The sequence below is a fragment of the Chlorocebus sabaeus genome, chromosome 4 (assembly GCF_047675955.1).
Source record: "Chlorocebus sabaeus isolate Y175 chromosome 4, mChlSab1.0.hap1, whole genome shotgun sequence".
NCBI lineage: Eukaryota > Metazoa > Chordata > Mammalia > Primates > Cercopithecidae > Chlorocebus > Chlorocebus sabaeus.
Genome location: NC_132907.1, coordinates 61,766,104 through 61,910,282, shown reverse-complemented (window position 1 = coordinate 61,910,282; position 144,179 = coordinate 61,766,104). Strand labels below are relative to the sequence as shown.

At 41.2% G+C, this 144,179-nt stretch overlaps 1 protein-coding gene across 4 annotated transcripts; it reads left to right on the top strand.

Annotated features, from left to right (window-relative positions):
* The first annotated feature begins 45,981 nt into the window (after positions 1–45,981).
* On the top strand, positions 45,982–131,784 carry NPR3 (natriuretic peptide receptor 3). 4 transcript variants are annotated; one of them, XM_007961306.3, is made up of 8 exons: positions 45,982–46,784; positions 60,147–60,269; positions 73,806–73,972; positions 114,745–114,880; positions 120,472–120,566; positions 122,635–122,770; positions 124,556–124,640; positions 125,988–131,784. In XM_007961306.3, exons 1-8 carry the CDS (start codon positions 46,664–46,666, stop codon positions 126,097–126,099), a joined length of 975 nt encoding a protein of 324 aa, XP_007959497.1. In that variant the 5' UTR covers positions 45,982–46,663; the 3' UTR covers positions 126,100–131,784. The 4 variants fall into 4 exon arrangements, with proteins under 4 accessions (XP_007959497.1, XP_037846664.1, XP_007959496.2 ...); XM_037990736.2 differs by having other exon boundaries at positions 45,983–46,784; positions 124,553–124,640; XM_007961305.3 differs by lacking the exon at positions 45,982–46,784 and adding an exon at positions 47,195–48,517.
* Positions 131,785–144,179: the final 12,395 nt, after the last annotated feature.

Genomic DNA, 144,179 nt, shown 5'->3' with positions numbered 1-144,179 from the left:
GGGCCATCAGGATGGTGGTCCCCATATAGGCCAGTATTTCTGGGCCCGGCAGAAAAGTTGGGCTTTCAGGCATAATTAGAAAGGCATGAGTGAACAAGAGGTCTCCCCAACTAAAACAAAGGGGTTGCATCTTGGGAAAAATATTGGGTTAAAGACCTTCCTGAGAAACCCCTCATGGACATGCTAAGAGAGGAGGAGCCCGGATTGGAGAGAACTGAGAGACCAGCTCTGGTGTCCAGAAGGAGATCTACTTTCCTCCCTTCAATTTCCAGAACTACCTGGGGTTCCTGTGTGGTAATGGTGGTCTGGACCACCAGAGCCAGGAAGAGGAGCCCCAGGACCCGTCAGTCCTGCTGGACCATTGGCAGATTGGCTCTGGACCTGGTGACGTGACCTGCTTCTCTGGGGACAGTCCACCCTCCAGTGATCCCCACTGCAGATTGGACAAGGTCAAAGTGGCTTCCTTATGCTGTTGGGTCAGCCCTTTTTAAAATGCTCTGGCTTACCACATTTGTAACAGTCAGCAGATGCGTCTTGGGGATTCTGGAGTTTGTGGGCTTAAAAGGCAGCCATTAAAGCCTCTGCCTTTATCTTGTGTCTCTTTTCTCTCTCCCAGGCTTCTTCCCTATCTCTATTATAAAAGACCAAGGTGGCCACTTTCAGGAGGTTCTCTAAAGTACTGTCTGGTCCCATGACTTTTTTCTGCAGCTTCCTACTGATATCAAGGGCTGCTTGAGTAATAAAATATATCCTTTAAAATTAGTTCTCTCTCAACTGAATTAGGAGATACAGAGCTGTGCTTTACTAAGGCCTCTCTTACCCTTTCCAGGAAGGCAGTGGGATTCTCATCAAAATCGCTGGTCTCTCATGGACAGTTTGGAGTAGTTGAGAGGCTTAGTTCTGGTCCTTCCTAAGCCCTCCATTATACACACCTGAAAGTGTTTCCTCTTCCATTCTCCCATTCCATCACTGGGATCCCATCTAGGGTCATCCAATGGTACTGCTTCCCTTCCAATTGGATAAGGCTTATACCTTTCCCTGATACTATATGAGATACAAGCTCATCCCCAAATCTCTCTGCCACTTGCAGAGTGGCCTGCTTCTCAGCGTCACTCAGGGTTTGATTCAAAAGTAATATAATGTCTTTCCAGGAGAGTTCAAATACTTGGGTTAAATTCTGGGAAGCCTCTATATACCTGTGAAGGTCATCTGAAAACTTGCCAAGATCCCTCTTAATTTGCCTTAAGTCTTATAGAGAGAAGAGGACCTGGACCTTACTGGAACCATATTCACTAGGCATCTGTTGTAGGGGCAAGAGTGAGACATGGGGCCTGTCTAGAGTGAAGATTTCTGGGAGGGGGCAAGAGAGAGAGAGAGAGAGAGAGAGAGAGAGAGAGAGAGAGAGGGACTGGATAGGGAGAATGAAGAGGAGCTGGATAGGGAGGATGAGGTGGACCTGGAGGAGCAGGACCAAAGGGAGTTAGCTTCCCTGCTGGAGGTGCCTCTGGGGTTTGTTTCTTTTGTTCCCTGGGATTGTCCCTTGTAGCCTCTCCTGAGATAGCAAACAGGAGGCCTGGATCACTCCTACAATATTGGCAAAGGTCTGGATTACCCTGCATGGTAAAGAACACCTGCACATATGGGGCCTCAGACAATTTGCCCTTGCATTTACAGGAAAGATCCAGCTGCAGGATAGTGTTGAAATGAATGATTCCCTCCTGAGGCCAAGCCAGTCCTTCCTGCAAATCATAATTTGGCCAAACCTTTGTGCAAAGGGCTATGAGACATTTTTTTTCCCCCCAGAGTTTGAGGGTCAAAGCAATCCCAATGACTCAGGATACACTCCAGAGGAGTACAGACTGAAGATGGTGAAGATGGTTGGTTATCCATCTGAAAGAGAGAGGGAAATAGGTGTCCCTGAGTTCCATTCTCTCAGCAAAAACCCGGGGTGTGTAAGGGAGAGAGAAAAGGGTATCCCCCTTTCTCTTCCATCTTTCCATCCCTGAGTCGTGGCGACCCAGATGGGATGCCATCCATGGGTGCCAGTGTGACTTGCATCCATGAAGCAGAAGGGCCTAGAAGGCAGGAGTTATTTACATTTACCTGCACTGTCTATCCCCCACACTGTTGGTAACATTCGAGTTCCTTGGGCCTCACTTATGCCGTGGATAATAGTATGACCTCCATCCATGAAACGGGGACTTAATCAGCAGGAATTAGTCTTGTCCACTCACGCTGTCTATCTTCCTTAGTTGCCTGCCTTTGGATCCCTGAGATCTAGTTTTCCTTTCTAGGGCTTCAACCTGCCTGAAGCTTGGGATTGAGTTTGGGACAAACAGGTGTCTCGGGGGTGCATGGATTCACCGCCAGAAGTCAGCGGGTCGCTCCTCCATTCCTTCCCTATCCCAAGCAGAGTGTTAAGATAGGAAAAAGAAAACCCTCTCCCATAGAAAAGTCCCCTGTGTTTGCAGGGCTCTGTGTTAACTCTTGACAAGTCGGAGAAAAGGAAAAACAAACAAACAAACACACAAAAAACAGCTTAAGTGCAAGGGAGGGAAATGGTGCCTGGAGAAGAAATCTCTTGCTCTATGCAAATGGGTTCCTTTAACAGGAAAAGGCCCTTAATCACTGTGTCCTCCTCTTGGTTCAGACAGAGCTGGACTCCTCAGTCATGGGAGGACGGATTCCATGGGAACGTGTCGGGAGGAGGGGGCAGAGAATGGGCAATGATGACCAGCCGGTCGCGCAGGGCTCCCAAGACTGCCCTGGGGCCCCTGCGGTGACTGCAGCTCACTCTCAGCCCGCAAGGTCTTCGGGTGCAGCGTGCATGCCAGGGACAGGGCCATGCACCCCAGCCAGGGGGACAGCGGGTGGGGTGAGGAGCTGCCCTCTGCCCATCTGTTTGTCCTGTGCACCTGTGGCTGTTTGGGTGGGGAGGCACCTCTAAGAACAGATGGAAATCGAATTGTTCTGATTTGCATAACTAATGGCTGGGTCAAAGACTTATTCTACCTAGATTTATTTCTGCAGTTTACAGCAACACCCTTAACATTATAAAACAAGAGATAGGAGCCATTTCAAAACCATGAGAGAAGGAAGGAAGGACACATAGAAAAGTCTGGGGGTCTTGGCCGATGCCCTAATGGGTGGTCGGGAACGGGAGCCAGGCTAGGGGCTTCCCAGCAACATGGAGGAGTGGCCTCCGCCAGATGCCTCTGAATTGCCCCAGGAACTTATCCCGGTCCCACGCGACTGCTAGACCTCCATGAAGGGAAACAAAACTAATATTCCTTTCTCCCGAAAGAAAGAGAAGTGGCAGAGTCACATCTTGTCCTCTGTAGCTGTCCCATTTGCCTTTAACTGGCCACTCAGAGAGATTCGGTGCATCATCTGTCTTCAAGGAAAGTCTGAGGACAAGAAGTCTTGGGAAAAAAGTGAAGAGACGGATCTGCATTTACTCACCCTTCTGACGAATCCCGGGCAAGCCCCGAGATGATGTAGGAGTTTTTCTTGACTCCTTCGTCGGACTTGTGATGGGGGTGCCCCGTTTACTGGCCCCCGTGGCGCTCAACCTCTTGCAGGAGGGAGTACTTGAGCCAGCGAGTGCAGGATCCCACTGGCCGCTTTGTGTTCCCTCCCTCAAGAGGTTGAATGCCTCTGTCTGAGTAAATGGTTGCAAGTTCAATGAAGGGATCAAGAAAAGCTCCTGCATCGCTGGCCTCAAGTGATCCTCCTGCCTCAGCCTCCCAAAGTGCTAGGATTACAGGCATGAGCCACTGCGCCTGGTCTCTACTATCTTTGTGTCACCGTTATGGAGGCAGGAAAACAGGGTCTGGAGGCAGGAAACAAAAGGCCCCTTGAACCTGGGAGGCAGAGATTGCAGTGAGCGGAAATGGAGCCATTGCACTCCAGCCTGGGTGACAAGAGCAAAACTCCATCTCAAATAAATAATTAAAACAGGAAATCTCCTCTCCATAGAGCATACACCAAGTAAATGACTTTGTAACTTTACTTCATCCTCTTCATTTACATAGGACATACCCCAAGTAGAGGGTATTTAAACTCACAAAAACTCTGTAACAGGGCCTTTGAGACCTTGTGCTCTCCAGTCCTGCTCCCACACTGTGGGTGTACTTTCATTTTCAATAAATCCCTTTATTCCTTCCTTGCTTTGTGTGTTTTGTCCAAATCTTTGTTCAACACGCCAAGAACCTGCACACCCTCCACCATTAACAGTATGGTCATGTGAGAAGGCATCTGATGGGAGCCTCTGGATTCTCTTCATAGTTCCTTCGTGCTCGTTCTGGGTTTCAGCATACCTAGCTCTCCTTGAGAGTCAGGATCGACCCTTCTCACCAATTTAGAATCCATCTCTGTTTTTGTTTCTCTTCCAACTGGCATGAGGATCCTGAATATAGCCATCGTTGACTGTGGAATCATTCCTTCCTGGGTTCAAAGCCAGTGGAACCCAGAGTCACAGAGATGGGAGCAGAAATTTGGAAAGTGGGTCAGTAGGAGTAGTAATAAAAGGTGACAATCCAATTTCTGTCCCTTGATTCCAGATCCTTGTATTCTGGCTGTGAGAGCAACAGTTACATATATTCACTGAAACTTTAATAGCTATAGGCCATCCTATATTCTTTAAAACCGGCTGCTTCAGATTAATGGTGAATACACAATAAAAGCTGCAAATGTCAAGGGCACAAGATTATTACCTATCTTTTTTCACTGTAAAATTAATTCCTTGGTCATAAATAATGATGTATATAATACCATGAAAGTAACCCCATAGATGGTGCAGCTGGCAGAAGCATTGTGGGTAGATTTGGTGAAAATACATCATTACCCAAAGGAAAGGGTGGTCCACCCAAGGAATGGGGAGTTTAGGGTTGGTCTCTGCTGCTGGCAAAATCAGTACTTGTAGTGGTAGTAGTTAAGTCAGTTTTGCCAAGGGAAAGTATTTTGTTGAACTCCTGCATAAACTCCACTCCTGCCACTGTGCACTTTGTTTTTGAATCCTTTGAATAGCAATGGAGTAGCTGGGGAAGGAAGCAGATAGAGCAGGTCATCTTTCTCGTCTGACTAATTAAGAGTTTCCTCCATGGGAGGAAATTTCTGTTAAGCATTCACACAGAACACAAATGTTCCCAGACTCTGAGCCCATTCAACGTGTCTATTAATAAACTTCTTTCCCAAATATTTCTGTCTCAATATTCAAATATTTTCTACCAGAACTCTGACAATTGAGTCATACCATTAACATTTTCTCATCACACCAATTGATATTAAGTTCAGCTGCATATAACAGAGAAACTCAAAGTGTGGGATAAACAAAAATAAATTTATTATTTTCTCTCATAAAAGAAATCTTGAGCTAGGCTATCCAGGGCTGATATTGCCTCATTGTATTTAGGGTGTGGTCCTTGTCTCTTGGTTCAGTATAACTTCTAGCACTCCAATCGTGATGTTTACCTTCTAATTGGCAGAAAGGAGGAAAGAGGAAAATAGCTAACTTTAATTTCTTTAATAAACCTTTCTGGAAGTTACACACAGCATTGCTGTTCAAATCTCATCCTTATTCACATTGGCCCACATCAAGCAATGTGCCCAGTTAAAGTTGCTAACAATGAAGAGGACAATAGATCAATAGTTGCCTAACAGGTTTCAGGGACGATTTGGTTTGCCCAGATCTGTTTAGACACTACAAATGCTGTCTCCACCTGATTAAAATCAAATATTCATTATCATTTTCCTAATACAAATCTTTTTTCATTCTAGCCAATTGGACATATAGGTGGACATGTAATAGAAATCATCCTCCTTCCCTGCATAAATAAAATATTTCAAGATGGCTTATGTTGGGGTGATCAGGCCCAACACCAGGACATGGGGGCGACAAAGTCTGGCTGAGTCAAAGGAATGAGAAAAAAAGTTTGAGAGAGAAAGTGGGACCATGGGGCCATTGCGAGTGTGCAGGCCGCAAAGACCCGGAGCTCTGGGAGCCCACGCTATTTATTGGTGCTCAAAGAAACAGGTGCTGCAGATGTGGGGGTTGAAAGGAAATGGTCTATCAAGTGAATGAGAAACATATGGCTACTTGAGATAACAGGAGTACTAGAAGCAAGGAGCCAGCAATTCTAGCAGACATGCAAGCCCTGCCTCAGCTTCTCTCCCACCACTCAGCTTTTCTCCTAACAGGCTCTGACCTATGTAATTTCTTAGAGATGGATAATTGCTTTTGGTTTATTGCTTTGGAAGGGAGGAGAAACCATACAGTTTCCTGTTGGTCCTGTCTACTAAAACAAGGAGTAAAATAGGACTAAAATAGTCCTTACTCCTTGGGTCAGGAAGCCAATGCAAGTATTCTTGAGTTGATGAGGATATCTATATTTTTAGCAATCATGCGATATTGTAGTGGTCCCATTGGACCTCTGGTGAGGTGGATATTGTCAACAAAAGTCAGTATCATATATCTTCTGTTATCTCTACTGTGATTGGTAGACTGCAATGATAACCTGGGAGTTCTGGGAGTTGGTGTTACCTTAGAGTTGGCATACAATAGTTTTCCAAATATTTGGGTACTTTCCTTTTCTTCTAGTGCCAGATTACACTGATGAGTAGCTATAGGCCCCTTTGGAGAAGACTAGGAAGAATCATGGTACCCACTTGTGGTGTTATGTCAGGTTTAGTCATTCCTCCATGGAACCCAGATTTTTCTTCATTAATCCTTCACTGAGTCCGTGAAGCGTTCAGGACTGGAAATTGGGCAAAGTGTTGCTACTCTTGGGGTATTCTTAGGACTTGGTGTTTTCTTATTCAAATCAAGTAGAACCTTAGCAGTCTCACTTTACATATTTATTCCACAGACTAAATAATCTATTAAAAATCACCATGTGGGTCAGACCATTTTGTTCCATGTGGGTCAGACCATTTTGATTACAATGATAACTCATTGTCTATAATAGCAGGAAGTTGAGGGTGGGGGGTGAGGCAATCAAGGTTTCTGAGATAGAAAACTTAAGGAGGCCTGCACTCCTAGGGTATGAGAAGTGCCAAGCCCTTCTCTTGCACAACGTTGAGAGTGAACACTTCCTTAAATTTTGTGTCCTAGGTGCTTTAATCGCCTCACCCTAGTCCTGTATAAGAGTCATCATGTGCTTTGACTTTACCTCTGATTGAATACTGCTTCTTGGACTCCATCATCTCTAACATCTTGGATTCCTCCATCCCCACTGGAATTGAAGAGATCATTTCAATTGCAATCAATTATGCAACACAATTGTGTTTCCCTAGTTGTATGTGTTGTGCTGACTAGGCCCTCTCTTTAGCACACAAGCACTCATTCCCTTAGTTGCCGGAAATGTTGGTAGCTAAGGGCTCTCAGCTGAGTTGCTCGCCAGGAACTGTGCTCAGGTGAAGGAAGTCACCTCACCAAGATCACACCCCTCTCTGGGGGTTAGCCTTCAACATGAAGCTATAAGGGTCTGCACACCATGCCTCAAAGGTGGCCATTCCAGCTCCAGAGCTCTTGGTGGGAACTACATCACAGTTCATCCCTCCCTCTCCCTCATCCTCCTGTTTTCACTCCCCCACACATGTAGAACAAGAGAACATTCACCAATAAACTTCCTACATGTGTATCTCTTCTCAGAGTATGCTTCCCAAGGACCATATCTAAGGCAGCTGGTGCCAGGTATGGTATGAGGAAACAGATCCTACAATAAGATTTTGTATCAGGATCACCTGCCAGCTGACTCCTACTGAGGACACCATCCTTAGTGGGAGTGAAACACTGGTAGACCCTGTCATACTGCAGTGGTGCATTCATTAAAACTTTCACTGCTGGTGTACGTGATGGGATACCAACAGAAAAGAATCCAGCCATGGACTGCAGAAAAAAATGCAGAGGTAGGGGAAATACCACCGGTGTTTGAGAAGTTTGGGGGAAGTAGTAATTAACTGTGGAACTGAATGGCTATTCTGGGAGGCAATTAACGCAATGGAGTAAGACTACAGAAAATGGAGGCAGGGGGCATTAATCTCTAAGGAAAGGCTAAGTGTGAAAGACAGAGGGCCTCTCTGGTAGCACAGAAAGACTTCTCAACTGGAAGGCAGAAAAACCTGAGGGTTGGGCCTAATGTGTAATTATAAGAATAATATGACTCCAGATGAGGTTGAATTCTCAGTATTAGAAAGTCTGTGACACCAAGGTTAGGGTCCTGACTGGAAGGAATGGTACCCTATGACATGGGATGGGGACATCTGGGTCAATGCATTAGAAAATCTTGAATGTCCATATCCCTTTGAACCTTGTAAGCTGCAGAAAAAGCAAACCACTTGCTGTTAAAGGACCTGTGTTCCATCCTTGCTTGAAGACAATGTAGAAGCCTCTTCCATGCAAGACAATATGAAACTCCTGCAGGATCTACCCCTATCTCATATCCCGGCTCCTAGCCTATTAATTAGGGTTTAATCACAATATAACTCAGCTGTGGAGGTGCTGGGTCTGCTAAGGAAGGATAGAGACTCAGCCCTGAGGGAATTAGGGGATTTCACCAACATGTACTAGCAGCAGCTGGGAGAATGTACATGGCACTGGATCTTGAGGCTCTCTGGCTTGAGGGCTAAGAGCACCATAGTGGGGAAATCCCTGAAAGTCTTTGTCCATTGCTCACTGCCCCAGCCAAAAGAGTATTACATTGTCATAGGAAACAGCATGGATTGGTATCCTAAAGGATGCAGGGGTCATGGTTTCCCTAATATTCCCATTTAATTCACAGATTTGGCCACTACATAAACTCCCTGGAAGATTACAGCTTACCAAAACTCAACCAGGTAGTATCTCCCAATGCAGCTGCTGTGTCAGATGTGGGTATCTTTGCTAGCAAATGAACAAGGCTGTAAGTACATGGATTGTGGTCATTCTTGTCACAAAGGAGGATCAGAAACAGTTCCTATTCACTAGAGATGGATAACAGTGTAGGTTCCTACCTTAAGCCATTTCTCTTTCCACATAAAGTTGGTGAACAGGTGTATGGCCTAAAGCTCTGCTCATTGTGAATAGTGCCCCTCACTGTTGTGTTTCAGGGCCACCTCCAGACAGGCAATAGCACAGCAGCTGCCCATTTCCAGCTCTGCACAGCTTAAGCAGCCCATTATAATGGGCCTTACCATAGGTGTGATCTGAAGGCTAGGGATATGGTGAGTTCACTTAGAATGCATTTTTCTGCATTACACCAGTGGATTTCTGTCACCTCAAAACTTTGTTTAATGCTGGTCACCATAGTTTAATAGTGGAGCAAACTGTTAGAACCACTAAGAAGTGCTTGAGCTGGCACATTGAATCCAGATTCTTGGGAGAGGGTATCTGTATTAGTCAGGGTTCAACCAAAGAAATAAAAGATATAAGAGATATATTACATGGAATTAGCTTATATGATTGTGGAGGCTGACAAGGTAAGTCCAAATTCCACAGGGCTGATCATCAAGAATGGCAGGCTGGAATTTATGGGTAAGAGGTGGGATTTCTTCTTCCTTAGGAAAACCTCAGTTCTGCTTTTAAGGCCTTTCGACTGACTTAATCAAGCCCACTCAGATCATCTAGGATTATCTACATTATCTAAAATAATCTCCTTTACTTAGTCAACTGATTATGGATTTTCATTACATCACAAAATACTTTTACAGCAACACTTGGATTAGTTTTGATTGAATAACTGGGAACGATGGCCCAGCCATGTTGACATATAAAATTGACCACCCCAGTACCCATACCATTAAATTTAATCCCACTTAAAAACGAAATCTAAAAGTTTTTCTTGTTTAATTGAAGATCCTTAGAATGTACTCTCATATACATTCCTGAGGTTTTTGCTAATGTAAATTAGTAAAGTACTATAATTCTTTTGTGTTTAAGTCAGCCTCTTCAAAATTTGGCTTTTTTATGGAGCCTTTTGGGAAATCCAGGATCTGACCCTAAATGTAGAAAGAAGTGGCCTGGAATCAAGAAAGGCTCAGTGAGCATGGAGAGTTTGAGGGCTCCAAGTACTGCAAATCCTCTCATATGCCCCTATTCACATTCTCAGATTGCCACTCTTTACCAGTCAATTCCTATCTTTCATATAGGAGACTTTAAAAGGCATTATTTTCAACTAGTTGCAAATCAGAAACCAGCAGGCCCAAACTTTGCTTTCCTTCTGGCTACTTCAGAATTAAGAAGCCAGGAGAATTAAGAATCTCTTTGTTTTAGTTTACGTCTGAGTGAGAAAGACAAGGGTTTGAACTTGTCATTCTATTTTTTTTTTTTTGGGGGTTGGAGGGGAGCAGATGGAATCTTGCTCTGTTGCCAGGCTGGAGTAAAGTGATATGATCTCAGCTCACTGCAACCTCCACCTCCTGGGTTCAAGCGATCCTCGTGTCTCAGCCTCCCGAGTAGCTGGGATTACAGGCATGCACCATCACACCTGGCTAATTTTTGTATTTTTAGTAGAGACGGTTTCACCATGTTGGCCAGGCTGGTCTTGAACTCCTGACCTCAAGTTATTTGCCCGCCTCAGCCTCCCAAAGTGCTGGGATTACAGGTGTGAGCCACTGCACCTGACCTTGTCATTCTATTTTTAAAGAGAAGTTCAGTGCTGTTAGAAGCAGCTATCCCATCTCTACATCTTGAATTTCTCACATCTTTTATGTTCTTCTTTGGAAGCAGGAAGACAGTGTCAAAAAGTTTTGCTTCACATGGGCATGTTATTTCAGATGTCCGTCGGTGATAATTTATTGGCCATCTTGCTACTATATACTATGAACTTCCAGATTCCTATCATTTGAATATTAATGAGACTTTGACTCAGTCTGCCCCAGTTAATCTAGATATCTAGATAACCCCAGTTTTCTCACGTTTTCCTTAGGGTCTATTGCCTACAACACATCTGCTGGTGCCAGTTTCTGTTTTGAATGGTACTCTTGGTTGTAAGCCAGAGAAACCTACTCAGGTATCTTAGCCAGAAAAGGAATACTAGGGCCTCACAGAATTGGCAGGATGCTGGAGACAAGGCTCAGAAATTGAAACATAAGCCAAGGTAGTTTCGGGAAGTCAGGTTGCAGGAAATACAATTGTCTCTTGAAGAACAACCTTCCCAGAATTTGGCCGCTGGGGTTGGCACCTCCCCGCAACTTTTGTTTCCTCTCTCACCATATGTTCTTTGCACACACCAGCTCCTTTTTGCCTTCCACCATGAGTAGAAGCAGGTTGAAGCCCTCACCAGAAGCAGATGCTGACACCATGCTTTTTGTACAGTCTGCAGAACTGGGAGGCAAATAAACCTCTTTTCCTTATAAATTGCCCAGCCTCAGGTATTCCTTTACAGTAACACTAAATGAGCTAGGACAGAAAATATGTACTGAGGAGTGGGGTGTTGCTATAGAGGTACCTGAAAATGTGGAAGCAGCTTTGGAACTGGGTTGGGAGATTTTGGAGGGCTCAGGAGAAGATAAAAAAGTGAAGGTAAGTTTGGAACTTCTTAGAGAAGTTTGGTTGTGACCAAAATGCTGACAGAAATATAGACAGTAAAGGTTGTGCTGATGAGGTCTCAGATGGAAATGAGGAACTTATTGAGAACTGGAGCAAAGGTCACCCTTTTTTCCCCTTAGCAAAGAACTTGGCTGCATTGTGTCCATGCCCCGCAACTTGTGGAAAGCTGAACTGGAGAGTGATGAACTGAGGTATCTGGTGGAAGAAATTTGTAAGCAGTAAAGCATTCAAGAAGTGGCATGGCTGCTTTTAACAGCTTATTATCAGATGTGAGAGCAAAGGAGTGACCTAAAGTTGGAATTTATAATTAAAAGGGAAGGAGAGCATAAAAATTTGGAAAATTAGCAGCCTAGCCAAGTGTTAGAGAAGGAAAGAGCATTTTCATGGGAGGAATCCGAAGGTGCAGCTGAGATGCCATTTGCTAGAGAGATTTGCATGGCTAAAAGGGAAAAAGTCTCCTATGGCATTTTAGAAATATTTGAGGCAGCCCCTCCTATCACAGGCCCAGAGGCCTAGGAGGACAGAAAGATTTCAGGGGTCAGGTCCCAGCACCATTGCCCTGTGCCACCTCAAGATGCTGTTCCCTGCATATTGGCCCCTCTGACTCCAGTCAAGGCTCAAAGGGCCCCAGGTATTGCTTGGGCAGCTGCTTGAGAGGGTGCAGGTAGTAAGCCTTGATGACTTTGGGACATTAAGTCTGCAGATGTGCAGAATGCAAGAGCGGTAGAGGTGTGGCAGCTCCACCTAGATTTCAGAGGATATATGGGAAGCCTGGGTGCCAAGGGGGATGTCTGCCACAGGGGTAGAGTTCCTGAAGAGAACATTTACTAAAGCAATGCTGAACAGAAATGTGGGGTTGGAGCCCCCAAAGAGCGTTCCAGTAGAGCACTATCTAGTGAAGCCCTGGGAGAATGGCTGCTGTCCTTGAGACCCCAGAATTATGGAGCTACCATCAGTGTGCGCCTTTAGCCTGATAAAGCCACAGACATTGAACTCCAGCCCATGAGGACAGCCATGTGAGCTGCAATGGGCAAAATGTGGGGACAGGGCTGCCAGAGGCCTCAGGAATCCACCCCTTGCATAAGTGTTCTTAGGACGGGGGAGATGGAGTCAAGGGAGATTATTTTGGAGCTTTAAGATTTAATGTCTAACCTGTTACCCCTTTCTTTCGGCTGATTTCTCCCCTTTGGAATGAGAATGTTTACCTAATACCCATGCAGCTATTCTGTCTTGGAAATAAATAACTTGGTTTTGATTTTACAGGCTCACGAACTATAAGAAACTTGCCTTAAGTCTCAGATGAGACTTTGGACTTTTGAATTGCTGCTGGAACAAGTTAAGACTTTTGGGGACTATTGGGATGAAATGATTGTATTTTACAGTGTAAGAAGGACACAAGATTTGAGAGGCCGGGGGTGGAATGCTGTAGTTTGTATATGTTTGTCCCCCAAACCTCATGGGGTTTTTTTTTTTTTTTTTTGATAGAAACAATAAGATACTTTTATCTTCAAAGTGCTTGAAGAATTCACAGAAGAAAATAGTTTCTATATCCACCCATTACAGATTAAGAACAAAAGAGATTGGGAAAAGATCTGTTTAACTTTTTTCTCTATGATTGGGAAAATATCTGGCTTAACTTCTTTAAAAACTTTTTTTAATTTAAAAATTTTAAATTATATTTTAAATTCTGGGGTACAAGTGCAGAATATGCAGTTTTGTTACATAGGTATACATGCGCCCTGGTGATTTGCTGTACCCATCAACCCGTCACCTGCATTAGGTATTTCTGCTAATACTATTCCTCCCCTAGCCTCCCACCCCCTGACAGGCCCCAGTGTGTGATGTTCCCCTCCATATGTCCATATGTTCTCATTGTTCAACTCCCACTTATGAGTGAGAACATGTGGTGTTTGGTTTTCTGTTCCTGTGATAGTTTGCTGAGAATGATGGTTTCCAGCTCCATCCATGTCCCTGCAAAGGATATGAATTCATCTATTTTTATGGCTGCCTAGTATTCCATGGTATATATGTGCCACATTTTCTTTATCCAGTCTATCATTAAATTCAATCTCCAATCTTAGAAGTAGAGTCTAGTGGGAAGTGTTTGGGCCTGGGGACAGATTCCTCATGAATATCTTGGTGTCATCCTCATAGCAATGAGTGAGTTCTCACTTTGTGAGTTGCCTTGAAAAGTGCTTGTTTAAAAGAGTCTGGCACCTCCTTCCTTTCTTTCTTGCTCTCGCCATGGTGCCTCCTCACCAGAGAACATCTCTCTCTGCACACACTAGCTTCCTTCCACTGCAGACATGCATGGAAGCAGCCTTAGGCCTTCACTAGATACAGATGCTGACGCCATGCTTCTTGTACAGTTTGCAGAACTATAAGCCAATAAACTTCTTTTCTTTATAAATTACCCAGCCATGTAGTGGCTTGTACTTGTAATTCCAGATATATGGGAGGCTGAGGTGGGAGGATTGCTTGAGCTCAGGAGTTTGATACTAGCCTGGGCAACATAGCAAGATCCCTTATCTCTAAAAAAAAAATTAGCCAGCGGCCGGGTGCTGTGGCTCATGCCTGTAATCCCAGCACTTTGGGAGGCCCAGACGGGTGGATCATGAGGTCAGGAGATCGAGACTATCCTGGCTAACACGGTGAAACCCCGTCTCTACTAAAAATACAAAAAAATTAGCTGGGTGAGGTGGTGGGCGCCTGTAGTCCCAGCTGCTTGGGAGGCTGAGGCGGGAGAATGGCGTGAACCCAGGAGGTGGAGCTTGCAGTGAGCCGAGATCGCACCACCGCACTCCAGCCTGGGTGACAGAGCAAGACTCCATCTCAAAAAAAAAAAAAAAAAAAATTTAGCCAGCTACAGCGGTGTGTGACTATAACCCCAGTTAGTGGGGAGGCTGAGGCTGGAGGATCTCTTGGGCCCAGGAGTTTGCAGCTACAGCGAGCTATGATCATGCCACCATACTCCAGTTTGGGTGACAGTGAGATCCTGTCTCTTACAAAAATTACCCAGCCTCAGGTATTTCTTTATAGAAACACTAAATGGACCAAGACAGTGGGGGTTAAAGTGGGACTCAGGGAAAGAATGAGGGACAGTGATTGGGTGAAATTTAGAGAACAGATAAGTATTTAAGAGTGAAGTGAAGGTGAGGTTAAGGATGAAGTCAAGGTCAGGAATGGGTGAGAGTTTGGAATGGGATGAAGGTTAGGAAAGGGGTGAGGGCCAGATTTGTGTAAGGGTCAGGAATAAAGTGAGGTGCAGGGAAGAGGTATATTACTTATACATCAATGGCATCTTATCATTCTGCACATCGAAAGGTTCACAGCATCTACATAGTTTTATCAAGTTATGAATTATTCTTAGTTGGGAGTGGGCTTGATATGATGCATTGAGATTTGTCACCCATTTCATTCCCTTCTGTGTTCCTCTTACAACACAGTGTTTGGGAAGGCTAAAAATGAAACTCTCCAGATTCCCTTGCTGTTAGGGTACTTGATGCATCTTACTTCCTCTTGAGACATTTGGAAAGCAGAAGGGAGGAAGACCTTTGTCCTTGTGGCAGTGGCAGCTGATGTGGGCATGAGTTTTCGAAGGACCACAGTCATGTTTTACAATTCAGCCACCATCTTGGAGAGGAAGGGACAGCTGTGACATTGGCAGTAGGGCTGGATATTGTGGTAGTAGGTTCCTGATCTTGAAATTGCAACCATAGTGGTGTGACCTTGAGGCTAAAAGTCTAGCCGAGATCTCCAATTCTGCTCCTCCGGTCTTTCCAATCATTTTTTCAAAAGCTTTAGTGTAAATAGTTCATTTTAAACAATATAGTCACCATATAACTTTCATTTCTGTTTTTAAAAAATGGGTTACGCCTATAATTATAATTAAGTTAATTTGGTGCAGACTGGGAAATATAGTAAAAATTAAACACATTTTCTGGGACTGGTACAATATTAACTCTGGAAATTTGGCACCCATCCCCACCTGTTAGAATTTGCTGGCATGGAAACACATTCCTACTCCTGGCACAGTGCCTGATGCAAAACAGGAGCTCAGTTCATGAGCACTGAACAAATAAATGCCAGTAGAAGTAATAAACAGAAGTTTTATGCTAAAATAATGTATAGAAATGAACTTTAAGAAAAATAGGAGTCATGTAAGAAAGTTTGGGAGGGGTAGAAAGGGAGTTTAGTATTTTAATACAAAACAACTTCCAATTATTTTTAAGCATCTAAATCTTCATATTAAAGTCCTTTCTGTTTGAAATAACTGTGGTGGTTTCAATTTTCTGCAGTAACTCTTGAATGACACAGAGGATAGCTAATCTGAAGTAAGGAAAGATAGAAAGGCTGATGAATTTACTAGGTTTTATAATTTCAAATTTTCAACACTTGATTATCCCACAAGATGGCTGGTCCACGGCATTACAACAGCATTGGCTACTGATCTGAAAACTCTCTGATAACTGCATGGGTAGAATATGGAGGACCCCATAAAAATTGTTTCCCATTCAGGGTAGGGTTGAGGAGAAACTTGATTTTAGAATCTCTGGACCTCTAGGCTTTTTTTGTTCACACTGGGGGTGAGATGGGGATCTCAGAAAAGAATCAGGAGATCAATTTGCACATTCCTTCATAGAAACCAGATAAATGTAGTCTGACTTTATAACAGAGCAAGCATGTCAGGGTGAGGTAGGGACTGAACAGGAAAAAAAATTAATATTGAGTTAATGTTGATGTCCTTATAGGTGTGAAGAGGGATTCCAAGAGAATATTTTGTTTTGTTTCTTTTTGTTTTTTCTCAATAGTTTGCTATTCGTTGAAGGTGTTTTATAGATGCTAAGCCTAAAGACTCCATAATAAAAAAGCAATGGGATGATTTAAAGTTGGCTTGAAGGAATATCTATATTTGTTTTTAATATTTTGTAATCACATGGTTAAAAATACTAGTCCTGAGTTGCATCTCTTGCACTCTCAGCCCCCTTCCCTAAGGAAAGTTCTAGCTCATTTAATTTTTTGGAATGTTTTTGAATTAGGTTAATGATCAGCTGCAGGTGACCTCAAGTGAACATTAACAAGCTGTCTGCTATCCTATCTATGGGTGCTTAGACAGTGTGTATCTTCATTTTGCCTAATGTGTGATGTCAGCAGAAATAGACATCTTCTTGGCATTCTGCTAATAGATTGTCAGTCAACCTTCCTTTATTTTGAGAGTAACAGGCTCAAAATGAGGCATGGGGAAACAATTTAATACCCTCTCAATGAATTTAGCTCAAGTGGGAGTGGGAAACTTGATTTTGGTGATTTAGAGTAACATGATTGTCTCAGAATTCTGTGACACAGTTAGTCCAGGATTTAAATCCTACCAGTTAATGATTATGTCCCTTTCCTGTTATCTCTTTCCCTTCTTGGAAGGATAAACCTTCTTTGTGGTGGCGGCATGGCAGAGGGATGTGCTGTCTACGGAACGTGGCCCTGGGGAGGGATGTTCCAGCCGTTCTGGCCTTCTGCTCTTGCTGGCCTCTGCTCCATAGGACTGGGTTGGCCTGGTCTTGTTCTTTACCTCCCTGCATCCTCTGCATCCCCTGCATCTTTACCTACTCTCCAGCTCCCAGGGTTGTCTCTGACATACAGTCCTTGTTCAGCCATTGCCAGCATCTGCCTGTCATTCTGTGAGGCTTCTGCTGGTCTTCCAGCCCTTCCGGCTATTTCCGCTTCTCTCCTGGGGATATAGAACACATTCAGTGTCACCTGCATCTCACAGTGATGGGCAGGCCTCTGCAAGGCTCCCTCATGGCAATCTTCCTGCGCACCTCCCGTGGCCATGTTTGCTTGCTCCTCAGGTACCAGTTTGGATGGGAGGCTTCTTTTTGAGTGTGCAGTCTCTCTGAATATAACTGGGAAGCCAGGCAATGACCCTCCTGATCTTTGGGTTTTCCCAAACCTACTTGCGATTTCAGTACGGGCTACCCCCTGACCCCAGGACTCAGAGCCAGGAAGCATCTGTGCACCACTTTTACCTCATCTAGATCTCTCTGGTAAAATTTGTTATCCTCTTTTAGACACTCCTACATCTTCAGCATTATTTCCCCAATTGATTTATGGATAGATCCCTGCCTTCCAGCGTTTTTCTTTGATATGTAAAGCCCATATTTTAGAATAAAAATAAATTTTCTCTTTCAGGATCCTGGTGTTTGTAAATCAAAAGCTTTTTGGTTGTTAGAGTATTGACTCTGCTACAGATCTACAAATACCTGCTTAGATGCTCAAAAGTCAAGAACAAGACTGTTCTCTTGGTATTAGCTCTGTTTAGAGCAGAAAACTGTTGCTGCTGTCTGAGTGATAGGAAACCACCTGGACCATTCTGAAGAGTAGAGCTTAATAGAAAAAAATTATTTTGCTACATGAGATGACTCTTTTTACTTTTGGGTATCATCCTTTTAGAAAATCATGGTGATAACCAACCCCACAGAAATACAAACTACCATCAGAGAATACTATAAACACCTCTACGCAAATGAACGAGAAAATCTAGAAGAAATGGATAAATTCCTGGACACATACACTCTCCCAAGGCTAAACCAGGAAGAAGTTGAATCCCTGAATAGATCAATAACAGGCTCTGAAATTGAGGCAATAATTAATAGCCTACCAACCAAAAAAAGTCCAGGATCAAATGGATTCACAGCTGAATTCTACCAGAGGTACAAGGAGGAGCTTGTACCATTCCTTCTGAAACTATTCCAATCAATAGAAAAAGAGAGAATCCTCCCCAACTCATTTTATGAGGCCAACATCATCCTGATACCAAAACCTGTCAGAGACACAACAAAAAAAGAGAATTTTAGACCAATATCCCTGATGAACATCGATGCAAAAATCCTCAATAAAATACTGGCAAACCGAATCCAGCAGCACATCAAAAAGCTTATCCACCATGATCAAGTTGGCTTCATCCCTGGGATGCAAGGCTAGTTCAACATACGCAAATCAATAAACATAATCCAGCATATAAACAGAACCAAAGACAAAATCCACATGATTATCTCAATAGATACAGAAAAGGCCTTTGACAAAATTCAACAACTCTTCATGCTAAAAACTCTCAATAAATTCGCTATTGACGGAACGTATCTCAAAATAATAAGAGCTATTTATGACAAACCCACAGCCAATATCATACTGAATGGGCAAAAACTGGAAGCATTCCCTTTGAAAACTGGCACAAGACAGGGATGCCCTCTCTCACCACTCCTATTCAACATAGTGTTGGAAGTTCTGGCTGGGTCAATCAGGCAAGAGAAATAAATAAAGGGTATTCAGTTAAGAAAAGAAGAAGCCAAATTGTCCCTGTTTGCAGATGACATGATTGTATATTTAGAAAACCCCATTATCTCAGCCCAAAATCTCCTTAAGCTGATAAACAACTTCAGCAAAGTCTCAGGATACAAAATCAATGTGCAAAAATCACAAGCATTCTTATACACCAGTAACAGACAAACAGAGAGCCAAATCATGAATGAACTCCCTTTCACAATAGCTTCAAAGAGAATAAAATACCTAGGAATCCAACTTACAAGGGATGTGAAGGACCTCTTCAAGGAGAACTACAAACCACTGCTCAATGAAGTAAAAGAGGACACAAACAAATGGAAGAACATTCCATTCTTATGGATAGGAAGAATCAATATCGTGAAAATGGCCATACTGCCCGAAATAATTTATAGATTCAATGCCATCCACATTAAGCTACCAATGACTTTCTTCACAGAACTGGAAAAAAAACTGCTTTAAAGTTCATATGGAACCAAAAAAGACCCTGCATTGCCCAGACAATCCTAAGTCAAAAGAATAAAGCTGGAGGCATCATGATACCTGACTTCAAACTATACTACAAGTCTACAGTAACCAAAACAGCATGGTAATGGTACCAAAACAGAGATATAGACCAATGGACCAGAACAGAGCCCTCAGAAATAATACCACACATCTACAACCATCTGATCTTTGACAAACCTGACAAAAACAAGAAATGGGGAAAGGATTCCCTATTTAATAAATGGTGCTGGGAAAACTGACTAGCTGTAAGTAGAAAGCTGAAACTGGATCCCTTCCTTACTCCTCATACAAAAATTAATTCAAGATGGATTAGAGACTTAAATGTTAAACCTAAACCATAAAAACCCTAGAAGAAAACCTAGGCAATACCATTCAGGACATAGGCATGGGCAAGGACTTCATGTCTAAAACACCAAAAGCAATGGCAACGAAAGCCAAAATTGACAGATGGGATCTAATTAAACTAAAGAGCTTCTGCACAGCAAAAGAAACTACCATCAGAGTGAATGGGCAACCTACAGAATGGGAGAGAAAATTTTTGCAATCTACTCATCTGACAAAGGGCTAATATCCAGAACCTACAAAGAACTCAAACAAATTTACAAGAAAAAAACAAACAACCCCATCAAAAGTGGGCAAAGGATATGAACAGATACTTCTCAAAAGAAGACATTTATGCAGCCAACAGACACATGAAAAAATGTCATCACTCACCATCAGATAAATGCAAATCAAAACCACAATGAGATACCATCTCACACCAGTTAGAATGGCAATCATTAAAAAGTCAGGAAACAACAGGTGCTGGAGAGGATGTGGAGAAATAGGAACACTTTTACACTGTTGGTGGGAATGTAAACTAGTTCAACGATTGTGGAAGACAGTGTGGTGATTCCTCAAGGATTGAGAACAGAAATACCATTTGACCCAGCTATCCCATTACTGGGTATATAACCAAAGGATTATAAATCATGCTGCTATAAAGACACATGCACACGTATGTGTATTGTGGCACTATTCACAATAGCAAAGACTTGGAATCAACCCAAATGTCCATCAGTGACAGACTGGATTAAGAAAATGTGGCACATGTACACCATAGAATACTATGCAGCCATAAAAAAGGATGAGCTCATATCCTTTGTAGGGACACGGATTCAGCTGGAAACCATCATTCTCAGCAAACTATCGCAAGAACAGAAAACCGAACACTGCATGTTCTCACTCACAGGTGGTAACTGAACAATGAGATCACTTGGACTCGGGAAGGGGAACATCACACACCGGGGCCTATCATAGGGAGGGGGGACGAGGGAGGGATTGCATTGGGAGTTATACCTGATGTAAATGACGAGTTGATGGGTGCTGACGAGTTGATGGGTGCAGCACACCAACATGGTACAAGTATACATATGTAACAAACCTGCACGTTATGCACATGTACCCTAGAACATAAAGTATAATAATAATAAAAGAAAGAAAATCGTGGTGACAGAAAATAAGAATTAGAATTTTAATGCCTTTTTTGGGGCAGGTGATGAGTGGAAAGCTTTTGTCATCCTTTTCCTATTTCCTTATCCCTCCTTCCTGCCCTCTCCCCCTCCCTCCCTTAGTTTCAAGAGAGGCTGATCAGTATAGTTTTTAAGCAGAGCAGATTGTTTCCCTGAATAAAATAGAGTTCTGTTAATTAAGGACAAAGGGGAGAATGGATGTTGGATGGGCAATTAGGCGTCTCTTCTGCAGATGGCTTCCATGGCTCAGAAGCCCAGCTCGGTAGATTTCCTCCAGCTCCAAAAGCTGACAAAAGCTCATAGCCCCATTGCTTGTATTTTGTCTGTTCTTTGAGCTTCTCTCCAGTCTCCATGTACAGGAGTCACCCTAGAACCATTACCTTGGTTCTCCCTCCATGTACCACGGGCTGGCTTAAGCCAGAGGAGCCAGATGTTTTTCTGGGCTTGTCCTTGGCTTCAGTTGTTGGACTGGAAGTTATACTTTTTCCTAGGGAACTCTTAGTGAAACTCACCAACTATCCTTGAGCATGGTAGAATTGTTATTTTGATGGCTCCCCGTAAATCATGTTCCTGGTTCTCACACCCTTGTGTAGTGTCTTCCCGTATTGACTCTGGTCTAGGCCATATGACATGCTGTGGCAGTGGAACATCAGCAAATGTCATGCCAAAGGGTTGATGAGCACTTGTGCACTGAGGCTTGCCTTCTTGGAACACTGCACACCACTATGTAAGAAATGCAGGCTACCCCGTTGGAGAAGCTTCATGGACGAGAACCAAGATGTTCCAGCCGACCGCCCCGGCTATTCTCCAGACATGTAAGTGAGGCTCTCTTGGACCTTCTTGCTCCAGATAAACTGCCAGATGAGCAGATATTTTAATGCCTTTTTGATAGGCAGTGAGACACCTCACTGTAGCCATGTGAGCTGTCTTAGAGAAGACACTAGAAGAACTGCCCAGCTGAAGTTACCTGCAGAATCCTAAGTAAATAAATGGTTGCTGTTTTAAGATAGTAAGATTTGGGGTGGTTTGCTATGCAGAAATAGAAAACTGACACATCCTGGTTATTGTTCAGAGAAGTTATGGCTTGGGTAAAGGTTATGTGTTGGTCATACCCCTACCTACAAAGTTGTGGTTTAAGCGAGCACTTGTTTACTTGTTTTTGGACATTAAGTGAGTCCTTGTTTTTGGAAATTATGCATCCATTTCTTCTATTTTTGGCACAATACTGGGATTTTACTTAGGGAAATCAATTATTCAATGTATCACATGTAATTCCTTTGACCACAGTGTTTGGACCAGAAGAGGTGGGTGACCTAATTCAGGACAATTAAAGATCAGATCCAAAACTTATGTTCAAACTCTTGTTTCATCCAGAAGACAGACTCTGAAGTTAGGAAAGATCTCAGGAAACTGGTTCAGCTTTTCTCTTTGGGAATGAAGACACACCTGAAAGGTGTTAGAAACATATTGAAACATATTGAATCTGTACTGAAGGAAACCTCCTTGTAGAGCTGGTGAGAATGTAAGCTGATGCTGCCATTTTGCAGAGTAATCTGGCTGTACTAAGTAAAATAAAACACGTATACCTTTGAGCTAGAAACATGTATCCCAGCAAAATGCTCATGTAAGTCTATAAGGGGACACCAATGAAGAGCTTCATCAGAGCAGCTTCTAGTAACAGGAAATTAGCATAGGTGTCAAGAGCGAGAAGGAATAAGTAAAACATGGTAGTATATTAGGCAGCATGCAAAAGTAATGATGTAGATTTTACACTTACTATTGTTAAGATCTGTTCATGCTATTCTCTGCAAAAATAAGAAGTAGCACAATACAATTTCTATGTTGGAATAATACATGAATACACAAGAAGCACTCTTTTTCAGGAAAACTGATCTATTTGCAGCATATATTAAACACATTAAGAAGAATCCTATGGAATGAAAGGAATGTGAAGAGAGCAATGAAGGGGCAAATTAAAATAAGACAAGAACCTTGCAGATTGGAAATGAGAGTGTGCCAAGAATTGAGGATATGGCTAATTAAAACTGAGGTTAAAAAAGAACTCGAAGTGATTCACTAGTACATGAATGACTTGCAAATGGGGAAAATGTGTACACTTATATACACTTAGACATGAGAAATTACCCAAGTGGAAAGTCATTTCCATGTCATAACTCAAGACAACCAAGAGCTTGCAAAACAACAGGATTCAGGTTAAAATAGCCCTTACTATTTCTCCCAGACAGTTAGTTCATAAAGGAAAAAGAATAAAAAGGCTGACAAAAGAATACTTTTGTAGGATAGATGAGGAATAAAGAAGAATATTTAAAGTGAAAGGAGTTACCAATAACTGAATAGGAGCAATGTCAACTTGATGAAATAAACTTCTCCACTAATGTGAGGGCAGAATTTGATGTTACAATATGATTACCAAAAATATGAGAGGACAAATGTCAAGAATTTTCCTGATGTTTTCCTTATGGCATTCTATTCTATTTTAGTCTCATGCATCAGTTATCCAAGATGTAATACCAACTGGAATGTACTTGCTGGAAAGAAACAAAAAATTGTATCTCACAACATTGCACATCATGGTGATAGAAATCTACCTCATTATCTTTAATTTCTGTTCCTAGCATAATAAAAGATAATGCACTGATTCTTTTTTAGGATATTGCATTTTTCTCATTAGCAAGGAAATAATCAAGAATTAAGTATGGACTGGGCGTGGTGGCTCACGTCAGCAATCCTAGCACTTTGGAAGGCCAAGGTGGGATGATCAGTTGAGCCCAGAAGTTTGAGACTCACCTGGGCCACATAGTGAGACCCCTGTCTCTACAAAAAAATAAAATTAGCCAGGCATGGTGGCATGTGCCTGTAGTCACATCTACTCAGGAGGTTGAGACAGGAGAATCCCTTGATCCTTGATCCTGGGAGGTTGAGGCTGCAGTGAGCCGTGACTGTGCCACTGCACTCCAGCCGGGGCAATAGAGTGAGACCCTGTCTCAAAAAAAATAAAAAGGGATCTTTGATCTCTTATATTGTTTGTATAATCAGAAATCCAACATTATCATATTGGAGTGTTCTTAAAATTATGATTTTAGAAATATACACAAATAAATTTGTATATAAATGAGCTAATTTCAGTTTGAATTATCTATTTTTTTCCTTTTTTTGTTTCATTCTTTCTCTTGTAAATTCTGTTTCTTTAACTTCTTTAAATTCTTATAAATTCTGTAATCTTTGCATTCTTTGGATTTATCATTGGTAAAATAAAATTTTAAGTGAACACATATTGTTCTTCAGGCAGGGAATGCAGGATTGAAGAGAAAATCCCAGCCCTTATGGAGTTTATATTTTAATGGCTTAAGGCTGACTAATTTAGAGTAGAAAATGTTTAATATTGTGATGTAACATGATCAGAAAAATGATTTTTGTAAGGTGGTTTTTAAATTTGGTATATTTGAATTCTGGAGCAAGATGGCTGAATAGGAACAGCTCCAGCCTCCAACTCCCAGCACGAGCGACACAGAAGATGGGTGATTTCTTCATTTTCAACTGAGGTACCAGGTTCATCTCACTGGAGAGTGCCGGACAATTGGTGCTGGTCAACTGGTGCAGCCCGACCAGCGAGAGCTGAAGCAGGGCGAGGCATCACCTCACCTGGGAAGTGCAAGGAGGAAGGTAATCCCTTTAGAAAATGAGACACACAACACCTGGAAAATTGGGTAACTCCCACCCTAATACTGTGCTTTACCAAAGGTCTTAGCAAATGGCACACCAGGAGATTATATCCCACACCTGGCCGGGAGGGTCCAACACCCACAGAGCCTCCCTCATTGCTAGCACAGCAGTCTGAGATCTAACTGCAAGGCAGCAGCTAGGCTTGGGGAGGGGCGCCCACCATTGCTGAGACTTAAGGGGTAAACAAAGCGGCTGGGAAGCTTGAACTGGGTGGAGCCCACTGCAGCTCAAGGAGGCCTGCCTTCTGGGGACAGGGCATAGCTAAACAAAAAGCAGCAGAAACCTCTGCAGATGTTAATGACCCTGTCTGACAGCTTTGAAGAGAGCAGTGGATCTCCCAGCACGGAGGTTGAGATCTGAGAATGGACAGACTGCCTGCTCAAGTGGGTCCCTGACCCCTGAGTAGCCTAACTGGGGGACATCCCCCACTAGGTGCAGACCAACACCTCACACCTCACATGGTGGGGTACACCCCTGAGACTAAGCTTCCAGAGCAAGAATCAGACAGCAGCACTTGCTGTTCAGCAATATTCTATCTTCTGCAGCCTCCGCTGCTGATACCCAGGCAAACAGGGTCTGGAGTGGACCTCAAGCAAATTCCAACAGACCTACAGCTGAGGGTCCTGACTGTTAGAAGGAAAACTAACAAACAGAAAGGACACCCACACCAAAACCCCATCAGTACATCACCAGCATCAAAGACCAAAGGCAGATAAAACCACAAAAATGGGGAAAAAGTAGGGCAGAAAAGCTGGAAATTCAAAAAATCAGAGCGCATCTTCCCCTCCAAAGGAACGCAGCTCATCGCCAGCAATGGATCAAAGCTGGACAGAGAATGACTTTGATGAGTTGAGAGAAGAAGGCTTCAGTCGATCAAACTTCTCAGAGCTAAAGGAGGAACTATGTTCCCAGTGCAAAGAAACAAAAAATCTTGAAAAAAGAATGGGAGAATGGATAACTAGAATAATCAATGCAGAGAAGGCCATAAACAAACTGACAGAGATGAAAACCATGACACGAGAAATACATGACAAATGCACAAGCTTCAGTAACTGACTCGATCAACTGAAAGAGTATCAATGATTGAAGATCAAATGAATGAAATGAAGCGAGAAGACAAGTCTAGAGAAAAAAAAGGAAAAGAAATGAACAAAGCCTCCAAGAAATATGGGACTATGTGAAAAGACCAAATCTATGTCTGATTGGTGTGCCTGAAAGTGAGGGAGAAAATGGAACCAAGTTGGAAAACACTCTTCAGGATATCATCCAGGAGAACTTCCCCAACCTAGTAGGGCAGGCCAACATTCAAATTCAGGAAATACAGAGAACGCCACGAAGATACTCCTTGAGAAGAGCAACTCCAAGACACATAATTGCCAGATTCACCAAAGTTGAAATGAAGGAAAAAATGTTAAGGGCAGCCAGAGAGAAAGGTCGGTTTACCCACAAAGGGAAGCCCATCAGACTAACAGCAGATCTCTCGGCAGAAAGTCTACAAGCCAGAAGAGAGTGGGGGCCAATATTCAACATTCTTAAAGAAAAGAATTTTAAACCCAGAATTTCATATCCAGCCAAACTAAGTTTCATAAGTGAAGGAGAAATAAAATCCTTTACAGATAAGCAAATGCTTAGAGATTTTGTCACCACTAGGCCTGCCTTACAAGAGACCCTGAAGGAAGCACTAAATATGGAAAGGAACAACTGGTACCAGCCATTGCAAAAACATGCCAAAATGTAAAGACCATCGAGGCTAGGAAGAAACTGCATCAACTAACGAGCAAAATAACCAGTTAATATCATAACGGCAGGATCAAGTTCACACATAACAATATTAACCTTAAGTGTAAATGGACTAAATGGTCCAATTAAAAGACACAGAATGGCAAATTAGATAAAGAGTCAAGACCCATCAGTTTACTGTATTCAGGAGACCCATCTCACACGCAGAGACACACATAGGCTCAAAACGAAGGGATGGAGGAAGATCTACCAAGCAAATGGAGAACAAAAAAAAGCAGGGGTTGCAATCCTAGTTTCTGATAAAACAGACTTTAAACCATCAAAGATCAAAAGAGACAAAGAAGGCCATTACATAATGGTAAAGGGATGAATTCAACAGGAAGAGCTAACTATCCTAAATATATATGCACCCAATACAGGAGCACCCAGATTCATAAAGCAAGTCCTTAGAGACTTACAAAGAGACTTAGACTCCCATACAATAATAATGGGAGACTTCAACACCCCACTGTCAACAGTAGACAGATCAATGAGACAGAAAGTTAAGAAGGATATCCAGGAATTGAACTCATCTCTGCAGCAAGCAGACCTAATAGACAACTATAGAACTCTCCACCCCAAATCAACAGAATATACATTCTATTCAGCACCACATCACACTTATTCCAAAACTGACCACATAATTGGAAGTAAAGCACTCCTCAGCAAATGTACAAGAACAGAAACTATAACAAACTGTCTCTCAGACCACAGTGCAATCAAACTAGAACTCAGGACTAAGAAAATCAATCAAAGCCACTCAACTACATGGAAACTGAATAACCTGCTCCTCATGACTACTGGGTATATAACGAAATGAAGGCAGAAATAAAGATGTTCTTTGAAACCAATGAGAACAAAGATACAACATACCAGAATCTCTGAGACACATTTAAAGCAGTGTGTAGAGGGAAATTTATAGCACTAAATGCCCACAAGAGAAAGCTGGAAAGATCCAAAATTGACACTCTAACATCACAATTAAAAGAACTAGAGAAGCAAGAGCAAACACATTCAAAAACTAGCAGAAGGCAAGAAATAACTAAGATCAGAGCAGAACTGAAGGAGATAGAGACACAAAAAACCCTCCAAAAAATCAATGAATCCAGGAGTTGGTTTTTTGAAAAGATCAACAAAATTGATAGACCGCTAGCAAGACTAATAAAGAAGAAAAGGGAGAAGAAGAATCAAATAGACGCAATAAAAAATGATAAAGGAGATATCACCACTGACCCCACAGAAATACAAACTACCATCAGAGAATACTGTAAACACCTCTATGCAAATAAACTAGAAAATATAGAAGAAATGGATAATTTCCTGGACACTTACACTCTTCCAAGACTAAACCAGGAAGAAGCTGAATCCCTGAATAGACCAATAGCAGGTTCTGAAATTGAGGCAATAATTAATAGCCTACCAACCAAAAAAAGTCCAGGACCAGATGGATTCACAGCCAAATTCTACCAGAGGTACAAGGAGGAGCTGGTACCATTACTTCTGAAACTATTCCAATCAATAGAAAAAGAGAGAATCCTCCCTAACTCATTTTATGAGGCCAACATCATCCTGATACCAAAGCCTGGCAGAGACACAACAACAAAAAAAAGAATTTTAGACCAATATCCCTGATGAACATCGATGCAAAAATCCTCAATATAATACTGGCAAACCGGATCCTGCAGCACATCAAAAAGCTTATCCACCATGATCAAGTGGGCTTCATCCCTGGGATGCAAGGGTGGTTCAACATATGCAAAGCAATAAATGTAATCCAGCATATAAACAGAACCAAAGACAAAATCCACATGATTATCTCAATAGATACAGAAAAGGCCTTTGACAAAATTTAACAGCCCTTCATGCTAAAAACTCTCAATAAATTCGGTATTGACGGAACATTTCTCAAAATAATAAGAGCTATTTATGACAAACCCACAGCCAATATCATACTGAATGGGCAAAAACTGGAAGCATTCCCTTTGAAAACCGGCACAAGACAGGGATGCCCTCTCTCACCACTCCTATTCAACATAGTGTTGGAAGTTCTGGCTGGGTCAATCAGGCAAGAGAAAGAAATAAAGGGTATTCAGTTAAGAAAAGAAGAAGCCAAATTGTCCCTGTTTGCAGATGACATGATTGTATATTTAGAAAACCCCATTGTCTCAGCCCAAAATCTCCTTAAGCTGATAAACAACTTCAGCAAAGTCTCAGGATACAAAATCAATGTGTAAAAATCACAAGCATTCTTATACACCAGTAACAGACAAACAGAGAGCCAAATCATGAATGAACTTCCATTCACAATAGCTTCAAAGAGAATAAAATACCTAGGAATCCAACTTACAAGGGATGTGAAGGACCTCTTCAAGGAGAACTACAAACCACTGCTCAGTGAAATAAAAGAGGACACAAACAAATGGAAGAACATACCATGCTCATGGATAGGAAGAATCAATATCGTGAAAATGGCCATAGTGCCCAAGGTAATTTATAGATTCAGTGCCATCCCCATCAAGCTACCAATGACTTTCTTCACAGAATTGGAAAAAACTGCTTTAAAGTTCATATGGAACCAAAAAAGAGCCCGCATTGCCAAGACAATCCTAAGTCAAAAGAACAAAGCTGGAGGCATCACGCTACCTGACTTTAAACTGTACTACAGGGCTACAGTAACCAAAACAGCATGGTAATGGTACCAAAACAGCATGGTAATGGTACCAAAACAGAGATATAGACCAATGGAATAGAACAGAGCCCTCAGAAATAATACCACACATCTACAGCCATTTGATCTTTGACAAACCTGACAAAAACAAGAAATGGGGAAAGGATTCCCTATTTAATAAATGGTGCTGGGAAAATTGGCTAGCCATAAGTAGAAAGCTGAAACTGGATCCTTTCCTTACTCCTGATATGAAAATTAATTCAAGATGGATTAGAGACTTAAATGTTAGACCTAAAACCATAAAAACCCTAGAAGAAAACCTAGGTAATACCATTCAGGACATAGGCATGGGCAAGGACTTCATGTCTAAAACACCAAAAGCAATGGCAACGAAAGCCAAAATTGACAGATGGGATCTAATTAAACTAAAGAGCTTCTGCACAGCAAAAGAAACTACCATCAGAGTGAATGGGCAACCTACAGAATGGGAGAGAAAATTTTTGCAATCTACTCATCTGACAAAGGGCTAATATCCAGAACCTACAAAGAACTCAAATTTACAAGGATAAAAACAAATAACCCCATCAAAAAGTGGGCAAAGGATATGAATAGACATTTCTCAAAGAAGACATGCATATAGCCAACAGGCACATGAAAAAATGCTCCTCATCACTGGACATCAGAGAAATGCAAATCAAAACCATAATGAGATCCCATTTCACACCAGTTAGAATGGCGATTATGAAAAAGTCAGGAAACAACAGGTGCTGGAGAGGATGTGGAGAAATAGGAACACTTTTACACTGTTGGTGGGATTGTAAACTGGTTCAACCATTGTGGAAAACAGTATGGCAATTCCTCAAGGATCTAGAACTAGAAATACCATGTGATCCAGCCATCCCATTACCGGGTATATACCCAAAGGATTATAAATCATGCTGCTATAAAGACACATGCACACATATGTGTATTGCGGCACTATTCACAATAGGAAAGACTTGGAATGAACCCAAATGTCCATCAGTGACAGACTGGATTAAGAAAATGTAGCACATATACACCATGGAATACTATGCAGCCATAAAAAAGGATGAGTTTGTGTCCTTTGTAGGGACACGGATGCAGCTGAACACCATCATTCTCAGCAAACTATCGCAAGAACAGAAAACTGAACACTGCATGTTCTCACTCACAGGTGGGAATTGAACAATGAGATCACTCGGACACAAGAAGGGGAACATCACACACCAGGGCCTATTATGGGGAGGGGGTAGGGGGGACGGATGGCATTGGGAGTTATACCTGATGTAAATGATGAGTTGATGGGTGCTGACGAGTTGATGCACACCAACATGGCACAAGTATACATATGTAACATCAAACCTGCACGTTGTGCACATGTACCCTAGAACTTAAAGTATAATTAAAAAAAAAAAAAAAGAAATTTGGTATATTTTTGTCCTGATAATGTTACTTTTGAACATAGCATATTTGCCTGTTGTAACACGATTGGCTATCACACAGATTTAAATATAACTTGGGCCAAATCACATCCTCAAACAAAAGGCATGAATGTCTGATACAAAAGGTTCAAGCCACAGAGCACCATGGTCCTTGATATACTGTAGATGTTTCAAAGGTTTCTTGAGTTTAATAAGAGCATTAAGCCCTGGGCTGGACATTTTTATAAGCTGAGTATTGAGTACATTAGTACATTGTACTCTTCTCTCATTATTATAATAACCCCATGATCCAAAATTTACATACACTCCCCCCAGTGCAATCCTCTTTGTGCCTTCATACAATCTGCTTCTGGCTCTCCTTCATCCTCAAAGTCTTGCCCCTTGCATAGCCACTTTTATTTTCACCCTTTCTTTTCTTGTCACCCCTGATGGCTTCCTGTCTTCTCTTGCTCCCTCTAGTTCTCTGCAGCTGGAGACAGCCTGAGTTTCTGGAGGATACTGAAAGCTGTTAAGGGCACCTGTGGCATAGCAAACATGAGTTCTGCTCTATTTGTCCCATTATGTAAGAGAAAGAATATTGAACAAGTGCTGGTCTCCAGCTTACTTGGAAATATCTGAAGTTGGGATACCAGGGCCAATATCAAGATGACTACTAAAGGGTTCCCCCAGGGAAGCCACTGTTAACAAGCAAACATTACGCAGTAAGGTCTGTTGTGATCAGGCCGTAGATAATTCCAAACAAGTTACAACATAACAATATTGTCTAGAGTTTTGGATTCATTTGCTCATTCCATAAGCATTTATTGAACACTTACTTGGTGTAAAACTTTTTACCAGGCACTGAAGGGAATGTAATAAAAAGAGCTGCCATTTATTAATATTCTACTGTATACTAAGCACTTCGCATCTGCTCTTTCTCAATCTTATTGCTACAACACCAGGATGATATCTGCATTTTATTTATTTTTATTTGTCTAATTTTTAATTTTTGTAGCTACAGAGTAGGTATATATGTTTATAGGGTATATGAAATATTTTGACACAGGCATAGTAGTAATCACATCAGGGTGAATGGGATATCCATCACCTCAAGCATTTATCTCTTTGTTTTATTACACACAATCCAATTATACAGCTTTACTTATTTTAAAATGTATGACAAATTATTGTTGACTGTAGCCACCCTGTGGTGCTATAAAATACTATATCTTATTCATTCGATTTAAGTATTTTTTTTACCCCATTAACCATTCCTATTTCCTCCCTCCCCGCACTGTCCTTCTCAGTCTCTGGTAATCGTCATTCTATTCTGTATCTCCATGAGTTCAATTATTTTAATTTTTAGCTCCAACAAATAAGTGAGAATGTATAAAGTTTGTCTTTCCGTGCCTGGCTTAGTTCATTTAGCATAATGGCTTCCAGTTCCATCCATGTTGTTGCAAATAACAGGATCTCATTCTTTATTATGGCTGAATAGTAATCCACTGTGCATATAAACTACATTTTCTTTATCCATTAGTCTGTTGATGGACACTTGGATTACTTCTAAATCTTTGCTATTGTGAATAGTGCTGTAATAAACATGGGAATGCAGATATATCTTCAATGTACTAATTTCCTTTCTTTTGGGCATATGCCCAAGAGGGGTTGTTGGATTGTATGGTAGCTCTATTTTTAGTTTTCTTTTCTTTTTCTTTCTTTTTTTTTAAGATGGAGTCTCGCTCTGTCGCCCAGGCTGGAGTGCAGTGGCACCATCTCGGCTCACTGCAAGCTCTGCCCCCCGGGTTCAGGCCATTCTCCTGCCTCAGCCTCTCGAGTAGCTGGGACTCCAGGTGCCCGCCACCATGTCCGGCTAATGTTTTAAAATATTTTTAGTAGAGACGGGGTTTCACCGTGTTAGCCAGAATGGTCTGAATCTCCTGACCTCATGATTTGTCCGCCTCGGCCCCCCAAAGTGCTGGGATTACAAGCGTGAGCCACTGCGCCCGGCCCTCTGTTTTTAGTTTTTGAGGAACCTCCAACTTGTTCTCCATAGTGGTTATTCTAGTTTACATTCCCACCAACAGTGCACAAGAGTTCCCTTGTCTTCACTTACTCACCAGCATTTGTTATTGTCTGGCTTTTGGGTAAAAGCCATTTTAACTGGGGTGAGATGATATCTCATTGTAGTTTTGATTTGCATTTCTCTGGTGATCAATGATGTTGAGCACCTTTTCACATAGTTGTTTGCCATTTGTATGCCTTCTTTTGAGAAATGCCTATTCAGATCTTCTGCCCATTTTTAAATCACACGATTAGATATTTTCCTATAGAGTTGTTTGAGGTCCTTACACATTCTAGATATTAATCCCTTGTCAGATGGATAGTTTGAAAATTTTTTCTCCCGTTTTATGTGCTGCCTTCACTTTGTTGGTTGTTTCCTTGGCTATGTAGAAGCTTTTCAACTTGATGTGATTCAATTTGTTCATTTTTTGCTTTAGTGCTTGTGCTTGTTGGGTATTGCTCAAGAAATCTTTGCCCATACTAATGTCCTGGATAGTTTCCCATGTTTTCTTGTAGTAGTTACATAGTTTGAGGTCTTAGATTTGATTTTTGTATATAATGAGAGATAGGGTTTTAGTTTCATTATTCTGCATATGGATATCCACTTTTCCCAGCACCATTTATTGAAAAGGCTGTCGTTTCCCTAATGGATGTTCTTGACCCCTTTTTCAAAAATGAGTTCACTGTAGATGTTTGGATTTGTTTCTGGGTTCTCTATTCTGTTACATTGGTCTCTGTCTGTTTTTATACTAGTACCATGCTGTTTTGGTTACTATAGCTTTGCAGTATAACTTAAAATCAGGTAATGTGATTCTTCCAGTTTTTTTTTTTTCTTTTTGTTTAGGATAGCTTTGGCTATTCTGAGTCTTTTGTGGTTCCATATAAATTTTAGAACTGTTTTTTCTAGTTCTGTGAAGAATGTCATTGGTATTTTGATAGAGATTACATTGGATATGTAGATTTTTTTGGTAGTATGGGCATTTAACAATATTGATTCTTCCAATCCATGAACATGGAATATCTTTCCATTTTGTTGTGTCTGCTTCAATTTCTTTCATCAGTGTTTTATAGTTTTCATTGAAGAAATCTTTCACTTCTTTGGTTAATTCCTAGGTATTTTATTTTATTTTTAGCTGTTGAAAGCGGGATTACTCCCTTGATTTCTTTTTAAGATTATTCACTGTTGGCATATAGAAATGCTACTGATTTTTGTATGTTGATTTTGTATCTTGTAACTTTACAGAATTTACCAGTTATAATATCTTTTGTGGAGTCTTTACATTTTTCCAAATACAAGATCCTGTCATCTGCAAACAAGAATAATATGACTTCTTCCATTCCAGTTTGAATGCCCTTTATTTCTTTCTCTTGTCTGATTGCTCTGGCTAAGACTTCCAGTACTATGTTGAATAACAGTGGGGACAGTGGGCATCCTTGTCATGTTCCATATCTTACAGGAAAGGCTTTCAGTTTTTCCCTATTCAGCATGATACTAGCAGCGGGTTTGTCATGTATGGTTTTTATTGTGTTGACATATGTTCCTTCTATACCCAGATTTTTGAGGGCTTTCTAAATTGTGAAGGGATGTTGAATTATATTTAATGTGTTTTCAGCATCAGTTGAAATGATCATATGGTTTTCGTCCTTCATTCTGTTGGTATGATGTATTACACTGATTGATTTGCATATGTTGAACCATCCTTGCTTCCCTGGAATAAATCCTACTTGGTTACAATAAATGACCCTTTTAATGTGTTATTGAATTTGGTTTGCTATTCTTATATTGAGAATTTTTGCACCAATGTTCATCAGAGATATTGGCCTGTAGTTTTCTCTTTTTTTTGATATGTCTTTTTCTGGGTTTGATGTCGGGGTAACATTGGCTGCATAGAGTGAGTTTGGAAGTATTCTTTCCTTCTTGATTTTTTGGAGTAGTTTGAGTAGAATTGGTATTAGTTCTTCTTTAAATGTCTGGTAAATCCAACAGCGAAACCATTTGGTTCTGGGCTTTTCTCTGCTGAGAGACTTTTTATTATGGATTCAATCTTGTTACTTGTTATTGGTCTGTTCAGGTTTTGGATTTCTTCATGGTTCAATCTTGGTGATTGTGTGTGTCTAGGAATGTATCCATTTCTTCTAGGTTTTCCAATTTATTGGCATATGGCTGCTTATAGTAGCCTCTAATGATTCTTTGAATCTCTGTGGTATTAGGTTGTAATGTTTCCTTTTTCATCTCTGATTTTATTTATTCAGGTATTCTCATTCTTTTTTTAGTCTTGCTAAAGTTTTGTCAATTTTCTTTATCTTTTCAAAACACCAACTTTTTATTTTGTTCATCTTTTGTATTGTTTTCTTTGTTTCTGTTTCATTTATTTCTGCTCTGATCTTTATTATTTCTTTTCTTCTACCAATTTCGGGGTTGATTTGCTCTTCCTTTTCTAGTTCTTTAAGATATATTATTAGGTTGTTTAACTGAAGTTTTTCTACTTTTCTTGATGTAGGGGTTTATAGCTATAGACTTTCCTGTTAGTACTGCTTTCACTGTATCCTGTAGGTTTTGGTATGTTGTGTTCCATTATCGTTTATTTCAAGAGATTTTAAACTTTCCTCCTTAACTTCTTCGTTAACTCACAGATCATTAAGGAACATATTGTTTAATTTTCATGTGTTTATATAGTTTTCAAAATTCCCCTTTTGATTTCAAGTTTTATTCCATTGTGGTCAGTGAAGATACTTGATATAATTTCATTTTTTTTGAATTTCTAGAGACTTGTTTCGTGGCTTAACATACGGTGGTTCTTTGAGAATGATTCATGTGCTGAGGAGAAGAACGAATATTTTGCAGTCATTGGATGAAATGTTCTGTAAATATCTGTTAGGTCCATTGGTCTATAGTGCAGGTTAAGTTCAATGTTTTGTTGTTAATATTCTGTCTGGAAGATTTGTCAAAGGCTGAAAGTGGGATGTTGAAGTCTCCACCTATTATTGTATTGGGATCTGTCTCTCTCTTTAGTTCTAGTAATCTTTGCTTTATACCTCTGGGTTCTCCAGAGTTGTGTGCATATATTTGCAATTGTTACATCCTCTTGTTGACTTGACCCTTCTATCATTATATAATGATCTTGTTTGTCTCTTTTTGTGGTTTTTATCTTAAAATATATTTTGTCTAAGTATAACTACTCCTGCCCTATTTCAGTTTCTATTTGCATGGAATATCTTTTCCATCCCTTTATTTTCAGTCTATGTGTGTCTTTGTAAGCAAAGTGTGTTTCTTGTACACAACAGATGGTCGGATCTTGTCTTTTTAAATCCATTCAGCCAGTTTATGTCTTTTGATTGGAGAGTTTAGTCCATTTACATTTGATGTTATTATTGATAAGTAAGGACTTAACTCCTGCCAGTTTGTTATTAGTTTTCTGGTTACTTTTGTGGTCTTCTCTTGTTTCATTCTTTCTTGTCTTCCTTTTAGTGAGGGTGATTTTCTCTGATGGTATGTTTTAATTTCTTGCTTTTTATTTTTTATGTATGTGTTGTATATTTTTTATTTGAGGTCACTATGATGCTTGCAAATAATATAACCCACTTATTTTAGACTGATGGCAACTTAACACTGATTGCATAAACAAACTAACAGACAAACAAAAAGCAAATGAACAAAAACTCTGCACTTCATTTTTGTATTTTTTATTATTTTATTTTACTTTAAGTTCCAGGATACAAGTGCAGAACGTGTAGGTTTGTTACATAGGTATATGTGTGTCATGGTGGTTTGCTGCACCTATCAAATCAACCCATCATCTAGGTTTTAAGCCCCGCGTGCATTAGCTATTTGTCCTAATGCTGTCCCTCCACTCATCCCCTAACCCATGCGGTGTTTGCAAAAACTCTGCACTTTAACTTCATCCTCCTGCTTTTTAACTTTTTGTCATTTGTGTTTATATTTTCTGGTATTGTGTATGTCTTGAAAAGCTCTTGTAGTTATTATTTTTGATTAGTTTATGTTGTTGTCATTCTACTCAATTTATGAGTAGTTTACACACCACAATTACAATGTTATAATATTCTGTGCTTTTCTATGTACCTACTATTACACAGTAGTAGTGAGTTTTGTACCTTCAGATGGTTTCTTATTACTCATTAATGTCCTTTTCTTTCAGATTGAATCATTCCCTTGAGCATTCTTGTAGGACAGGTCTGGTATTGACAAAATCCTTAGCTTTTGTACTTCTGGGAGAATGTTTAATTTTCTTTCATGTTTGAAGAATATTTTCACCAGATATACTATTCTAGTTTAAAAGTTTTTTCCTTCACACTTTAAATATGTTGTGCCACTCTCTCCTGGCCTGAAAGGTTTCTACTGAGAAGTTTGCTGCCAGATGTATTGAAGCTCCATTGTATGTTATTCGTTTCTTTTTCTCTTGCTGCTTTTAGGATCCTTTCTTTATCTTTGACCATTAGGAGTTTCATAATTAAATGTCTCAAGTTCTTTTTTGGGTTAAATCTGGTTGGTGTTCTATAACCTTCTTATACTTGAATATTGATATCTTTTTCTAGGTTTGGAAAGTTCTCTGTTATCCCTTTGAATAAACTTTCTGCCGCATCACTCTCTCTACCTCCTCTTTAAGGCCAGTAACTCTTGAATTTGTCCCTCTAAGGCTATTTTCTAGATTTGGTAGATGTACTTCATTGTTTTCTTTTAAATTATTTTTTCTTTTTAAAATTATACTTTAAGTTCTAGGGTTCATGTGCACAACATGCAAGTTTGTTACATAGGTATACATGTGCCATGTTGGTTTGCTGCACCCATCAAGTCATCATTTACATTAGGTATTTCTCCTAATGCTGTTCCCTCCCCCAGCCCCCCACCTCCCAACAGGCCCCAGTGTGTGATGTTCCTCGCCCTGTGTCCATGTGTTCTCATTGTTAAGTTCCCACCTATGAGTGAGAACATGTTGTGTTTGGTTTTCTGTCCTTGTGATAGGTTACTGAGAATGATGCTTTCCAGGTTCATCCATGTCCCTGCTAAGGACATGAACTCATCCTTTTTTATGGCTGTATAGTATTCCATGGTGTATATGTGCCACATTTTCTTAATCCAGTCTATCACTGATGGACATTTGGGTTGGTTCCAAGTCTTTGCTATTCTTAATAGTACCGCAATAAACATACATGTGCATGTGTCTTTATAGTAGCATGATTTATAATCCTTTGGGTATATACCCAGTAATGGGATGGCTGGGTCAAATGGTATTTCTAGTTCTGTATCCTTGAGGAATTGCTACACTGTCTTCCACAATGGTTGAACTAATTTACACTCCCACCAACAGTGTAAAAGTGTTCCTATTTCTCCACATCCTCTCCAGCATCTGTTTCCTGACTTTTTAATGATTGCCATTCTAACTGGTGTGAGATGGTATCTCATTGTGGTTTTGATTTGCATTTGTCTGATGGTCAGTGATGACGAGCATTTTTTCATGTGTCTGCTGGCTGTTTTTTAAAAATTATTTTTTCTTTTGTTTCCTCTGACTATGTATTTTCAAATATCCTGTCCTCATGTTCACTAATTATTTCTTCTGCATGATCACTTCTGCTATTAAGAGATTCTGATGCATTTTTCAGTAGGTCAATTGCATTTTCAACTCCAGAATTTCTCCTCGATTCTTTTAAATTATTTCAATCTCTTTGTTGAATTTATCTTATAGGACTGTGAATTCCTTCCCTGTGTTATCTTGGATTTCATTGAGCTTCCTCAAAACAGCTATTTTGAATTCTCTGTCTGAACGATCACATATCTTTGTCTCCCCAGGATTGATCCTTGTTGCCTTATTTAGTTCATTTGGTGAGGTCATATTTTCCTAGATGATCTTGATACTTGTGGGTGTTTGTCAGTGTTTGGGCATTGAAAAGTTAGGTTTCTATTGTCGTCTTTGCAGTCTGGGCTTGTTTATACACAACCTTCCTGGGAAGGCTTTCCAGGTATTCAAAGGGACTTGGGTATGGTAATCTAAGTTTTTGGTCACTGCCTCTGTATCTGCATTAGGCGGTATCCCAAGCTCAGTCATGCTGTGGTTTTGCAGACTTATAGAGGTGCTGCCTTGGTGGTCTTGGATGAGATATGAAAGAGTACTCCGGATTACCAGACAGAGACTCTTCTTTTCTTCCATTTATTTTCTGCCAAACAAATGGAGTCTCTTTCTCTCTCTGTGCTGAGCTGCCTGAAGCTGGGGAGGGCTGACATAAGTACCACTGTGGTGGCCACCACCACTGGGACTGTGCTGGGTCAGACCTGAAGCCAGCACAGCAGTGGGTATTGCCCAAGGTCTGTAGTAACCACTGCCTTGTTACCAGTTAGGTTCACTCAAGGCCCTAGGGCTCTACAATTAGCAGGTGGAAAAGCCAGCCGGGCTTGTGTTCTTCTCTTCAGGATGGTGAGCTCCCCCTGTCCCCAGGTGGGTTCAGAGATGCCATCCAGGAGCCAGAGCCTAAAGTTGGAAACCTTAGGATCTACCTGGCTCTCTAGTCTACAGTGGCTGAGCTGGTACCCAAGCCACATGACAAATTCTGTGCCACTATTCCCTTCCCTTTCCATAAGCAAAGGAATCTCTCTCTGTGGTCATCACCACTTCAGGATTATGATGAGTGACTTCCTGGCTACTGCTGATGTTCACTTATGGCCCAAGGACTCTTCAGTTAGATTGTCATAAATGCTGCCAGGCCTGGAAGTCTCCCTTCAGGGCACTGGGCTCCCCTCTGGCCCAGGAAATGTCCATAAATGCCATCCAATGGCTTCTTGGGGTCTCCATTTCCAAGAGCCAAGGCCTGGAATTGGGGACCCCAAAAGCCCATTTAGTGTTCTATGCCACTGTGGCTGAGTTGGTACTTAAGCTGGTACTTAAGGAGACAAAGTCCCCTTTATTATTCCCTTTCCTTTTCTCAAGCAGAAGGAGCCTCCCCCAGTAGCCACCACAGCTGGGAAAGTGCTGGGTCACACCTAAAGCCAGCATAGCCCTGGGTTTCACCAAAGGCCCATAGCAAATACTTCCTGGCTATTAGTGCTGACTATTCAGGGCCCAAAGGCTCTTTAGTCTGCAGGCGATGAATCCTGCCAGGACTGGGTCCTTCCCTTCAAGGCAGCAGGTTCCCTCCTTGCCCAGAGTATGTCTAGAAATGTCATCTGGGAGCTAGGGCCTGGAATGGGGGCCTCAGGACTCCTTTTGGTGGCTTATCCTACTGTGGCTGAGCTGGTATCAAAATTGCAAGACAGTCCTCTTTTCTCTTCCATTTCTTCTCCTCAAGTGGAAGGAAGGAGTCTCTCATGGAGCTGCAAGCTGCACTGCCTGGGTTTGGGAGACAGTGGGGTGCAAGCACTGCTTTGGCCACCCTGGCTGGTGTCTCTCTAGGTCATGTGCCCCCCACGTCCACTGGCTCCACGCCTAGCACAGCACCAGGACTTGCCCACAAATTGCAATCCTTGTGGCCTAGATTGCCTTTCAAGTTTATCTAGAACCCAGAGCACTTTAGCCCACTGTGGCAAGGCTTGTTGTATCTCAGGTTCCAACCACTAGGATGGATGATTCCCCTCTGGTTAGGGCTAGTGTAAATGCTCCCTCCATAGGCACTGGCTGAGTTCTGCTCAGTGTTACTTTCTGCTGTTAAAGGGCAGCACTGAGTCCCAGTGCAAAGTCCCACAGTCATTGCACTCTGTCTCTCAAGTGCACAGATTCTGTCTCCACACCACGTGGCTGCTGCTGGAGGATGGGGGAAAGGGAAAGGGGGAAGGGTAGCATTGGCAATTCAAGGCTGTCTGTCCTACCTTTTTTTAGTACCCATTTCAGTGATATGAAATGAAAACCAAGTACTGTGATTTATCATCTGGTTTTTGGTTCTTATGAAGTGTTCTTTTGGTTGTGTGTGTGTGTGTGTGTGTATAGTTGTTCAATTTGGTGTTCCTGTGGGGAGGACAACTGATGGAGCTTCTATTTAGCTAGCTTGCTCTGTCTGCCAATTGATATCTCTATTTTAGAAGTGAGAAAATTGAGAAAGTGAAGGTTAAACAGGTTAGGTGATAATGCATAGACATGTTTATGAGGCTTCTAAATGCATGATCTTAACACAGTGTACCACCCTAGAGACTAGATCCCAACCCAGACATATTTTCCTGCAAATGGAAATACAGTTTGGTGTGATCACAAATCTGAGCAATGTTATGGAAACTGAGATGGGAGAGGAGATCATTTCTGAGGCTATTACAAGAGAGTAAGACCCAGTGGCTCTGCAACATGCACTGGCATTTGCACATGGCCCAATGCCCACTTCCTGCACTCCCCAGCCAGTGCAGGAAAGTTTTCTAAAATTTGATTTTATATATTTGTGTGCCTTCTCAAATCCTTTTTGGAAGAAGGCAGCGTACAACTAAATAAGTCTATTAAATGTAGTCAGTATTGGTATGCATGAAGTTGAAGTGCATATAAGGGGTCTTCAAAAAGTTTGTGGAATATGTGTATTATGAAAAAACTATGCATAGATTTCAAAATTATTCTTTAACAAACTTATACTAACTTTTTATGACATGTCTGAATAGGATTCAATTTGAGGCACTATCAGAGCAAAATGAATTCTGCTGAAATTGAAGCAAGGAGAAACATTCAATTTACAGTGAAGCTTGGGTTGAAAAATGGCGAAGTAATTGGTGCTTTACAAAAAGCTTGTGGGGACAATGCCTTAAGGAAATCGGAAGTGTATAAATAGATAACTCATTGTGAGAAGGGACAAGATGATGTTGATAATGAAGCCCACAGTGGCAGACCATCCACATCAAGTTTTGAGAAAAAAACAAACAAATCAACCAACCTTGTTCATGCCTGTATTAGTCCATTCTCACACTGCTATAAAGAAATACCTGAGATTGGGTAATTTATATTAAAAAAAGAGGTTTAATTGGTTCACAGTTCTGCAGGCTGTACAGGAAGCAAGATGATGGCTGTCTGCTCAGCTTCTGGGGAGACCTCAGGAAACTTACAATCAAGGCAGAAGGCAAAGGGGAAGGAGGCATGTCTTACATGGCTGGAGCAGGAGGAGGAGGGATGTGGAGGGGGAGATGCTACACACTTTTAAACAATTAGATTTTATGAGAACTCTATCACCATGGCAGCACCAAGGGGGATGAGAAACTGCCCCCATGACCCAGTCACCTCCCACCAAACCCCTTTTAAATATTGGGGATTGTAATTCAACATGAGATTTGGGCAAGGACACAGATCCAAACCATATCAATGAGGAAGACCAGCGATTAACAGCAGAAACAATAATTGACACCATAGATATCTCAATTGGTTCAGCTTACACATTTCCGATGAAAAATTAAAGTTCAGCAAATATTCCAGTCCATGGGTGCCAAAACTGTTGCATCTAGATTAGTTGAAGACAAAAGCAGAACTTTCAATGGAAATTTTAAACAAATGAAAGATCCCAAAGCATTTATTTGGAGAACTGTCCCTGCCAAATCTCATGCTGAATTGTCATCCTCAGTGTCAGTGGCGGGGCCTGGTGGGAGATGTTTGGGTCATGGGGGAGTATTCCTCATGACTTGGTGCTGTTCTTGGCAATAGTGAGTGAATTCTCATGAGATCTGGTTGTTTAAGTGTGTGGCACCTCCCTGCCAACTCTGCACTATCTCTCAGCATGTGAGGTGCCTGCTCCCCATTCGCCTTCTGCCATTCTTGTAAGCTTACTGAGGCCCTCATTGGAAGCTGAGAAGATTCTGGTGCCATGCTTCTTGTACATCCTGCAGAACCATGAGCCAATTAAACATCTTTTCTTTATAAATTGCCCAGTCTCAGTTATTTCCTTATGTCAATGCAAGAATGGCCCCTGTGTTGTCATTTCAACACAGGGGATGAAACACTGCTTTACCAACATGATCCTGAAGACAAACACAATGAAAGCAGTAGCTACCAAGAGGTGGAAGTGGTCAAGAGCCAAGGTTATGGCAATGGTTTCTTGGAATGCTTAAGGCATTTTGCTTGTTGACTTTCTGGAGGATCAAAGAATGATAATTTTTGTTTATTATGAAAGTGTTTTGACAAAGTTAGGCAAAACTTTGCAGAGAAATGTCTGGGAAACTTCACCAGAGACTTCTTCCCCACCACAACAATACTCCTCCTCATTCCTCTCATCAAACAAAGGTGATTCTGTGAGAGTTTTGATGGGAAATCATTAGCTATCTACCTCACAGCCCTGATTTGGCTTCTGACTTCTCTTTGTTTCCAGATCTTAAATACATCTGTAAAGGGCACTCATTTTTTTTTTTTTTTTCTCCAGTTAATAAAGATTACATTGACATGGTTAAGTTTCCAGGACCCTTGGTTTTTTAGGGATAAAGTACATGGTTGAGATCACCACTCAGAAGAGTGTCTTGAACTTGATGAATCTTATGTTAAGAAATAAAGTTCATATTTTAAATTTTTATCTTTTAATTCCATTTTACATGAACTTTTTGAAGTCCTCTCATACACTCATTTTTGTGAATATAATAATCTACATAAAGTAACTTGTCTATAAGTCAATGATATGAGAATTCTTCATATAGTTTGCAAATCTCATGCAGTATTCAGGTTAAATCACAGACTATACATTTTTCAGAAGTCTTTCTAAATGTCACTTTGCCTCAGAACATCTTCAAAGAAGTGAAAAAAAGATTGTAGTTGATAGAAATCTAAGAGGATTATAATACAGAAACAACTGTGTGTTTTCAAAAGAACCCCTTAAGGTCACATTTAGCTGCAGCTTCTGATGAAATTGAATCATAAATTTAATTAGAAAAAATATAAAATTACTATTATTTATAGTGCTGGAAAATTAAAATAATAGATTTGTATAACAGAAGAAAAAGGGTAAGTTAATGAAGTTCCTGCCAAGGAAAGTGAGAACCCAGAGGCAAAGTTTTAATTTAATTTTTTGGCATCCATTGATTTTTTTCCCCACTTCTTGAATAGTTCCCTCTAAAATAGCAACTGTATGTAAAGAATGAAATCTCAACACTCATTACATTATAGAAATGTTCTTGAATTATTTGTAATGTTCTTTCATCTTTTCTGCCTCTAGGGGGGAGTGTGTTTTCAACAATTCTGGCCTCAGAAGGTATTTTATTGTGGGCCACATGCTTCACAGGGGTATTCTTGAGTACAACTTTAGGACTGGCTCAACAAGGGAGAAAAGGCCCTTTGAAAATCTGGATGGGTTTTTACTTTAGAGGTTGCAGCCAGGATGCCAAGGGAGAAGAGTTGCAGAGACTGTTACGGTTGGTGGAGAAAACTTACTTCTAATAGAATTTCTAATACACTTCAAAGAATCACATGTTAGTTTCCCTATATTAATGCTGTCGTTCCTGGTGTGAGAAATAACATATAGACAGTAATTTCATTTCATAGAGCTGTAAAACGAACCGTTGAATACTTTATAGAAAACTTGCCACCTTATTGTAGTAGCTTAAAAAAAAAAAAAAAAACAACAACGAAACATGGTTTGTGGATCTTCAGTGAGACATTTCTAAACCTCATAAAAAGTCTATTAGTTTTGGAAATATCCTGTTTAGGGCTAACATCGTCTTTCTTTCAAATGGCTAATTTTCTTTCATTTTGTAGCATTTTCCGATAATTTTCCTTTGGTTTCATTCAACAACTGAAGCCAGAAAGGAAGCACCTAGTAAAAAGGTTACCACTCTTTTGAATGTTAAAAAAAATACTTATTTTTTCCCCATTTCAGTGTTTTACAGAATTGAAAGAAATAATATTTAAAAATTGAGTCAAAGAAATGAGTTATTTCTATTTTTTCCTTTTTTTTTCTTTTGGTTCATTTTTGTGACTAAAGTGCTGTAAAAATTCTACTATAAAATGTTATTTGTGGGTTTATTGTGCTGTAGTAGCCTCAAAACTTAGCTATATATATAAAAAATTGATACAAAGAATGTTATTACTTAGAGTAGGAATTAACTTTGTTCCTAACACTTTTACATGATGTAACTGGTGGTCCATGGTTTGTTTTGAATCCAATCCAATTTAAAAATATTCTCAGGGGATGAAGAGGTATTTAAGTATATAATTTATACTGTTTGGGCCTTAATTCATCTTGAGAGTAAGGGGTGTCCGGCTGGGTAATTTAAGTCTTCTGGCCTGAAGATTTAGAACTACATATTTACACAAACTTTCAGTTGGTTGCAAAAATTCTAATTTGATGGAAAGTAAACAAACCCATAACACTGAAATCCATACACTTACATTACTTGGTGGGTCCTCCTATAATCTTGTGACTCTTTTCATTTGAAAAAGTTTTTTAAAAATCTTAATTGTTGCTCCTTGGAATTCATAAGGGGTGTTTTGAGCCTCAGCAAAAGCATAACACTGGCATTTGTTTTTTATTCGTTCCGCTGCATGGTTTGGGGTCTCTTCCCTTCCGCAGCTTGGTCTTGTTGGTGCTCTTAAGTGTGACAAACTGCAAGTGGAGAGCTCTTGTCCAAAAGCTGCGGAGAGGCTACAGGCACTCACCCCTAACTTAGGTGCACTGCCCTGCTGTTGAACTGCGGGCGAGGTTGGGTTGCATCAGGGATGGGACAGGCGTTCACACTGGTGTCACTGAAACCCCAGGCTCTCCGCATAAACCCACACCACACACAGCAGAATCATATCGCCATTGGCTGGTGTTCCCCAGACACAGGGCATACCGCGGAGTAACAGGAAACCCTGGTTCCTTGATGTCTCCTGGCAACCAGTTTTGAAATCCATTAAGACCCTTGGAATTCATGATTTGGTTCTTGTTTTGTTGTTGTTGTTGTTCTTTTTTTTTTTTTTTTTTTTTTTTTTTTTAAATCCATGCTGCCATAAACGCCTGTCGTTCTGCAAATTCAGGAAAGATTTAATTGCTGTGAAGCACTAAATCTCAATTTTCAGTGTGTGTGGATTACCTGTTTGTGGAATTAAATTTTATACAGATGTCTCTTTTGCTCCTGGTTAGTGGCACTAATTAAATAAATGGAAATTCTCGCAGGAATTTGAAGCTCCTACTTAACAGGGAAGATTTCAGGATCACAGTGCATAATCTGAAATCTAAATGACCCAGAAGCTGAAACATTACCCATAATCACATTGACGTTTCCAGAAAGAGTGATGAGAGTGCTGTTAAGGGCGGCGAGCGCTGACACCAGAAGTTGCCATATCTCCAGAAACCCCAGTTTGCCTTTTTACCCGTCTCAAGTGAGAACCAGAGCGCATTAAGGCCTCAGAGTAAAAAACGCGGCCTCTGGGACTGCCGCACCGGGGTTGAGTCGGGTGCAAGTTTCTGCCGAAAGAGGGCGTTGGTCTGAGACTAGAAGAAATTTGTGGATACGGACGCCTAGTTAAATGAAAGACCATTTTAACATATTTTCAATGTATTTAAATGTGCAGGACTTAATTGTCAGAATTCTCCCTCCTAGTGTAGCACGTTCACATTGCAAATGACTTGCAGAAGAAGGTCCAGTTCCGTTTTGACCTGCCCAGCCGCACGGCTGACTCCCGCGACGCTCCTCTGGTCACGGACTTCTCCAGAGGCGCTTCCCTCCGGTCTCCACCGCTGTTGTGGCTGTGGCCAGTGAAAGGACTGGGTCTCCGAGGCAGAACTTTTCTTGGCGTCGCGGAACCACGGCACAGTGTCTGGAGCGCTCCAGATGAGGAGCGGTTGGATCTTTGAGCGCTCAGGTTGGAGGGGAGCGTGTGTCGTACCCGGGGGACCTACCGGGAACGTTTTGGGAAAGGCAGTCCCTTTATTTAGGTACCTGGTTTAGCACACAAAGCCCCGAGGACGCTTTGGGGATGCTTTCCAAGCTTTGTGACACCTCCAGAAGTTGAAGGGTTCGCTCGCCTTTGAGAGCAACAAGTTTCACTTTCCTGCTCTCAGTGAGCTGACGGAGGGTCCATGAACTGGGTCACTGTGACCCCGGCACCACTGCGATTCCAGCGCGAACCTGCGTGGCCCAGCGGGAGGGGGCTGGTGCGGGGCTGAGGAAGGCGGGGTGTGGGTGACGCCCGGGCCAGCCGGGCACACCAGGTCCGCGATGGAGCCATCTGCACTGGGACCTTGGTCCTTGTTTCCTGACCTTGCACCGAGGGACCGGGAAGGTCAGGTGCTCGCCCCGCGTCGGTGCGTCGGGAGGGAATGTGGCCGGAACCAGAAAGGTGAGAGCAAGCGGCACCTAAGGATTATTGCACCGAAACCACAATTTCTAGAACCATCCCTTTCTCCCAGTCCTGTTGTTGTTTTCTTTTTTTTGCACGGTGTGTGTGTGTACGTGTGCGTGCGCGCGCGCATTTCTCTACTTTAAAGCACATTTCCTTGTTTAAAGCCAGGAGCTGGAGCTGGCAAGGGAGAGGCGGGGATCGCAGAGGCGCGCGGCGTGGTGGGGGCTTCTGCCGGTGCAGACGTGGGCGATTTCAGCTTTAAGGAAAAGGCCGAGGGCCGGCGGGGAGTGGTGGTTAGGGACAGGGGCGCGATGGGTAGGGAAGGGGTGCAGGGAGGAGCCCTGATGTAAGAATGTTAATGAGAGACTCCCCCAGCCCAGCCCCCACTTCTTCCCACCCCTACCCACCCCACCCGCTGGAAATACAAGCCCGGCCTCGGAGCGCCATGTGTGGTAACACGCTCAGCCGCTGCCACGCTATTTAAACGCGGGCTATGGATCCAGGAACCGGTGCGAATCAATGAGATCAAACGCGAGGGAGATGCATCGTCAATTACAAACACTTGGACAAGTCTAACTTTTTTTTTTCTTTTACAAAAACGCTTTCAAAAGCAACCTTAGCAACGCCCAAATAAGAAGCCACCTCTAAGCAAAATAGTATATGTATAAAGGGAGGGCGAATATATACAAGTATATATATGTATATTACAGACGCACAGGTTTACACCCGGTGAACTTTTTCTTTTTTCTTTTTTTTCTTTTTTTAAGAAAAACTAGTGACATTGCAAAGAAGGACGCTTCCTCTCTATCTTTTGGCGCATTAGTGAAGGGGGTATTCTGTTTCGTTAAAGCGCCCAAGGGGGCGCAGGGACCTTGGAGAGAAGAGTGGGGAGGAAAGAGGAAGGGTGGGTGGGGGGCAGAGGGCGAGTCGGCGGCGAGGGCAAGCGCTTTCTTGAGGCACGATGCGGTCTCTGCTGGTGCTCACTTTCTCCCCGTGCGTCCTACTCGGCTGGGCGTTGCTGGCAGGCGGCACTGGTGGCGGTGGCGCTGGCGGCGGCGGCGGGGGCGCGGGCATAGGCGGCGGACGCCGGGAGAGAGAGGCGCTGCCGCCGCAGAAGATCGAGGTGCTGGTGTTACTGCCCCAGGATGACTCGTACTTGTTTTCACTGACCCGAGTGCGGCCGGCCATCGAGTACGCTCTGCGCAGCGTGGAGGGCAACGGGACCGGGAGGCGGCTTCTGCCGCCGGGCACTCGCTTCCAGGTGGCTTACGAGGACTCGGACTGTGGGAACCGTGCGCTCTTCAGCTTGGTAGACCGCGTGGCGGCGGCGCGGGGCACCAAGCCTGACCTTATCCTGGGGCCAGTGTGCGAGTATGCAGCAGCGCCAGTGGCCCGGCTTGCATCGCATTGGGACCTGCCCATGCTGTCGGCCGGGGCGCTGGCCGCCGGCTTCCAGCACAAGGACTCTGAGTACTCTCACCTCACGCGCGTGGCGCCCGCCTACGCCAAGATGGGCGAAATGATGCTCGCCCTGTTCCGCCACCACCACTGGAGCCGCGCTGCGCTGGTCTACAGCGACGACAAGCTGGAGCGGAACTGCTTCTTCACCCTCGAGGGGGTCCACGAGGTCTTCCAGGAGGAGGGTTTGCACACGTCCATCTACAGTTTCGACGAGACCAAAGACTTGGATCTGGAAGACATCGTGCGCAATATCCAGGCCAGTGAGAGAGGTGAGCAGGGGCGCGTCCCGGACCCCGGGCCCTAACCCAACCGCTCTCCGCGGCTCTCCCTGCACACCCGTCCACTCTGCAGACCCCACTCCCCCTTGCGGCGCTGAGGGCGGGTACGCGCGGGCACTCGTTCAGGTATGCGCTGTGTGGCTGCGACGACCTTTGACGACCGCCCATCGCGGTAGAGGGGTGTACATAGAGGGTCCCAGGGAGGTGAAGGGGTTGGAGGGGAGGGCGTCTGAGCCCGCAGCTCCTGCGTGCCCAGGTCCAACAGGTGCTGTCAAACCACTTGGGTGCTTTTTCTTCCCGGTTTCCACTTTGCCAGCACTGGGCTGGCGATTAGGGGGCGCACTCCCGGTGACTGGCTCCATCCACGGTCTGAAGCATCAGAGACGGAAAGAACTTGTTCCTCAGTCCTATGCCGGCTTGCGCCCCAACTTAGTGCGGAAGCGTCCGCGGACGCCTCGCAGCCAGGCGTCACCACTTGGCTGGCCTGCTCTCGGGGTTTCCCTGACTGTTGTTTGCACAGACCCCAGGTTTCTTTTAAAGGCTTGTTGAACCACTCTTCTCATTCCTTTCATTTCCCTTCCAGCCCCTTATAAACGAACTTCTGTGGTTTCCACCAAAAATGCCCCTGTGTGTCTGAATTCTGGCTGCACTCACTTCCCCCGGCATGTTCTGCAACGCAGTCTCTAATGCTCCCAGAGCTAAGCTTTGCGGGAGTACCTTTAGAAGAAACGGGCGCTGAATCTTCTTTCCACCTGTCCTCCAAATTTTCTCCATGGGTCTTTGGGTGTTGGAATAAAACCCAAAGTGAACAAAGGGCTCGAGGCTAAGGATGGTGCCTATGGCTGCGGGGAGCGGGTGGACGCGGACGTGTAATCGCCAGTGTGGCCCATTTTACTGTGGGGTAGAATCTGAGGGAAGGCGGGCTGAGATCCCAGCATAGCGGCGATCCCTCCTCCCTCCAGTCAGGGATTAGGAGCACAGCCATGAGGGAATACGGTCTCTGCTCCCCATCGGCGCTCACGCACCTGGAATGTGAGTAGTGCAATCCCGGCAAAGCTCCCCGAGACCCCAGTGCCACGCGAATGAGACCGAAGGGGAGCGGAGCTGAGCCAGGTGCGGGGCGCGCCCACAGCTTGGCATGGCCGGGCACCTGGGCGTTGGTCGTAGGGGACAGCGCAACCTGAGGCCGAGGGCCCCAGGAACAGGTGAGAGTGGACAGAGAAGCCATCAATATTGGCGCTGCAGTCACCGCCTTGCCATCTTGGCCACTTGGGACTCACCCTTTAGAGCAAAGAGGCGAGAGGTGTTTGACAGTAGGAATGCCTGGCCAAATTTTGAGCTCTCGAACTCCAGGCTGTCTGTGCCGAATCCCTGCCAGCCAAGCAGGCGGGGCGCGGGCTTTGCCGCTTATGAAAAAGGGCACGTGTGTCCAACGGCTGCGGGCTTGCCACGTCTCGGCAAGGAACCCACATCTAAGCTCCCAACTCGCAGTCGCCCGGTTTCTGCAGCCTCCATGGGGGAGTCTGCGCCCCGGGCTGCTATGGTTCCCGGAACCTGCTTCTTTAGTTCTCGGCTTTCGAGGGCTAGGAGCTAAAAGTCAGAGACTTCCCAAGGCGGGCTGGGGCTTGGGGTGTGTCACCCTACGGGCGAGATCCGCGGTTTGCTGACTTGTCCGTAATGCCACTACCCTGTAGGTCCCAATGTCAGCGGCTGCCCCGGCGCACGTGGCCTGGGATACAAAACCAAGGGCGTGTGTGAGCCCAGAGGAGGGCAGATCGCTGCCCGGGCCCCTCAGCGTCACAGTAGTGGCTGAGGCCTGGGACTGGGCCGACAGCAGTGCCCTGGTGGGCCTGGGGACTAGTGCACCCCGGGCTTCAGAGGACTAGGACTGCAGTCGGCTGCTGGGAATTATTTTTTAATTCCAAAAGCCTTATAGACGTTCCAAAGTCTCTTTACCTTTTTTTTTCCTCCAAGTTTGCATTGAGTGGTGAAAGTTTGCTTAACTGACCTGTATATTTTACAAGTGATAAGATTAGTATTTTACAATTCTTACTCTAAAAGAGATTTCCAACAGTGACCTGGCAGATATTTAGAAATATGAAACACAACAGTTTCTCCTCTAATCGTCCTCACCCTTCCACCCTGAAATTCCTCACACTCAAGAGAGAAAGTTGCCTAATAACAAAGCTCTCTTAGGGGACCTTTTACAAACACATTGAAATAACACAGTTACTTTACCATAAGAAGTTAATGTATTAAATAGGGCTTCGGTATATGGTTGCAGTGAAGTTTGTGGCTCAGTCACCGACTGGGGATCTTGGACTGCTATGAAACCTCTGTACCTCAAGCTCCTTAGGTAAAGTGGGGGTAGTCAGAGCACCCACGTCTTTGGGAAACTGGGAGGGTTAGAGGAGCTAACCCAGGAATGCGTGGGAGCAGTGCCAGGCGAATACAAAGTGCTCAATAAATGTGCGGTTTCATTGTAGTTATTGTTTTATATATGATGATAATCACCTTTACCCCAAGGGTGAGGCCATGCCATGGGAAAGAACCCTGGACTGCGATGCAGATGCTCTGGATTTGGCTGGTTTCCTTATGTGAGTTTTCTTCTCTGTGAAGCAATGTGTGGGGTGAGAATCAGGCCTCTTCAAACTGATATTCTCACCCAAGTGTGAAAATGCAGCTGACAGTATTTTTGCTTTTGAAAATTCCCTATTAAGCATTATGAATTAAAGTAGAGAGAGTTCCTCCCTCTTTTGGTGAGAACATTGACATTACTTTTTTTTTGGACTTAAGTTTCTCTTTAAAACCAAATCACACATGTTTGAACAAGTAAAACACTGACCATGCCAGCGTCTCAAATAATAATGTGACTAAAATTTCACATGGCGTACTATAGAAAGAAAAACTAAGGGACGTCAATTATTCCTTCATTTTAAGGATTTACCATCTAAGTCAATAATTTAAAATCTTTTTTTCCTGTCATGTCTTTTGCTAATACCACTAAAATAAACAGACCTGAACATATATTATTTTTAAAAACAATTATCTTTATTTAAAATGGATTTCCTTATACAGCCAGCTACTGCCCTCAGTATTCAACACACTTAACAATAAATTTAGTTTTAAAAAGACAGGCTTAGAAATAATTTTTTTAAGCAATAAAAGCCAGTAGTTGTTTTGTCGATGCACTTTATATGGTGCAGAACTAGAAGTATCCTAACGCAAATGTTGTTATGTGAAGAACTGTAGTTGTATCCTTTTAGTTATTAGTATGTCATTAATCTGGGCCTGTATAATGACTGTATAACATTATACAGTCGGTAGAGATAGAGATAACAGTATTTAATCCATACAAGAGTCATTTATTTTTAGAATTAGTCTGGGGTAAATGACCGAGTGGTCAGTGAGCAGCATTTTTAAGGAAAGAACCCATGATAAGTGTAAAATAACTAACACAGCAGGGGAAAAAAGGAGCTTTGTAGGCTGCAGTGTGGAAATTCTAAAGGCCTTTGGAGTTGATGGAGCTTTATGAACAACAGAAATAAAGATTCAATCTCCATTTTGCAAACAATATCCATTGCTATGTAGTGTAGAAACAACCAGAGGGAAACCTTTTTTGAAAAAAATTAGATTTACTTTTTACCAAAGTTTAGTTCTACAGCTATAGAAAGTGAGAAAACTACACAAGGTTTATGAGGATAAAAAGGTTCCTGTCTCCTACTCTCCATTTTTTACTCTCAATTCTTGTTAGCTGTTCCTGTAGGTATTGGCCTTCATATCTCTTAATAACATGCTACTTTTTTTTTCAGTTTTAGGTCTTATCTCTTGGAATCCTAGTGGAAGAAAATTCTCTTCTCGATCATTCTATTGCCTGTTAACCACACATGCAAGCTTTCTTTCCAGTCATCTTTCCAATATGGTTGTGTCAAAATTTTTCTCAGTAGGCTGAGGCAGGAAGATTACTTGAGTCCAAGAGTTTGAGGCTATGGATTGCACTATTTGAATAGCCACTGCACTCCAGCCTGGGCAATGCAGCTAGACCCCATCTCTTACACAATCTTTTTAGTTAGCCCAGTATTCAGTATAAGCATTATCATTACTTTCTAAATGATAGTTAAGGTTAAGTCACATAGGCTCCTATGTTGCCATTTCCTTTTTTTCCCTAGTTATTTTCCTTGGAGTTAAAAAAGTCCATTTTTGTTTATTTGCTTAATTTTCTATGGATTTATAATTAAGTAATCTTCTAATTCTTTATTTTAAATCTCCTGAGTTTTAAAAAAAATTATGCTACTTTAAGTTCTAGGGTACATGTGCACAATGTGCAGGTTTGATACATAGGTATACATGTGCCATGTTGGTTTGCTTCACCCATCAAGTCATCATTTGCATCAGGAATTTCTCCTAATGCTATCCCTCCCCCAGTCCCCCACCCATCAACGGGCCCTGGTGTGTGATGTTCTCCACCCTGTGTCCAAGTGATCTCATTGTTCAATTCCCACCTATGAGTGAGAACATGTTGTGTTTTGTTTTCTGTCCTTGTGACAGTTTGCTGAGAATGATGGTTTCCAGCTTCATCCATTTCTCTGCAAAGAACATGAACTCAGCCTTTTTTGTGACTGCATAGTATTACGTGGTGTATATGTGCCACATTTTCTTAATCTGGTCTATCATTGATGGACATTTGGGTTGGTTCCAAGTCTTTGCTATTGTGAATAGTGCTGAAATAAACATATGTGTGCATGTTTCTTTATCCAGCATGATTTATAATCCTTTGGGTATATACCCAGTAATGGGATTGCTAGGTCAAATGGTAATTCTAGTTCTAGATCCTTGAGGAATCACCACACTGTCTTCCACAATGGTTGAACTAATTTACACTCCCACCAACAGTGTAAAAGTGTTCCTATTGCTCCACATCCTCTCCAGCATCTGTTGTTTCCTGACTTTTTAATGATTGCCATTCTAACTGGCGTGAGATGGTATCTCATTGTGGTTTTGATTTGCATTTCTCTGATGACCAGTGATGATGAGCATTTTTTCATGTGTCTGTTGGCTGCATAAATGTCTTCCTTTGAGAAGTGTCTGTTCATACCCTTTGCCTACTTTCTGATGGGATTGTTTTTTTCTTGTAAATTTGTTTGAGTTCTTTGTAGATTCTGGATATTAGCCCTTTGTTAGATGGGGAGATTGCAAACATTTTCTCCCATTCTGTAGGTTGTCTGTTCACTCTGATGGTAGTTTCTTTTGCTATGCAGAAGCTCTTTAGTTTAATTAGATCCCATTTGTCTATTTTGGCTTTTGTTGCCATTGCTTTTGGTGTTTTAGTCATGAAGTCCTTGCCCATGCCTGTGTCCTGAAAGATATTGCCTAGATTTTCTTCTGGGTTTTTTTTTATGATTTTAGGTCCAGCATTTAAGTCTTTAATCCAACTTGAATTAATTTTTGTGTAAGGTGTAAGGAAGGGATCCAGTTTCAACTTTCTACAGATGGCCAGCCAGTTTTCCCAGCACCATTTACTAAATAAGGAATCCTTCCCCCATTTCCTGTTTTTGTCAAGTTTGTCGAAGATCAGATGGCTGTAGATGTGTGACATTATTTCTGAGGGCTCTGTTATGTTCCATTGGTCTATATCTCTGTTTTGGTACCAGTGCCATGCTGTTTTGGTTGCTGTTGCCTTGTAGTATAGTTTGAAGTCAGGTAGCCTGATGCCTCCAGCTTTGTTCTTTTTGTTTAGGATTGTCTTGGCAATGTGGGCTCTTTTTTGGTTCCATATGAACTTTAAAGTAGTTTTTTCCAATTCTGTGAAGAAAGTCATTGGTAGCTTGATGGGGATGGCATTGAATCTATAAATTACTTTGGGCAATATGGCCATTTTCATGATACTGATTCTTCCTATCCATGAGCATAGAATATTATTCCATTTGTTTGTGTCCTCTTTTATTTTATTTTATTTTTGTTGAGCAGTGGTTTGTAGTTCTCCTTGAAGAGGTCCTTCACATCCCTTGTAAGTTGGATTCCTAGGTATTTTATTCTCTTTGTAGCAATTGTGAATGGGAGTTCACTCATGATTTGGCTCTCTGTTTGTCTGCTATTGGTGTATAGGAATGCTTGTGATTTTTGCACATTGATTTTGTATCCTGAGACTTTGCTGAAGTTGCTTATCAGCTGAAGGAGATTTTGGGCTGAGATGATGGGGTTTTCTAAATACACAATCATGTCATCTGCAAACAGGGACAATTTGACCTCCTCATTTCCTAATTTAATACCCTTTATTTCTTTCTCTTGCCTGACTGCCCTGGCCAGAACTTCCAACACTATGTTGAATAGGAGTGGTGAGAGAGGGCACCCTTGTCTTGTGCCAGTTTTCAAAGGGAATGCTTCCAGTTTTTGCCAATTCGGTATGATATTGGTTGTGGATTTGTCATAAATAGCTCTTATTATTTTGAGATACAGTCCTTCAATACCTAGTTTATTGAGAGTTTTTAGCATGAAGCGTTGCTGAATTTTGTTGAAGGCCTTTTCTGTATCTATTGAGATAATCATGTGGTTTTTGTTGTTGGTTCTGTTCATGTGATGAATTACGTTATTGATTTGCATATGTTGAACCAGCCTTGCATCCCAGTTATTTTGTAGATATTTTGCACAGTTGGCCACTGTGGGTTCTTCAACATCCTCCTGGGGCTTCCAACACCTCTCTGTTGAGCTAGATCCCTGTGTGCTTCTCTTTTTTGATTATGTTTTTGTTTTGGTGGAGCACATCCACCAAGAGCTTTCTGAGAAAGGATGAATAAGGCCAAAAGTTTGAGATGTTTTGTGACTGAAAATTTTCATCATACCTTTATACATAATATTAGTATTCTAGGTTGGAAATAATTTCCCTCAAAATGTGACAGTATTGCTTTACTGTCTTCTAAATTCTAACATTGTTATTAGAAATCTGGAATCAGTTTGGATTCTGAACTTATTGTTTGTTGCTTTGCTTTCCTGGAAATTTTTAGACTCTTCTCCTCTTCCTTGTGTACTCAATAGGCCTCTTTTATCCAGAAACTCATATCTTTTAATTCTTTTAATTCTGGGAATACTTCTTAAATTATTTCTGTGATACTTGTATCCTTTTCATTTTGTCTATTTCCTCTTTCTAGGTTTTTTCTAATTTGGATGCTAGACCTCTTGGAATAATCCTCTACTTTTCTTACCTTCTATTTACCAGCTATCTTTTTTTTTTTTTTTTTTTTTTTATAATTCATCTTGTTTGGATATTTCCTTGGCCACTTTTAAAGTTATTGTTGAGTTTTTCATTTTTGGTATCATGTTTTCAGTGTATAGGACATGGCATACTCTGCTTTGCTACCATGCAGTAATATCCCTCTTTTCCTTCTAAATTTAGAATTAACTGGAAGAGGGTACAGTAACCAGATGGAGAATATTAATATATCCCTATTATTGATAAAACCAGTTGAACATGGATTTAGATCTATTTCCAAAAGGGCCTGCTTGCTATTACTTCCTCCCAGAATTAGGCAGGAATATCTACTAAATTACAGACAGTGCCATTTAGCTGCAAATCTCCCCTGCTAACTCTTGACCATGTGACAAAAGAAGCCCATGATGTGTGCTCTCTGCAAACAGCCACAACCCAAAGAAGAAGGAAGAAAAGACTGAGCCAGCATACTCAGTTTTAGGCTCAACAGTCAGACATTTCACTTCTTTTCCTCTTGTTGGGGGTGAGGGGAGAGAAAATGAAAGCACATTGAGAGATGAGAAATGTTAGCCCATTAGAGGTTTCTCCCAAGGAAAACTTGAGATTTTGGAAATAACTATCCCCGCGATTCAGGGATACTACCTGGAATGTTTTTGATTCTCTGAATTGACACCTCTTTGCATTTCTCTCTGCTGTTCTTAGAGTGATTGCAAGAACATGATGCAATAGTAAGAAGTCATTTACAGAAGTCATTGTGGGAACCACATGATGGAGGGTGGCATGGAACATTGAAGGTTCTTTGGTAAGGAGGATAAAATAGAGTAGAATGAGGAAAAGTCTATACATAAAGTTAGAGTTACACCATTGTCCCTGCTTTTAGAATTTTAACAATTTGACCCAAAATTAATATTTATGTATTTAACTATACTGAGATACAACAAAAACTGCCTTAATTAACCTCCACTTATGCAGGTCGCAGGATTACCTGATGTTCTCTGTTCTCTATAAATCTTATCACTTGTTGGTAGACGCTGGCAGCTAGTAGAGTTCTTCTGAGTGTGCCACACACTTCTCATACTTCTTCATATATTTTCTAAGAGTTGTCCCCAAGTCTGTTGATGCTGGTTGTGCTTATTATGATAAATATGTAATTTAATTAGTTATTATATAAGTTGATGAAACATAAGCAGGAAAAGAAAGTTATTTTAATTAAAACTATTCTAAACCTTTTGATTGTATAAAGGCAAGTTACTAAAAATACTTGCTGTTCAATTAGGCATGAGTGAGACAACCCTACGAGATTGGGGAGCATCATAAAAATCTGGGATCGTGTACTCTGACTACTTTGCCAGTGTCATTAGGTGCTTGTTCCAGTTTGAACTAAAACTGGATGATAATGTGCATTATGGGTTTGGTTTATTCAAGAAAGACAATGCTCTGCCCATGAACTTGGAAATTAGGGCTTCCTTTTGAGTCTTAAATCACATGGCCAACACAAAATGAGTAAGTTCTAAAATAATCAAAATCTGCTTAGATAGACACAGTGCCACTCTATGTCTCTCTTGCTCAGTCTAAGTGGGTACTAACATTTACAGAAAGAATGTAGGCTGGGCCTGGTGGCTCATGCCTGTAATCTCAGCACTTTGGGAGGCCCAAGGTGGGCAGATCACTTGAGGCCAGGAGTTTGAGACCAGCCTGGCCAACATGACAGAACTCTATCTACACAAAAAGTACAAAAATTAGCTGGGTGTGGTAACATGCACCTGTAGTCCCAGCGACTTGGGAGGTGCTGAGGTGGCAGGATCGCGTGAGCCCAGGAGATGGAGATTGCAGTGAGCTAAGATTGAGTCACTGCACTCCAGTCTGGGTGACAGAGTGAGAGTCTGTCTCCAAACAAACAAACAAAATAACAACAACAAAAAACAAAACAAAGAATGTGTCCATCAGAAGGACTTGGTGGTGGTGGGGTGTCTGTTAGTTTGTTTTCTGTTGCTATGACAAAATACCACAGACTGGGTGATTTATAAAGAAAGAAGTTTATTTAGCATGTGGTTCTAGAGGCTAGGAAGTCCAAGAGCATGGTGCCAGCATCTTGTGAGGGCCTTCTTGCTGTGTCATAACACTATGGAGGGCATCACATGGTAAGAGAGCAAATGTGTGCCAGCTCAGGTCTCTCTTCCTCTTCTTCTAAACTGCCAGTCCCATCTTAGGGGACCAACCCTGATGACCTTGTATAATCATAAGTATCTACCAAAGGCCCCATCTCCAAATACCACCAACAAATGATTTTGAGCATTAAGTTTCCAACACATGAAATCTGGGGGACACAACCAAACCATAGCAGGAAGAGAGAGAAGGAGATGAGCCAGGAATGTGAAAATAGAAAAAAAGTGCCACAGAGGCCAGTGTTTAGGGAAACTTCAGGCAAAGTTTAGGAAAGCTGGTCCTCTGGTGCTTGGACCCTGCCTGTTTGGTCCTGGACCAGATATATCTCTTAGATGGATGCCTAGGGTCATCAAGTCCTGGTGACTTTGACAGCTGAATCCTCTACTGGCCTCCCTGATTCTGATTTCATCCTTACTTGCATCCTACTGCTTATAATTTGTCTCTCCAGTTAGCATGCCCAGCTACAGGGCATGTTGACACAAATATATTCATAACCATCCTGGACCTCATTGAATTTAAATAGTATGCATTTCAGATTACCTACGCATATCTGAGTTAGGTTATTGGAAAGTTGCCCCTAAGCAATGATTCTACTCTCTATATGTTGACAGAATCAGGTTCTGCATCTTGGAATTGAGAGCCAGATCCTGGACTATGATCACTTGCTCGAAAAATGATGAGGGCTGCTTGGTGGCCAGTCAGCCAGAACTTCCCGGAACCTCCTGGAGACATCTACTCTTGGAATCCACATTCTTCAAACTTGTCCAGCCTCAGTCCCTTGTTGAATGTGTTATGGGACACCTTGACTCTTTGTTCATTTAAGACGCTAGAATCAAATCAGAGGTAAAACAAGGGTCTAAGTCATAACAAATAATTAGGAGTTTCTTTGAAAACTTTCTTACTGAGGCATCTTGGAATTGATTATCCCAAATATATACCTATACTTTCAGGCAGAAACAATACCTACTCCCATTGTTATAAATCTCTAAGAATTTTGTATTGTTTTAGAAACTTCTTCTCTAGAGCTTTTATGCTGTACACCGAGCCCTTCTGGGGTATGAAATGTCAGAGTCATGATCTAACACTGAATTAACGTGTGCAGTAAACTAAATATCAACAAGAGCCCAACCTCCATGCAGGTTGCCAAGGCTGCTTTGGCATAGCCTGAAGTTTGTTTTACGTCTTTCAGCACCCATGCTTTTACAAAGAACATACACATCTTGGAGGGCTGGCATGCATTGTGATAATGCGGTTTATAGCACCCAGGTCTCTCCAGGTCTCTTTGCACAGTATGTGTGCAGCAAAACAGTGGATCTGGTCATGGAGACCTGGGTCTATCAACAGGGATCAAATTGACTGGGTAATGGTCAAGCCCTACTTCACTCTAGCCTGTGTAGCCCTTATATGGTAGGCAACAATATCCAATTCGAGGGGCTTTCAAGTTGTGTGAAGCCTCTTGAATCCAACAGTGTGGATATAAACTGAGAGAACAGGGGAGAAACACTTGGAATCTTACAAATGATTTCTTATGTATGTTGAGACAACCTGAAAATAATGTTTTAAAATTCGAACAGCAGAAAGCTTGTAGCACTCCCTGAATCCTCTGATTTGCCAAGTTAATGTTCTCTCTAAAATCATTAAGTTTGTTTTTTCAGGACAGTGCATTTACTATGCTATTAAGTATAAAAAGCAGTTGACAATTTTCACTATCTTATATTGGGCAAATCTGGTGACTTATTTGATGCAGTTTATTTTTAAAAAGAACTTTTTTTTAAAAAAGAAAAGGTCCAGAATCCAATCCAGCATCACACATTGCAGTCAGTAGCCTATTCCTTTAAGCCTCTTTCAGTCTAGAATGTTTCCTCAGCCTGTCTTTGTTGTTCATGAAATTGACCATTTTAAAGAGCATACACCGATTTTCTACAGACCATCCCCCAAGTTGGGTTTGTGACTGCCTCCTTCTGATTAGATGTAGACTGCCCATCTAGACATTTTGGTCCTTAGAGTGTTATTCCAGGTGTCCCATGAGTCTGTGTTCCCATGGTTGGTGATGTTGGCTTCCATCTCTTGGTTATGGAGATGTCTGCTAGGTTCCTCCATGGTCCATTTGTAGTTAATAAGTGATTGTGAGGAGATACTTCAGGACCATACAAGTATCCCATTCCTTGTCAGATGTCCCTCACTGGTGTCAGCATGCTCAAAGTGCTCTGCAAAGGGGGGCCTCATGTGTGTTGTTTGTTCCTCCCCTAGTGGTGATCATGTGTGCGAGCAGTGACACCGTCCGGAGCATCATGCTGGCGGCGCACAGGCATGGCATGACCAGTGGAGACTACGCCTTCTTCAACATTGAACTCTTCAACAGCTCTTCCTATGGTAACTCTGCTTCCACTTTCCCCTCCTCTGCTAAGGTTCCAAGAGAGGTTATCAGATGCCGATGAATGGTGGGTTGGATAAATAATATGTGGTACATAAACACCATGGAATACTATGCAGCTATATAAAAGAATGGAATCATGTCCTTGGCAGCAACATTAATGGAGCTGGAGGCCATGATCCAAACAAATTAAAGCAGGAACAGAAAACCAAACACTGCATGTTCTCACTTATAAATGGGAGCTAAACACTGAGTACACATGGACATAAACATGGAAACAATAGGCACTGGGGACTCCTGGGGGTGGTGGGGATGCGTTAGAAAACGCTGTTGGGTATTTACATTCACTACTTAGGTGATGGGAACCATACTCCAAACCCCAGCATCACACAATATTTCCATGTAACAAATCTGCACATGTACCCTTTGTATCTAGAATAAAAGTTAAAATAAAAAACAAGGGGGTTGTGAGAAAGATTCAAAAATTTGAAATATGTCCATAAATGCAATTTCCATAAATGCAATTTTGGAAATTTGTGACTCTGAACACTCCTACAGCTTCTCAAATTTCTTGAATTTGCTTGATCTCTAACAATTCAATTAGAGCAAAAAGATACCATATTCCTGTGTTGTCAAGACACCTGTCTGAGTATGAGCGTAGCCCAGTCCTGCACTCCAAATGGTCATAAATCCAGGTCCCAAAGACCCCTTGTCCAGTGCGTTTCCAACTGCATGTTGCTATCATCATGAAAGTATCATGAACAGAATAATTTCAATGAGATTTGGGCAGAATTTTTAATAGAATGGAATAGACTAGAACATAACACTACTGAACAGGTAAAGGTGTGTCACACTTAGCGTGTGTATTGTTTTAGAAAGCTTTTACTTTAGTAATATTATTGCACATTTGTGTGTATATGTGCATGTTACACCTATGTTTACAATGGGTCACAGTGTGAAATAAAATAACTGTTATTGCAAATTGAGGTAAAAATCATTTGAAAGCCACTGTTCCCAGTCCCCTTTCTTTCAGATTACTGCACCTTAAACCTCTCCTATACAGAAGTTGTGAGCCACTAATGTATAGAGTTGAAAGCATTTAATTTCCTATAATGAATCTGGGGAAGTTTGCAGGGTTCCTGTTATGGAGGGTGTTTAAGGAGATCATAAAGATAATAGGTACAAGACGTTTCTCCCCCAAATGTGGTTAGGGCTCTCTCTGAAGCAGACAGCACAGGGCTACAGAACATGTTCTCAAACGCTGCATGCTGGCTGCTCAGAGTGGAGCAGTGGTAAGGGAAGTGTAAGTGTGTATATCACAAATGGCATGTTTATACTGAGCTTCACTTCCCAGTTCTTGCTGATGAGATATAGTTGGACAGGATCTAAACCTTAAAACATAAGCCCCGGTTTCCTGCTCTGATATCCTGGTTTACTGGAGCAGTACATCATTGTGCATATACAGATAATAAAACACACTTATCATGGAGATAAAGAAAAGTTGATGAAACAAAATTAGCCACTGCTTCCTGTAGCGGATAAAATTGGAGATTTGAGGCTTGCAAGATAAACACCCTAATTTGCCCTCCTTGCTGCCATGATGGTCTTTTCCCCTCTGTTTCACACAAGCAGAGTGGTGGTTTCACTTCTTGACTCAAGATCAGAATGCAGTTTTACTATGGGCTGCAGGGTTGAGTTCATTGAAATAATGGTAGAAACTAGTGAAAACGAAAAACATGTATGTTGAGTTTTGCAAGTTGGCAACTACAAATACAGAATTTAGAGGCAGTGCATGTGAATTTAGAGATATTAGGTCTGGCAAGTACCTAATACAAATGTTAGGTACTAGAATTCCTCTCATCCACAGATAAAGCCTTTATTACTTTTCCCTGTTAATTATAATACATGAGTATTGTAGACAATTTAGAAAACACAGAAAAGCACAGGAAAGTAAATAAGTTATCATAATTCTGCCATGCAGACAAAAGTACATTGATAATTTTTAGAAGTATGTACATCCTGCCTATTTTATACATATATGTCTTACAAAAACATTCTTCAATATATTGATCATACTATTTATGGTATGGCTCTATGTTCTTTCATAATGTTGATAATCATCTTTTATAAGTCTTATTTTTCAATATTGATGTTGTTCCCAGCTTTTTGATATTAAGAACAGTGCTATGTTGAGTATACACACACACATATACACTCTCTCTCTCACACATATTTGTACATATATATATTATCTGTAAAATAAATTTCTAGAAGTAGAATTGCTGGCTCAAAGGTTATGTGCTTTTAATTTTTTTTTTTTTTTTTTTTTTTTTTTGAGACGGTGTCTCACCCTGTTGCCTAGGCTGGAGTATAGTGGCGTGATCTTGGTTCACTGTAGCCTCAACACCCTGGGCTCAAGTAATCTTTCTACCTCAGTCTCCTGAGTAGCTGGGACTACAGGCATGTGCCACCAAGCCTGGTTAATTTCTTTTATTTTCTTTAGAGACAGGGTTTCATCATGTTGCCCAGGCTAGGGTTGAACTCCTGGGCTCAAGTGATCTGCCTGCCTCAGCCTTCCAAAGTCTGAAGGGACTACAAACATGAACCACCATGCTGCCTGCCATTTAGGTTTTGATAGATATTGTCCATTTTTACTTTCGCAGCAAAGTGTGTGATTATCTGTTTTCCTGTAACCTTGTCAACCCTGTATAACTTAAGTTTTACCTTATTTTATTTAATTGAATTTCTTTTTATGTTTATAAGCAAAGTTTTGCAGTTTTCTCATTTATATTGTGCATTTTTCTTGTTGTGTTTGTTCTTAGGTATTTTATGTTTTTTGGTTGTTATTATAATCATGATCTTTTCCCATTGTGTTTTGGAATGATATTTATGTAGAGAAGCAATGAGTTCTTGTTTATTTATTTTGCAAGAATTCTACTTATTAAAATCCTCTGCTCTAATAGTTTTTGTATCATTTCAAATAACAATGACAGCTTTTTCCTCCATTTTGATAGTTGAACATCCTATTTCTTATTCTTTTCTTATTGCATTGGCAAGAACTTCCAGAATAATATCATATAACGGGGGTTATACTTTAAATTTTGACTTCTGTCATGAAGTAGATGGTAAAGTATCCTTTTATTCCTAGTTTATCAAGTCTGATTTTTAAAATCGGAAATGAATATTGAATAATATGAAATGCATTTGACCTGTTCTCCTAATAAATTTAAAAATATTGGGCCACCATGGCATTCTTAGAATCAAGTGTACTTTGTCATGATGATGTTTTAAAAGATATATTGTTGAGTTTAAGTTTTTAGTGTTTTATTTAGGGTTTTGGATCTATATTCATGAGTGAGATTCAAGACCAGTTTTTGGCTGGACCGCAGTGGCTCTTGCCTTTAATGCTAGCACTTTGGGAGACTGAGGCAGATGATTACCTGAGGTCAGGAGTTCAAGACCGCCTGGCCAACATGGTGAAACCCCGTCTCCACTAAAAATACAAAAATTAGCTGGGCGTGGTGGCATGCGCCTATAATCCCAGCTACTTGGGAGGCTGAGGCACAAGAATTGCTTGAACCTGGGAGGTGGAGGCTGTAGTGAGCTGAGATCTTGCCACTGCACTCCAGCCTAGGCAACAAGAGTGAAACTTGATCTCAGAAAAAAAAAAGTCTTTTTTTGGGATGACATTGCCAGATTTTAATATCAGGTTCTTATTAGCTTTATAGAATTAATTGAGATACTTTCCATTGTTTTTCATGCTCTATAACAATTTTGATACCATAGGAATATTCCTTGAAATAAGAAAAAAGTTCAACTCTGTATTTGCACCTAACTTCTTTCTGGAAGTAATTTTTGGACAACTTAAAAAAACTCTTCTATAGTGAAATAATTTCAGACATAAAAAACTTACAAAAAATGTAAGTTGAGAGTCACTTATTTGAAATTCTTGGTATTAAAGTGTTTCAGATTCCAAGTTTTTATTTGGATTTTTGAATATTTGTGTGATATATATATACATATATGTGTGTGTGTGTGTGTGTGTGTGTGTGTGTGTATATATGTAAAATGAGACATCTTGGAGATGCGACCCAAGTCTAAACATGAAATTCATTTATGTTCCATATACCTTATACACATAGCCTAAAGATAATTTTATTTTTTCCCTAAGGATGCTGAATAATCTGTATATCGTGTGCCTGTGTTTTGACCCATCACATGAAGTCAAGTGTGGAATTTTCCACTTGTGGTGTTATGTTGCTATGTTGGTGCTCAAAAAGTTTTGAATTTTGGAACATTTTGGATTTCCCATTTTTGGAGTAGGATGCTTAATCTGTATAGAGACTTCATGTACAGTTATGTGTTGCTTAATGATGGAGATACATTCTGAGAAATGAGTGGTTAGGCGGGTTCATCATTGTATTAACACCATAGAAGGTTTTCATACAAACCTAAATGGCATATAGCTTACTACACACCTATGCTATATGGTATAGCTTGTTGCTCCTAGGCGATAAACATGTACAGCAAGTTATCGTACCGAATACTGTAGACAATTATAGCACAATAGGATTTGGGTATCTAAACATAGATTCTATCTAAGCATAGAAAAGGTATAGTAAAAATACAGTTTTATAATATTATGGGACTGCTGTCATATATGTGGTTTGTCATTGACTGAAATGTTATTTGGGGCTTGACTGTACATATTTTACCAAGCTTCCTCTAATGTTACCAAATAACCACAGTACAATTATCAAAACAGGGAAATTAATGTTGGCACAATATTATTAACTAAACTACAGGCCTATTTGAAGTTTACCACCACTTCTCTAATGTCCTTTTTCTGTTCCAGGATCCAATCCAGGATCCCACACTGCCATTTAGTTGTTGTGTCTCCTTTATCTCCTCCAGTATGTGATAATTCCTCAGTCTTTCCTTCTTTCATGACTTTGACACTTAAAAAAAAAAGTTTTAACTATGACCAAGTGGGGTTTATCCCAGGGATGCAAAGTTGGTTGTATATTTGAAAAGCAATCAATTTAATCCATCAAATTAAGGAAGTTAAAGAAAAAAAAATCACATGATCATATCAATAGATACAGAACAAGCTTTTAACAAAATTCAACACCCATTCATGATCTTAAAAATAAAAAATAATAAAACAAGAAACATAGGGGAACCTGCTTAGGTTGACAAAGAATACTACAAAAACCTCACAGCTGATATCACAATTAATGGTGAAAGACTGAATGCTTTTCCCATAATATGAGAAACTAAGCAAGGATGTTCACCTTCATTACTCATTCAATTTGCCACTAGGGGTTCTAGACAGATAAACAGGGCAAGAAAGGAAAATAAAAAGCATACAGGTTGGAAAAGAAGAATCTGCTGTTTTGTGCAGATGTCATGGCTGTCTATGTAGTGAATCCCAAATAATCTACAAAAATTCCTTAAAGCTATTTAATGAGTTTAGCAAGATCCCAAGATACAGGTTCAACATACAAAAATCACTTGTGTTTCTATATTCTAGCAATCAACATGTAGATGTCAAAATCAACAATATAATATCATTTGGTCAAAAAAGAAACATTTAAAAATGTAAATTAAAAAATATCTAGTTTTTTTTTGCTGAAAACTACAAAATGCTGACGAAACCACTAATGAAAGAAATAAAAAAATGATCTGTATTAATGAGAGACATACCTTGTTCATGAATTGGAAGACTCAACATGGTGAAGAGGACAATTTTTTCTTACATTGAGGTTAAGTAAATTTCTTATAAAAATTTCAACAATTTTTTTTAGATGTAAGGAAGATTATTCTAACTTTGACACTTTTCATGAACCTATTATTTTGTAGAATGTCTTTCAATTTGGATTTATCTGGTATTTTTCCACAATGAGATTGAGTTTGTGCATTTTGGTGAGAATACTGCAGGCGTGATGTTGTGTCCCTCTCATTGCATAATACCAGTGCATAAGAAGCCATACTATATGACTTATTGCTGGTGATATTTGGGCAAATTTTTAACACTTCCTTTCCTATGAGTTTAATTTTTCTGCTTCTTGAAAATTCTACTACACAGAGTTATACAGAATGCTCTTACACAACTTACAAAGTATACTTGGGGTTTCTGATTAGATCCTTTATATTTTATATTTCACACCATATTTGCTCAGACTTTGTGCTTTGGTGTTGTTCTGCCTGAGAGGCTCTGCCATGTACTAGCTGTTAACTCTAAAAGCTAAAGGTTAAGAGATGGTTAAGAGCTTAATCTTTAACCCTGGCAAAGTAACATAACTCTGCCCTCCCCTGCAAGCCTTAGTTTCTTCTAATGAGAATAATAATACTTATCTTATGGCATCAGATTGAGTAATAAATGAGGTGATATATATAAAATACCTTGAAAATTTCTTGGAATAACTATTTAATAAATGTTAGCTATATTTTATTAGTCCTAGTTTACTTTGACCATTACACCTAATACTTAAAAAATTATCTTAAGTTTATACTTTTTTTTCCTGTGGTGATAGGTTTATAGATAGATTTAAGGCCATACATTCTGTTATCAGGTTAGCCAATGTTAATATAATACATCCCAATCACCTGGGTGCATTAGGAATTGCATCTTCAAGCACCTAACCAAGAAGTCCAGTTGTAGTGATTTTAAACAAATGTAGAGATTTATTCTCTTACCTGAAACACATCCAGAGGTGGGAAGTTGAAGGCAGGGATGATGACTTCCTAATGTCATCAGGAGTCCAAGCTGGTTCTGTTTTCCTGCTACTCTTAATCTTAGTGCATAAAATCCATTCTCAAGATCAAATATGGTGGCTAGAGCTCCAGGGATCACGTGTTAATTCTAGGCAAGACAAAGAGAAAAGACAACAGGTAAAAAGAGACCCTCCTGGATGACGTGGTTCTCTGTGAAAGGCTTTCCTGGAAGCCCCACTCATTAACTTCTGCTTACATTTCACTGACTAGCTCTAGTAATAAGGGATATCAGGGAATGTGTGCTCTTAATTGGACTCACTGCTATCCTACATCAATTTAGGAATCTGTTACTAAGGAAGAAGACAGCGTGGATGTAGGAAAGCAACTGTCCATCTTCCACAGACTCTGAAGCACCTTTTTCCTTGGGGTAGAAGCAGTCAACAGAATCACATGGTGGGCAGAGTGACCTAGACCGAGCTTCTGCTATACATCAGTAGTAAAGGGCCTTGTTTGAAACTTTGTACCCCAATAATCAGATATATATGTTCATGAAAAGTTCGTCAATATCTACCTCTCCCTGGGCCTCTTCATACCAAACCCTATACTTTTTCTAGGAAAAGGCCTCTGTTTTATTTTATTTATTTTATTATTTATTACTATTTTATTTTATTTGTTTTTTGAGACAGTTTCACTGTTGTCACCCAGGCTGGATTGCAATGGCATGATCTCAGCTCCTGCAACCTCTGCCTCCTGTGTTCAAGCAATTCTCCTGCCTCAGCCTCCCGAGTAGCTAGGATTATAGGCATGTGCCACTAAGCCCGGCTAATTTTTGTATTTTTAGTAGAGACAGGGTTTCACCATGTTGGCTAGGCTGGTCTCGAACTCCTGACCTCAGATGATCCGCCTGCCTCAGCATCCCAAAGTGCTGGGATTACAGACGTGAGCCACCATGCCCGGCCAAGGCATCTAATTTTAGTCACTACTTATTTGGTGTTGGATTGAAACAAACATATTGATAGTGTATCTATTTTTACTAATTACTAGATTGTTTGGTCTTGGTGAGCACTCAAAAAAAGATTCTCAGATTTGCCCAAATTATGTGATTACAGGAGTTCAGTGGGTAATATATTATGGGATAATTCAAGAGATTGAAAATAAGACGTAGGTTGGGTTTTAAACATAGGTTTAAAAAAGTCTAGAAAGAAGGTAATATATATTGCCCCATAGAGCTTTTAAAGGCACCAATTGACATTTTTGTCCATTGGCATTACCTACTTAGAAGGTAGGTTAGGTGGGTAATTTATCTGGGCGATCCTGTCCAGAACTGTTATTATTGTAGAGCTTCCCTATCTTCCTGAGAACTCAGAAAGCACTAATTAAGATGAGAACAGAAGTTCAGTAGAGATTGGTGATGCACACAAATTAAATTATTTGACTGGCTAAAAATGGAAAAATAACAGAAAAACCAGGGAGAGATTAGAATTATGTTTTGCCATAAAAGTGATACATGTACATTAAAGTCAATTTGGAACATAGAAAAAAGAAAAAGAATTCTCACATAATTCATCAATCATAACAGCTGCTAAAGAGCATTTTGGCACTTCCCCTTCTGATATTTTTTCCTCTGCTACATTTGTTTTTAACGTTTTTGTCAACCACTGCATATACAATTTTAAATCTTAGAACACCCAAACTCTGATGAAATGAGTGTATGTTGGGTAGGGCGTTGGTATTTGGAGTCTGGCTTGCATTTGGATCTTGTTCCTATCATTTATTAGCTAAATGACTCTGGGCATGTTAATCTCCTTGAGCCTCAATTTCCTCATCTGTACAATAGGGATTGTACTTAAATCTTTTTCAAAGAGTTGTTATGAGAATTAAAGAAAGAAATACTGCAGGTTAGAACAGCTATGTGGAGTGTGCACAATGGTAGCCTCCATTAGGGGTTGCTGTTATTAACAAAGGGTGTAATTGGACCAGCCTAGCCATGGCAAGCATGTGACAGTGGGTCGTTTGGAGAGGGTGGGGGTAAGCCAAGGAAGGCAGTTATTTTCTCTCCTTAAATGACCACCAGAGCTGAAGAGCCACAGTACTGTGGGGCCAGGCCAGGTGAATGCTAAGCATTCATTTCTTGGACAGATTCTGATGGCTCAGCTACTCATTCAGGTAATATATATTGAACATTTACTATGTGCTAGGTCCTCATAAGTACCGGGAACTACAGGATGGCACAGTTACCCCAACATGGGTACCCTTTATTGGCTGCAGCTCTTCAGCCACAGGATTGCTGGGCATAGGGCTTGGTGCTGAGCAGACTACTTTCCTCTTTCATAAGTATTCTGGACCCAGTGCAAGCTTGGGTGTTTAATACGGCATTAGTATCCACCACTCCTCTGCAAGTGCTGTCCTCAAGGTCACCAGTGAGCTTCTCATGCCCAAATCCATTAGCCTTACCTGAGACTAATGCCTCCATGCCTCCAAAGCTGTGCCACCCAGTGGAACTTTCTGCAATGATGGCTATGTTCTAGTCTGTGCTGCCCAATATGGTAGCCACTAGCCACATGCGACGTTGAGTGCTTTAAATATGGCAAGTGTGACTGAAGAGCTGAATTTTTAATTTTAATTGCATTTAAATAGTCACACATGTGGCTAGTGGCTCCTCTGTGAGACAGCACTGCTCTAGAGCATTCAATCTTGTTGTCATCCATCCCTTTCTGGTAACCCTATGCTCTTAGCTTTGGCGACACAGCATTCTTCTGGTTCTCTGTTAGCTCCTCTCTGTCTCCTCTTACTCCTCTTGCCCACTAAAAATAGCATCCCCCCAAAGTGTCTGTGCTCTGCCCTTCTCCCTCTGCTTTCTGCACTGTCTTTCATGTCTGGCGAGGCAGCCCCTGGTTTCTAACTTGGAGCCGTGTGGAAATGACACCCAGCACGGTCTCTAATCCTCACTCCTCTTTTTGACTTCGGACTAGTGTTTCCACCTTTAGCCTGGTGGTCACTTGGACATTCTGCAGTCGCCTTGGATTTACCATACCCCTAACTGAAATCATCATTTCCATGTCCTCCTAACCCCCTCCTCCTCCACCTGGCTCTGCTGCTGCTTTACTGATAACCTGTTTTCCTTTTTCTCCTTGGCGTCATCTGTGACGTGCCTCCCTCTCTGTTGTCCCTCACTCCCTAACTGTTGTACAGTCTTAAGATTCCTCATGCACCGCACTCTGCCTTTGTTCTCAAGGGCTCTCTTTTTTTGATAATAAAATTCAAGGCTTATTGTTGAAAATTTACTATATTCAGAAAAATACCAAAAAGAAAAGAAAAGAAAAGAAAACTTGTGCATAATTGTAACCATCCCGAGAACCATTTTTAACTTTTTTGGTGTGACTTCCCACATATAACCTTCCCTAACCTCTTGCCTGGATTACTGTGGCTGTGAACGCTTGGTGTCTCCCCCACCCTAATCCACTGCTATTTCCCAAGGCTGATTCTCATCATATCACTCTTCTGTTCTGCTCGTAAATCTCCAGAGGCACCCAGTTGTCTACTGCATTAAGTTTGTCCCCACTGATGGGGCATCATGCCAAGCCGACCTCTGCTTTCCTAATGCTCAACAGCCCTGATATGGGAGAAGTTACTGACACACCACAGTTAGAAATGCCCACAAAAGCAGGAAGTCATAATATCAGTTATGGTTAGAATAGATACCTATTTAGCTTGGCTTAAATTTATTAAGCACTACTATTTCCATCCTTTTTTTCTAGGAAGCAAAACTCCAGGCCAGGCTTGGTGGCTCACGCCTGTAATCCCAACACTTTGGGAGGCTGAGGCAGGTGGATCACTTGAGGTCAGGAGTTCGAAACCAGCCTGGCCAACACAGTGAAACCGTGTCCCTAATAAAAGTACAAAAATTAACTGGATGTGATGGTGCACGTCTGTAATCCCAGCTACTTGGGAGGCTGAGGCAGGAGAATTGCTTGAACCCTGGAGGCAAAGGTTGCAGTGGGCTGAGATCATGCCACTGCACTCCAGCCTGGGTCACAGAGAGAGACTGTATCTCAATAAATAAATAAATACATAAATAAATAAATACATACATAAATAAAATAAAATAAAATAAAGAAAAAAATGAAAAAAAGAAAAGAAAAAAAAAGGAAAACAAAACTCCAAAACCATTACCTTTTAGATTGTGGTAGACAGATTTATTATACTGGATTTTGCTTCTTTGTGAATTACAAAAAAGTTTTTGTCCATTTGGTTTCCCGAGATAGTTGCAGTTTCTAGTTCTATGTGTATTTTCTAATTACGTAGCATACAAGTCTGTAGAGTTAAGCATTTCCCTTCTTAGACCCCTGGAGAAAACTTTTTTTCCAGAGCTGAAACTCCTACCCTCTTTGCTTGAGACATCACCTCTACTGAGTCTTGATACTTTGAGTCAATTAAAAATGAATCAATAACTATTTATTGCATGCCTGCAAGCAATGGGCTCCTCCATTGGACAAAGATGTCCTGAGCATTCTTAGAATTTGGGGTCTTCCTGGCGATGGACTTGGCCTCTTAACAAAGGCCATGCTGTATCTTGATGATTGAGCATCCAGCTGGTTTTGCCTGTTGATGGCTCACTGGCCCGAGCATGGGTATGACTCTGCCCACACCGTTGCCTCCTCAGTGTCTGGGAGGTTTCATGGGAGAGGAGGAAGACTGTCAAGTTTTGCTCAGTGGCCTGAAATTTAATCTTGTGCTCAATGAGCACAGATTTAGTTCCTAATGAATTCTGTCCTCAGCTGCGTCTTATTTATCTTTTAACAGCTCCCTGGCACATGTAAGCAATTAATAAATGGTTGCTATTATTAGGATTATGATTATACAGATGCCTCTGCAAACATTTTCTTTGTCTCTGCCTTTTCTCGGGCTCTAGACTAAGTGCCCAGCTGCCTGCTGGCTGTCAGGCACATTTGCACCTTTGCCTGTGCTGTGACGTAGGCTCAGCCAAGCTTGCCTTCCACCCTCCTCCCCTCCTATTAAAATCCTGTTCACACAGTTAGGACCTTTCTAATGCCTCTTCCTCACATGCAGCCTTCCCCCAGGTTAGAGCTCATTGCCTCTTCTTCTCTGCTCTGTGTTGTTTCTTGTACCCCCCGTAGTAAGCTGTGGTCCTACCTGTAATAACTTCAGTTGTTTATGTGTCACACCCTCAGCCTCTCATTGAATGTGGTGGAGACTGTATTTACAATGCTCACCCTGCCAGTCTCAGGACCTTGTATAGTTCATACATGTTTGTCTGTCTGATTCATACTGTCATAGAAATTCCAAAGCCACCAAGTCTTTGTTAAACTTCTTTAGGAAGAGTAGAGTGAGTGCCACAAAGTCCTGGCCGTATATCCCAGAGACATTCTCACGGCTTAGCTGTTGGGTTCGAGGCCTCTGCCAAGGATGAGGGGGCTGGCGCTGGACTCCAGCAGGTGGAGTTCCTTGTATTTTCAGAGATCACCAGGAATCCTAATAATAGTTCATAGAAAAATAGCTTATTGTCAAAAGTTAGAGGTCCACCTTGCCTTTTGGGGCCCTGTAAGCCACATGTTTTCTTGAAAATAAAATAACGAAGAGAAAAGTAATTATTCTTACCCACGTAATTTTTTGCTTTTGTAAAAGAGAGACCTGTGAAAGACTGGGATACCCAGCTTCTCGCCGCATCAGTTTCCTTATCTGTAAAATAGAAAGGATCATGGTACCCATATTGCGGGGTCTTGTGAGGAGTAATTATTTTTATGCATATAAAGTGCTCAACAAATAGAGCTTTTATTATTATTATTTTATTTTTATTATTTTATTATTTATTTTATTATTATTATTACATATGTGCTTATAAATGTTAGCAATGTTATTATATATATACTTAATAAATGTTAGCAATTATCATATATGTACTTAATAAATGTTAGCAATTTTTATCTCATTACCACTAATGCACTAATGGACATCGTCTAATAAATAATTTCTCTGATGTTGCTAGCACTAGAGAGACACGAATCTTTGAGTTCACTTAAGCTACTGTTCACCGTGAAAAGATTCAAGAAATATCAATAATCTCAAACTTTTTTAACAGCACTAACTTTCTTTTTTTAAAGTTATACTTTAAGTTTTGGGATATATGTACGGAACATGCAGGTTTGTTACGTTGGTATACACGTGCCATGGTGGTTTGCTGCACACATCAACCCGTCATCTACATTAGGTATTTCTCCTAATGCTATCCCTCCCCCAGCCCCCACCTCCTGACAGGCCCTGGTGTGTGATGTTCCCCTCCCTGTGTCCATGTGTTCTCATTGTTCAACTCCCACTTATGAGTAACATCACTAACTGTCTAATAGTTGTGCATATCCATTGTCGTGCGTCGCTGTGACCTGCCATCCCACCCACACATAACATCAGGTTTATTATGCCACACTAGCCACTTGATTCACCTGCACATTTGATCGTAGGTATTAAAAAAGAAGTGTGAATGGCAAGGAATAAAAACTGAATTCTTTCTTTTATAGTGCTGCAATTTTGGGGGTGGAGTAGGGCTGAAAATTGCAGTTACATGGTTATTACAAGGCTATTACCTCAACAGTACTCTTCTTTCTTGCTCACATTTCAAAGGAACACATGTGCAAAGGGCCTTCTTCTCCTTTAATGGTCTTGACATCGCATCATACCTAAGGGCAGAACTATGACAATACTTCTCTTCCTGGTGCCAAAAGTAACATGCGGGGTTGTAAAGGCAGAATGGCCTGTTTTTGGTGGCTAGCTTGGAATTGCAAATATTTTTATTTCTTTCATAGGAGATGGCTCGTGGAAGAGAGGAGACAAACACGACTTTGAAGCTAAGCAAGCATACTCGTCCCTCCAGACAGTCACCCTACTGAGGACAGTGAAACCTGAGTTTGAGAAGTTTTCCATGGAGGTGAAAAGTTCTGTTGAGAAACAAGGGCTCAATATGGAGGATTACGTAAGTGCCTGATTATGAACCTAGGCCTTCAGCATCCTGAAAACAGTCTTCTAATTAAATCAGAGATGACAGAGTGTCCCATTCTGAGCCATTCAAAAATTCCTAGGTTCAGGTCTGAATTTCACTGTTGCCTTCTCTCTCTCTCTGTGTGTGTGTGTGTGTGTGTGTGTGTGTGTGTATTTTCTTTCTGGGTGGTTTTCCTCCTTCCCTCCCAAATATACTCACTATCATCTGTACCCTTCACTTACACTTTTTCAGCTGCTGCAGGAAGGACCATTGCTATTTCGTGGGCACTTGTGGTGGTGCTGAGTAGAATGTCTGTAGACTTCCATCACGTATTTGACTAAGAGGGTTTTGGGGGAGAAGAAGGATGAAGGAGTGCCAAAGGTTTGCATGCCTCATTTTTCCAAAGCTTGGTGGCATTGGGTATTTGGGGTTTTAGGAGACAATTTCTTTTGGCAGCCTGGCTTAGCGCTCTGCCTAGTCTGCTTGTAGACGGTGTGGTTGCCTCTTTCTGCTGGAAGTTGCTTACTAATCACATATTGCAGGGCTTCACATTCCATTAGTGCTGTTGTTACTAGTGCATTTCAGGAGTGGACAAGAGTCAGAACCTTAGTTCAGACTGAAGATTAAGCAGAGGGAGAGCTGGCACTGCAGGCAACTGACCACACCTCATTTGGCATCATTGTTTTGACTGCCTCTGACATGCTTTGTTGCATGGCCAACACGCCACTCCTGTAAATCCTTTCTTAGAGCAGGATGAGCGGTGGGCACCTTGGACTAGTTGAGTAGGTGTGCTGGTCTTCAAAACGAATCACTCTACAGCATCCAAAACTGAAAAGGAGCACCTTCTTCCTCCTCTTCTTTTGTTTTGAGTCAACATTTCGCTCCGTCTCCCAGGCTGGAGTGCAGTGGCTCACTGCAGCCTCAAACTCCTGGGCTAAAGTGATTCTCCCTGTTCAGCCTCCTGAGTAGCTGGGACCACAGGTGCACACCATCGTGCCAGCTAATTAGGAGCACATTCTTAATGATAGGCATATGGCCTGGAGAGTCCCTGCTCAAAGTGGATAATGATCAACTTCATAAGAGATGGCCACTTCCAAACAGGGTTTCTTCTAGTTCCTCTACTTGAAATACCACAGAGTACTGGCATTGGCCTCAGAGCTGTCTTCAGAGTCTAGATCTAGCACTTCTGAGCTGTGTGGCTTGGAAAAATTGCTCCATTTCCCCGATTCAAATTACTTTTTCCTGCTGGAGGATTTCGGATTATTTACCTGAAGCATTTAGCACTATCCCTGTCAGAAAGTTAGAATGAAATAAATGGTACCTCTTTTGTACCACTGTTTCAAGATTATACCTGTCTTTATAGGAATTTGTTATCAAATGGCATACAAAGGGTCTTATAGACATATTTATTAATGTTTTAAATGTTGCATATACTCACATCATTTAAAATGTCTTTTGACTTTTTAAATCAGTGCTGTCTGGTAGTTATACAATGTGAGCCAAAAAAGTGAGCCACATGTATAATTTTAAATTTTCTAGTTGACATATTTCAAAAAGTGAAAAAAAAACAGGCGAAATTAATTTTAATAATATATTCCAAATAACACAATATAAACATATTATTTCAACATTTAATCAATTAAAAATTTTTAATGAGATTTTAATGTATTTCTTGCACTACGTCTTGGAAATCCAGTGTGATTTTACACTTATAGTGTGCGAAGCCCTTGTTCAAGCTCCACATGACATAGCCACACATGACTAGTGGCTACCATATTGGACAGCGTGTTCTGAATTATGAAAGAAGTAGGGTTTCTGCAACAGAGCCTACGTTTAAGGAAACATATGGTAGTGCTGTCATCATCCAAATCCTTTGTCTCAGAAACAAGAAAGAACACAAAAGGTACTGAACTTCCTTCAGTAGTGCTGCCACATGTAGGCTGGGTCATTATTGAAAACATCAAACTCTTTTACATATGCCACTGTATATTATTTTACTTTATTAGGTTCATATTAATTTTATGGTTTAAAAACTCAACAATGGTGCCATGTTGTCTGGTTTCCTCTCATTGGGCAAAAGTTGGCATCCCAGCCAGGAGCAGTGGCTGACGTCTGTCCTCCCAGCACTTTGGGAGCTTGAGGCAGGCGATTGAGCTCAGGTGTTGAACACCAGCTTGGGTAACATGGTGAAACCTCATCTCTACAAAAAAATACAAAAATCAGCCAGGCATGGTGGCATGCGCTTGTAGTTCCAGCTACTTGGGAAGCTGAGGTAGGAGGATCACCTGAACCCAGGGAGGTCGAGGCTGCTGCAGTGAGCCATGATTGCACTAAGACCCTGTCTCAGAGAAAAAGTTGGCATCCCACTACTGGGTAATTCTTCTTGGTTATCTGTTATTCTGTGTTCATAATATTACATCTTATTTTAATGGTAGTCTAAGCAAAATCTCACTGGAAAGGTATACCTACTACAAAGATTTATAGAACATTCCAAACTTAAGAGCTCTGTAGAGATTCTTTGCAGCCCTAGATTACCATACTGCTTCCCTCTGATAGTGGGACTGTTAAAACTGACTATAAATAAATAAAAATTAGAATTTTAAGTAGAAGTTAGAGCTAACTATAATAACTTATTTTAGTTCTGAAGATGTGTCCATCTTTTGTATGTATGTAGGTTTTAGTGGGGTTTTTTTTTTTTTTTTTTTGAGATGAGGCCTCCCTGTGTTGCTCTGGCTGTTCCTGGGCTCAAGTGATCCTCCTGCCTTAGACTCTGGAGTAGGTGGGATTACAGGTGCACACTACCACGCCTGGCTGAGTTGGGCTCTTGTAAACACCAGCTGCAGATGTTTATCAAGTTAGGTTAGACAGGTGGCCCTGGTGAGTATCCTGGGAAGGAACTATGGGAGCCAAAGAGCCAGCACCTGGTGTGGCTGGGTTCCCAGAGACTAGTCCTTGATATAATGTGGTGGGAGAGCCTGTAGGAGTCTGGGGTCTTCTCTCTAGACTCAGTCTTTTTGCTTCTCTTACTTGTGCTAATGAGTTGTCTCATCTGCTTTCTTAGAACTCCAGTTGATGACACCCATCGTGAGCTCTTCGTTCTCTGCTATCCATCTCGAATTCAGTGACTTTGGTGGACTCTCATTTGTTCTAAAATTTACCATGCATTTCCAAAGAATCACATAATCTAGGAATAGTGGCAGTTTTGTTTCTTTTAAATTCTTCTACTTTTAAGTATGTTTAATTGAAAGTGTACTTAAGAAGCTGGGCACAGTGGTACATGCCTGTATTCCCAGGTACTTGGGAAGCTGAGGTGGGAGGATCACTTGAGTCCAGGAGTTTGAGCCCAGACTGGGTAACATATCAAGACCTCGCCTCTAAAAAGATAAGTAAATAATTTTTTAAAAGTATAATTAAGAGTGTGTATACTTAATTCAAGTATTAAGTATATTGAATTAAAATTAAATATAATTAATTAAATTAAAACTTCAAATGGCCTTGGGTGGGATCCCAATACATGTTAAATATAAGCAGTGATAGTGGGCATCTTAACTTTAATGTAAAGAGTATATGACAGAATTCATATCTGTTCACATCACCACTTAAGCATGATGTTTGCTGTGGAGTTTGGGGGACACTCTTTATTAGACTGGCAATTCCCTTTTCTCTCTTGTTAGTGAAGTTTTTTTCTTTGGCAAAATGATTCCTTGTAATACGATAACTGAAACAAAAATAGCACATCAAGCATCAAGGTTTGTATAATGTAGGTTAAGGAAAATCTTTGGACATAGGTTTTTTACTTTAGGTGTTACATGTCATATGATACCACTGACTCTATTTTATATATGTTAGTATTGCATTCATCATATTACCATGTTGTCAGCATCCTTAAAAAGGTTATGATCTTCTGAAAATGAAAAATTTGAAACTTTAAAATATTTACAGACTATACTAAAGCTTTGGGAGAATAGAGTAGCAATGACGGTTTTAGTAAAATTAATGTTCCATATTTTTAACTTACCAAATTTTGATGGATTAATGCCATTTTGTTTTGGTAAAATTGATCTCTTCTCTCCTCTATCCATCTCTTGCCCTCTCTCTTTTTAATTGACTTTTTAGTAGAGATAATTGCACATTTACATGCAGTTTTAAGATGCAATACAGAGAGATTCCTTGTATACATTTCCCAGTTTCCTGCAATGGTAACACTTTGGAAAATTATAAGATCACAACTAGGATATTGACATGGATACAATGCAATTATTATGCTCAGATTTCCCAGTTTTACCTATACTCTTTGTGTGTGTGAGTGTGTGTGTGTGTGTGTGTATGTACTAAGTTCTATGCAATTTTATTCTGTAGATTTGAGTGTATGAATTTTATCAAATGTATATTCTTACACATATTGTGATACTCAGTGTTTCTTTACTCTGTTATAAAGTTGCGATGTGAGTTGCATTAGTAGATGTTTCTGATTGTAACCATTTATGCACTCCTAGGATAACCTAGGACCATCTTAACCTCAAGACTGAGTTGTTCTATTTCCCAGTTCACATTTTGGAGAATATACTTATGGTTGAACCTACACATGCCTGCCTAGCTGGAGATTTTCAGGCCGGATTGTCTCAAATGCTATTAGCAGCCTGTAAATTAGCTTCCCTGAGTCTAGTGTTCACTCTAGTTTCCCTCAGCTTGGGTGGTACATGTAAGTGGTGTGACAGAAAATACGGTTGTTTAGGGCTAGTCTATCACCGGGGCTGTAAGTGTTACATATATTACAATTGTCTAGTCATTAGTACATGTATCTTATGATAGTGTCCCCACTATTCCTATGGGTAATATAATATTTTAAAAAAAGCATTTGTCTTTTTACTAGTGAACCAAGGGGAAATCTATTCCATTCTGATGCTTTTTTTTTTTTTTTTTTTTTTTTTTTTGAGATAGAATCTCACTCTGTCACCAGGCTGGAATGCAGAGGCACAATCCCGGCTCACTGCAACCCTTGCCTCCTGGGTTCAAGCGATTCTCCTGCCTCAGCCTCCCAAGTAGTTGAGATTGCGGGCACATGCCACCACACCCAGCTACTTTTGTATTTTTAGTAGAGATGGGGTTTCACTATGGTGGTCTATGTGGTCTTGATCTCTTGACCTTGTAATCTGCCTGCCTCAGCCTCCCAAAGTGCTGGGATTACAGGCGTGAGCCCTCTCACCTGGCCTGCATCATGTTTTAATGAGGCCCAGTGGCCACCCCTGGAGGCAGTGCAGCCCAGTGGTTAAATATGCAGGCTTGGGATTTGATAGACCTGGCTGCCTCTTACAATTCTTATCTTGGGCACCTTTCTGAGACATAGTTCGTTAGTTTACTGGCTATCAAATGGGAAGCATAATTTTTAACTGACAAAGTTGTTCAAAAAACTCAAGAATTGTATAAAAATAATATAATATTCACCACAATGACAGGCATTCATTGGATGGTAAGCATTCATTGGTGCTTGCCAATGATGAATACTAACCGTGATGAATACATGGTAAGCATTCATCGGATGGTAGCTATCATTTCTCTTACTTTTGTTTCTTGTATTCCAGGCTGATCTATATGACACTCTTGTGTGCCTACTGCACGCAGTACTCTTACTCATCCTTCAGATTGTAACTCAAACACCACTTCCTCAGGACAGTCTTTCCTGACACCCCAGACTATGTCATGGTGCTCTGTTCCTTTCCATCACAGTACACCCCTTGGGTTGTAATTACACACTGATGTATGGGATTTTCTGATTACCCTTTGTCTCTTCTACTGTAAACTCTTCGAAAGCAAGAACTACTCTTATTTCTGCCCATGCTTGCATTCTCTTACTGTGTACATGGCACATAGGAAGTGGCCAAAGTACCTATTATTATTGTTATTATGATTATTATTTTTGTTATTATTGAATAGAAAGGACATAAAATCAAACCCACTTCCTCTACAGTGGCGGAAACCGAGGCTGAGAAAGGTGGGGTGGCCTTTCCAAATGTAACTAGCATATTGCAGTCAGTACAGTGATGTTGGCTGGTGGTGGAGTCCTACGCTTAGACCTTATTGGGTACACAAAGCCAAGTATTCAGTTTCTCTTATGCCATGGGAGATAGTGTGGGGATAGTAATGGGGTTTCACAGTGGGGGTTCTGAGGACCATCTGGAGGTCACCTGAAATCTAAAGTGAGAAGTAAAGCCCACTGCAGAGGTTCTCAAGTGTCAGTGGGGCTCTAAGTATGACTCAGACAAGTTTTTGCCAAGTACCTGCCTGGCCTTCTCTGGTGGTTTCTATTGGGTTGCCCATACGTGCAGTGGCCCTCACTCAAGGGCGTCTTGATGGTGGTGGTTGGCCTCTGCCCACGAACAGTTCCAATTCCAGAGCACTGGTATTTGGTTTTAGAATGCACTGTGTGGTGGCCAAGCCAAGATTAGTTGCATCCCTTGACTCCTGCCTGGGTCAGTGACTTTCTTTTTCCACTACATCAGTCTGACCCTTTTAACAACAATGTACCCCATAAGGGGGCAAACTCATGACCTGAAGATCATGTGTCTCAGGCTCTGCAAGTGAGCCTGGCAGCAACACAGGCTGAAGTATTTCCTTCCTTTCCCTGCGCCCCACCTGCCCAAATACACACATGTAAGATACTGGTTTCTCTCTCCTCTTTCAGACACTTGGCAAAGTCTGGCTAGGACCTCATCTCCTCTTCATCCTCAGTGACCTAGTTTTCCTATTTTTTTCTGAAGTGTAAACCATCATTCCTTTGATCATCAGATGCTGTTTACTGAGTGCTCCAGAAGTATGGATGTGAGCCTGATCCTGGAAAATGAGTGGTCCCGCCTGGGGTGGGATCCTCACCCCCTAAAAATACTTGAGCAGGTATATAAATATCCACGGCTGTGAGCTCTGGGGGCCCACGAGAGCTGCATGCCTATGCCAGCATGTACAAAAGCAACATACACCTTAGTGTAAAGCACTCTGACGTGCTGGTGATAGTCACAGGAGTCTGGACAGTTTATTTTGTAGCAGACCGAATGTGGCACATATGTGAAAATATCCATGTTTCTAGAGAATCAAAATTAAACAGTGAGTTCATTTTGCTCTTTAGTAAGAGATACCTTTCAAATTCATTCATGTTTTCATGAGCTCGTTAGGTGGATGAGGGTTTCTTGACCTAGGGTGTGTTAATTCTTTATGATTATGTACAAAATGTTGTGTGTAAGTGCACATGTGTATACTTTTGGAGAGAAGGGTCAGCACCCATCATCTGATTCTTAATGGGGGTCATTGTAGCAAAAAGTAGAAAATCATTGAACTAGACCATGGCTTGTCAATATTCCATTCACCCAGTTACTGTCTTGAGCCGTGTTTATTCGCATGGATAGGATACTACAACATTGTGTATGTCACGTTGCACTGAAAAATCACTCCCTTGGAAGGAACTAAAGAAAGGCCTAAATGCTCAACTGCTACCTTATCTTACATGATAAAAGCCATTAGTTTTATTTCTGAGACGAAAGACATACTCATTCATTCATTCTGTACCAGGGAGACAGTTCAGTCTTTTCGATTCCCAGTGTTTTTGCATTATGCTTTTAAGAGTAGACTTAAATTTGTCCCTGCTACTATTTCCCATGTTAGACTGAGTCAGTGTTGGAGACACATTTTCCTCTCAGTCAGCTTATTTGGCTTTTCTGGCATGTAAATTCCACTTTTGGCTTGACCCACTCTCCTGATTGTGTTTGGCACTTTTGAGACCCATTCGCTGCCTGGCCCTTTAAAAGTTGGTTCTGTCTTTGGGTGAAGTTCACACTCCTTCCCCCATATTGTTGTTGTTTAAGTCAAAATAATACACAACTTTCTAGACTGAAAGGGCCCAATATAATGAATTGAAGAAAAGCCCACAATGAATTAAAAATATATTCATAGTACTAAAGAGTTATAGATAAACATGAATCTTCTTTTCTGCCCTTCTCTACTTCTAACTCCCATTTCCCTAGAGACAGTCATCACTAATGTTTTATCTGTTTTTCTGCTGTTTCTCTCCATATTTCTAAAATTGATTATTTATATTACTCTTTTTGATAGTAAAAATTTTGATATGATCTCTTGACTTCCTAAAGTGGAAAAATATTTAACTAGCTCTTTTATGTACTCTTTCTCTGCCACTTCTTCCTTTTCCTTCTACCTTCCCAATATTTTATAACATAGTTTCTGGTTAAAAATACATTCATAAAATAAAATGTGAAGAAAAGCTAAAAAAATTCAGAACTTTTGTTATTATGACCATATAAATACTTATAGTAGAACCATAGAGTATTCTATAATTACATACCCTTTCCAGTACAGCTTTTTGTTTTCTCTGACCTTACTAATTGCCTTAGTTTTTTATTTGCTTCTGTGTCTGTGTAGTTCTTACTCTTTCATTTTCACTCTCTCAGCCAAACATTTTAGATAATGTTAATTTTTTAAATCCTTTATCGTCCTGCTCTAATCTAGAATAATTTATTTCTCCAGTACTACCTGGAAATATCCTACAGTTCTCTCCTATATTATATCTCTTTTCTTGGTATCATATCTCCTTCTTTCTTAAATTTCCCCTTAGTTTTGAAGAAGAAAGGAGGCATGCATCAAAAATCCTTTTTTTTTTTTTTTTTTTGAGATGGGGTCTCACTCTGTCACCCAGGCTGGAGTGCAGTGGTGCCATCTCAGCTCACTACAACCTCCACCTCTGGCACTTAATAGATCCTCACACCTCAACCTTCTGTGTAGCTAGGACTATAGGCATGCTTCCATGCCTGGTTAATTTTTGTATTTTTAGTAGAGACAGGGTTTCATCATGTTGCCTGAGCTGGTCTCGAATTCCTGGGCTCAAGTAATCCTCCCACTTTGGCCTCCCAAAGTTCTGGGATTACAGGTATGAGCCATCATGCCTGGAAGGAAAATCTTTTGAGACTTTGAGTATCAGAAAACATTTTGTTTTAGTCTTACATTTAATTGACAGTTTAGCTGGGTATAAAATTTTCTTTGAATATTAATTTCCCTCAAAATTTTGATGCTGTTACTCTACTGTTTCGTGGCTGTTAGTGTTACCATTATGATTATTTATCTTTTTCATGCTTTCTTTTTCTCCAGCTCTAGAAGCTTTTAGTATTTTCTCTTTCTTGTTGATTGTATCAGTAAGGATCTAGTCAGGAAAATAGAGCCTATGCCAGGTGATTCAACAAGGATTTAATACGAGGAATTACCTTTAAGGTGTAGAAAGAGCTGAGATACCAAATGGCGGAATAAGGCAAGCCAGAGATTAGCAACAGCAGAAAGCCATTACCACCTGTAGAGCCGGAAGGACCACGGAAGAGATAGTTTTCCCAAGACTCCAAAGTTAGGGTTGCCATTGGGAGATAAAAGGATAGAGTAAATGCAGCTTCTTCTAAAGATGCTGCCCAAGGCAAAGGGAAAGTGGGAGAAATATCCTGGCTTTTTTCTTCTTTCTGGTAGGACCAGAAAGAAGTGCTCTTCTTGGCTGAACCAACTAGATGTCAGTTGACAGGGAAAGGGACCTGGAGGAGTTATTTTCATATGATATAGGGCACAGCAAAGCAGATGAAGGGAGGGGAATGAATTGGAGGGGAATGAACTAGGCAGACAACTAGATTCACTGGTATTCTGAAATTTCAAAATAATATGAGCGTTTTTACATTCTTGTTATGAGCACTTTTTGCTTGCCTTTTCTGGAACTTTAAAATGGGATGTTGGCTCTTCTCAGTTGATTCTCTAATTTTCTCTCCTATTTTCCAACTCTTCTTTTTTCTTTTACTTTCTGAGAAATTGACTCATCTTTACCTTCCAGCTTATTTATTGAATTTTTAATTTTTGCTATCATATTTTTAATTTTCAAGAGCTCTCTCTTGTTTTCTGTGCCCCCTCCTTTTTTTTTTTTTTTTTTTTTTTTTTTTAGGCGGAGTCTCGCTCTGTCGCCCAGGTTGGAGTGCAGTGGCCGGATCTCAGCTCACTGCAAGCTCCGCCTCCCGGGTTTACGCCATTCTCCTGCCTCAGCCTCCCGAGTAGCTGGGACTACAGGCACCCGCCACCTCACCCGGCTAGTTTTTTGTATTTCTTAGTAGAGATGGGGTTTCACAGTGTTAGCCAGGATGGTCTCGATCTCCTGACCTCGTGATCCGCCCGTCTCGGCTTCCCAAAGTGCTGGGATTACAGGCTTGAGCCACTGCGCCCGGCCTGTGCCCCCTCCTTTTAAAAGATAGCACCTTGACTTGTTTCCTGTATACAATAGTTTATCTTTCTGAATGCATGCTTTCATCAGTTGTAGAATACAATTTAAAAAATATTTTAACTTATCCAAAGTTGAGATTCATTTTATAATTGGTGGACTGTCATAATTTAATAAGTAGAATTTTTTCTTTCTAAGGGCAACTTAGAAAAAAAGGTGCTGCTTACAATTGCAGGTATATTACATTTGTTGAGATAAGGTTTTTTCCTCTGAGAACTAAATCAGAAGAAAAAAAAGAGATAAGTTTTTTGAAAAATTTTTTTTTTTACTTTCTGCATAGTGTATGCCTTTCAAGTTCATTTTTTTCTATTAATTTTGATCTCTTTCTCTTATAAACTTTTCTTAAACTTTTGGTAATCCTTAGCTGTCTGTTTATATTTAAGGGTGAGTCGCTGTGGAGCTTTCCTGGAAAGCTGTATGTGTATGAGTGGAACATGTTGTAATAATGTATCAAGCTTGTTATTCAAAGCATTATCCCAAATATGAATATCTGGAAGTTAGTTTCTTATCTTAGGTTGGTCAGTTTTACTATAAAATTCTCCTCCAAATTCCTTCTTGAGGGTCATAAGGCTGCCCTATATTCTGGGGGCCCAGGGAGTGAGAGTCTTACCTTTAGGACAGCAGACTTATTACTTAAACCCAATTTTCAGTTTTATGCTTCACCCAGTCTTCAGTTGTGCCTGGTACCTTCCTGTTCAGATCTTCTTTGCTTCAACATCTTCAGACAATAAAACTAATGCCTTTTGCCTAAATGGGATGGGGCACTTTCTTCTCTGTATAAGGTTAGGGAGGAGATCTGACTCAATTTAAGGTTGAAAAATGGGATATTTACATAAAAATAAGTATGAGAGCTCCTATACAGACTTTCAACTAGTTTTGCTATTTTCAGTGCCACTGCATCCCCCACCTCCAGAGGTAGCAGTGGCTCCAGTTCTAGAGCCTCTGAACTGGAATGGCTTTGCTTCTTGTTGGAGTTCCCTGCCACCCTCCTGCGTACACTTTGGTTATATTTTGTCAGTTCTATTGAGTCAGTTACTTTTCCCCACTTCCAGCATTTTGTTGATATTTCTTTTCTTTTCTTTTCTTTTTTTTTGAGATAGAGTCTTGCTCTGTCACCCAGGCTGGAGTGCAGTGGCGCGATCTCAGCTCAATGCAACCTCTGCCTCCCAGGTTCAGCAATTCTCCTGCTTCAGCTTCCTGTGTAGCCGGGACTATGGGCGCCATCTAGCATGCATGACTAATTTTTGTATTTTTAGTAGAGACAGGGTTTCACCATGTTGGTCAGGCTTGTCTCGAACTCCCAACCTCAGGCGATCCACCCACCTCAGCCTCCCAAAGTGCTGGGATTACAGGCATGAGCCACTGTGCCCAGCTTGTTGATATTTCTTATCTGCTATTTCCTTTCTGTATTCTTTAGACTTGTGGGTTTATGCCTTAAAACATCTATTTATTTCATTTTGGTGGGGATTTTAGAAGGAATCTGTGTTTATATGGCTGTGATTTACCTGAAGTCTCTTCTGTATTGTTGACTTTCAGTACCATACAAGTGTTCAAAGATGGTGGTGCCATTTTTTGTGGGGTGGAGGTGGGGTGGGGAATAATCTTACCAAAGCAGGGGTAAGAGAGACAGGATGTGTTTGAGGGAATGAGTGAACACATGTTTTGGTCTGAAATACCCTAGCTCTTTTAGAAATTCCCATTTGGTTATAGTTTCCTTCTAAGGACTGCTTTTCTTCATTTACTAGCTCAGTACATTCTTTTACCCTCGTGGACATACCTGACTTCTGTGATTCTTTGAAAGCAACTACAGAGAGAAGCAAAACACATGAACAATAATGCATACCAATTTGGTGGTCTCCTGCGGGTTTGTCATCTTGGTGTATGAAGACTGCTGATTTTACTTTATGTCTGGAGCTGTTTCCTTTAACATAGCTCTTTGTCGGCTTTTAAAAATGAGTCTTTTGTACATGGACAGGAACATCATCTAGGGATCCTGTTCCCAGTGTAAGGAGACTTTTTAGGTTTTAACGTAGATTTTAAAAAATTGAGCTGATTCAATTTTAAGGTGAAAAAAAAGGGATATTTACATAAAAATAATTGGAGATATTTGTGTCCTGGCAGGTTATTTGTAGTTTATCACAGTGTAATGTAGCAATTTTATACCCTTTCTAGAATCTGTTAGAACTCTTTTGTTGTAAAATAAGACAGAAAAAGGGTGAAAAATATTTGAGGATATAAACTTGTTGAAAGGGCCCCAGTTACCTTCCATTGTACCTTAGAGATTCTGAAATGAATCCACCCTGTAGTAATCCTTGTTGCAGACAGCATCCTTCTAGTGCCAAAGGAGGGAGGGCAGGGTCCTGACTGTGGCCAACCACAGTGGACTTGGGCTGAGAAAGCCCTTGGCTAGGTCCCTCGTCTTCCTGGTGCTTCCTCTGTTGTGCAGCCAGAGATTCGGACCCCCACCACAAGGGGCCTTCCCATTCCCAGGATTTTGTCATTACATGCAGGCAAACAGTGTTTTTCTAATAGTCTTAAATTTAGAGACTGAGTTTCATTGTTGTTATCTGGGTATGGAATTTACTTAGCCCTTACTGACAAATCAGAGTCCCAATAATCACAGTCACCACTTCTCACCCCCCATCTGAGGAGAATGTTTTAACAATCAAGTATTCTGCTGCTTGTAACACTACATCAGAAACATCTCTTGGAAATTTTCATTACTCAAGCTTTAAAATACAAAGGGCTAGCTTTTCTTCAGCTCTAAACTGTTACCGTTCTATGGTGTGTAACTGTTTCTCAATGCAAAACCTACTGTTGTATACACAAATTAAGTAATTGCAATGTTCTGTGTCCAATATGTGTTTGCAAAGATACAGTTGTGTAGTTATGCAAACGTAAAATTAGAGCCCAGTTTTTAAAAGTGGGTCAGAATTTCTCCAATGAATTTCAGAGATTGGATTTTTTTTGCTTTGTTTTGTTACATTAAAGTTGTGTTAGTTATAAAGAACATGTAAAGTACATTTTAAATAAAATAATGTTGCATGCTTAATACTTTGGCTTTCAAATTCAGTTTTATATTTCTTAATGTGACCTCTGTTCTTGTTTTTGGGGTGGAATTTGGTAAATGCTGTTTTTATTTCTAACCAGGTATTCTGAGCAGGGGGTGATTTTATAACCGTGGATATTTGCCCATTTGAGGTTAGCAGGCCACCCATAGCTTGTTTTTTCTCCTCATTTAGAAGTGAAAATTTAACTAATTAAACAAACACCCCAGTAGTAACCAATGCACAGCAGTATTGATAGGGAGGTGGGATGTGTGTTTGGGCGTTCCCTCTCTCCCAGGTCTCCCTCTGACACTCAAATATGAAACAATAGGTTGAGGAGCAGGTGGTTTATCTAGCCAAGGTGTTTGAAAGGGACTGGTTTTAATAAGTAATTGTTTAGAATAGCCAGACGTCACATGTTGGAAAGTCTAAAATGTTGAAAAACAATACTCTAATTTCCTTAAATGAGGAAGAAGTGTCAGCATTAAAGCTGTTTAAATCAACTTGGGGCCGGGCATGGTGGCTCACACCTGTAATCCCAGCACTTTGGGAGGCTGAGCCGGGTGGATCACCTGAGGCTGGGAGTTCAAGACCAGCCTGGCCAACATAGTGAAACCCCATCTCTACTAAAAATTCACAAAAGTTAGCTGGGTGTGGTGGTGGGCGCCTGTAATTCCAGCTACTCGGGAGGCTGAGGCAGGAGAATCACTTGAACCCAGGAGGTGGAGGTTGCAGTGAGCCAAGATCACGCCATTGCAATCCAACCCGGGCAACAAGAGTGAGACTCAGTCTCTAAAAAACAAAAACAAAAAACCAACTTGGATTTTGATACTAGTTTTGCACAGAAGCAGCATGGGAGGTGATATTATTTGAAAAGTTATCGGATCATCAGTAAAATCTTGGCCAGACACTTCCTGCCTTCTTGCCTTGTACAATATCATTTAATTGGAATTGTATACTCCTACATAAAAGATTTTAAGCTAATCGGAGAAGCTAATGGGAGAAAATAAAATGAAGCCGTATTCGCCCCGCTTCGAGCGAGACGGCAAGGCTGAGCTGCATCTGGATAGAAGGAGGCTTCCCCCCCGCCTCCTTCCCCCTCACCCCCTTTCTTTCAAGTCAGCCAGGGAGTAATTTGTCCATATATAAAGGTCCTTTCAGGCACTGGAGGGCTTTGCTAATTGTATTTGAGAGAATAAAGGTAAACCACAAGTTGGCTTTTAACAACAGAAAAATAATGAGTTCACATGGCAACATGTTTAGTAAGATTAGTTTTATTAGGAAAATGTAATCAAGTGGACTGAGGTCTTGCAGGAGGAATGGCTGATGAAAAGCCATTCATTTTCTCTAGCTAAAGAACTATCAGTTGGTGTTCAGAACACATTTAAATAAACAGGTATTTAAATCTAAAAAATATATGTTACTCCCATTTTCTTGGACTAAAAGGGAAACTTGTCAATTCTGCCAATATTTAATTAACTTTAGTTGTGCTAAATTAGAATATTTGAAGAACTTGGGAATCTCCTGATTAGAGTGCTTTTTGTTTGATTGTAAATAAGTATTTGCTTGCAATTGGCACATATTGGCAGGTGTGGATTTATTAATTTCAAAAATACTATTGAAGTGGTACAATCTGAAAATGTGAAGAGCCACAATACCTGTGAAAAAGGTCTTTTCCAAGCAATGAGCTTCATTTTGCCCTTCTGAAAGACAGTCACTGATTTTTTTCCATTATGTGTGGTGATGTAGTTAATTTCAGTTAGAAAGATGTTTTGCACTAATGGTGACAATACACTTAAATATGCATGAGTAAAATAGCAATGCAGTGTGGGAATATGTTTCATAATTGAAATGCTATGCTATTTTCTTTCTTTCTTTCTTTCTTTTTTTTTTCCTGTATGAAGGAGAAGGGCACTTTAGTTAATTTGGCCAACTTCTTCACAATTGAAACAGAATTTAAATTCTTGTTAGAATAGTTCAATCACTTAAAATATGGACTATAGACACATGACCAGTTCAGCCTGTAGAAAGAACATGTATCAGCTCCAGCAGTTATACCCGTCAGTGTAACTGAAGGAGTCTGAGGCAAATCTGTAGAGGATAAAAGCTCAAATTCCCTTTTTATTTCCTGTCTTTCTTACCCCTTTCAATGCCTCTGAGCACCTCAGGGTCTCAGCCTTTTTTTTTTTTTTTTTTTTTTACTTGGTGAGGAACTCTTATATTAGAGGCTCAGTAGATTAGCTTTACCAGGACATTGCATTTAAAGGAGGAACCTGGGAAAGGAAGGCTTAAAGTAAACAAATTTAAAGGTGATATTTTGCTGTCAGTCACAGGAGATGAGAGTGTCCCTCAAATGCCAGGATTTACTCCTTTGATAAGAGAGCCCTGCTCATGAGACATGTCTTCAGTCAGACCACCTGATGGCCACATTCACGGCTGAAACTCCCTTGCATGAAGTTTTGCATTGCACTAGTAAAGCACAAGCAAAATTACTCTGCATTTTGGATCATTTGACAGCACCCAGAAAAGCATGCCCATGTAGTCAGCCTTCCAGCTTGGAAGAAGAGAGACTGACAGGCCACTGCCAGCTTCCTTGGCCACGGTACTAACCAAGGACTCTGGTGTTTGATGCTGACAGCGGCCGAAGATGTTTAAAGTCTTAGGGCAGAGTTCTGGTTCATAAGGTCTGGCCATTGATGCTGCTATCCATGTGGGTAGATGTGGTGGAGGAGCCCAAGGTAGTGGTTCAATAAATATTAATTGATGGGCTTTAAAATAATCGATGACCTGAGGGCGTGCCAGCTCGTGTGCCAGAGACTTTAATTTGTTAAATGAAGTAAACCACACTGAGTTGCTCTTGGAAGTTATGAAAAATGATTGTAAAGGGTTTTTTTTTTTTCCTTTTTTAAGCTGAAGCACTTTGAGTGATAGTATCCAAAGAAAACAGCCCAGCAGCCGAGTGCAGAACCTCCCTGTGGCCCTGCAAGCAGTGTGTATGTAGTAACAGTTTTAAGTGATATCCTTTCTGGGGTCCAGCCAATTGTTAACAGAGAGGAACTGGAATAATATATTGCTGGGGATTCAGCCCTCTTACTGATTGTAACATTTCAAAGGAGCTCAAGCTGCAGGAAATTAGTTTGGATTAGTATTTATCTTCCGATTTTTTTTTCTCCTCTGGAGAAAAAAACTTGTTTCTTCTATAAAGATCTTTAAAAATCTTGCCCCACAGACTGTGATTTGGAGGTGGGGGGGGTGCACAGAGGATTATGTTTTGTATAATAAACAATATGACTATTGAATTTGAAGACCTTTATTAATTATTTCTTGTACCCAGATATCTCTATGTGGGATAATTACTAAATCACTGGTGTTGGACAGCTGTGTTTCTACCCTGTCTTAAAGATCTTAAAGAGATTTAATTTCTTTGTTAGTCAACAATTCTGTGTGAGATTGACATACCAATTTTCCCACTGTTGCCACACATACTACATTCATTTCGATCTTAGGTTATTTTTCCTTTTCTGCGCTCAGTGGTGACATATATTTATGGCAACCGTATGTTAAAGAATTCCTTGGATTAAACAGATTTCAGATGCGGTTTATTTGACCTCTCAGTGCACATATATTTTTGCTAACCACTTGACTCTCCCTATCAGCACGCGTATAGTTAAGCCTGAAGATGGTTGGTGATTGAACCCATATACGCACCCTCCAGTGCTCACTGAGCTCCTCCTCTGGGTAAGGTATTGTACTACGTGCTGTGAGGACAATTTAGCACCTGTGTTGGGGGCCCCTGGTGGGTCAAAATAGATGAGCAGAGACGAACCTCTAAAGTGAGGCAAATACAGGAAATTCAAGTTTAGAATTAAAGATGCATTAGACACATTTAAGGAATAGTGAAATAACCCCGCTTGAATGGAGGGATTTCTTAGAGGAGCGGTTTGGAAAGATCTGTGTCTTTTTGAAATTTGTTCCTTCCTTGACTGCCAAAACACCGTCATCTCCAAGTTCTCTACCTACATTGCCGCATCCTTCTTAGTCTTCTCTGATGACGCCTGTTGTTTACTTACTCCACGAATACTGATGTTTCCCAAGCTTTTTCCCTTGGCCCTTTTCTCTCTAAACACTGTTTCTGGGCAACACATCTGCTTGCCTGAGCAGGATGTTCACCTCTATGTGGATAACACCTAACCTTCTATCTCAGACTCCAACCTCTCTCTTAAAAAATTATAGCAGATCCTTAAATAATGATGAATTGGCTTTGTCAGCAGTGGATCTAAAGAGATTAGCCTTCTTTTCTGGCCTTATGTCAATTTACAAAATTATTTTCAACAACCCTAAGGCTGACTTTAACAAATCTAATATCCAATGTTACCTTTTTTTTTCATAGTTCATATTTTCCTGACAGTTAATTAAAAGTTGTGTTTGCTAGGGCAAATTTCTTTCTTTCTTTTAATCCCACCTGATATGCGGATAACATCTTGGAACTCTTTATACTTGCTAGAGAAGTCATATCAAGTCTTCTAAAGAAGAGACTGATTGATATACTTGGAGTTCTACCCCTGGGTGTAAGTTAGGTGTTTAGGGAAGTGTGTTGCTTGATAAACACATGGACACTGATGTTGAAAGTGCTTGTTTGGTGTTAGGCGACTCCAGTTCTAGTTGCAGCTCCACCCTTCCCTCTGCATGATGTTGGGTGAATCAGGCTACTGTTGTGGGCTTCAGTTTCTCATGTACACAGTATACTGGTTGTACTGTATGAGGTCTAAATTCCCCTCCAGTTGTAAAATTTTGTGATCTGTAAGCCTGTTAAGAATTCCTATAATGTTGAGGTAATGCATCCCCCTAAGACATGTACCCAGGAGTCTCTTTTGTATGGTGGCCAGTCTATTTATTGGGCTCAGGTCATTCTACCTTTCAAAATATTGAGAATATCTTTATGATTCCAAATCATGATACATCTGCATCTGGAATACTCTGTATAGTTTTGGTAAATTTCTTAAGAGAAATAAGTCTTACCACATTAGTAGAGTATATTAGCCTTAAAGGTTTCAAAAAAGAAATAGAGTATCTTTTAATTGCCCAAAGGAGTGAAACAATTTTCTTATAAAATAGGCTAAAAAGATCAGTCTCTTTAAAATATATAAGATACAGCATGACTCAACCTTGTGAAGACTATGGGGCATTTCTTGAAATTTGAAGACAATGGAATTCTCAAACTGAAGGGATATTTTCAGGATAATTATAATGAATTATTATTTTTCCTGATAGCTAATAAGCATATAAAAGTCATTATTTCCATAGTTTCCAAAGACTTTTAAGTGGGTTCCAGAATGATTTAAATCAGTTCAGTATGATGGATTGCAAATGGGAATAAGAGAGTGTTGATTATTGGTGTGTTACCCTATCCTTTCAGGCTGACATTTGAGATCTACAAATGTCTTTTTTTTTTAAAAAAAGAATTATTTTCGTTAAATGATGAGAAACCAGTACTAGACTGGACAAAAATACAAATGCTGACCTTATTATTAATGGTTTTTCATGTGTTCTAAAGGTACGGACTGTGGAAAAGCTTCTACAATTTTCTAGGCTTAGGTTGTTCATTTAGGAAATTGATTAATACGCAAAACTTTAAAAAATGGCAAATTTCAAATATACACAAATAGAAAGCCCAGTAAAGGGAAACTCCGTGACCCCATCACTCAGATCCTACAATTATCAGCTTGATCTAATTTGATTTATAACCTTTTCCCTACTCTCACATCCTGAAAATTTTGAGGCAGATCTAAGACATCATGATTTCATCTGTAAATATTTTAGTATGTGTTTAAAAGATAAGGTTCTTTATTATTTTGTTAAAATTTGTATGGAATGAAATATGTAGATCTTAATTTTACAATTTGGTCAACTTTGCTGAAAGTGTATGTCCTTGTAAGCACCACTCCAATCAAGATATAGGACATTTGCGGGGTCATATACTGTTCGTTCATGTCCCTTTACAATCAATTACCACCTCCATAAGCAGGCATTTTTATTTCTATTACCACACATTAGTTTTGTCCAGTTTTGAATTCATACAGCACATATTGTATGAGTGAAATCATGTGGTTTATACTCTTGTGTCTAGCTTCTTTCACTTTATATGCTGCTTTTGAGATTTTGCATGGTGATGCACATCTTAGTAGTTCATTCTTTTTAAAAAAGTTGCTGAGTAATACTTTTATTTACTATACTTGAAGTTCTAGGGCACATGTGCACAATGTGCAGGTTTGTTACAAATGTATACATGTGCCATGTTGGTGTGCTGCACCCATTAACTCGTCATTTACATTAGGTATATCTCCTAATGCTATCCCTCCCCACTTCCCCCACCCCACGACAGGCCCCGGTGTGTGATGTTCCCCACCCTGTGTCCCAGTATTCTCATTGTTCAGTTCCCACCTATAAGTGAGAACATGCAGTGTTTGGTTTTCTGTCCTTGCGATAGTTTGCTGAGAATAATGGTTTCCAGCTTCATCCATGTCCTGGCAAAGGACATGAACTCATCCTTTTTTATGGCTGCATAGTATTCCATGGTGTATATGTGCCACATTTTCTTAATCCAGTCTATCATTGATGGACATTTGGGTTGGTTCCAAGTCTTTGCTATTGTGAATAGTACTGCAATAAACATACATGTGCATGTGTCTTTATAGCAGCATGATTTATAATCCTTTGGGTATATACCCAGTAATGGGATGGCTGGGTCAAATGGTATTTCTAGTTCTAGATACTTGAGGAATCACCAAACTGTCTTCCACAACGGTTGGACTAGTTTACAGTCCCACCAACAGTGTCCCTATTTCTCCACATCCTCTCCAGCACCTGTTGTTTCCTGACCTTTTTAATGATCGCCATTCTAACTGGTGTGAGATGGTATCTCATTGTGGTTTTGATTTGCATTTCTCTGATGGTCAGTGGTGATGAGTATTTTTTCATGTGTCTGTTGGCTGCATAAATGTCTTCTTTTGAGAAGTGTCTGTTCATATCCTTCATCAACTTTTTGATGGGGTTGTTTTTTTTCTTGTAAATTTGTTTGAGTTCTTTGTAGATACTGGATATTAGCCCTTTGTCAGATGAGTAGATTGTAAAAATTTTCTCCCATTCTGTAGGTTGCCTTTCACTCTGATGGTAGTTTCTTTTGCTGTGAAGAAGCTCTTCAGTTTAATTAGGTCCCATTTGTCAATTTTAGCCTTTGTTGCCATTGCTTTTGGTGTTTTAGGCATGAAGTCTTTGCCCAAGACTATGTCCTAAATGGTATTGCCTGGGTTTTCTTCTAGGGTTTTTATGGTTTTAGGTCTAAAATTTAAGTCTTTAATCCACCTTGAATTAATTTTTGTATAAGGTGTAAGGAAGGGATCCAGTTTCAGCTTTCTACACATGGCTAGCCAGTTTTCCCAGCACCATTTATTAAATAGGGAATCCTTTCCCCTTTTCTTGTTTTTGTCAGGTTTGTCAAAGATCAGCTGGTTGTAGATGTGTGGTATTATTTCTGAGGCCTCTGTTCTGTTCCATTGGTCTATATCTCTGTTTTGGTACCAGTACCATGCTGTTTTGATTACTGTAGCCTTGCAGTTTGAAGTCAGGTAGCGTGATGCCTCCAGCTTTGTTCTTTTGGCTTAGTATTGTCTTGGCAATGCGGGCTCTTTTATGGTTCCATATGAACTTTAAAGTAGTTTTTTCCAGTTCTCTGAAGAAAGTCATTAGTAGCTTGATGGAGATGGCATTGAATCTATAAATTACCTTGGGCAGTATGGCCATTTTCACGATATTGATTCTTCCTATCCAGGAGCATGGAATATTCTTCCATTTGTTTCTGTCCTCTTTTATTTTGTTGAGCAGTGGTTTGTAGTTCTCCTTGAAGAGGTCCTTCACATCCCTTGTAAGTTGGATTCCTAGGTATTTTATTCTCTTTGAAGTAATTGTGAATGGGAGTTCACTCATGATTTGGCTCTCTGTTTGTTATTGGTGTATAAGAATGCTTGTGATTTTTGCACATTGATTTTGTATCCTGAGACTTTGCTGAAGTTGCTTATCAGCTTAAGGAGATTTTGGGCTGAGATGATGGGGTTTTCTAAATATACAATCATGTCATCTGCAAACAGGGACAATTTGACCTCCTCTTTTCTCAATTGAATACCCTTTATTTCTTTCTCCCACCTGATTGCCCTGGCCAGAACTTCCAACACTATGTTGAATAGGAGTGGTGAGAGAGGGCATCCTTGTCTTGTGTCAGTTTTCAAAGGGAGTGCTTCCAGTTTTTGCCCATTCAGTATGATATTGGTTGTGGGTTTGTCATAAATAGCTCTTATTATCTTGAGATATGTCCCATCAATACTGAATTTATTGAGAGTTTTTAGCATGAAGGCTGTTGAATTTTGTCAAAGGCCTTTTCTGCATCTATTGAGATAATCATGTGGTTTTTGTCTTTGGTTCAGTTTATATGCTGGATTACATTTATTGATTTGCGTATGTTGAACTAGCCTTACATCCCAGGGATGAAGCCCACTTGATCGTGGTGGATAAGCTTTTTGATGTGCTCCTGGATTAGCACATCAAACTGGTATTTTATTGAGGATTTTTGCATCGATATTCATCAGTGATATTGGTCTAAAATTCTCTGTTTTTGTTGTGTCTCTGCCAGGCTTTGGTATCAGGATGATGTCGGCCTCATAAAATGAGTTGGGGAGGATTCTCTCTTTTTCTATTGATCGTAATAGTTTCAGAATGAATGGTACCAACTACTCCTTGTACCTCTGGTAGAATTCGGGTGTGAATCTGTCTGGTCCTGGACTTTTTTTGGTTGGTAGGCTATTAATTATTGCCTCAATTTCAGAGCCTGCTATTGGTCTATTCAGGGATTCAACTTCTTCCTGGTTTAGTCTTGGGAGGGTGTGTGTGTCCAGGAATTTATCCATTTCTTCTAGATTTTCTAGTTTACTTGTGCAGAGGTGTTTATAGTGTTCTCTGATGGTAGTTTGTATTTCTGTGGGATCGGTGGTGATATCCCTTTATCATTTTTTATTGCATCTATTTGATTCTTCTCTCTTTTCTTCTTTATTAATCTTGCTAGTGGTCTATCAATTTTGTTGATCTTTTCAAAAAACCAGCTCCTGGATTCTTTGATTTTTTGAAGGGTTTTTTTTTGTGTCTCTGTCTCCTTCAGTTCTGCTTTGATCTTTGTTATTTCTTGTCTTCTGCTGGCTTTTGAATGTGTTTGCTCTTGCTTGTCTAGTTCTTTTAATTGTGATGTTAGGGTGTCAATTTTAGATCTTTCCTGCTTTCTCTTGTGGGCATTTAGTGCTATAAATTTCCCTCTGCACACTGCTTTAAATGTGTCCCAGAGATTCTGGTATGTTGTGTCTTTGTTCTAATTGGTTAACATCTTTATTTCTGCCTTCTTTTCGTTGTGTACCCAGTAGTCATACAGGAGCAGGTTGTTCAGTTTCCATGGAGTTGAACAGTTTTGAGTGAGTTTCTTAATCCTGAGTTCTAATTTGATTGCACTGTTGTCTGAGAGACAGTGTGTTATAATTTCTGTTCTTTTACATTTGCTGAGGAGTGCTTTACTTCCAACTATGTGGTCAATTTTGGAATAAGTGTGATGTGGTGCTGAGAAGAATGTGTATTCTGTTGATTTGGGGTGGAGAGTTCTGTAGATGTCTGTTAGGTCCGCTTGGTGCAGGGCTGAGTTCAGTTCCTGGATATCCTTGTTAACTTTCTGTATTGTTGATCTTTCTAATGTTGACAGTGAGGTGCTAAAGTCTCCCATTATTATTGTGTGGGAGTCTAAGTCTTTTTGTAAGTCTCTAAGGACTTACTTAATGAATCTGGGTGCTCCTGTATTGGGTGCATATATATTTAGGATAGTTAGCTCTTCTTGGTGAATTGATCCCTTTACCATTATGTAATGGCCTTCTTTGTCTCTTTTGTTCTTTGTTAGTTTACAGTCTGTTTTATCAGAGACTAGGATTGCAACCCCTGCCTTTTATTGTTTTCCATTTTCTTAGTAGATCTTCCTTCATCCCTTTATTTTGAGCCTATATGTGTCTCTGCCTGTGAGATGGGTCTCCTGAATACAGCACATTGATGGGTCTTGACTCTTTATCCAATTTGCCAGTCCGTGTCTTTTAATGGGAGCATTTAGCCCATTTACGTTTAAGGTTAATATTGTTATGTGTGAATTTGATTCTGTCATTATGATATTAGCTGGTTATTTTGCTCGTTAGTTGATGCAGTTTCTTCCTAGCCTCGATGGTCTTTACATTTTGGCATGCTTTTGCAGTGGCTGGTTCCAGTTGTTCCTTTCCATGTTTAGTGCTTCCTTCAGGATCTTTTGTAGGGCAGGCCTGGTGGTGACAAAATCTCTCAGCATTTGCTTGTCTGTAAAGGATTTTATTTCTCCTTCACTTATGAAGCTTAGTTTGGCTGGATATGAAATTCTGGTTTGAAAATTCTTTTCTTTAAGAATGTTGAATAGTGGCCCCCACTCTCTTCTGGCTTGTAGAGTTTCTACTGAGACAGCTGCTCTTAGTCTGATGGGCTTCCCTTTGTGGGTAATGTGACCTTTCTTTGTGGCTGCCCTTAACATATTTTCTTTCATTTCAACTTTGGTGAATCTGACAATTATGTGTCTTGGAGTTGCTCTTCTCAAGGAGTATCTTTGTGGTGTTCTCTGTATTTCCTGAATTTAAATGTTGGCCTGCCTTGCTAGGTTGGGGAAGTTCTCCTGGATAGTATCCTGCAGAGTGTTTTCCAACTTGGTTCCAGTCTCCTGGCAACTTTCAGGTACACCAGTCAGACGTAGATTTGGTCTTTTCACATAGTCCCATATTTCTTGGAGGCTTTCTTTGTTTCTTTTTACCCTTTTTTCTCTAAACTTCTCTTCTTGCTTCATTTCATTCATTTGATCCTCAATCACTGATACTCTTTCTTCCAGTTGATTGAATCAGTTACTGAAACTTGTGCATTCATCACGTAGTTCTCGTGCCATGGTTTTCAGTTCCATCAGATCATTTAAGGACTTCTCTACGTTGGTTATTCTAGTTAACCATTCATCTAATCTTTTTTCAAAGTTTTTAGCTTCTTTGCGATGGGTTCAAACTTCCTCATTTAGTTTGGAGATGTTTGATCGTCTGAAGCCTTCTTCTGTCAACTCATCAAAGTCATTCTCCATCCAGCTTTGTTCCATTGCTGGTGAGGAGCTGCGTTCCTTTGGAGGGGGAGAGGCACTCTGATTTTTAGAATTTTCAGCTTTTCTGCTCTGTTTTTTCCCCATCTTTGTGGTTTTATCTACCTTTGGTCTTTGATGGTGGTGACGTACAGATGGGGTTTTGGTGTGGATGTCCTTTCTATTTGTTAGTTTTCCTTCTAACAGTCAGGATCCTCAGCTGCAGGTCTGTTGGAGTTTGCTGGGGGTCCACTCCAGACTCTGTCTGCCTAGGTATCAGCAGTGGAGGTTGCAGAACAGCAAATATTGCTGAACAGCAAATGTTGCAGCCTGATCATTTCTCTGGAAGTTTCGTCTCAGAGGGGTACCCGGCCATGTGAGGTGTCAGTCTGCCCCTACTGGGGTGTGCCTTCCAGTTAGGCTACTTGAGGGTCCTCCACTTGAGGAGGCAGTCTGTCCGTTCTCAGATCTCAAACTCCGTGCTGGGAGAACCACTACTCTCTTCAAAGCTGTCAGACAGGGACATTTAAATCTGCAGGAGTTTCTGCTGCCTTTTGTTTGGCTATGCCCTGCCCCTAGAGGTGGAGTCTACAGAGGCAGGCAGGCCTCCTAGAGCTGCAGTGGGCTCCACCCAGTTCGAGCTTCCTGGCTGCTTTGTTTACCTACTCAATCCTCCTTGCCAAGTAATAACTATGTTGTTCAAATACACCACAATTTGTGTATTCTTCTGTTGATGGGTGTTTGTTTGTTTTTTTTTTTTTTTTCCAGTTTGGAACTATTGTGACCAAAGCTGCAATAAGCATTCTTGTATAAGTTTTTTGCCAACCCATGCTTTCATTTCTGTTGAGTAAATGTCCAGGCATCATAGCATAGATGCATGTTTAACTGTATAAGAAGCTGTCAAAGTAGTATCATTTTACATTCCCACCAGCAATGTATGGAGTTACAGTTGTTCTACAACCTTATCTACATTTGGTGGTGTCAGCTTTTTAATTTTAGCTATTCTGATGGATGTAAAATGCTGCCTCGCTGTGGTTTAAATTGTATTCCGATGACTAGTGGTTTTGAGCTACTTTTCATGCGCTTATTGGCTACTTCACTTTTGTGACCGCTGTGCTGAAATACTTTGCCCATTTTAAAATTAGGCTGTCTCTTTGTTGTTGTTTGAAAGAGTTCTTTTTTAAATGTTCTGGATATTAGTCAGATGTATGTATAATGAATATTTTCTCCGCCTTTTACCTGCATTTTAATATTTTAAATGTGCTTTTTGATGAGCAGAGGTTTTTTTTTTTTTTTTTTTTAAATTCAGATGTAGTCAGTTTTTTTAATGTTCAGCTTTTTTGGTACCATCTTTAATAAAAAATTTGCCAACCCTAAAGTCACAAAGATATTTTCTGGTTTTCTTTCAGAGCTTCATAAAAATTTGGACTTTTATTTTAGGTCTGTGATCTGTCTCAAGTGAACTTTTGTATTTGCTGTGAGTTAGGAATCAAGTTTTAGTTTTGTCCCATCTTCTTTTGTTCTGCCACTCTGCATTGAAAAGACTTTGTTTCTCCCATTGACTTGCTCACATGTCTTCGTCAAAACTCAAGTTTAGACTCTTTATTCTGTTCCATTTATCTATTTGTCTATTCTTACACCAGTTCTATACTATCTTAAAAACTGTAGCTTTGTAGCAAATATTCAAATCTGGCAATGTGAGCCCCCTAATTTGTCCTTCTCTTTGAAAAAGTTTTGCCTACTCTATGTTTTTTCCTTTTTCTGTATAAATCAACTAGTCAATTTGATTTAAGAATCAACTTGTTAGTTTCTAAAAAAAAATCCTGGATTTTTGATTTGGATTGTATTGATCTGTACACCAATTTGGGGGAAAACTGACATCTCAGATATATTGAGTCTTTCAATCCATGAACATGAGATACTTCTCCATTTATTTGGGTCTTCTTTATCTCAGCAATGTTTGTAGTTTTCTGTGTAAAGATCCTGCATATTTCTGATTTTTAAAAAAAGTGATTTTATGTCTTTTGCTGCTGTTGGACACAGAATAAAATAATCATTTCCAATTGTTCATTGCTAGTATATATAAATACACTTGATTTTTGTATACTGGTGTTTGTTTCTGTTCTTTAGATTGGGACATTTTCTACTGCGATACCTTCAAGATCATGGACTCTTCTGCTGTCTCCAATCTGCTTTTAAGCCTGTCTAGTGACTATTTCCTTTTTCAATATTGTAGTTTTCAGTTCTACAATTTCTTTTCTTTTTTTTTTTTTTTTTATAACTTTCATTTCTCTGCTGAGATTACCCATCTGGTGACTCTCTTTGGCCAACTTTTAATTTTAATTTTAATTTTATTTTATTTTAAAATTTATTTTCATTTCAATTTATTTTCATTTTTTATATTTTTAATTCAAAAATATAAATATTTTTTTCATTATACTTTAAGTTCTGGGATACATATGCAGAACGTGCAGGTTTGTTACATAGGTATACACGTGCCATGGGTGGTCTGCTGCACCCATCAACCCGTCATCTACATTAGTTATTTCTCCTAATGCTATCCCTCACGTAGCCCCCTACTCCCCAGTAGGCATCAGAGTATGATGTTCCCCTCCCTGTCTCCATGTGTTCTCTTTCTTCAACTCCCATTTATGAGTGAGAACATGTGGTGTTTGGTTTTCTGTTCCTGTGTTAGTTTGCTGAGAATGATGCTTCCCAGCTTCATCCATGTCCCAGCAAAGGACATAAACTCATCCTTTTTTTCATGGCTGCATAGTATTCCGTAGTGTATATGTGCTACATTTTCTTTATCCAGTCTATCAGTGATGGGCATTTGGGTTGGTTCCAAGTCTTTGTTATTGTGAACAGTGCTGCAATAAACATACGTGTGCATGTGTCTTTACAGCAGAATAATTTATAATCCTTTGGGTATATACCCAGTAATGGGGTTGCTAGGTCAAATGGTATTTCTGGTTCTAGATCCTTGAGGAATCATCACACTATCTTCCACAATGGTTGAACTAATTTACACTCCCACCAACAGTGTAAAAGCATTCCTGTTTCTCCATATCCTCTCCAGCATCTGTTGTTTCCTAACTTTTTAATGATCACCCTTCAAACTGGCGTGAGGTGATATCTCATTGTGGTTTTGATTTGCATTTCCCTAATGACCAGTGATGATGAGCTTTTTTTCATATGTTTGTCAGCCTCATAAATGTCTTCTTTTGAAGTGTCTGCTCATATCCTTCTGTTTTTAAGTGTCTGTTCATATCCTTCACCAACTTTTTAATGGGGTTGTTTGTTTTTTTTCTTGTAAATTTGTTTACATTCTTTGTAGATTCTGAATATTAGCCCTTTGCCAGATGGATAGATTGCAAAAATTTTCTCCCATTCTGTAGGTTGCCTGTTCACTCTGATGCTAGTTTCTTTTACTGTGCAGAAGGTCTTTAGTTTGATTAGATCCCATTTGTCAATTTTGGCTTTTGTTGCCATTGCTTTTGGTGTTTTTGTCATGAAGTCTTTGCCCATGCCTATATCCTGAATGGTATTACTTAGGTTTTCTTCTAGGGTTTTTATGGTTTTGGGTCTTACGTTTAAGTCTTTAATCCATTTGAATTAATTTTTGTGTAAGGTGTAAGGAAGGGATCGAGTTTCAGTTTTCTGCTTATGGCTAGCCAGTTTTCATAACACCATTTATTAACTGGGAAACTTACCTCATTGCTTGTTTTTGTCAGATTTGTCAAAGATCAACTGGTTGTAGATGTGTGGTATTATTTCTGAGGCCTCTGTTCTGTTCCATTGGTCTATATCTCTGTTTTGGTAGCAGTACTGTACTGCTTTAGTTACTGTAGCCTTGTAGTATAGTTCAAAGTCAGGTAGTGTGATGCCTCTAGCTTTGTTCTTTGGCCATCTTTTATTTTTTATTTATATTTATTTATTTATTTATTTATTTTTTGAGACAGAGTCTTGCTGTGTTGCCCAGGCTGGAGTGCAGTGGCTCACTTTCAGCTCACTGCAACCTCTGCTTCCTGGGCTCAAACAGTTTTCCTGCTTCATCCTCCCTAGTAGCAAAGGCCACCTCTCTCAGCTAATTTTTTTTTTTTTTTTTTTTTTTTTTGAGACAGGGTTTCACCATGTTGGTCAGGCTGGTCTTGAACTTCTGACCTCAAGTGACCTGCCCACCTTGGCCTCCCAAAGTGCTGGGATTACAGATGTGAGCCATCGTGCCCGGCCTCTTTGGCCATCTTTTTGAAAATCCCTAAACATGTTTATAATAGCTGCCTTACAGCTCATATCTGCTAATTCCAACATTTATATCATCCCCAGGTCACTTTCTATTCATGATATTTTTCCTGAGTATAGGTCACCTCTCCAGCCCCCGCATGTCCAGTATATTTTTATTTTATACTGGATGTTGTGGATGATATGTTATCAAGATTGTATTCAGAGTATTCATTTGAAGCCTTAATTTTTGTCCTAGCAGGTGGTTAAATGACTGACATCCTTGAACTTTTGGAAACTTGGTTTTGTTTTTTCTTAGGATTGCTCTGTTTTGGTTTTGCTTTTAGTCTTAGGATGAATTGTTAGTCTTTGGACATAGTCTTGACTCCTAACGTGTGGTCCTTTTGTGGAGTTTTAGTGGAAAGTCTGAGGCATTCCCCAATTTCCTCTAGCTTGGTGGGGTTCCAACTCCAAACTCTCTTCTGTGCAGATGGCAGCAGTTCAGATGTTCCTCAACTTCTCAGCCTACCCTCTTTCTACTGGACTCCTGATGTCTCCCTTGTGCATGTGCAGTTTAGGAATTAACCAGGGACCACAGAAGTTTATGAAAAGACTTGGGTGCTCCTTTCTCTGTGGCTCTGTTCTTCCCAGGAATTACCCCCTTGATACCAGCTCTCACCTATCTCTTCTGATCTTTAAAGCCAAGAAGCTTGTGACCTTCTGCTTGAGTGCCACCTGCCCCCTGCTTCTGGGACCAGGGGGTACCCTCAAGAGAAAAGCCCTGTCAATTTAGTTTCCAAATAGTGTTGTCTCTTCTTTTTAGGGTCAAGTCTCTGCTAGCTACTGTCTGCATTTGGTCAATTTCTAGTGCTTTCAAGTAGTTCTTCAAAAAAGAATTTGGCTGGGTGCGGTGGCTCCTGTCTATAATCCCAGCACTTTGGGAGGCCGAGGTGGGTGAATCACCTGAGGTCAGAAGTTCGAGATCAGCCTGGCCAACATCGTGAAACCCCATCTCTACCAAAAATACAAAAATTAACCAGGTGTGGTGTTGGGCGCCTATAGTCCCAGCTACCCGGGAGGCTGAGGCAGCAGAATTGCTTGAACCCAGGAGGCGGAGGTTGCAGTGAGCCAAGATCATGCCACTGCACTCCAGCCTGGGTGACAAGAGTGAGGCTCCATCTCAAAAAAAAAAAATTTTTTTTTTGTACAGGATATAGAATTATTTTTGGAGAGAGTTAATCTGATACAAACTATGCCACCAGTACTGGAACACTCTTTTTAAAAACATAACAATATTTCTACTAATCACACCAAAAAGTTGCCAATGATTCCTTAATTTTACCCAAATGTAGGGAATCGAGTTTCTGATGATGGAGAAAATATTTAGTTTAGCTTTTTTTCTTTAATAGCAAACTTGATAGAAAAGCTTTCTTAAAAAATGAATTTACTCATTCACTGGCTGAGAAGCATATTGTTATTAGGTTGGTGCATTAAAAGTGATGGCAAATACCGCAATTACTGATAGTTATAGCATGACCGTCCTTATCCTGGTGTTAAAGCCTGGAAATCTTCCCCTTGGCAGCAGCTGCTGAGCCAGTTTTACAGTAATCTCAGGTATTCAGGACACAGTCAAGAGAAAAGAAGTATGTGACAACGGCCTCTGAGCAGCTAAAGTAGATTTATAATCAATTAATTTTATCACAGGGGAGTCTTTCAAATCCTCACTCAGAACCTATTTACCCTGATTTTAAGTACAGCTATAACAAGCCTTGTGATTTCTCCCCCTGGCTTATAGAACATTAGTGGTAGTGAGTGAGAGTGGGGACGATGGCATGCTATGGGCAGGCACAATGTCAGTGGCAGGAAGTGACTGGTGACAGCAGCATTAACTCCGGTGAGTGCAGTTTCTGTATTTGACGCAGGGCTAGGTCCCAGGGTAACAAAGACACTGGAGGTTTCGCTTGTGCATCAAGGAGCTTGTGCAATATCAGGGTACACAGATGTGCAAAAGTGCAAAATGGGCTGGTGAGTGAAATAATAACAAACTTTCACTGAGTGCAGTTATGGAAGGAAGGAGGAATTGGATGGTTCAGAGAAGACTTCAGCGAGAAGAACTTCGCTGGCTCACATAAGGTTGATCTCTGTCTGTAGGAGTCTTTGGAGGATACATTTGACACATTGAAAGGAAATCAAGTGGAACTTATAAGTAAAGGCACTATTTTCAAAGCTATGTTTAGGAAAACCTGCAAAGGACAGTTAAGAACCCCAGGGCCTATGAGCATGGTGGGAAGCTGTGACCACCCCTAGACCAGAAGGAGCAAGAGGAGGAAAAGTTACCAGAACTGCAGGGCCTGTGGCGGTTGCGGGGAACTGCCTGCGGCATCTGGTCTGGGAGAGCAGCCCCTGGCATCCCACCTTTATCTCCTCTGCCCTCTCACCTCCTGCTAATACAACCAGAAGCCAGAGGAAGGTTGGGGGGTGCCCATTGGTGCTGTGGGTATATGTCGGCTTCCCAGGGCACAGAGATGGCTGGAGAAGGGTGGGAAGTGGACTGGAGGGGTGACCTGAGAATAGCCAGCAAAGTTGAGTAGAATTGTGTCTTAGGTGACACATGTCCCTCGGGGAGGACAGTCCCAGCCCCAGGGCTAAGGTGTGAAGTACCTCAAGGCATGCTCAGAGAATCCAAGTGGTTTTGTAAGAAGTAGGGCACAGAGTTCATCTGGGGGGTGGCTAGCAATGGGGGATGTGGGAGGGATGGCACTGGGAGTTAGCAATGGACACCTCAGTAGTGATGGAGGCGACTGGACCGTTCATGATCGTAGCCTTACATATCACAGTCAGCATATTTCTGTTACCAAGGCAACAATGTCTGTGGTTCATTTTAGGAGCATTTCCAACCAAAGGTCTTTAGATTATATAAAAAATTTTGATACTTAGAGAATTGATATTAAGGAACCTGGAAAATTTGCTTATTTGAAACATCTTTTTTTTTCTTAATGAGACTGGGTAAATGAAGTTTTGCTACATTTATTATTATTACTGTAATGTATCAAGGTTATTATTATAATTATCACTCCAGAATAAAGAACTTAATTTATAAGAAAAAAACAAACAACCCCATCAAAAAGTGGGCAAAGGATATGGACAGACACTTCTCAAAAGAAGACATTCATACAGCCAACAGACACATGAAAAAATGCTCGTCATCACTGGCCATCAGAGAAATGCAAATCAAAACCACAATGAGTTACCATCTCACACCAGTTAGAATGACGATCATTAAAAAGTCAGGAAACAACAGGTGCTGGAGAGGATGTGGAGAAATAGGAACAGTTTTACACTGTTGGTGGGACTGTAAACTAGTTCAACCATTGTGGAAAACAGTATGGCGATTCCTCAAGGATCTAGAACTAGAAATACCATATGACCCAGCCATCCCATTACGGGGTATATACCCAAAGGATTATAAATCATGCTGCTATAAAGACACATGCACATGTATGTTTATTGCAGCACTATTCACAATAGCAAAGACTTGGAATCAACCCAAATGTCCCTCAGTGACAGACTGGATTAAGAAAATGTGGCACATATACACCATGGAATACTATGCAGCCATAAAAAAGGATGAGTTCATGTCCTTTGTAGGGACATAAATGCAGCTGGAAACCATCATTCTCAGCAAACTATCGCAAGGACAGAAAACCAAACACTGCATGTTCTCACTCATAGGTGGGAATTGAACAATGAGATCATTTGGACATGGGAAGGGGAACATCACACACTGGGGCCTATCATAGGGAGGGGGGATGTGGGAGGGATGGCACTGGGAGTTATACCTGATATAAATGACGAGTTAATGGGTGCTGACAAGTTGATGGGTGCAGCACACCAACATGGCACATGTATACATATGTAACAAACCTGCATGTTGTGCACAGGTACCCTAGAACTTACAGTACAATTAAAAAAAAAAAAACTTTCGAAACCAAAGTCATCGTATTTCATAGTGAGTGCTACTTGGAAAACATTTAATCAGTAGATCTTTTATTATCTGGTGGAGTTACTCATGTGTTTAGCTGCTGTGTGAGGTAGGACATTCATCCTTCATGTCTGGCTTATTTAGAGGCATCTTTGGTGAGTTCACGACTTAGCAGAAATCCTGATTCACTTGACCCGATTCTTGAGTCAAGCTGTTGTTAGCTGCTTGTTTAAAGACCAGGTTGAGATGAGGGACAATTAGTTTGTTGTCTCATGTCCTGTTTTGCCCTTTCTCTTCCATCTTCTGCCCTGTCATTCCCTCTCCAGGTGCAGGTTCTGTCCCTCCCTCACCCTGATGATGGGTTGGAGGTCAACTCAGTCACAGCAACTGAAGGACATTGTCAGTTTTAGTCTTGTGTCATTTGTCTCTGTCAGTGTACATGCTCACTTGTAGAGCCACCCAAGTATTGGCCAATTAAAAACACAAACTGGAGCACAAAACTGTTTTCTCATATTTGCTGGCTGAACAAATGTGCCAACAGGATAAATGTTATAACTGGACAAGTTGTAACATTTATCTTAAAAACTTGCCCACTCAACGTTTTCTTGAGTTTTGACCCCATCCACTGACCAAGATCTCTTTTTCCTGTTAGGATGTTAGTCAGACTCCCTGTCGTAGGATAATAACAGTTCCCCCGTCTATGAATGTTTTGTAAGGTGCAACAGAACTCAAGCTATGTTTACATAACTCCTAGCGTATAGTAAGTGTTCAATAAAAGTTGGCTATTATAATTATTGCCCAGCAGTGAAGAGAACTGCTTGGCTTTGTTTAATTTAGTATTTTGTAAATCTGCTTAACCAAAATACTGCTATTTCTAGAACCATTCATTAACATTTCAAGGAATGCTACTGTTCTGTGGAATACAGCTTGGGAAACTCTGAATTAAGAATTGGACAAAATTAAACTGTTGGAGTTGGGGTTCTGGATCTTAGCTTAGTCCTCACCACACCTTGAAATTGCTTAAATAAAAACAGGGAAGTTTCATTTTAGGGTATAAAACAGAAATTAAAAAAAAAAGCCACCTGTATAAAAGCCTGTATTTTTGTCCATTTATTCTTTGTAAACACATCTCTAGGTGACTCGAAAAGTTCAAGGGAAGCTGTCTGAAGTTCTCAGGACCAGTTTAAGAGGGTATTGTGAAGTCAGAGAAATTAGAATTATATGCTCCTTCTGATTTTGGCCTATCAGAAGTAATAAAGCCAGAAATTGTACCCCTCCTCTTTCCCTGTCTCCACCTCCCTTTGACCTGGTCACCCCTCTTCCTGTCTGTATTGCTGCCTGACACAGTTGCAGGGTGAGTGGGATGCCTACTCCTGCTCCTGTTCCTGCCCTTCTCCTGTTGGGTTTTGGTTTATGCCTTTTCCCACCTCAACTTCGTGCCTAGATAGGACACAGACCTCTGGGAAGAGAGGCCTGCATGTGTCCCGAGCAGTCTTGTGGGGGTTGGGTCACCAGCCTTCCAGAAGCATGTCTGGTTGGCACTGGTGAATCGTCAGGGCCTAGGACAGGCATCACTCACTTGCTCATCTGAAGGCCAGGAACGATTTTGTCATTATGTGTGTGCATTTCTCAACTAAGCCTTCAAGAGGGTGATGGGATGAGAAGCATCTGTATATGACGCATGTGTGACACATCCAAAGGGCAAATATATCAGATGACCATCTTCCCTGTGTGAGCCTTGGGAGAATTTTCAAAAGTCATTCTCACTTACTTGTGCTCCATACCCACCAATTCCAAAAATCGATGCCCACGGAGATGTGCTCGTTGCTTCCCACGAACAGGACCAGCGTTCCTTGCTGAGGTGTGCTCATGCCTCTGGATTCAGTTCTGTGACCCTCTGCTGTCCCTGTCATTGTAGGAGGTGAACGAGGGCTCTAACTCTACCTAATGATCTTCCTAAGATTGCTTTTGTTTAATGATCCAGTCTGTTCTAGGTGATGAGAGGGAAAACAGTCTGCAGGCAGCCACACCTCAGGTAGGTCCAAGTTAATTTGCCAGCCCAGGGCATTGCTACCAGTGCAGAACTGAGCCCATGATAGGGACAGTTATTTGGGAAACTTAAGTCAGACCCCACCCTAAGTAAGTTCTAACTCCAGTCTGTGGAGCAAGAAGTATACCAGAGGGTTCAGCGACGCTTCCGCTATGCACAGAGTAGCAGATGAAGACCCCGGCTCTCTCCCTGTGGTGTTTCCTGACTGTCAGCCACCTGCCCTTTGCATTTTCCCAGAGTTCCACTGGGATAAGGGTGCAGATTTTCAGCTTCACCTTCCTCAAGGCTAAAATACATCATCAAGTGACCATGTGAGAATTCCATGAAGGCAGTCCCTCTACAGAACAGACATGAGAATCTCTGTCAGTAAGAAAGAGACCTCCCTCTGTTTGGTGCTGAGGAGGTTGTGAGGCTACTCGGTTTATGGCAGTTGCTGCTGTGACCCTAAATTGTACACTTAATTTAATGATTGAAAAGGAAATTGAACAAAAATAGACACTCTATTTTTAAAGTCTAGGTACTGTATTGTATTTGTAAAGTGTTCATCAAATGCAGAATGTTCTTTAACCTTCGTGCTATGCACACAGCGTTCCCAGACCACTTCCTTCTGCTGTCTACCACCTCCAGAATGAAACTGGACCAGTTTCATCTCAGGTCAGAGAAGCTGGTCTGGCCATTGTTCACTATGATGAGGGACAAACCTGTGATGGGCCCATCTCCTCTCTTACCTACTTCCCATCCAAATTTCCCTTTCCCCCATCTCCCCTTCAACCAAAATGGGTGATTAGATGGCATGTCTTTTGCAAGTGATTCTTGAGAAATGCTGCCTGGCACCCTCAGTTTCCCTTCTTTGCACTGGGAACCACCAGTCTGTGGTAGGGAAGGTAGAACTACTGTGTGCTATGCTTGAGTTCCCGTGAACACCAAAGGCAAAGCTCCAGGACAGCCTAGCTAAGCATTGAACTCGGTCACTTTCTTCCAGCAGCCTCTGTCTGAGAGCTTGACAGCCTTTCTCAGATATCCAGCAACCCCAAGAGCTAGACCACTCTCACTTTACAGAACAGCTGAGGCCCGCAGCGTTCTATGCTGACTTGTTTGGAATGCAGGCATTGAGGAATTCATCTGACTATGAATTTGCGTCTCCAGAGAGAAGTGAGAGCGACGTGGCTCGCTGCCATGGTTGGGAGCCAGGCTGTGAGCAGCAACACTTTATGATCAGTTAGAAAATAAACAGCAGCAACAACATGATTTCTATTCAGCTCTCCCCATGATAGAGGATCTAAAAAAACACTAATAAATCAATGTGGCTGGCAGGTGCTATCAGAGAGGAAGGCCGGGGCAAAAACAGTGTTCTTCCATTCTGGCCAGCTGCAGAGGACAGAATCAAGAGAACGGAGATGACGGGCCTGGCGCGGTGGCTCATGCCTGTAATCCTAGCACTTTGGGAGGCCGAGGTGGGCAAGTCACTTGAGCTCCAGTTTGAGACCAGCCTGGGCAACATGGTGAAACCACGTGTCTACAAAAAATACAAAATTAACCGGGCATGGTGGTGCACACCTGTAATCCCAGCTACTTGTGGGGCTGAGGCAGGAGGAGCACTTGAACCGGGTAGGTCAAGGCTGTAGTGAGCTGAGATTGCACCACTGTACTCCAGCCTGGGTGACAAAGTGAGACTCTGTTTAAAAAAGAGAAAGAAAGAGAGAAAATAGAAATGAAAGGAATGAGAGTTTATGCCCTCTTGTCATGCTATCTTCTTTTTGCAAGAATAAGTGGAAGATGGTGAAAGCTTTTCATCTCATTGGAAGGCCACTTGATTCGATAAACAGTACCAATAATGATTACCCTGGAGCACGGCTTTCAGCGAGGCCCGTGTCACAACTTAGCAACTTGCATGCACAGAGCTGTCTACCTGTTTGTAGGTAGCAGTGGTGCTGTTTGGTGGAGATTGGAAACTACATTGTTCTCTTCTCCCAGTTTTCCGAGCATCTAGGAGAAGAAATGGCTGCATGTAGGAACTTCGTTAAGGTTTATGGCTGATGACGGTAAGGGAAATTTCCTGTCAATAACGATGCTAATTACTAGAACAGGTTGCTCCGTGGGGGAATCCTAGTTGTTTACCTGTGATAGCTAACAACATCATGACCTGTGTTGGTCAGGACTTGGACTTTGAGGTTCAAGGGTTGTTCTGTCCAGAGGCAGGGGGCGTACCAGCTGACCTTGTTCCTTTCAGCCTGGAGGGCCAATAGGAAGTGTTTCTAAGCCAACTTCATACTTGGGTTTTTTTTCCTCCCTTATTTTTTTCTTAATTTGCACGTCTAATTTTCAGTGTCTACAATGTGCTAATGGACTTTCCTCCCACTAAAAATCACGTGTAGATGTGAGAATGTTCTCGAGAAAAGCCGGTCTCTGGGGCTTTGCTTCTGGCTTGAGGTTCTATGAAGTAGGTGTTAGGAAACCTCCCCCGCAGTGGGCTGGGTGCCAGCAAACCTCAGCGGGGTCAGCAGCTCTTCTGATAATTTTGGCAGGAGAGGGAGACACTCAGCCACCCTGAGAAGAAAGAATGTATATTTTGCGATCCATTTGCAAATCAAGCTAGAATGCATTTTCAGAACTGGGTGTGTATTCAGGGCCTGTTTCTTTCTACCATCAAACCTGCCAGGACAAAAGTAACTCAAGTTCAGCATAACTCAAGTTGATTGTTCTCCACCACATAATCTTTCTTCCTATTCTGGATTGTAGCGGGGCAGCTCAGAGGGCATGTCAAGAAGGAAGGAAGGGGAAGGGCAAGACAGGATATGGTAATGGGGCGCACAGTCAGTGCTTCCGGTGATCAACATCAACATGGTGGTCCTGGGTTAGGATTTCGAGGAGGCGACGGAAGGAGGAGGATGAGAGGGGGATGGGTGATGCCTGGTGGCTGGTGCTTCACAATTTAAGCAAGGCCTGTCTTGGGAACCGCAGGAACAAGGAACTTGCAGGGCACAACCCTTGTACAACAAGGACAGAATGCAGGAAGGCTGAGGAGAGCAACCAATGCTCTTCAGGTCTTCAAAGTAACAAGGGGATTTGATCAGAACTTTCCGAGGGCACCTGGCATCTCCCACAGGCCATGACTCTGTGATTCTCTGACTTTCCTCTGGAGCTGGCTGGCTTCTGTAAAATTATCAAAGAGAAGATAGACCTTAAACTTAAAAAAAATGTGGCCTGAGAATGAAATTATACCGCTAAAGTTCACTTATTAAAATTCATCAGCATGAAGACTTTCTCAAGCCATAATGACTTCATGGCCTAAGTGGAAATTTCATATTCCTTTGGAAAATCAAATTGGCATAGCCAAATGAGCAGAAAATTGTCTTTGACTTGTAGATGTTATTTCTACATTATTTTTCTTTGCGTGAGAAAATAATCACTCACTCTGACACTTAAGCTTGACAGCTAGGAGTAAGAGTCAGAATCTGTCAGTTGCTTCCATGGTCCTAGGAACTGTTTGTGGTGTTTTACGTGCACTGGTTCACTCAATCCTCAGAAGAGCTCTCTGAGGTGAGATGGTACTAAACCCCTACTTAACAGATGAGGAAACTGAAGATTAGAGAGATTAAGTAACCCATCAGGGCCAAGACTGGACTGTGTGTCCAGCCAGCTAATTCCAAACTCCTGCAAATCATCAGTCTTTCCCACTCTCCACCTCTTGCAGAGGGTCAGCAGACGACCACTTGAACTGCACCTGTCATACTAGGGTGGAATTAAGAGCTTGGTGTTGTGGAACAAAGAGAACTGTCTACTGTCTAGGGCACAAACAACATGAACAGTAGCCTTCTCTCCCACTGAGTGTAAAATGGGCCAATAACACACATGATACCTGTAAGAAAATCACTTATATTTTGAATACTGCTGTTAAGAATTTAAAACTAAGCAGGATCTCTAGGTTAATAATTCTCCATCTCTAGAGCATCACAACACCAAAAGCTAACAGTGAATGCTGACTCTGTCAGACACTCTTTGAAGTCTTCTACATTTTTTCATTTGTTTAAACCTAACGGCATCCCCAGGAGATAGGTACTGTTATTTTTCTCATTTTCCAGATGAGGAAACCAGAACACAACTAGGAGGTGGCAGAGCTGGAAAGGGGGTCCAGGATATTTAACCATGATGCTAAACTGCTTCTCAGCACTAGTTTTTGGCAAACATGAAATATCTGCTTCTGGGATGCAAACAGGAGTTCCCATCCTAGGGGTGGGATAAGGTTAAGTAGATCCAGTTGCCGAGCTGTATCTTGTGAATGTTTGTGCACCTGAACCAGGTGATGCAGAAGGTCAGTTGCAGCTGTCTTCCCACGAGGTTTCCTTCTAGAGATGGGGCGGGTAGTGGGGTTTCCCCACTAAGCCATGCCAGATGGCTATCTACAGAATGCCCAGTTCATTTTGCATCATTGGCATTTTGTCTTTGACACTTTCTTCTGAAAGGAGAAGGCTTGGATTTTTTGTACTTTTTGTACAGAGTTTGTTTGTAAGCCTCTTGGTGTTTCAAGATAGAATCTGCTCATTTCATATCCAATGAATGTTATAATGGGTTTAAAAGTGGTATTAGAATTTATCAAAGGTTGCTTTTAATGTAGGTAAGGGGTGAACTAAAGTGATTAGATGCCTGCTGAAGACAGTCCAGGTTCCTCAGTGTGGTCTCCAGATTGTCGATGATCTGACTCTCCTTACCTCTTCAGCCTCCTTACCTCTCCATCTTGGTGTGACCCTGTTTCTCTTGCTCCCAGCCTAGCAAAACATTTGCACTTCCCAAAATACACCAGGCTGTCAGAATGTGCCCTGACTCTGTGTCTTTGCCCCCACCTGAGAAACATCTCTTCATCTTCAAAACTCAGTTCAACTTTTTTCACTGCTGTTAAGCCTCTCTTTCCCGCCCTTCTCCAACCCATCAGACTGACCACTCCCATTTTGGTATTTGTACTGTATTCTGAATAGACCTTGAACACAGCACAGACTCCAACACTTTAAAGCCCATAAAATATCATGATAGCATTGGCTTCTGTTAGTTGGGAATTTGATATGTGCCAGGCATGATAATACCAAGCATTTTATTTAACAGACTTCTTGCAACTACATCTTGAAGCAGGCATTAGTCTCATGGTCAATATATAGATGAAAAGAGCAAAGCTCAAATAGAAGTGACTTCCCCAAGTCCACATGACCAGTGTCTATGTTTAGGAAACTTTTAAGTTTCCTGAGGGCAAGGGTTAGCTTACTTGAGTCAGGGCTCAACTGGGATATACCAACAGTCCAAGCCTGTTTTCCATTCCTGTCCTTGGAGCTTGGCAGGGAGTAGGGATAGGGAGTGGTTAGATGTACTCAAAACACAAATTGGAAAGAGAGACTAAGACATTTTTACTAATGGGAGAGAGGACACAAATGCTAGGCAGACAGGCAGAAGTTGCAGCATCTACTCTTCTTTGCACTCATAGCACCAGCACTCTAGTAGGTATCAACAGTTGTTAAATATAAATGAATGGATCTCTACTGTTCTTTCGTTATGCTCCACATTCAGAGCATGAAGAGATCATGGGACTGTTGAAGATGGAGAAGACCTCAAGGGGGAGGCTGAACTCACATAAGCTTGAGATAGAGGCAGATGTGGGGAAGGAGGCGGGGACTTGTCCAAAAGGGACCGTTGGCAAAGGTGGGCACACTTGAAATTCTTGACCTGGCCAACAGGTACAGTTTTCTTGACTTCTGTAATAGGCTTTCCAAATTCCCCAACTGGGGAAGGGCTTTCCCCTCTGAGCCATGCCAGGAAAGTCATGGCATGATTCTTGTTAGTGCCCCTTCTGCCCACCTCTGCCATGGCTAACAGACCTCAGGTCTAACTTGTTAACCCTTTGGATTGCTCATCTTATTCCTGACATGAGTCATGTGGTGTTTTGGCTCACGCATCTGGGGTTTTCTTTTCAGGTTAACATGTTTGTTGAAGGATTCCACGATGCCATCCTCCTCTACGTCTTGGCTCTACATGAAGTGCTCAGAGCTGGTTACAGCAAAAAGGATGGAGGGAAAATTATACAGCAGACTTGGAACAGAACATTTGAAGGTGGGGATTCCATCTATAAGGCAATGACATGGGGCCAATTGAGCTGCTGATTTTCTGGTTCTGGTTTTCACAGTTGCAGCTGTGAGTCCTTTCCAGCTTCTTGCTTTTCTCAGCTGTAAAGCGGCCCTTCTCATAGGCTTGTTGTGCCAATTAAATGAGTTAATACATGTGAAAGTGCTTTGAAAAAGCCCCACTGAAAGAGGAAAGGCCTTGTCTCCTGATTACTTAGGTAACAGCTCTATGCTTCTTAATATTGCATTGAACACAAGCGTCATGCATGACAGGACAATCAGTTTGTGAAGAGTTTTATGATGATTTTAAAACCAGTATTAATCTCAGATATACATTCATGTGTTCAGACTATGTTGGTTTTTGTGAAACGCAGAAAACATTAACTGTCACAGTTAAACCTGTTGGTTTGAGATGATTAGCAGGTCCAGTCGAGCCCTGTGTTTTTTTGGTTTTTGTTTTTCGTTTTTTTTGAGATGGAGTTTTTGCTCTTGTTGCCCAGGCTGGATTTCAGTGGCACGATCTCGGCTCACTGCAACCTCCGCCTACTAGTTTTAAATGGTTGTCCTGCCTCAGCGTCCTGAGTAGCTGGGTTTACAGGCACTCACCACCACACCTGGATAATTTTTGTATTTTTTAGTAGAGACAGGGTTTTACCATATCGGCCAGGTTGATCTCAAACTCCTGACCTCAGGTGATCCACTCGCCTTGGCCTCCCCAGCTTTCTTAATAACAGGGAAGTATAGGAAAACAACAAAAAATGGCCCATAATCTCATCTCAAGCAACCTCTGTTGGCACTGAAAAATAGTACAAGATAAGACTATGCTTGGCTAGGAAATTTAAACAGTACAAAAATGTGCAAATTGAGAGGTGAAATCTTTCCTTCCCAACCTAGTCCCCTCTCCCCACTGTGAATCACTATTAACGATTTCCTATGATTCTGTCTACAAATATTTTAAGTCTTCTGCCAGCACATATGCATTTGTATATCTTATCTTAAAATTTGCATGAAAGGGCTCATAGTATGAATGCTATTTTTCATCTTAGGTGTTTTACTTGTATGTCAAGTTAAAGAATTTTCCATATGAGAACTCACTGATCCAACACATTTTTAAATGACAGTTACATATTTTTCTACTGTATAGCTGTACAGGAATTTCTTTAACCAATCTCCTATTGATGGACACTTGTAAAGTTGTTTACAATTTTTGCTATTATGCAATATGCTGTCACAAGCCTCTTGCACATCTTGAAGAATTTTTGTGAGTCCTTCCAACAGGGAACATTCCTACTTGTGGGATTTCTGGGTCCAAAAGTATGTTGGTGCTTTTTAAAGTGCATTAGAAATTGCCAAAAAGCTTCCAGAAAGTTCTGTTAATCTCTATTCTTGCTAACAGTGTATTTAAGAGTGCTAGTTTCCTCTCACCTCGCCAACACTCAAAGAAAATGAACATGAAACTCAATATGGAAGTGACCTCACTACTGGAGCCTTGCAGATATCAACTCTATATTCATTTATTCATTCAACAAATGTTCATTGAGCACCTACTGTGTACCAGGTGCTGTTCAAGGTGCTGAGGATTCAGCAGTGAACTAAAGTCATTTCATGCAATCAGTTGAGCTTACATGCCAGTGGGGGGAACAGGCAACAAACAATGAATACAGTATACCTTTCAGAGCTATAAAATAAGGTAGGATAGGGAGCTAGAAAATGCCAGGCAAGGAGGAGTGGGACTGCTAGTTTAGAGTGGTCAGGGAAGGTCTCTGTGAGAGTGAAGTTGAGTAGAGACCCAAGGGAAGTGAGGGAAGCTCTGTAGCTGTTTAGGAGAGAGCATTCCAGAGGGAGTGGTAAACGTGGAGATCCTGAGTGCATATGGGAGACTGTGGAGTGTCCCCAGAGAGAGCAAGATGGCTAATGTGGCTGACACCAAGTGTGACAGGCAGTGTGATAGGTGCCAAAGCCCGAGAGGTAATGGGGCCAGATGATGCAGACCTGCAAGCCTTGCTGAGGTCTTTGGGCTCCAACTGGGTGAGACAGAAAGTCACCTGAGGCTTTTGAGTGACACGATCTGCCTTGTGTGTTAAAAGGGGTCCTTATGGCTGCTATGTGGGAAATAAAGTAGATACGCTTATGGGTATCACTTGACAACCGGGTACATAAAGTACAAATCGCTGAACCAGGGTTCAGTGCATCCTAGCCACTAACTAGTAAACTTGTCCTCTGAGCTTCTCTTTCTTCACCTGTGTGATAAGGAGGTTGGTCTAGTTAATGACTGAAAAGAGCTCTTTCAGTTTTACATAGTGCTTGCTCTTCCTTTGAGCCCTGTAATGCACTGGGGTATGCCTATATCTATTTGTAATCACACTAGTGACATTTTTCAATGGCAGGAGCAAATACTGCCAAGTTTAGATTTGGGGCACATTTTTTTTTTCAGTTGGGACTTCTGTCCCTCGGTTTGTCCTCAGTTCTTAGAAAGGGCAGGACAGGACAGTAGGGAGAGGTTGAGCTCCATCTAGAGTTGTCTGGGCAGTGTCTATGGTGGCAATTGGTAGATTTCATTTCTCTCTAGTGGATGCCATGTCTTACTCAGAACTGGAGTGACATCTCCCTTAGCATTAGACAGATTGTAGTTCATGGGTGAGTACACATCCGGGATTATCTTATTTTACCTCTGACTGCTTCAGTTGAGGAGCTGGAATCCAACAGGATAATTCCGGGGGCATATTAGGACAGAGCCAAATTTCCCAGAAGTTTTGCACAATACACTGAGAACCTGGCATCTGTGGACACGACCTTGGTCGGCCACATCCCATTCTTAGCTATTACTCACCACGTGGTGTGGTCATTTGTTCTTGGTCTTCTGACAGAGGGACAGGAGCCAGAGTTGGGGGATGCTGGAGGGCGCCACTGAGGGAGGGTGTGAAGGGGAGGGTAGGTGCCCATGATAGCTGGAATGTATTTTGGTTAGAGCCAGGGCATGGGCTCAGTTTTCCCATAGGCTATCTTGATGTCTGTATTCTAAGGCCAGGTCTACACAGGCAATATGAAATGTGTCCTGAAACAATCAACTGTGTAGTTCAGTCTACAATTAGAATCTCATTTGGTCAAATGTAAAGATAATTGAGGCCAAGGTAAGTTTTCGGCTTGAATTGCTTGGAGAGCCCATTTTATTTGCTAAACAATGGTCCGTCTGAGGGTAGGCCTAAAAAGAACTCTAAGGTATCTGTATGAAGAAAAACCCAAACCTTCCTAAAATTAAAAACAATTATAACTTTATTGGTCACCATTCGGTGACCATTAAGTTGTCAAGGGAAAAATACTCTGGCTGTGATTTGACAAATTTGGCTTTTATTGCCATGAAACCTGTGATCAACTCTCATTTCAATAAATGGCCCGGGAAGAAGCTGGATTTCCTCTGTGTGAGAGGTCAGAGTGACAAGGTAAATAGGACTGTGGCTTAAACTTTGAGCTCCACTACAGCCAAATAGAAATGGGGTGGAAAGTCTCATTACTTATGTACAGGAAAATTCTGCTGTAAGCCTGACAATCTCACCTTATGTACGATACTCTCAGGTGAAGTCTCACTTTGTTAATTGGCCACCCTGAGGATTCTCACCCCATTTCTTGGCAGAATTGCAATAGCTTAAAGGTACAATAGGTCTTAAATTACTAGGGCCACCTCATCTTATAAAATGCTCTGCAAAATACTTAGCAGGACACAACATCACAAACACCTCTCAACAGAATGACAAATGGTTTTGGATGGCCAATAGCTATATATTTTAAGCCTATTTATCACTTAAGAGTTTTATAGGCTCTCAAGGATACACAAGTTTATGGTAGGTGTACCCTTTGTAACCAGTCTATATTAAGAAGACAAAAAAAAATCAAAGTGAATGGTAGCTTCCATTCTGTTTCTGGTAAAGTAGACCAAAGTCTGGAAAAATCAGTGGGCCTTCAAACCACAACCCAAAGGACAGTAAACCTAAATACCTGCCCTCTCCAAGCCACACTAGAGGATGGAACTTTCCCTTGGGATCCTTTTTCCCAGACATTCATTTTACTAGAGGAGTCTGTACTTCCAGAGAGAACCAAATCAGAGAACCAAATCAATAGAAAGGCCAATTAAGAATTACACCAAACTCTCCCCAGCTGAAAAGGAAATAACTTTAGTTAATAAAAATGGGGCTGATGTATGCAATCTCTTATTCAGTGAATGAGAATTGTGACACAGACATATTTAATATCAGCCAATAACATATATTTGTTTTATTGATTAGCTGCTCTGAGCCACCATTATAGGCCAAAGCAAGTGGATACCCAAGGCCCTCCATTCTGTGGCCACCCGGTTCCAGCCTTATATGTCACTGACTCCCTTTGTCCACATGGGCCATCTTCCCAGAAATCTCACAATTCCTCTGGTCTCTTTGGGCCTCTGTGCCTTGGTAGATACACCTAGGCCAGCCTTTCAGCCTCTCTCCCACTTCTTGATTACTGCTTGCCCAATCTCAGACTTCCTCCAACATCCCTATAAAATTCCTGCTCTTTCACTGAGTCCTCCCTGATTCTCCAGCTTGATGTGCTGGCTCCTCCTCTGAGTGATGTGGGCACAGTCAGGTCTTCTCTACCAAGAGTAATTATAAAATAAATAGTAGTAATAATAGTGATAGTAATAATGACAGTAGATGAAAACAATTAACTTCCCTTAAATGTGCTGAAAGTGCTTTATTTGTTTTATGTCATTTAATCTTCTCCATGGCCTCTTAGTAGGGAGGTACTATTATGCCCATTTTACAGTTGTGGAGACTGAGGCTTGGAGGGCTAGGTTCCTTGTCCAAAGTCATGGAGCTATGTAAATGTAGAAACTGGTATTTGAATGCAAGTGGTTAGATTCTGGTGTGAACAAGCTAAATCCCCAGTCCAGGCTGCCCCTCTCTAGAGCAGAATGTGTTCAATTCATCTTTGCCTCAGCTGCGGCACTAATTCAGTACTAAGCGTCCAGAGAATGTTTGGATAAACAATCAGCGAAGAACTCAACCGGGATAAAGAAGAATAGCTTTTCTTAGCTATTGGCCCCGGTGACCCACAAAGCAGGCCCGCTGCTCTCCTGTGTATTAAAGCAGCCTGGAAAAAAGCACATTCACTGAGTCCTGGCCCTGGAATGATTTTTCTTTTATAGTGTTCGTCCAATGATAACGCAAACCCATGGCAAATCTATAAATGTACCCTACCTCCACTTCTAACTCTGCAATTGAAAAAAAATTAATACAAAACTCTGGGATAAGCACGCTGCTTTCAGGATTAGCCTTAATCTTTTTTTCAAACATATTCCCCAAAGAAGATCATTTATTTCTTTTTCTTTTCATTTTTAAATGGAGAAATGTTAAGAATTTAGGAATGCAGACGCAGATGAAATTACAATGTTTTTCCAAAATGCCAACAAAAATGCTCAGAGTCTGATGAGATTCCCTGTGGCATGAGTTTGTTTAAAAAATCCTGCCAATTCATTCTCTTGTTTTTGTTGGCAGACAGAGGTATTTTAAGTAACCAACGTTGAGTTCTTCGCTTCTGGTCCTGTAGGTATCGCCGGGCAGGTGTCCATAGATGCCAATGGAGACCGATATGGGGATTTCTCTGTGATTGCCATGACTGATGTGGAGGCGGGCACCCAGGAGGTGAGCACGTGAGAACTCTGTACCAGTTGCTCCTTCTGCTCGTGGGGACTCTGAGGAATGCATTTGTTCTGGTGGCCAAAGAGCTGTCTCCAATGCAGCTTCCAAATAAAAATGAGTTGAAAAACCTCAACTTTTGATTGAGGGTATCAAGAAAGACTTCAGGAGATGGTTTCATGTTTATTCTAAGTGAGGAAATCCTACCCTTCAAGTGGCGAAGAATCACACCTTAGTCTTATGGATGAGGGTGTTGGGGTGAAATCAGTAAAGTGAAACTAAGTTTCCTCCCTTAAGATTTGAGTTTTCTGGGGGAGTGGGAGGGTGGGTGGTTGCAAACTCAACGTGTGTTCACATTTCCAAAGATGATGTAGTTTCAGGATAACATCGTGAAGAGAAAAAGAGTGCCCCGGACACAAAGATGAGTCTTCTGTGCTTGGGAGTGTGAACTCTGCCTCAGTTTCCTCATCTGTAATATGGAAATCATCATGTCTTCCTGGCTGATGTCACATGATTATTGTTATGGGGACAGATCAAATGAAACCTAGAAAAGTACTATCTACATTTTAAATTACAAATATACGTATACAATTACACAAATATGCAGTGCTTCAGCAAAGAATGCCACTTCCTCGGTTTCCTTGATCGCTGGCTCCCAGGGTCATCGCTCTGGTGCCCTTCATGGGACCTGGCATATGGGACTTGCTGATTTCCTCTTTATATGTATCAGGTTGGTGCAAAAGTAATGCGGCTTTTGCCATTATTTTTAATTATTTAGTTTTAATGGCCAAAACCTCAATTACTTTTGCACCAACCTAATAGATGCCTGGCTCTTGTGGGAAGTTCTGAAGCAGCAGGAGTCACCCTCGCTATGTTTAATGAATGATTTTTTTGCCCACTGAGTGGTCTGTGTCTCATCTGTATTCCTGGCTCCCCCCCTGGGAAAGGTGGGTAGCGACAGTTCATCAGAGTCCATTGTGAGGTTGCAAGGGTGAAGGTGTATAAAGCCGTTGGCAAGTGCCCAGTACACGCCAGTGATTGTTATATTTTGGTGGCAATCTAGGCTTCCTCTAGACCTGACGTGGCCTGTGAGAACCTGCTGCACCTCGGTCAGGAGAAGGGGAGGAGATGTCCCCAGCCACTCGGGAGCCATATGCTTGTTTTCAGACAAAAGAGCAATGACTCCCGAGAACCTGGGTGGGAAGGCACTTCTAGAGTGGGGCTTGGGGAACCGATCAAACAATCGTTTTAACCAGAAACTGAGGGATAACCATGGAATCAAACCATAACAGAATAGCGATTTTCCAGGGGCCAGAGGAGCCAACTAAGAGAAAGAGAATTCAGCCTGGAAATGGGGGTGGATTCATCAGAGAGGAGAGTGCAACTCTTGAAGGAAGTCTGGCAACCGGAAGTGGTGAAACAGGAGGTTCCTGAAAGACGCTCTTTCATTATATGTTGAACAATTGAGGGCTGTGAGGCTGGGTACCTGTCATACGCTTAAATTGGGTATACAGTGGACCCTGGCTGTCCTTCACATGTCCCTGAAAGTAACTTGGGCCTTACAATTGGCTGACGGGGTGGGCTGCTCTGGGACAGGTGGGTGGGACAGTGCCCTGTCCGATGAACAAAGCAAAAGCCAGGAATTCCAAGATTATTCCTTTCCACTAGGTGGTAGTGACTGGAGAATCCTAGGGGCAGCGCTGACAGGGCTGGGCCTTCAGTGAAGGCAGGGCCCGGGGGCACCACTCTCAGCACTTCCCACCTCCTTCTGCTCTGGCACGCCCGCTCTTAATGCCCTCTTGAGAGCACCATTAGTGACTTCAAATCTTGACTTACAAAGTCCCCAGAACACACAATGACCATCAGTGTGGACAACCGAGGAACCTGCCCAATGTACCGCGCTTTTCTGAAGCACTTGCTGTCCTTGCCCTGGAGACAGTGATTTGATGAAATGCCCAGAGGCATTCAGTTTAGATCAGGCTGTGCATTTTGGGGGAATAGCTGTGGAAGGCTGCGAGCTTTGTGCCTCCTTTGACCTTTCGGTTTGTCTATTTGTTTTTTTGCCTCTATATAGGTTATTGGTGATTACTTTGGAAAAGAAGGTCGTTTTGAAATGCGGCCGAATGTCAAATATCCTTGGGGCCCTTTAAAACTGAGAATAGATGAAAACCGAATTGTAGAGCACACAAACAGCTCTCCCTGCAAATCATGTAAGTCTAGAGACTTAATTTGCTGTGTATGTCATCACCTCTAACCTCAGCGTAATGTAAGTTTGAAACTTAAGTGTTTCTAGGGCTTACATTTTGGAAGTTTACATTTCTTTCTCTGATGTGGTAAAACATCAGAGGGAACAGTTCACAAACTGGCATCTTGCCTTTAGCAGAGGCATTCAGGTCTTCTTTCCCTTCCAGCCTTCTCTTCCACAATGGTAGAATGTTTCTCCCTATTTTTACATCTCTTACTATAATCTCTTGGCTAGGTCGTGTTTCCACTTTTAGAGAAAATCAAAATATCAATTAGTAAATATCACTTGCTTATTCATCTCTCATAGCAAGTCTCGTTCTGATTTTCCAAGTTTGTGGTTACTTTCTAGCTCCTCAGAACCAAAGAGATAACATCCCTTAAACATCTGAACATTCACACATTGGCAAATAAGTGTAAGATGTATTACTTATGAGCAGCTTTGTATACAAGTAGAGAAGCAAGTGGATGTCCTCATAAGTAGCTTACAAATAGGAAAGTTGTTAGAAATCATTGTTTTAGAGAATAAGGTAGTGAGGGAGAACAAAGTGAATATAGGTCTTTCAGGAGGCCAGTTGATCATTTTAGGCTAATATATGTGTGCTTTTGAAAGCATCTTTTAAACTGTTAGGTATTTATGTCTATGCAATAATTACAGGAAGAAATTAAGGAGGAAGTGTGTTAAGAACACACTGGGGAGATTGGGCCTGTATTTGAAATCTCACTGTTGTTACTTGCTGGTTTTGTGACCCTAGGAGTGTTCCTTCAGCTTTTTAAGCAGTTTTCCAATGTGTAAAGAGAAAGAAAAGTGCCCAAAGCTTAGGACTGTTTTGAGGATTACACAAGATGACGCATCGAAGGCTGCATACTAAACTCTAGATACAAGCTAGCTATTTATCATTTTTCTATAACTAGGACACCACTGAACTTGATTGTTTCAAAGTGTTATCCACATTTTCACAAAGCTGTGTAGGACATTTTGACATGAAACTTTGGCTTTGGTGAGAGAACATCTAAAAACAGAACATTGACCCAATGAATTTTTCATCAAATCTTCTAGCACTTTGAAGTGTCACCATCCATCTGTGAAAATAAGAAGCCCTGGGTCAGTGCCCTGGTCCATCTGGTTGTCTTCTTTGACTTTGTTTATTTATTTATTTATTTTTGAGATGCAGTCTTGCTCTGTCACCCAGGCTGGTGTGCAGTGGTGCAATCTCGGCACGTTGCAATCTCCACCTTCCGGGTTCAAGTGATTCTCCTGCCTCAGCCTCCTGAGTAGCTGGGATTACAGGTGCCTGCCACCACACTCAGCTAATTTTTGTATTTTTAGTAGAGATGGGGTTTCACCATGTTGACCAGGCTGGTCTCTAACTCCTGACCTCAGGTGATCCACCCACCTTGGCCTCCCAAGTCTTTGACTTTAAACTCAAAAGAGAGTGGCTATATCTGAATTCTTCACTTCCAGTTTTCCTCTGATTCTTGAATTTTCTTCTGTTCTCATTGTGTCCACACTCTTAATAGTGTGCTTGTTTATCTAGCACTTTCTCAAATGGTTCTTAAGCTTTGCACTAGGCAAAAGCAAACAAAAACATAAAACAAAAAACAAGTGTACTCTCCCTTAGAAAATATTTCTGAAAAAGGAAAAGTTGCCTCCAGTGGGAAATCGAGGGACATCTTGCAATGAATGAAACTCGAGGCATTTCTAACTGTATCTCAAAATGAACCCTGGTTATCTATGCTTCTTTTTCAAGCAGGTGGCCTAGAAGAATCGGCGGTGACAGGAATTGTTGTGGGGGCCTTACTAGGAGCTGGCTTGCTAATGGCCTTCTACTTTTTCAGGTGAGGACCGTTTGTAAAGGTACAATTCACTCTCTTCTACTGTCTTTGTCATTTGTTTTTGCTTGATTCTCTTTGTGACTTGTCCACATCCTCCTTTCAACCAGGAAGCACAGTGGTTAAAAAATCTGAGCCATTCTTTGGTGTTACTCTAGGTTTGGTGGTCAGTGGTTTAGCATACTGGGTGCTGGGGTCATGGGTTTCAATTACGTCTCACTGTGGGACAGAGAGCTGCTGCTGCCCTTTGATCACAGATTTTTATTTTTTATTTTTTATTTTTTTGAGACGGAGTCTCACTTGTTCTGTTACCCAGGCTGGAGTGCAGTGGCACGATCTCTGTTCACTGCAACCTCCACCTCCTGGGTTCAAGCAATTCTCCTGCCTCAGCCTCACGAGTAGCTGGGACTACAGGTGCAGGCCACCTTGGCTGGCTAATTTTTTGTAGTTTTAGTGGAGACGGGATTTCACCATGTTGACTAGGCTGGTCTTGAACTCCTGACCTCAAGTGATTCGTCCACCTTGGCCTCCCAAAGTGCTGGGATTACAGGTGTGAGCCACTGTGTCCAACCCTTTGATCACAGATATTCTGACAAGAATTCCTACCACCCACCAAGTGAAGCAGTTGGGGAGGGAATCTGGATAAAGGGGGAAATAAACTTCTCCCTTCTCAGGCTTTCTCCAATTCAGAATTAGGTGCTGGGGCTCACCTTAAAGAGGAGGAGGGAGCTTTGCGTAGCCCATGCTCTCAGGCTGATCTGTGCTCAGTATCTGGAGAGCCCACATGCTCATCTGCCACTGTGGTTAAGCTCCAAGGCTTGCAAAATTGTAGTAATGTATGTGTGTTCAAGGTACCAATCGTTCTGCCCCGTAAGGGTGGTCCATTCCTTTGTAATCTTTGGTGGTTGAGTTTGTGGTTTATTCATAAGTCATTAGAGCAAGGTTTCTTTATTTCTGCATGGGATTGTAACTAGGCCTATGTGACCCTTTGTGGGAACATTGTATTCCTGTTCCTTTGGCCACAGTACCCGTAATTTGATTTTTATCTAGGGCATATCCTGGGAGTCAGGGAGAACTTCTGTAGCCAAATAGACAAGACCTAACCCCCAAGGCACCCAGGGAAGAAGGGGAAGCCTTGTTCTGTGGTATTTGGAAAAGCATGCCAATTTTCTCTCTTGAATAAGGGCATCACGCCTGGGGGCACACTACTTTAATCTCTGACCAGGGTTTCATATTCTGTCACTTCTCATTTATCAACTCAAACCCAGATGTCCCTTGAGGGCACTCTTTGTAAGAGAAACCGTGGTATTTTGTAGCAAGTTTTATTACGACATTCACTTTCCCTTTACCCAGGAAGAAATACAGAATAACCATTGAGAGGCGAAACCAGCAAGAAGAAAGTAACCTTGGAAAACATCGGGAATTACGGGAAGATTCCATCAGATCCCATTTTTCAGTGGCTTAAAAGAAGCCCCCCGCTTTTTTTTTTCTGCCTGAGATTCTTTAAGGAGATAGATGGGATGAAAGACATCAATGAAACAGAAGGGGCGTTCTTGAAGAATTCATTATTTTAAGCAGTTAGTCATTTCATTTTAAAATTTCTTTAGAAGCTCAGGAACTATTGTTAATCACCATCTGCCTCCAGGCCTTTCATCTCATGACAAACAAATGTAATAATGATATCATGTCACTCTGTTAAATGTTCATACTGTTTCAAGGGCATATAATTAGATTTATGTTTTTAAAATCTGATGTCTCCATATCTTGATGGCTTTTGGCAGCATTTCACACAAGGATATAAAATGTGGTTTTCTTAAATGAAATGTTTTGTAGCTAGAATAAAATCATTTTTACAAGTAGAACATTCTTGGAAAGAATTTAACATCCAATAAGGGGAAAATGTAATGAAAAATCTCAAGGTTGGTAATACAGCCTTACTCCCTCTAGAGCTAGAGGACAGGTTTGTGGTTGAGGACTTCTGTGTCCAACGTCTACATTCAGGTTCTGACTTCATATCTTGAAAAAGGATTTCCTCCCTTTTTCGGTGTCTCATAAATGCTACTCTGGATTGTTGTAAATATTAGTGAGATGGGAGGATTTACAGAAGAAAAGCAAGTCTAAAATGTTTCCTTTTTGATGTAAAAAAGAGTCCCATTTCACACTAACATTTTATTTTACAAGTATTTTAATCTTGGCATTAGAAAAATTTGTCTTTTTTTTTTTTCATTTTGAAGATTAAATGTTGCTTACATTTTAAAAGCACAGGTGAAGTGTACAACAAACCAATAATGATAAAAAATGCTTCTCTTTTTCTCCCTGTTTCTCTCTTTCCCTTGGGCACAGCCAAATGCTAATTTCTGCTCTAATTACAGAGATGTGGAAGTGTGTTCAAATTACAAACTCTACAGGAATACATCAAAATTTTAACTCTTTTGCATTTTACTGTTTAACTGTTTTAAATGCAAGTTATTTTAGGGTGACAATCCTTCCAGTTCTGGCCAAATGAGTTTCAAGATCAAGAGTAAAAAGTTATTAGAATTAAACAGAGTTTTATAAAGGGAGATAGCCCTTTTCCCTCAAGAAAAACTTTGTTGAGAGTTACAACTTGACAGCAAGTACAGAAATGACAAATTTAAAACTTTTACATGTGGCATTTACCAAAATTCCCAGTGATGATTTTGGTTAAAAGAGGGAACCTAAATATCTACTCTATTCCCTTTCAGTTAACTCCGCAGAACTCTGTAGGCATCCCTGAATAACTGTAATAGTGAGTTAGGTGTGGAGATAGGGAATTTGGACAAAGTAGAGTAAGTTTTTACTGGGTATCTGCTTTGCACCCAGTAGTCTGCACATGAGTTTAAACTCAGGTTACCACTTTCACTTATACTTTTTGGAGAAGATAGACAGTGAGGGAGGAATGGGAAGCTGTCATTCAGTGCACCATCTTGGAATTACATAACGGGGGTCTTTCCTCAATAACATTTTGAGCATCTGAAAAATAGTTTAAAAATTATCTTAATATCTATTGAAGGGCATGTCTAGGGAGGAAACAGGAGAATTTGAGCAGTCCCTTGGTGGTGATGAAGGTGGTAGTTCACACAAGTAGCACTGCAGGCAAAGGTAAGCGCAAGCTGCCTGTCCCAGATGCTGGCCCATGTGTGCGTGCTTGCCTGGAGAAGTCTGCTTCTGTTGCTCCCACTTGAGTCACAGTTAACAGATTATTTATGTGTGAGGCACATTTCTCTTCTGTTGTTTAAAAAATGGGAGCTGGGAGGCAGCTAAGAGGGCATGATAAAAGAATTAAGTACAATCAACGGAAACAACTATGTTGTAGTTCTCCATGCTGGATGCAAAGGAAAAAGTGTCGAATTCCAAAAAGGATGGAAGAAGAAGGCAAGAAGGGCAGACTCCAGAAGGTCTAGTGCAGGAAGAAAGTTTGAGAAGTAAAATGCAGGAAAGCAAAGCATTGTACCGCTTGGGACTCCTTGAAGTGAAACAGCAAGGAAGAATTGTGTCCATTTCAGTTACTTGAATTGGAGAGCTTGTTTCTCTCATTTTTATTTTTCAATGATTTTATTTTTTTATTTTAGAGATACTCATTTTGTCTTGTGCTTGTGAAAAAAATTCACATTTCAAGTCTGTGTGCTTATTACGGGAGAAAAATAATCTACCTGGTTGCAGTTTTTGAGTATAAACATTTCTAACCTTTTAAAAATTTCTATAGCAACCCATTAACACTAACATTTTTAGAACAAATATATTCTATTTTAACTTCAGGTAGAGGAATAGTCCTAAACTTAATATGATAGCTCTAGATAAGATCTTAAAGACAAGTGAGCATTTAGTATTCTAAAAATGGCAGAACAAATCATAAAGTTTCTGGATGCCATACCAATTTAAAATCAGTTCTCATGTTAAGATTGATTGCTGGCTGGGCGCAGTGGCTCACGCCTGTAATCCCAGCGCTTTGGGAGGCCGAGGCGGGCAGATCACGAGGTCAGGAGAGCGACACCATCCTGGCTAACATGGTGAAACCCCGTCTCTACTAAAAAAAACCCAAAAAATTAGCCGGGCGTGGTGGCGGGCGCTTGTAGTCCCAGCTACTCCGGAGGCTGAGGCAGGAGAATGGTGTAACCCGGAAGGCGGAGCTTGCAGTGAGCTGAGATCGCGCCACTGCACTCCAGCCTCGGCGACAGAGCGAAACTCTTTCTCAAAAAAATAAATAAATAAAAAATAATAAATAAATAAAAAATAAAAAAGATTGCTTATTTACATGTCAGTCATGTACGACTTTTTCCTTGAAATCTGCGTATGGGTTACAAAAACTCTCTTAAGTTTTGAAAATTCCATTAAGTTGGAAACCTTGGTTAAAAATGTAGGTGCTTGGCCCAAGGTTACCCTGAATTCAGATCTCTCATGATTATATTTGGGGATTTACGTTCCTAACTGCTAAGCAACATCTTTGACAACTAGTAATTCATACTTTACTAGTAGTCACATGTCATACAGTAAAATAAATAGGGCTTTAGTTCTTAAGTCATTCTATAAGTTCTTACCCTGAAATCCAGGGTGTTCAGATTTCAAAAGGGATACTTTATCAGTATTTTCTCATCCAGTCAAACTTCAGCTGACATTGATACAGGTCAAAACGCGTAGATGCTTTTTGGTGTTGGAAATAAGTGTGTGTCTTATGGTCATCATTGTCTTCTTAGATTTTTGGGTAGGGGGTCAGGTAGGGGGAGACTCAGAAATAAAAGCGTTCTCCAGATAACTTCTATCTGGAAAGAATTTTCTGTACAGAGTCCATCTCTCCCTCAAGACTGACCACAGGTTTCAGGAGAAGGCCCCTGGAAACATCACATTTCTCTGAAGAGCCATCAACTTTTCTTTTCTGGAACCACAGGCATGGTTCTACAGACCCTACTGTAATTCTTCACATTTCAGAACCCATGATTAATGGAGGGAAGAGAGAAATGCATGGGAAAAGAACACCTCCTTTTCTCCTTTCTCTTAAATTCAAAGATGTTTGCTTTGGAATGCCCTCACTTCTCTCTCTTCACAGGCTTCTAGAATCACTAATTTACTCAAGGTACATGTGCCTTCTTTGCCCCAAATGCATCAGTTTCGTTTTAGTTATGGCTGATTTTGGGTGTGTGTGTGTAAAATATGCCATTGCATAGATCTCATGCAGACAGTGATGGATTCAGAAAGTAGGTTCCAGTGGCGTCGCTACCTTCTTGTAAGCCAGTATACACTGGCTATTTGTGGAAGTCTCTTTGGGAGATCAAATAGAGCATTATGCCACTGGGAGTGTTTATGAACTGGAAGGAACAAGCACCTGTGTTTCTTGGGACACAAAGCACTCAGATCCTGAGTGGATGCAGACATGAGAGTAAATGTCAGCCCAAATTAAGCCACTTGACCTACGGACATTTCATGGGATTTATTTAATCACACCCCATGGTTTTGGGCTACATGAGGAAGCTGGTAACGAGCTGAATTTCTTATTCGGTGGAAAAAACGGAAACTGTCTGAAAACACAGGATATATTTTAGGGGTAATTGTGGAAGCAGAGAGAATGAGATGATGATGTTCAGAGGGACCGGCTTCTTCTTCAGTTGTATTTAGAACTGAATAATAATCAATAATTTAGTCCCCCTTCAACAGCCACACTCAGCAAGAAGCGTGGGACATACTGAGCAAGAAGAATCAGAAGCTTGATCTTCTGAAAGAAATAGGAGAGGGTAGCTTTGCCTGTTGCCACTGTCTTTACTGTCCCTTCTGCCCCCCACGCACATCCACATCCAGCGTCACTCCAAGGATGCGGCAGCATCTTGCACATGCAGGTAGCAGTTTGTGAGTAGGCCTGCATACTTTCTCGGGGGAAGAAAGACAAACTAGTGCTGGTTGTAAGAATGTAGCTGGCTTTTCATCAGAACCCTTATGCTAACCTGACCACACTTGCTCTCGGGGAAGTTCGAGCCTGTGATGTGCATAAACTCTAACAAGCCTGGCTTTGGTGTTCAGCACGCAGATTCCATAAATGTCTCTTGCAGGCATACCCCACAGCTAGACTGCAGGATTAAAATAACTTCCAAAAGGTGCTGGATTGGAGTTTGTTCGAATTTCTCATTAACCACTAATGTTAATTCATACCAAATGCAAAGTATTCTAAACCAGCTGATGCTGTTAATGTTCATGTTTTAAGCTACTTCAAACACAACAAAAGTGTTTCAGTGGGAATCAAGTCTCACAAGTAAAAGTCCATTTTATAATAGCTTTCTGATGTATCAGGTGTGAGATGATACGTAGGGGAGAGATTTGAACAAGCAGAATTAAGTGTTAGCAAAAATGCTTCTTTGCTTCGATTCATGTTTAAAGACCTAAATTTCTATGCACAAGGAATAAAGGGCCACTTACCAAGTGTAAATCACAACATAGGCTACCAAAATATTTCTTATTTGCTAGGAGAACAAAGCTGTCACAGTGCATAATAGTTGGACAGAGATGGCTAAAACAGAGGCAAATTCAGATTTGGAAACGGGTGTCCTCTTTATTATTGATTGCCAAGATCTGAAAATCTTCAGTGTCTTCTAAGATGACAATGAAGTAGCCCCTGAACAGCATGGAGTTGCTGTGAGCATGTTCATTGCAGACCTTTGTGTTGGGTCCTGGGAATCTGAGCTTTGTTCCCTGTGCATGGTGGATAATTGAAACCAAGAGGATGTGGGATAGACCTTGTGACAGATCAATTCTGCGACCTCGGTTTTCTGGGTCACATTATTCATTGTTAATTTAAATACAGGACTACCAAACAGTATAAACCTACCATGAGTCTGGTAGAAAAGTAAAAGTAAAAGCTGCACAAGTTACATACAGTTTATTATTCTAATGTACAACTATTTGCATATAATGTGATTTAATTTATTGTTGTTTTGTGTAGAAAAGGAGAACTAATGACTGTGGATATAATCCCTGTTTTGTATAATATATTTTATTTCTTGTGCAAACTGGTTATTTGAAATATCTACTTCATTTGATGTTTGGATATAAATGTGTATGTGTCCTTGTAAATGTTTCTATTAAGCAAGAATGCCACATACTCAGATTATAACAATGTGTTCTCATTAAAAAATACATCCCACAGAAACCTTTTCCTGTTTATAATTCAATCAGCACACACTGCACATATCCATATTCTTTGAGGGCTTTTGTTCTCCTGGGACTTGTTTAAGTCAAAGAGCAATAGGTGGGTCTGATGAATTGTAATATTTGAATGATCCCCATGAAAAGACTCAAGAATTTCTGCCTAGCAAAGGCAAATTGACAGAATTTTAAAATGAGGGGCAAACCTTGAATCAGCAGGTAAGGGAAGAAATCTTCATGAATAACAACCATCATCTCGAGTCACTGCAGCTCGAGAGCACTTCATGGTTGACCTCCTCGACTCATGTTATTAAGTCCTTTGCCCTTTAAAGATACCTGAAGTCAATTTTGTCACTTTAAAGACCTCCCCAGGTTCCAGCATACTAAGCAGATTAACCAGCCTCCAGCATCTCCAGTTGCCTCTGGGTTGTAAAAAACTGCTTCACCATCTGGGAAGTTACTCATGATTTATTTTAAGCCCAAGAAACACATAGCAATTCTCATGGTTGGAGCAATGTTCCCCTGATCCTGCTGCTGCTGCCACCACCAATGAGGTCCCCAGATGACACCACGAATGCCACTCAAAATCCCAATGTTTGGGGAGATTCTGCTGACTTGGAGTGGAGTGGGGTAGGGCATGGGGGCATGGCAGGAATGAAGGGTAGAGACAGGAAACCTCTGGAAAACAGGCTTTCCCATTGTGACTTTTCCATCTCTGTTTTGGGAGACATGGCCTCCTTGAATCTTTCCACTCTATTCCTACCTCCCCAGGCCCCTCTGAATTTCATTTCATGTATATCCAACAATCCATGATGGGCTAAAGGTGCCTCATGACTGGCTTTTTGGGCTGTGCCCACTGAAGAAGCCCTAGGGAGCTCCAAACACCATTGATTTAGAGCTCTGCCCTAACCCTAAATCAAGGGCATCTGGCATTGACTTAAATAGCAACTACTATAGTGGGAGGTACCAGTGGCCATGTGTCTTTAAAAAAAATAGCTTTTTTTTTTTTTTTTTTTTTTTTTTTTTTTTTTTTTGAGATGGAGTCTAGCTCTGTTGCCCAGACTGGAGTGCAATGGCGCGATCTTGGCTCACTGCAACTCCACCTCCTGGGTTCAAGCGATTCTCCTGCCTCAGTCTCCTGAGTAGCTGGGATTACAGGCGTGTGCCACCATGCCCAGCTAATTTTTGTAGTTTTAGTAGAGATAGGGTTTCACTATGTTGGGTCAGGCTGGTCTTAAACACCTGACCTTGTGATCCACCCACCTTAGCCTCCCAAAGTGCTGAGATTATAGGCATAAGCCACCACACCTGACCAAAAAATAGCACTTTCATAAACCATCCATTAGCATCAAACTAGGGTCAAGAAAAAAATTCCCTTTGCAGGCCTGTGCAACGCTGATGATCATTAGCCACTGAAGTTCTTGAAGAGTGGAGAGGAGGAGGAAGATAAGCAGGGCAAGATGTGCTATGTGCTTTGTATTAATCCGTCATGCCATTTTCTCACATGCCCCTTCTGTCATTTCCATTTCATAGATGGCGACACTCTGGAGCCAGACTCCTGGGGTTCATAGCCTGACTCTGATACTTGTGTGAAAATGAGGATAATACTAATTCCAACCTCGTGGGGCTACTGTGAGAACTTTACACTTAGGATTCTGCCTGGCAGGTAGTGAAACATTCAGTGGAATTACTATTATACTCTCTTGTCTCCTTGGATAAGGAGACAAACCTCTCAGTTGGTAATTTTTGAGGCCTTTAAGGCAAGAGGAATTTCTACTGTTGAAAGCCAGGCAGCCCACTTTTCTTTCTTTTCAATTTGGCTTGATGACAAGTTGCCTCGACCTCTTGGAGGATGAAATGAAAGGCAAGAGGTCCCTTTCCTGTACACCGCCCCTCTCCAAAGGGTCCCGACAAGGGCTGAGAAAGGGACGGTGATGGCCACATTACCTCTGAAGCTTTCAGAGGGCCTGTGCAGCTTTACTCAAACCCGGATTCCCTCCTTAGAGTGTAGGCACCAACCCTGGAGCAGCGGGCCATACATGCTGTACCAGACTTCCACCCCCTGCTTTCTCCCCGCACTGAGACGGGCCTGGGGACTGCTGCTTGGAATTCATCCCCTCACTACTGTGATTGGTCAGAGCAGTTCCTGCCATGACACAGAGGGCTCATGTGTCCTAAAGAAGAGCTCCCTCACCTTGGTGCCCTCAGCCACAGGGCTTTCCAGAGAATGCTGGCATTTTGTCCTAAATGCAAGAGTAACACCTCATTAAGGGTATTGGTGGGTAGGGGATTTCCCAGTGTAGACAAAGGAGGTTTTCATTCCACCGCTACTCCAATGGCCCGAGAGAGACCAGGCGTCACACAGGCTGGCAGAGAATGCTGCATTAAAGTGACCTTTCTGGACTAGAGGACATGAGGTTCCTGGTACCCACAAGGTCCTCCTCCTCCCAGTGCTAGCAGCTACAGAGACCAGAATAGAGATGACATCCGCTCTTCTGGAAGGGCCTCTGACAGTTCAGTTCAGAATGAGGATGGAATAAAGCAGACCTGGGAGGCTTACTCCAGGCTGTGTCACCCCCTGCATCCCTTGCACAGTGACCCCTGCTAGGTTCCCTCTGGTGGTGCATAGACTGGTTCTGTGGAATGCTTGAGAAGGACCAGCAGTACATGAAGAGATTGGTGTTCCCCCAGTGGGAACCTTTTGGGTGATAACGCTTTTAGGCAAACATCCAGCAAGAGGCTGACTCTCAATAGAACTTGACACCTGGCATTTTAACCATATACTACTTTATGACTATTCTCAGCATTGTATTCAGAAGGAAAATGAAGACAGCAGAAAGTATGCCATTCTCAATTTGATGACACTAGCTATTTATTGAGAGCCTTCCACACACCAAAGGGGGGCTTAAGCACCTTAGATGTGTGCATGTATTGCACTCTCACAGCACCCCTATGAGCTAGGACTGTGGTTATCCTCTTCATCTTAGAAATGTGTAAACTAGGTTGCAGGCAAGATGGCCAAATAGGAACAGGTCCGGTCTGCAGCTCCCAGCTAGATCAATGCAGAAGAGGGGTGACTTCTGTATTTCCAGCTGAGGTACCTGGTTCATCTCACTGGGACTCGTTGGACCTGTTGGGTGGGTGCAGCTCATGGAAGGTGAGCAGAAGCAGGGTGGGGTGTCGCCTCACCTGGGAAGAGCAAGGGGCCTAGGAACTCCCTCCCCTAGCCAAGGGAAGTCATAAGGGACTGTGCCGTAAGGAATGGTGCATTCCACTCCAGATACTATGCTTTTCCCACAGTCTTTGCAACCCGCGGACCAGGAGAGTCCCTCAGGTGTTTATGCCATCAGGCCCCTGGGTTTCAAGCACAAAACTGGGGGGCCATTTGGGCAGACACTAAGCTAGCTGCAGGAGTTTTTTGTTTTTTGTTTTTTGTTTTTTTTCCCATACCCCAGTGGCACCTGGAATGCCAGCAAGACAAAACCGTTCACTCTCCTGGAAAGGGGGCTGAAGGCACGGGCCAAGCGATCTAGCTCAGAGGATCCCACCTCCACAGAGCCCAGCAAGGTGAGATCCACTGGCTTAAAATTCTCTCTGCCAGCACAGCAGTCTAAAGTCGACCTGGGATGCTCAAGCTTGGTGGGGGGAGGGGTGTCCATCATTACTGAGGCTTGAGGGTGGTTTTCCCCTCACAGTGTAAACAAAGCCACCTGGAAGTTCAAACTGGGTGGAGCCCATGGCAGCTCGGCAAAGCTACTGTAGCCCGACTGCCTCTCTAGATTCCTCCTCTCTGGGCAGGGCATCTCTGAAAGAAAGGCAGCATCCCCAGTCAGGGGCTTATAGATAAAACTCCCATCTCCCTGGGACAGAGCACCTGGAGGAAAGGGCCACTGTTGTCACAGCTTCAGCAGACTTAAACATTCTGCCTCCCAGCTCTGAAGAGAGCAGCGGATCTCCCAGCACAGTGCTCGAGCTCTGCTAAGGGACAGATTGTTTCCTGAAGTGGGTCCTTGACCCCCATGCCTCGTGACTGGGAGACACCTCCCAGCAGGGGTTGACAGACACCTCATACAGGAGAGCTTTGGTGGGCATCTGCTGGGTGCCCCTCTGGGATGAAGCCTCCAGAGGAAGGAACAGGCAGCAATCTTTGCTGTTCTGCAGCCTCTGCTGGTGATACACAGGCAAACAGGGTCTGGAGTGGACCTCCAGCAAATTCCAGCAGACCTGTAGCAGAGGGGCCTAACTGCTAGAAGGAAAACTAACAAACACAAAGGAATAGCATCATCATCAACAAAAAGGACATCTACACAGAAACCCCAGCCAAAGGTCACCAACACCAAAGACCAAAGGTAGATAAATCCATGAAGATGAGGAAAAACCAGTACAAAAAGGCTGAAAATTAAAAAAAAAAAAAACACCTCTTCTCCTCCAAAGGATTATAACTCCTCACAAGCAAGGGAACAAAACTGGACAGAGAATGAGTTTGATGAAGTGACAGAAGTAGGCTTCAGAAGGTGGGTAATAACAAACTCCTCTGAGCTAAAAAAGTATGATTCAACTCAGTTCAAGGAAGCTAAGAACCTTGAAAAAAGGTTAAAGGTATTGCTAACTAGAATAACCAGTTTAGAGAAAAACATAAATGAGCTGATGGAGCTGAAAAACACAGCATGAGACCTTCGTGAAGCATACACAAGTATCAATAGCTAAATCAATCAAGTAAAAGAAAGGATATCAGAGATTGAAGATTAACTTAATGAAATAAAGCACAAAGACAAGTTTAGAGAAAAAAGAACAAAAGGTAACAAACAAAGGCCTCCAAGAAATATGGGACTATGTGAAAGGACCAAATCTATGTTTGATTATTGTACCTGAAAGTGATGAGAAGAATGGAACCAAGTTGGAAAACACTCTTCAGGATATTATCCAGGAGAACTTCCCCAACCTAGCAAGAGAGGCCAACATTCAAATTTAGGAAATACAGAGAATCCCACAAAGATACTCCTCGAGAAGAGCAACTCCAAGACATACAATCGTCAGATTCACCAAGGTTGAAATGAAGAAAAAAAATGTTAAGGGCAGCCAGAGAGAAAGGCCAGGTTACCCACAAAGGGAAGCCCATCAGACTAACAGTGGATCTCTCTGTAGAAACCCTATAAGCCAGAAAGAGAGTGGGGGCCAATATTCAACATTCTTAAAGAAAAGAATTTTCAACCTAGAATTTCATATCCAGCCAAACTAAGCTTCATAAGCAAAGGAGAAATAAAATCCTTCACAGACAAGTAAATGCTGAGATATTTTGTCACCACCAGACCTGCTTTCCAAGAATTCCTGAAGGAAGTACTAAATATGGAAAGGAAAACCTTGTGCCAGCCACTGCAAAAAATACCAAATTGTAAAGACCATCGATGCTATGAAGAAACTGAAAGTAACAGGTAAAATAACCAGCTAGCATCATAATGACAGGATCAAATTCACACAAAACAATATTAACCTTAAATGTAAATGGGCTAAATGCCACAGTTAAATACACAGACTGGCATTGGATAAAGAGTCGAGACCCATCAGTGTGCTGTATTCAGAAGACCCATCTCATGTGCAAAGACACACATAGACTCAAATTAAAGGGACGGAGGAACATTTACCAAGCAAATGGAAAGCAAAAACAAAACAAAACAAAACAAAAAACAGGGGTTGCAATCCTAGTCTCTGATAAAACAGACTTTAAACCAACAAAGATCAAAAGAGACAAAGAAGGGCATTACATAATGGTAAAGGGGATCAATGCAACAAGAAGAGGTAACTCTCCTAAATATATATGCACCCAATACAAGAGCACCCTAGTTCATAAAACAAGTCCTTAGAGACCTACAAAATCACTTAGACTCCCATACAATAGTAGTGGGAGACTTTAACACCCCACTGTCAATATTAGACAGATCAATGAGACATAAAATTAACATGGATACTCAGGACTTGAACTCAGCTCTGGACCAAACAGATCTAACAGACATCTACAGAACTCTCTAACCCAAGTCAATAGAATATACATTCTTCTCAGCACCACATCACACTTATTCTAAAATTGACCACGTGATTGGAAGTAAAACACTCCTCAGCTAATGCAAAAGAACAGAAATCGTAAAAAAAAGATCTCTCAGACCACAGTGCAATCAAATTAGAACTCAGGATTAAGAAACTCACTCAAAACACACAACTACATGGAAACTGAACAACCTGCTCCTGAATGCCTACTGGGTAAATAACGAAATTAAGGTTGAAATAAATAAGTTCTTTGAAACTAATGAGAACAAAGAGAGAATGTGTCAGAATCTCTGGGACACAGCTAAAGCAGTGTTTAGAGATAAATTGATAGCACTAAATGCCCACAGAAGAAAGCAGGAAAGATCTAAAATTGATGCCCTAACATCACAATTAAAAGAACTAGAGAAGCAAGTCCTTTTAAGAGAATGAAATTCAAAAGCAAACAAATTCAAAAGCTAGCAGAAGACAAGGAATAACTAAGATTGGAGCAGAACTGAAGGAGGTAGAGACCCGAAAAACCCTTTCAAAAATCAATGAATCCAGGAGCTGGTTTTTTGAAAAAATTAACAATATAGATAGACCACTAGCCAGATTAATAAAGAAGAAAAGAGATAAGAATCAAATAGACTGCCGGGCACGGTGGCTCAAGCCTGTAATCCCAGCACTTTGGGAGGCTGAGACGGGTGGATCACGAGGTCAGGAGATCGAGACCATCCTGGCTAACATGGTGAAACCCCGTCTCTACTAAAAATACAAAAAAAAAACTAGCCAGGCGAGGTGGCGGGCGCCTGTAGTCCCAGCTACTCAGGAGGCTGAGGCAGGAGAATGGCATGAATCCGGGAGGTGGAGCTTGCAGTGAGCTGAGATCCAGCCACTGCACTCCAGCCTGGGTGACAGAGTGAGACTCCGTCTCAAAAAAAAAAAAAAAAAAAAATCAAATAGACACTATAAAAATGATAAAGGGGATATCACCACTGATCCCACAGAAATACAAACTACCATCAGAGAATATCAGAAACACCTCTACGCAAATAAACTAGAAAATCTAGAAGAAACGTGTAAATTCCTGGACACATACACCCTCCCAAGACTAAAACAGGAAGAAGTCAAATCTCTGAATAGACCAATAACAATTTCTGAAATCGAGGCAGGAATTAATAGCCTACCAACCAAAAAGAAGCCCAGGACCAGATGGATTCACAGCCGAATTCTACCAGAGGTACAAAGAGGAGTTGGTACCATTCCTTCTGAAACTATTCCAAACAATAGAAAATGAGGGACTCCCCACTAACTCATTTTATGAGCTAGTGTCATACTGATACCAAAACCTGGCAGAGAACACAACAAAAAAAAAATAATATTTCAGGCCAATATCCCTGATGAACATCAGTGTGGAAATCCTCAGTAAAATACTGGCAAATTGAATCCAGCAGCACATCAAAAAGCTTATCCACCACAATCAAGTCAGCTTCATCCCTGGGATGCAAGGCTGGTTCAACATACACAAATCAATAAATGTAATTCATCATATAAACAGAACCAATGACAAAAACCACATGATTATCTCAATAGAGGCAGAAAAGTCCTTTGACAAAATTCAACAGCCCTTCATGCTAAAAACTCTCAATAAACTAGGTGTTGATGGAACGTATCTCAAAATAATAAGAGCTATTTATGACAAACCCACAGCCAATATCATACTGAATGGAGAAAAACTAGAAGCATTCCCTTTGAAAACCAGTACAAGACAACGATGCCCTCTAACACTGCTCCTATTCAACATAGTATTAGAAGTTCTGGCCAGGGCAATCAGGCAAGAGAAAGACATAGAGGTATTCAAATAGGAAAAGAGGAAGTCAAATTGTCTCTGTTTGCAGATGACATGATTGTATATTTAGAAAATCCCATCGTCTCAGTCCAAAATCTCCTTAAGCTGATAAGCAACTGTGTCATGATACAAAATCAATGCAAAAATCACAAAGCATTCCTATACACCAATAACAGACAGAGAGCCAAATCATGAGTGAACTCCCATTTGCAATTGCTACAAAGAGTATACAATACCTAGAAATACAACTTAAAAGGGATGTGAACGACCCCTTCAAGGAGAAATACAAACCACTGTTCAAGGAAATAAGAGAGGACACAAACAAACGGTAAAACATTCCATTTGGATAGGATAAAAACATTCATGGATAGGAAGAACCAATATTGTGAAAATGGCCATACTGCCCAAATTAATTTATAGATTCAGTGCTATCCCCATCAAGCTACCATTGACTTTCTTCACAGAATTAGAAAAAAGCTACTTTAAATTTCATAGGGAACCAAAAAAGAGCTCATATAGCCAAGACAATCCTAAGCAAAAAGAACAAAGCTGGAGGCACCACACTACCTGACTTCAAACTATACTACAAGGCTACAGTAACCAAAACAGCATGGTACTGGTACCAAAACAGAGATATAGACCAATGGAACAGAACAGAGGTCTCAGAAATAATGCCACAAATCTACAACCACCTGATCTTCGACAAACCTGACGAAAACAAGAAATGGGGAAAGGATTCCCTATTTAATAAATGGTGTTGGGAAAACTGGCTAGCCACATGCAGAAAACTGAAACTGGAGCCCTTCCTTACACTTTATACAAAAATTAACTCAAGATGGATTAAAGACTTAAACATAAGACCTAAAACCATAAAAATCGTAGAAGAAAACCTAAGCAATACCATGCAGGATATAGGCATGGGCAAAGACTTCATGACTAAAACACCAAAAGCAATGGCAACAAAAACCAAAATTGACAAATGGGAACTAATTAAACTAAAGAGCTTCTACACAGCAAAAGCAACCAACATCAGCATCAATAGGGAATCTACAGAATGGGATAAAATTTCTGCAATCAATTCATCTGACAAAGGGCTAATATCCAGAATCAACGAAGAACTTAAACAAATTTCAGAGAAAAAACAACCCTACCAAAATATTGGCAAAGGACATGAACAGACATTTCTCAAAAGAAGACATCTATGCAGCCAACAGACACATGAAAAAATGCTCATCATCACTGGTCATCAGAGAAATGCAAATCAAAACCACAATGAGATACCATCTCAACACTTTTACACTGTTGGTGGGAGTGTAAATTAGTTCAACCATTGTGGAAGACAGTGTGGTGATTCCTCAAGGATCTAGAACCAGAAATACCATTTTACCCAGAAATCCCACTACTGGGTATATACCCAAAGGATTATAAATCATTCTACTATAAAGACACATGGATATGTATGTTTACTGCAGCACTGTTCACAATAACAAAGACTTGGAACCAACCCAAATGCCCATCACTGATAGACTCAATTAAGAAAATGTGGCACATATACACCACGGAATACTATGCAGCCATAAAAAAGGATGAGTTCATGTCCTTTCCAGGGACATTGATGAAGCTGGAACCATCATTCTCAGCAAACTAACACAGGAACAGAAAACCAAACACCATATGTTCTCACTCATAAGTAGGAGTTGAACAATGAGAGCACATGGACACGGGGAGGGGAACATCACACACTGGGGCCTGTTGAGGGGTGGAGAGCTAGGGGAGGGATAGTGTTAGGAGAAATACCTAATGTAGATGATGGGTTGATGGGTACAGCAAAACACCAGGGCACAAGAAAACCTATGTAACAAACCTGTACGTTCTGCACATGTATCTCAGAACTTAAAGTATAATTAAAAATTTCGATTTATCATAATTTTATTGATCTTTGCTTTATATGAATTGTTGGTTTTGTAGGTCAAAAAGTGGTCAACTATTGGCAATTTCACGTAGTTTGATCTAGTATTTTGGAGCTATGTTGCTGATGTTTGTTGGTTCAGGTTTGTTATATTTTCCAATATATTGTGTGATAACCTTTTTTTACTTTAAAGTCTGTTTCATCTGCCATTTATATGTTTAGAGCAACTTTATTTTGATCAGTATTTTAAAAATGTAATCCACCTATATTTCTTCTGATTAAATTCTATTTGGACTAAAAAAAGAAATAAAAAGAAATGTTTGATGAATTAAAATAAGTTTGGCTGAGGGTATTAATTCTAGCAAAGTCAAGATATTGCTGTCTAGTACCTAGTGTCAGGGAGGATGGTTATCTCCATAGCCAGTGTATGATACTGATACATACTGATGACATATCTGAGACTGGGTAATTTATAAAGAAAAAGAGGCTTAATGGACTCACAGTTCCACATGGCTGGGGAGGCCTCACAATCATGGTGGAAGGTGAAGGAGGAACAAAGGCACATCTTACATAGTGGCAGGTAAGAGAGCATGTGCAGGGGAACTACACTTTATAAAGCCAACAGATTGCAAGAGACTTATTCACTATCATGAGAACAGCACGGGAAAACCTGCTCCCATGATTTAATTACCTCCCACTGGGTCCCTCCCACAACACATGGATTATGGGAGCTACAACTCAAGATGAGATTTGGGTGGGGACACAGCCAAACCATATCAGCCAGACAAATTTTAAAAGGCTTTACGAGATGATGAAAGAGGTTGGGAGTCAATCAGAGACAAGATCAGGACTTGTTTTTGGGCTCCAGTGTCTTGTTTGGGTGTGTTAGATGAATCATTTAACCCCACCCATAAAATATATGTATGTTTGTATGTTTTTGCACCTCTCATAGAAATATTGTAGTTACAAAGTAAGTGGCATCATTGGGTTTTTTTTTCCTCCACAATAAAGTTCTACCAACACAAGAAAAAATAAACAAATAAATAAAATAAAAAAATGTGTAAACTAAGGCACAGAGAGATTAAGTAACTTGACCAAAGTCTCAAGGTTACCTAGTGGCAGAGCTGGGGTTTGGAGTCAGGCTGCTGGCTGTAGACAGTGGCTATGCCAAATGACTCAATTCATTATTCATCATTTTCAGTCTTCTATAAGTGACCTCCCTTACTTTTCACCACCTCACACCCAACTCTCCCTCTCCATTTTTGCCACCCCTAAACAAGGCCTTCATCACCTTATCTCCAAATGAGAGGAAACAGCCTCCTAACTGTGCTCCTTCTAAGCTCTCCTCTTTCATGCAACTGTCATCTCATCCTTCCTAAAATACTGCACTGATAATGTTACTCCTGAGACAGGAGTTAAACAGAAATTACTTAGGCAGATAGTAAGGGTATGGGAGTCCTTGGTAAGGCTTTTCTTTTTTAAGGAAAAGCAACCCCAAATCATTTTCTAACAAAGAGCAGCCTCCAAGCTAGGAGCTTGCAGGCCTGAATACTGGCAGGAACTAACGACTAGAGCTGTTCAAGGTGGCGGCTCCATCTTCCCTTCTCTGCCAACCACGTGTGCTGTAAAGGAACAGAGAAGATGGCACCTATCAACTGGAAAATCCATTTGCATAAGAAAATTAGACCAGCCTTCCTCACATACTACGTACAGACGTCATACCTGATTGAACCAATCTGTAGGGCCTATGTAAATCAGACACTGCCTTCTCCAGCCTGCCTATAAAATCTGCTGTGGCCTGTGACTGCTCCTCTTTTTGGACATCTCTTTCTGTTCGGCAAGGGGCTGCTCTCTTCTCTCCTTTCTCCTGTCTATTAAACTTTTCACTCTTTAACCCACCCACATATGTCCATGTCCTGAATTCTTTCTCAGTGCTGGACAATGGACCCCAGAGTATGTACCGCAGACAGTGTAGCAGTTTCACTCCCTTGCTCAAAAATCTGTAAGTACTCCTATTCCCCACAGATCAGGTTCCATATTCTACGGCTGATGTCCAAAGCCCTACAACCTCAGTCTTGCTGTATTGATTTATTATCATTCACTATTGCTTCGATGCAGTTAAATTGTGCTGCATTTGACATAACTGAAATTGATTTATTTCCCTGCCCTTTCCTGCCAGAAAGTCTCAATTCCCACTGTTCCTCCTGCCTGAAAAATCCTTTGCTTTCTAATTGAGTCCACCCATCTGCAGTTCGAAATCCTATTTCCTCTGTAAGCTTCCCTGTTCCCCCTAACCTGAAATGAACTCTACCTTATTTGTGTCTCAGGGGCTATGAATGGGTGGTCAGCAGATGCATTTTGTTTGGGCAACCAGTTTTTAGAAAGAAATGGAATATGAATGTCTTTGGATGGGGCAAATGTTTTCGATTTGCCAGCCTCCCTTCACTCTTGATGTTCTTAAACCCAGCTCTCTTCACAAACTTATTTTAGGGTTTGCAAACCCTGTGTGTACAGCTAACTGGTGAGCTCTTCTGTCTTCTATTGCTACCTTATTTATCCTTTTAACGTTATAATTTCCAGACTGCCTTCAGAGAATTGCCTGACACTGTAGATTTGTCTT

Coding starts and splice junctions, on each gene's coding strand:
- NPR3 (XM_007961304.3), top strand. CDS start 47,749: ATGCGGTCTCTGCTGGTGCTCACTTTCTCCCCGTGCGTCCTACTCGGC. Junction 73,973..114,744: donor GGCTCAATATGGAGGATTAC/GTAAGTGCCTGA, acceptor TTTTCTTTTCAG/GTTAACATGTTTGTTGAAGG. Junction 124,641..125,987: donor ATGGCCTTCTACTTTTTCAG/GTGAGGACCGTT, acceptor CCCTTTACCCAG/GAAGAAATACAGAATAACCA.